Source organism: Cheilinus undulatus, linkage group 1 (assembly GCF_018320785.1).
Source record: "Cheilinus undulatus linkage group 1, ASM1832078v1, whole genome shotgun sequence".
Lineage (NCBI taxonomy): Eukaryota > Metazoa > Chordata > Actinopteri > Labriformes > Labridae > Cheilinus > Cheilinus undulatus.
The window spans coordinates 12,289,453-12,433,164 of record NC_054865.1 but is presented as its reverse complement, the minus strand read 5'-3'; the positions used below and the strand labels follow the sequence as shown (position 1 = coordinate 12,433,164).

General features: G+C 38.5%; 5 protein-coding genes across 5 annotated transcripts; all 5 read left to right on the top strand.

The window, feature by feature from the left end:
* Positions 1-5,299: 5,299 nt before the first annotated feature.
* Positions 5,300-12,520, top strand: LOC121528769 (retinal cone rhodopsin-sensitive cGMP 3',5'-cyclic phosphodiesterase subunit gamma-like). Its single transcript, XM_041816395.1, has 4 exons — positions 5,300-5,340; positions 11,731-11,842; positions 11,926-11,960; positions 12,421-12,520. The coding sequence occupies exons 2-4, from the start codon at positions 11,733-11,735 to the stop codon at positions 12,492-12,494; spliced, it is 219 nt and encodes a 72-aa protein (XP_041672329.1). The 5' UTR covers positions 5,300-5,340; positions 11,731-11,732; the 3' UTR covers positions 12,495-12,520.
* A 7,697-nt stretch (positions 12,521-20,217) lies between these two features.
* On the top strand, positions 20,218-23,053 carry LOC121528685 (retinal cone rhodopsin-sensitive cGMP 3',5'-cyclic phosphodiesterase subunit gamma-like). Its single transcript, XM_041816275.1, has 3 exons — positions 20,218-20,321; positions 20,723-20,760; positions 22,782-23,053. Exons 1-3 carry the CDS (start codon positions 20,218-20,220, stop codon positions 22,856-22,858), a joined length of 219 nt encoding a protein of 72 aa, XP_041672209.1. The 3' UTR covers positions 22,859-23,053.
* An 8,767-nt stretch (positions 23,054-31,820) lies between these two features.
* Positions 31,821-38,307, top strand: guca1g (guanylate cyclase activator 1g). Its single transcript, XM_041816044.1, has 4 exons — positions 31,821-32,015; positions 33,940-34,089; positions 36,423-36,519; positions 38,186-38,307. The coding sequence occupies exons 1-4, from the start codon at positions 31,821-31,823 to the stop codon at positions 38,305-38,307; spliced, it is 564 nt and encodes a 187-aa protein (XP_041671978.1).
* A 7,970-nt stretch (positions 38,308-46,277) lies between these two features.
* On the top strand, positions 46,278-55,369 carry LOC121528345 (guanylyl cyclase-activating protein 2-like). The gene is made up of 4 exons (XM_041815807.1): positions 46,278-46,726; positions 46,830-46,979; positions 53,113-53,215; positions 53,303-55,369. The coding sequence occupies exons 1-4, from the start codon at positions 46,526-46,528 to the stop codon at positions 53,419-53,421; spliced, it is 573 nt and encodes a 190-aa protein (XP_041671741.1). The 5' UTR covers positions 46,278-46,525; the 3' UTR covers positions 53,422-55,369.
* A 3,403-nt stretch (positions 55,370-58,772) lies between these two features.
* On the top strand, positions 58,773-114,017 carry LOC121528845 (golgin subfamily B member 1-like). Its single transcript, XM_041816513.1, has 30 exons — positions 58,773-58,907; positions 63,000-63,059; positions 65,911-66,066; positions 66,732-66,869; positions 67,160-67,270; positions 68,398-68,553; positions 68,679-68,858; positions 69,674-69,796; positions 70,226-70,339; positions 71,036-71,339; positions 71,907-72,022; positions 72,454-72,571; positions 72,670-72,761; positions 72,859-73,009; positions 82,299-82,405; positions 84,890-85,094; positions 87,408-87,541; positions 88,179-88,226; positions 88,611-88,720; positions 90,489-90,657; positions 90,752-90,856; positions 92,885-104,428; positions 105,054-105,160; positions 106,989-107,025; positions 107,216-107,362; positions 107,648-107,770; positions 108,195-108,292; positions 108,417-108,509; positions 108,598-108,712; positions 110,465-114,017. The coding sequence occupies exons 2-30, from the start codon at positions 63,015-63,017 to the stop codon at positions 110,621-110,623; spliced, it is 15,105 nt and encodes a 5,034-aa protein (XP_041672447.1). The 5' UTR covers positions 58,773-58,907; positions 63,000-63,014; the 3' UTR covers positions 110,624-114,017.
* Positions 114,018-143,712: the final 29,695 nt, after the last annotated feature.

Here is a 143,712-nt window from a genome sequence, read left to right as displayed (position 1 = left end):
AAGAGAAATAGAACTGATTTGATATGCAGCTGGAGAATATGTTTTATCTTTGACAGAATGACCGCAGGAAAAAAAACCATAAAAGTCATCCATGTTTAATGATCAGGGATGGCTAGAAATGTCCAAGGTTTACAGTGACATTAGGAAACCCCCCTAAGAGGGCCCCTTCTGACAGCACCCACTCTTACTGCACTGCTAAGCGTTATGCATGATTCCCGTGAAAAACTTTTGTGAGAAAAATGAAGGGTTTTTTTCAGTTTTTTTATATTTATATTTTTAAATGATATTCTCTTTCAATTTTTTGGTATGTTTCAGAGGATTTCTGATATAATGACAATGAAGGCTGATTGTTACGGCATCCTCTGAATTTTTGTTGAGGGCTGAAACAGACTCTAGAATCAACACTGTGTGTGCATATTTATGTTAGTGTGTGTGTGTTTTTCCTGTGTTCAATAAGCTGATTACTGCCAGATTTTGTATGTAAACCAATGACAACAGTGTTTGTCAAAAATACCTTAAATATTAAAGAAGAAAAGTTCTCTTTTTATTTTTGTATAGATGTTCTACTCTACTTTGTAGCATACAACTGTCTCATAAATATTTCTGATTAAACATATATTTTACAATCAAAAGAGTGTACATTTAATTTCTGTTTCAGTCCAATCACACATGATGTAGGTAATACTTTTCGCCATGAGAGGGCGCCAAAGCTTCATGACTCACAGCAGCATCATCAGCACAAACCAGATGACCAGGCCATGAAATGAACATATGAGTACATTTACACATGCTTTACTTTACATACTTATTGCACATGCTCCAAAAGACCTTAAAAAACTGATGCAAGGCTAAACTTAAGATCCAGACATGAGACCCACATCAGACATCTAGAGGAGACTTTTTGTGGTATTAAGTAAGTGTGCGGTAGTATCCCTGTTTTTCTGCTACTGCCCTTGAACTTCCTTGCATCTAGCCTACAGATCTGTGTCTGTGTGACGTGTATATAACCTCTCTTAAATAGCCTCTTTTCTAGAAATAATAATAAAATAAAATAAAAAAAAAACAAGTTAAAAATAAAAATAAATAAGAAAAACAAAAATTGCAGTTGTAGTCTCGCGCTGTCCTGTTTTGTTCAGTCTGAGACACAAAACATGAAGGGATGCTTTAGGTGTAAGAACTGCTGGTGTTTCTTAATCTTAAAGCAGTCCAGTGATCAGTGATTACCAATTAATTTCATTTTTATTGCAATGATCTTTGCAAATGATTCAGTTATTTAAAGAAAAAAATGCTTGGTTTGCAGCTGTTTAAACAGCTGAAATAAATGGGGACTGGACTTTTTCCTGACAGAAAAGAGACTATTGAATTATTTTATTATTGAATTAACATGAATCAAATGGATAATTAGATATGGATGAAAGCTAACATTACTGAGTGATTAGTAACATATGTTACATACATTGTTCCCAACTTATTATGTAATGTTCAGGTCATCCAATGAGTCAGCTTGTAAACAGTAAATCTGGTCAAAAAGAAATGTTCATGATGTAGCTTGAGTAGCTGACGTTAATAATGCATGTGGAATTGATCTCAGTTAGTGTTAGCGTTACCAGTTTTGTTTTTATTGTCAGCGTAAAGGCCAGCACTCTATGACTATGGTGAACAAGTTTGGGGATCTCGAGACTTTCCCAGACTAGACAGGATGTATAATCCCTCCAGTGCATTCTGGGTCTTCTCTGAGGTCTCCTCCCAGCTGGATGTCCCCAGAAAATCTCCAAAGGGAAGCCTCCAGATCAGATGCCTGTACCACCTCAACTGGCTCCTTTCCATGTGAAGGAGCAGCGGCTCTACTCCTAGTTTCCTCCCAGCCTCCCCCGGGATGCACAAGATGTTCTTCCGGAGGTGGGAATTGAAGACCTCACGGACAGGGGCCTCTGCCAGATGTATCCAGTTTCCCTGCACTACACATTTAGGTTTACCAGGTCTGCCCGGCAGCTTCCCCTGCCTTTGGATCCAACTCACCACCAGGTGGTGATCAGTTGACAGCTCTGCTCCTCTCTTCAACCAAGTGTCCAAAACATAGGGCTGCAGGTCAGATGAAACCACAACAAAGTTGATCATCGATCTTTGGCCTTGGGTGCTCTGGTACCAAGTACACTTATGAACATACCTATGTTCAAACATGGTGTTTGTTACAGATAGTCCATGACTAGCACAGAAATCCAACAACAAAACACTACTAGGGTTCTGATCAGGCAGGCCAATCCTTCCAATCACCCCTCTAGGTTACTCCAAGAAGGCCGCAAACTCCGAACTGCTGTTTGATGCATAAGCACAAACCGCAGTCAAAACCTAACTCCCTGCCACTGTCAGCCGCTGGGAGGCAACCCTCTTGTTCTCCGGGGAGAACTCCAACATAGCGGCCAGTGTCATGTCTGTCTGTTAAGTTTCTGTTTATTTATTCATGTCTTGTATTTCCAGTTTTATTTTGAAGATCACTCTTCCGTGTCTCTGTTTCAGGTTTGTGTCCTGCCCCTTCCCCCTTCATGTGCACACCTGCCTTCCCACACCTGTGTCTAATCACTCCCCATTACCTCTTGTATTTTACCTCGTCCCACTCCGGCTCGTCGCCAGTTCTTTAAACCTTATTGTAACATTCCAGCACTCTTATACTAGCCTCATGATCCCGTTAAATCTGACCCTGTTTGTTTATAGAGCTTGCCTTTTTGCTTTTTCATGTTTTTTGGATACCTCTGCCTTGTCTGACTGCCTGTCTTTGTACTGAACCCAACCTGCTGTTAAACAGCGTTTTCTGGAACTGTTTTTTTTTTGCCTCGAGCCTTGCATTTGGGTCCTACCTCTGGTACTGTTCATGACAGCCAGGGGCTCGTGAGTATCCCCACAGCTGCCTGGCACCACTCACCCAAAGCAGTTCTGGAAAAGGAGTGAGTCCAGCGGCAGCCACTCTCCAGAAGTTTGGATCCAGAACCAGAGCTGTGCGTGGAAGTGAGCCCAACTATATCTGGTTGGTACCACCTCCTGCAACAGCTCTGGCTCCTTCCCCGCCAGAGAGGCGGTTGGCACGCCAAGGCTGACACCCCTTCCCTGCCACCCGGTGCACACTTCACTCAGCCACCATGCCAGTCCCTGCGGGGCCACAGGGGGGCGCCTCCATGTAACTGCTTTGGGTTGGACTTGACCTAGCTCCGGTGCCGTTTCATGGTGGGTATTTGAATTGCTATTTGTCTGGGCCTTCCCCTGGGACCAATTTGCCTTGGGAGACCCTACCAGGGGCTAATACACTCAACAACATAGCTACCAGGTTCACAGGGCCACCTTTCTAATTTTTTCAAAGTCAATTGATAAACAAACGACAAAGAAATCAGCTGGAAGCTTGCACTGCTAAACAGAATTTAAATAACAATAGACCATATCCTAAATGGACTTTTAGAAGTGGAGTGTAATGTTAAATTATTTTTAGATGTCATATCTAATACCGCCAAATTTCTGCTACAACAGGACTAAACTGGCTTGAAAACCTTCGTATGCAAGCTGAGACCTAGCATGGAATTTGAGTGTACCCTTCACTCAAATTTTAAAAAGGCATAAATTCAGAAATACTAAAGACAATCAATAATTAATTAATAGCTAATTAATTGACTATTGATTTCAGAACATATCTGGAGAATTTTTAACCTTTTATTAACATTTAACCAAAGAAATCTGCGAAAAAACTCATAACCGCAGCTACTCTGAATCATCTAAGACATGTGAAAAATATTTTTTGATTTTTTTAAGAACAAATTCTTTAATGGTATGAATAGAATTACACAAAACTTAAGTAAATATATTTTTAAAATTTTTTTTAAATTATTTTTATAGATTTCTCCCATTACCGCAACACAACCCTCAATTTGCAACCTGTTTTTTCCCGATATTTCCTTGAAACCTGACATGTTTTACATTCTAGCCCCAGTTAAATGTGCTCTGTTTGTGGTCTGACAGGAGGCAGAGCAGAGACACACACCAATGCACACACATTAACACACATGTCTTCTGTGTGTCGTGTTCTTCACTGTCAAATCTTATATGAGAAAAACACCACAAAAATGATATAATAATCTATTTCTCTAAATTACTGTAAAAACAAACGAACGTGTTATTGACAGAAATAATGCTTCTGAGTGTTTTAAATATTGAAGTTCTTAAAGAGGATGAGAAAACTTTAGATTTCACTGATGCAGATCTTTATATTTCAGTCTGTTGTAAAAAAAAATTAATTACTTTCAAAATAATCGAAATGCTTTAATTGTTATTATTATAACTGTAGCAATGAGTGTATAGTGTAGTAAAATTAAAATGTGGTAGAATATTAAAATGAAAAGTTTGATTTTAAGAGCATTAAAACACAGTCTGAGTCAGAGTTAGACAAACTGTGTGTAAGCATTGATAGCCTTTTCAGTACAAGAGCAGCTGTTTAAACATTTCTGAATAGACCTGAATGTTTTGCAATTATGACTTTCATCCATATGAAGGCCATATTTTCCACTCATATATTTTTTCCCAAAATTTAACAAAAACATCAAAAATCTCGTCTCATCTCGTGTTTCGTGGGCCCGTATATAGTCTCGTCTCGTCACAACAGCAAACATTAAATGTTGTAGAGACAGAATTAAGGAATAAGATAACAGAACACAAAGAAGCATTACAATACAGTACTTCAAGAACCCACCCGGGCACGTGCACACACACACATGCTCACACCAGTGTTTTAAACATGTCTTTTTGTACATTTTGCCCAGAGCTCAGCTGCAATGCTGAAATGCAAAGGAAGTGACCGGTAGTGTCTCTGGGATGACTCATTTGATACAACATTTTTTCTCCTTCAAACCTCACAGTTGGCACGTAGAAAATACTCTCTCTAGCGCAGTTCATTGTGTCCACCTCATACTGATCACCCACAATCTGCAAAGGAGATAGGTTAGATTAAAGGTACAGGATATGATTATGGTAAGTTAATGAACCAACTTTATTCAAATCCATGTCCCATCAACTTACTTGATGCATTTTCATAATTCCAGGCACAGATTTCAGTGACGGAGAGACATGTTCAAGGCCTGAACTGAACTCATCTGGACTCACCATGTACAGCCTCACAGATGAATGCGCTCAAAGTTGCTCATACATTGTGTTGACATCTGGGATGTTATTTCCATATGACACAATCCTGTCTGCAAGGTTCTTCAGAACAGCCCCTACTCCATCAGGGGCTCCTTGCCATGTGATGCCTCTGTGATATTCCAGGTTACGTAATCAACACAGTTCACAAAGGGCACAGTTGAGGTGAGGTAAAAAGCAGTTTTGTTGTGGTATTGGGAGGTAGGCCCATCAGAAATAAAACAAAAAGGTGTCTAACGGCTGGATGTTCCTCTCAGATAGTTAAGCGCAGGATCAAGATGAGCCAATGTTGCGACATCACCATGTTTAGGGATGCTGACATCAAGGTGAAAGACTCCATGTGCCCCCCACTCAAGTATTTGACCCTGTATGAAGAGTAACCTGCTGGTTACCCCCACTAACATGGGTTTCTTTCACTTCCTGTTTGCATTTAAAGCTATAATTTTCACTGTAACTGAACGTCTTCTTTGTTGTGTTCTCCGTGCATCTCCGCCATATCAATATAGGCAAGTTTGCCACCTAAGGAAATATAAGTAGATGAAAAATGTGTGACTTTTCGACTAACAAGCACAGCAGTTACATAGCATTGATTTTAATAAATCGATTTATGATCCAAATTCAAGTATCACTTTGCACAAACACGCCATAGTAGACCATTGGTTTCGTGAGAATGACCCGGTTGCTAGTGGAGGGATTAGCTCAGACTTAGCCACTGCGACAGTTCCATCAGAACTGGACAACATTTCTTTTTTAAAAATAGGGCAGAAGATAAGACCGAAAGCTTTTCATGATGGATTTTTTTTCGCTCTTCTCCCGGTCTGCTTCAGTATGGATTGGTGATCGTTACGGTCGGGTTTGCTGGTGTATTCAGTGGCTGCTGCTGTGGTAGCTGTTTGCTCAAATGTAGCTGTAGGAAATCTGCAGTTTAACCAGAAGTGGGCCACATTTCTTTTTAAAACAAGAGCAAAAAGCCACACCCAGAGCTTGTTTTGGCATAGAAGGTTATGCACGTCTCCCGACCAGCCTTGGCATCAATTTTATTCGTCAAAAAGCTCCGCCATTAACAATCTACGGCAGTGGTAACATGTCAGCTCAAGAGTAGCACATCATCAACACTACAACATCATTTTTTTTTGCTGCTCTGATTGGCCTGTCATGAATGCAACAGACAGAACGTTCCTCTAATCACCTTCAGAGAATTTTTTGCAAAGTCCTGCCTTTCCAAAACACTTCTATGGACGCTTTCCCGGATGAGTGTGAAATAAATTATATCTGCAGCGGATATTTGAAACAGTTAAACTGGTGTGTCAGGTTATGAGGAAGGCCCTTTTCCTATTTAAAACAACTTTGCTCTGGCGCACAAAGCAAGGACTATATAGACGTGGTTTGGTGAGTTCAGTGTTCATTTTAACTGGCCTGAGCAGAGCCCTGACCTCAACCCCATCGAGCACCTTTGGGTTGAACTGGAGCAGAGATTGTGAGTTGGGCCTTCTCCATCTGACATCAGTGCCTGGCCTCATAAATGCTCTACAGAATAAATGGGCGCAAATTCACATAAAACACTCCAAAGTCTAGTTGAAAGCCTTCCAAGAAAAGTGGAGGCTTTTATAGCTGCAATAGAGGGGCAACTCCATATTAAAGTTCATCTCTTTGTATACAATGTCATTACAGTCCCAGTTGGTGTTATGGTCAGGCAGCAGAATGCTTTTGTCCATATAGTGAATGTGGTACATACAGTTACATGGACAGTCAATAGGGGTGAAGTTTATAGTTTGAAATTGACTTTCTACTGTGTCTTTCAAAATATAAAATCAGTTCTACAAGAGTTTGTTTTTCATCCTCTAAAGTGTTTATGCCAGCAACTCACATTTATCGATTAACATTAAGTAAACCTTTATCTCTATACACTAGAAAACACTAACCAGTGTTGACCAGTGTAAAATTTATCCACCAAGGGAGTTGCTGCAACTCTGTCATAACATAAAATATTTACCACTTTCAAAGTTGTAGTTGTAACTGCATTTGGTGTGGACCAATGTAGACACTTTTAAAGTAAATTTTACTCTATTCAGCATTAAATGTCAATTTGCTGTGCAGTTTTCTGCTGTATGCACATTAGGTAAATAAGGATCAGTGAGTGTGAAAGACTGGTCATGTGATGACACTGACGTACAGTTGTGTGTCATCTGCGTAGGTGTTGTTGTGATATTCAAGAATCTGAGCAGGTGGAAGCATGTAGATATTAAAGACAGTAGGACAAAGACTTGATCTTTGGGGAATGCCAAATGCATCAAATTTAAGGCCTTAAAATGTCTTCATAAGTTTAATTTTTAGTACGTCTTACATCGAATTATGACTGACGCCAATTTCCTGTACACAGGAGTGACAGTGCAGACTGAGAAGTGGGTCAAAGAGCCCACCACTGTCCTCCTTCACCCTGTGTTTCTGAAGCTAAGCTTTGTCCAGTAATAGCTGTATGTTTATGTTCATGTTAAATATGTCCAGTATGTTGAGTAACAAAGCCACCTGCTCCCTATGTGGGTTAAAGATTACATCAGCCTCTTATACTCCAGGTTGTTGGGTGTAATCCAATCTAAACACTGACCACCTCTCTCTAAATATACCGTCGTGAGACACGGGGGTTATGCTCTGTCTGGCCTGTAGGGGTGGTCCATTAGAGCGCACTGAAAACATGAAACAGAGAGTTACCATGCTGATTTTTTTTCTAAATAATGGTGACCTTCATAGAGCACATTATGTAAAATAAAACAAAGCATCCTAAGACAATGTTTTTATGTTTTTTTCTCATGTGATGCAGATATTTTTCTCCCGCTGGTGTGACAGGCTGCTCTAATCCCCCGCAGGCTGATCTAATTGTCTGTAATCTAATCTAGAGTAATAGTATCGGCTCTAATCCAATCAAAACTGATCTAACGTGCTCAAGGCTGTCAGCCTACTACAGTCTTAGATACATTGTCTTTAATTTGTTTGGCTCTCAAATTCACATTGCATCCAAATGAATATAGGTCATATGAAATTCAGACTGTTTACTCTTGTCAGATGGTACGTTAATGAAATAACTGTTCTGTCCATTTAGATACAGATTTACCTTTTAAAGACTTCAACTACAGACTTTTGTTACTGCGCTTTTAGGATACAGAACAAATGTCCTTTGTGCAACTTGCTGAAATCAGTGTTAATTTTGACAGCTTTTTAAAATTTTAGTCTTAATCATCTATTCACATCTTTCAGTTTTAGTCGCATTTTAGTCATGTCTACCCTTTATCGCTTCAGTCTAGTTTTAGTTGACAAAAACTCGAACATTTTAGTCTAGTCTTAGTCCATAAAAAGTCCCTACATTTCAGTTTTAACTTTTAGCCCAAACATTTATTCTCTTGCCTGAATCTGGTACCAAATCCTACTGAGAGGCAGAAAAGATACAGATGCATTGTTTTTTGACATTTTTACCCACAATGAAGAAATATCATGGATTTTTAATGTCCGGCGAAAACTAAATTACAGATAAGTCTACTTTTAGTCATCTTGATGAAAAATAAACTAATTTTTGTCAGTTTTAGTTATCATAGATCTTTTTTTGGTTAGTCTTAGTCTAGTTTTTATCATGGGAAAAAAAGGCTGACGACCATCTTTTTTTGTCACAGTTTTAGTCAACGAAACCAACAGTGGTTGAAATCATTACATTTACAATTTAACTCTTAAAATATATAATACTTAAACTGTAGACCTTTTTTAAACTCCTATAGGAGCCATGAGCACCATTTGTACTTCATGATGGATTTTGAAGTTGACTCAGTCACACAAGTTCGTTGTGCAGTGTATGGGCGCAACGAGGGTGGCCGATGAGGGCTTGGGTGATTATGGCAGTGCTCGACTCTATGGCCTGCTTGAACTGATGCTATTCGCTTCGTTTCAGGTTTCTAGGGAGGCCTCTCAGATTTCAGGGGGGCATTTTTTGCCTTAACTACCACTGGCTCTACCTCTGAAATTATTATTGGTGCTGCTATTTGCTGCCATATGCCTTGTTCTGAAACTATGAAGTACAATACGGTCAGGTGGATACTTCATGTTCAAATGTGGGCCATTTTTCATTTTATTTGTAGAATTTGCTGTGGGCTGATTGAAATTGGACCGCAGGCAGCATTTAGCCCAGGGCATAGTTTGGACACGTCTGATTTAGAGTATTTTCAAACTTTACCCCATTCATTCCCAGGCCTTGTCCACACAGAGATTAAAACGATATATTTCCGTTTCATTTTGATAAAGTTTTCTGTAAACACAGGATCGTTTCAGGCAATGTCCACGTAAGCACAGAACCACTGAGAACACTGTAGTATATACACCAAGACTGTAAGTGGCGCTGTAACGCTGCCATGTCAATGCACAAAAAGAGAGAAGAAGATCACGGAAAACTGCACAAACCTTTCTCCTGGTTCCCCTTCTGGTAGTTCTCCACGTCTCAGTGGTGGTAAAGGAGCATCAGATTTTGCTGTAAAAGCCATAATAAGCTCAGTAGCTTCAGCAACACAAACACAACCCTGTAATCAACCGTTGTTGTTTTGGTTCGACACACATGCGGCTTTAGTGGGCTAGGCTATGTATGATTATATTATATATCTATATAATTGTTTCAAGAAAAGATGTGGTTGGCTGTCCACATGGAAAGAAACGATTATTATTTACAGATTTGTGTACTCTGGGACCCGGTTTCAAAAAGTATCGTATACGGCCTCCCAAAACGCTGTTTCTGTGTGGATGAAATGCTGATACAACAGAGAACTTTTGTGTATAATCTGAATTCGTCTCCGTGTGGATGGGGTCCCAATGGCTGTCCTCCACTTCCTGCCCCCCATCAGGCAGGCTTGTGTCATCAGGATCACATGATTGCCAACAAACGTTACCTCCATTGGTATGAGTATTAAACTCCATTTTGACAGTTGGATCATACAGCACATAGAGCATATAAATCATGAGCTTTAATTGTGTGTCTTATTGGCTTGCAGTAAATTATATGACATTAGAAAAAGAAAAGAACTATAGGCATTGTTTGTTTCTTATTTTCGGACACTGCTAGTCCAGTGCTTATGTCTGTCTGCCTCATATACAGAGGCCTTTGCCCCAGACGCAGGTGGAAGGGTTTGAATCCAACATGGGGCTCCTCTTCCTCATGTTACTCTCCACTCTCTCCTCCAGCTTCCACTACCATCCTATTTCTATTAATAAAGGCATTAAAAATCCCCCAAATGAATATTTTGGAAAAAGAATAATCAGTCTCGTCTCCGATGGTCTGGTCATTTATAGCTCGCTATGACTCACCCCACATAGGAGCTTTATTGATGATCAGTCATCGATCAGATGACTCAGACACGTCTGGTAAACAGACACAGACTCATCACATGGTAAATGGGGACTTTACGTCCACAGAACATGTTGTCCCACAGGTACGTGCTGTTCTCAGGGTTTTGAGATTATCTCTGGAAATACTCCATCTCAACTCCATTAAGGGCTTTGTGTATGAGCAGAGCGGCTATATAAACCCTGAGCGTGAGCAAGGAGGCACACAGGACAGAGAGACTGCAAGAAGAAAGAGATCTCCTCTTTGTTTTGCAGATCTTCCTTTGCTCACTTCCAGACAGCTTCTCTTTGCTTATACAAGCAACCAACAAACTACCTCGCAGGTAAGACTCTGCACAGGCTCACTGTGTAGTCTGCATTTTGTTTTGATCTGCTTTATGAAAGGACTTTATGGGTTTTTTAACAGCTTGCCTGTTTTCATGTATTGTTGCAAAGAATGACTTTTGAAAATGTTCTACTACTTATTTAATGGTCGCCAGGAATCGTCTTTTTAAAGAAAATCGATTAATTGTATGTTTGGATCCCTTTTAGCCCTTCCTTGGGCTCAAACTTGTAAGAATTACCTAAAAACTGTGCAACAGCTAGAATCAGAATCAGGTTCACTGCCAAGTAGTTTCTACAAACTTGAGTTTGACTTGATGATTTGGTGCAATGAAAAGATGACAGAGTCGATAAAAAAGTAAAAGGCTATCATAACAGTATTACTTCTAGTGAATTTAACTAGTTTAAAATATACATAGAAAATGATTAAGTTGCGTCTTTGTTGCTTTTATGAAACTGTGTTTAAACCTTCAGTCCCACACAAAGGTGAAACAGACTAAATAGATGCTAATGTCTGCTTCTTGCTGAGATGACAGCACGTTGATTTTGACAAGATTATGCTGAAGTTGTGAGCACCTCTTTTGTAAGACATAATACGGTCCATTTTTGGAGGGTACTTTGTTTCAGGTACAATGTCAACTATACAGCTCACTTTACAGACGGCTTAAAGGCAGAGATTACATGTAATTATGACTAATTATGGGAGCACCACATATTAGGTAATAGAGTAAGCTTGAGGGATTAGAGGATTGACACTACAGGCTGATAATAGGATCATTTTTTTTTATTTATAGACTTATTCAATATTAGATGCTCTACTTTTCTTTGTTCAATCAGTATGTGACTTTTTCCTTTTCACAGAAATGAACGCAGCAGCAGCAGCACCCGGAGGCGCCAAGGCCGCTCCCCCCAAATTCAAGCAGAAGGAGTCTCGCCAGTTCAAGAGCAAGGCTCCCAAAGCTGGACAGAAGGGGTAATCCTGCACTGTAAAGGGTTAACTATTTCTGCCAGATAATGGTGATGTATGTACTAACTTTGCTCTCTTTTATTTCTCAGGTTTGATGACGTCCCTGGCATGGATGGCCTTGGAGGTAACTACCAGTCTGACCAATAGCTCATCCAAAATGAGAAAAACTGTTTGCTATCACTGAGTTTTCAGTTTTAAACTACAGTAATTATTTTTCTGACTTTTTGAAAAATTTTGACATTTTAGTATGAATATGCAATAACCTTTCTAAAATAAATTTTACATTAAATGAATTTACAGAAATGACCCTGCAATTTTTCAGATTGTAAGAACAAAATTACAAGAATCAGAAATCTTTAAAAAGTCTTTAAAGAAATTTTATTCAAATATATGTTGCAAAAAGTTTAATGTAGGCAGTGTGCAGGTGTTTACTTGCACGTTCTGTTGACTTAAAACAAGAACAAGTTACTTTCCTGTAAAGAATATGTAGATTTTTCCTACACTTTACTGTATTAAAAAGCAATAATTCTCACCAAGTAGGTAAATACGAGCTAAATTAACCTGTGTTTCTTCTCCTGCAGGAGCCGAGGTCATCTGCCCCTGGGAGGCGTTTGGAGACATGGAGCTGAGTGATCTGGCCCAGTTTGGCATTGTTTAGACCTTTGTGCCCAATGGAGAACAGTTTATTCCTGGAGGCTGCGATCCAGCAGCTTTTTTTTGGTGTGCTCTCCTTGTGAGTTCACGGTGTGGAGATGATCCTGGATGGGTTTCATTTCAGAGCGACATGTGAACGGAGGAAGAAGCTCTTGGACAGCAGCCCCCAAGAATGACTCTTTCCTGGTCCGGTCCACGTCACCGTCTGGAGTTTTTAGCATCTCTGAGCTTGATACTGTCTTTGTTTACAACTTAAAAAAGATCTCAGGATGTCTCTGTTGTATTTCTGTTGTCCTGTGTAGCTCAGTATGGGTGTAAAAGTGTCGCACATTGTACCGCTGCTGGAGTTTCACTAAAGGGACGACTGGTGAACAGCTGAGAATCAACAAAGAAAGTGGATAGATACAAGTGGATAGATAACCTCAAAATCACAGCCACATCACCCGAGTCAATGTAAATACTTGATGTTGACATATCTATCTATCTATCTATCTATCTATCTATCTATCTATCTATCTATACAAATCAAGTAGAGTTGTGTTCTGTGTGGATAAAGCTGTATGTATATATAACAATAAAAAATATATTTCAGTTATATTATCTGGTCTGTCTTTTCTTTATATGTATTTTTATGTAATTAATCATCATCATTTCAACCACAGCACCATCTGTGGCAGTTTCCCTAATGTTTTGCAGTTGCTCCCACTATATTGTCTCTTTCAGTGTTAAAGTGCAATATTAAACATTTCACAGAAACGCACTATATTGCCAATAGTATTGGCTCACCTGCCTTGACTTACATATGAATTTAAGGACGTCCCATTCTTAATCCATAGGGTTTAATATGGTATCGGCCCACCCTTTGCAGCTATAACAGCTTCAACTCTTCTGGGAAGGCTTTCCACAAGGTTTAGGAGTGTTTTTATGGGCATTTTTGACCATTCTTGCAGAAGTGCGTTTGTGAGGTCACACACTGATATAAGACAAGAAGGCCTGGCTCTCAGTCTCTGGGACTTTCTTGACAGAAGTATGATGCAGGAGAGGAGTCTCTAGGCGTGTAACATGTCACAGAGCTTTCCATGAGATAAACAGACTTCCATTTTGACTCACCTCTATAACCATATGTAAGTGGATAAGAGTTTAATGTTCTGTTAGTTTGCAGACAATGCTATGCTTTATTTCAGCCCTAAGGTAGACAACATCCTCTTCATTTGCATACAATGTGAATTTTATTTACTGGTTGTGCTGACAGCACTCTCTTTATATGATTATTATGTGTTGTTTTATTTCAAATACTAAACAGACATTGCTTTCTAAATTTATTTTCAAGATTAGGCAGACAGCACTTCATTAGCAGATGATGTTAAAATATTCATCTATAGATTTAAAGGTCATCACTCTCCTCATTAGATACAAACATTGGTCCCCTTCCCCAAAGATTTCTCAGAGGAATCTTTGTTTGCAGACTGTGATTTTTTTAAACAGACCTTTTGCTGGCAGTGAGATTTTTTTTTTTTTTTTTACTTCCAGGCTTAGGCATGCATCACTCTCTTTATTTGCAGATGATGGGATATTTTATAAAATAGATTTGGTAGACAACATCTTTAATTCCTAGTGGAGGACAGTGGATAGAGTCTGGAGGAGAGACATGCAGGATAGGCTCCACAGGCCAGATTCAGACCTGGGCCGCCCAAGCACAAGGCCATCTATGCCGTGTAAACAACACTCTGCACATACAGAACATGTCGTTTTCATCTCTAGACTTAATGTGTTTTTATTTTTGTATTTACATGGGAAGGCATTAATGTCTTTGTTTGCAGACAGTGGGATGTTTTTTCCCTTATCGTTTTTTCATAAATACATAAAAGTAACAATGGATTTTCTGAAAATATTCTTAACTGAATGTTGTAGGAAAGAGTTGCTCTTAAAAGTGAAAGCTAAAATAATAAAAAAAAAGAACAAAAATTGAATATGTACATTTAAAAAAATCTTAATATGGTGGAGACAAATCCTCACTGCTCCACATAAAGGTCATAATGAGTCTTTAGGTCTTTAGGCCTTGTATTGTAATCCTGGCTGTCTTTAGGCCAGGTGTATTTTGAGACAGCTTTTATTTTAAGCCTTCACGGGTGAGTGCAGACGTGTTTGTTGGCACAGTTATGACACTGTGCAAGGCAAAGTCATTATGTAAATTTGTTTTAAAGTTTGCAAAAAAGAGTGTGGTTTGTAAAATATGCAAATCACTTAGGCAATTCAGCTGACAAAATTCTTCTATCAAATGGCACATTAATAAAGGAATTTGAACATCAGTCTTTGTCTAAGTTTGCTTTTTTCCCCTGGTAACACATGCTGCAGGTTTATTGATTTTAAAGCTGTCAACAGACGTTAGAAGGGAAATGGGACTGTTCTTTCATCTGACAGGGGCTTTATGAACTTTCTAGAGCTTCTGTTGAAGCCAAATATCAGCTGGGGTTAATCAAACAGCTTTAGATATTCCAGAACAAGACTGTGTTTGCGGGTGGAGAGAGGACTTTAGGACCGTTTTGTTACCTACATGTGGATGCAGATGGATGTTTATAGACTCTGATTACAGATTACATTATGTGTTACAGAAACCAATGATAATGCACCCCTCCTTTTTAAATTCCTTGTAGACTGTGTACAGCCATGCACACTAAAATGCAAGCAGTAATTTGGATTTCAGTCTTAAACTATCTTAAGACAAAAAAAAAATTAATCAGTCTGTATCAGTTTGTTAAATATATTTCTAAAGTTTAGGCAAACAACACGCCCTTCATTTGTAGACACTAACAATGTTTACATGTGCAATATTTTCACAATCCAGATACAATCATTCCAAATACTGTTTACACTGCCGAAAAATATACTGAAATGCTCTGTGACACGTGTATACATGCTCATGTATGAAAGCATTTAAAGATGTGCTGCAACCGCAAGCAGGCGTTTGCAATAACAGGCAAAAAGTCTTCACATTGCTGTGGAGGAATTTTGGCCCACTCTGCTTTGCAGAATTGCTTTTAATTCAGTCACATAGGAGGGTTTTTGAGCATGAAAGGTCAAAACCTTCATTTTTTTTAATGCCAATCAGAGGTGGCCTTGCTGGTGAGTTTTGGATCATTGTCCTGCTGCATAACCCAAGGGTTCTTGAGCTTGAGGTCACAAACTGATGGCCGAGCAGTTGCCTTCAGGATTTTATGATAGACAGCAGAATTCATGGTTCCATCAATTACTCCAAGTGGTCCAGGTCCTGAAACGGCAAAGCAGCTTCAGACCATCACACTGCCACCACCATATCTGACTGCTGGTGTGATGTTCTTTTTATGAAATGCTGTGTTAGTTTTAATTCAGGTGTAACAGGGCACCACCTTCTAACAAGTTATATTTTGTCTGGAACGTCCACAGAGTATTTCCCCACAAATCTTGGGGATCAAGAGGATGTTTTTTGCTATGTGAGACGAGGCTTTGTTTTCTTTTTGGTCAGCAGTGATTTTTGGCTTGGAACTCTTCCATGGATGCTAATTTTCCCAGTTTCTTTCTTATTGATGAGTCATGAACACTGACATTAACTGAGTCAGATGAGGCCTGCAGGTCTTTAGATGTTGTTCTGGGCCCTTTTTGACCTCCTGGATGAGTCGTCGATGTGCTTTTGAAGTTATCTTGGTAGGTATAATTAAGATATGTGCTGAAAACAACTGTTTAATCACGGACAAATTAAACTGCAATCTTGAATTTGTAGTTGCTTCCACACATGGTGCTGTACTTCCTTCTTACATGCACAGCTGATGGAGGAGACAGGAGTGTTTACCAGGTGGAAGTTTCCCTGTGAAAGGTTTCTTTCAAAAACTGAAATAGTAAATTTCAGAAATTATTATGTTAAAAGACCAACTGAATTGCTGAAAATACCATCAACAGTGTTTCGAGCTGCAGACGCTCAACTCACACTGATAAAATGTTCTAGATGGTCTTGAATATGGCTTCAGTCATTTTGCAAAGATGTTTGTGAGTCAGTTAACAAAATATTGTCATCTGAACTTTTGAACACAAATATGATCCCATTTTCAGTGGGTTATTTTGGTGTAAACGTGGCCTTACCCTGGCATCACTTATGTCCACATGTATTTCTCCTCCCTCTGAGGATGAAAGGTTGCATCATTGAGTCTCTGATGTTGTAAACATGACCCTCTAAAGCCAAGCATGGTTCTTGTCATGCAAAGTCTCCTGAGCCCCCCTACTGTCCCCTGTGCCTGAGATTATTACCTGTAATCCCTGATTTTCTCACTGAGCTGAACCTGTGCTCCCATCAGCCAGAGTGCTGCTTTGATAAATACATGCATCAATCAATTCATCATCAGATATGGGTACAGCTAAAATTTACCATTGAAGATTATGTTTAAGAAACATTTTTCAATCCTATAAGCAGTCAGCCACATAGAAAACAGCGCAACTGTTGACCTTTCATGGTGAGAAACTGTTCAGAGTTTGTTTGAGCACAAATGACCAGTGCTCCATCCTACAATTACTAATGTAACATTTACATTTAAGTTTCTGGAGTTTTAAAGTTGTTAGAACTGACCTGCTCATGTTTGTAATGCAGCTTCATTGACTTCATTGACATTGTAGCTATGTAAAAGTATGCTGACTCTGTAAATCACGAGGGGTGGAAGGAGTGACATGTAATGAAAGTTGGATCTTCCAATAAGGTCCTGATACAGATGGCAGTCAGCGCATTGAAAAACTCCATCGACACAACAGATGAATAAAGCATGACAAAGTAAGTCCAAGTTCAAGGCCATGTTGATTGTTTTCTTTGAAGTTAAGGGGATAATTTTGGAGGAGTGGATTCTAGGAGAGTCAGCGGTGAATCAACACTATTACAAACAGGATCTAGAAAACCTGTGAGAAAAAAGTCAGGAGAAAGAGACAACAGCTGTGGTTTCATTCTCATCAAGACAATCTGCCAGCTCACACTATGCTATTGGTGTAGCAGTTTCTGGCCCAAGAAACAAACCACAGTGCTTGATCACCCTCCCTCTTCACTGTTTTTATTCTAGAAATCCTCAGTTTTCTTGTTTACTTTATTTCATTATTCTTATATCAAGATAATGACTTTGATCAGTTATTTCATTTTGTTTTATTCTTGCAGAAGATATAGTAAGGGAATGTGTAAGGCTGGTTTGTCTGTAGTTTGTTTGATTTAAGTTTTTTTTTGTATTTGATAGAGAAACCAATAACAACTAGAAAAGCGCTCGGAGAGCGCAGACTCCACCATTAACCCTATCTCCCAATAGTGAAGAATCCTTTAGAAAATTCCTGGATCCAGACGCTGGTCCGATCACTCCAAAAATCTAATCAGTTCTTCCTTATGCCATTTCTGACATTTCCTGAAAAATTCATCAAAATCCATCCATAGCTTTTTGAGTTATGTTGCTAACAAACTAACAAACTAACAAACTCTGCTGATCACATAACTTCCTTGGTGGAGATAATAAAGTTTTATATCAATCTCAAATCACAGTAACACTGTGTTCGAGTTCCGTAATCTTTGTAACCATGTTACTGTTGTTTTTGCTATACTTTTTGAAAATGATTAAAACCACTACGTGTTGTCTAATGTTCGTCATGTTATTTAAAATGATCTTGTTATTTCTATGATAAAGACACCAGATAGCAAACACGGCTCAACTGCACCCTCTGACATGTTTGATCATTTATCATTAAATATTTTTACCCTTGGCCTGTCAGGGTTTATGTAAAGCTCACTCTGAAAATACTCCACCCTCGTGGTTTTCAAAAGTCCACGTTTTAAGGATTAAATCTGAGGGAGGGGGTCCAAGCAGAGATTATAAAGAGAGGAGTGGAGACGACGAAGACACTAATCAGAGAGAGTGCAGGAAGAAAGAAGACTCCTTCTTTGTCTTGCAGCTGCTTTTTTGATTTTTCTGCTTTTTTTCTGACGTCCAATCCGCCACAAAACCAAGTAAGTAAACTTGTAGTTACTGATGGAGATGTGAGTTCCAGTAAAAGCTTGACAGCATGCTTTTCAAATCATTTTTTTATTTTGTTGTTGATTTTATTTTGTCTTTTCATAATGGTGGTGTAGGCAGACAGTCAACTGAAAATTAGAGCTGTGATGCATAGCCATAGCTTCAAGTTATTGGTTTGTCTTGTGAAACTTGAGTTTATTTCTCCGGTAAACTTGAAACAGCTATGTTTATCCAAACTTATTAACTTATCATCACACTTTATTAAGTTATAGAAAGTTTGTCAAAGTATAAAACATCTGATTGAATACAGTAAAAGACACCAAAAAGGTTGTTGGTCTCCCTTTTCAGCATGGAGCTACATCAATTAACTGAATATTTTACTAATAACCTTTAGTTTTAAATCACTTTACTGTCAACATTTGGAGGTGTAACCTTCCTAAAGGTAGAATATTGTTTATCTTTGTGATTTTATGATGATGAATGATGAATATTTGCATTTTAACAAACATTAATTAATCTAATAATTTGGTAATAAAGGGCTTAAATAAATGTGTATTAGTATGGACTTTTTATTGACTAAAGGATTAGTCTGAATTTATGAAAGGATTTGTGTAAATTGTTCAATTTTTTAGCTACTCATTGATACAAAAACCTTTTTTATAACATAATGCTTTATAATGACTCTATGCACTATTAAGAATAAATAAATCATCATTATAAACTAAAATCATCATGTACAAATTATTTGTTCTTCATTTATAAAGAGTTATTAATGACTTACTGATGACGACACACACAGTGTTTAATCAGTTTATTTTTACTTTATGAAGGATGGATTTACATTTATAAATCAGTTATCAGATCAACTGTTAATCAGCCATTAAACTTTTTATCAGTTTATCAGATTCTTTAGATTAAATGTTTGACATCTTGTACAGGAATGATCCTTACCCTAATCACCCCCCTATATATGCATCAATAAAGCATTATTAGCTGTATCTATAAACACTTTTAACAATTCTAATGCTTTAGAGATGACAAATGAAGTGTTTACAAGGCTTTACTGAGAGTCTAGTTATTATAAAGTGCAACCAAATCTTCAGTTAGAATTCAAAGAAATTGCACAAAAAGACCAATAATTTATACACCAACAAAAACGACATGAAAATGACTAGAAATATATCAAGTTAAGTGTCATAATTTGTCCTTTATGTTATTGAATAATATCCTATTCTGGTTATGACAAACATTGTTATTGATCATTTTTACAGATTTTAACTTTTGAATTGTTTATTAAAGAACTGAAGCTACTAAGATGATCCTCAGTGTGACATTAAAGAAGACGAGCTGTAATAGATGACCTCAGGGTGTCCCTGTTAAAGGATGTTCAGCAGCTAAATATGTGAAATATTATCTTCTGGAAAATAGATTATAATCCCGGCTATAATCCGTCCCTGTCCCAGAATATGAAACAGATCAAAGTGATCTTGTTAGCGGCCGTTTTTGATCCTCAGGTGTTAGACACTGATCTAACAAACATGGTGTAACCGCTACAGCTGACCTCTGACAGAGATAGGATTAAAAAGAGTTTATGACTAGTAAGCAGATAAGATCAGCTCTTTCACTAGGGCAGATTATAAACACACACTTACATAAAGAGAATGTTTTTCTTTGTCTCCTGACTGAAAGAGATTTTTTCTTTTGTGTTTAAAAGTCGTCAGGATGAACGCTGCCGCAGCAGAGGGAAACAAGGCCGCTCCTCCAAAGTTCAAGCAGAAGGAGGCTCGTCAGTTCAAGAGCAAGGCTCCTAAAGCTGGACAGAAGGGGTGAGCAATTTTACACACACTACTACTGACAAAGAGGATTAAACCTCCTCTGCAGCTAAAGACTGTTTTTCATTCTGCTTTCTTTACTCAACATAAATTTGGTTTCTATCTTCTAAACTATCCCTCCTATGTGGTAAAGTCGTGATGGTTGAAATGTGTTATGTGGAGCTCAGCCTGCAGCCTCACCCTTAATCATTGATACACACCTACATATAACATCATTCTGCTCATTCACCTTTTAAATAATTCTCCTGACGTTAACCTGTAAGGTACAGAAGAGTCGTAGTGTTGAAATGTGTATGCTGCCAGAGGAGACAACAACCTAACACTGATAACTTTCAGACATAAAACATTATTCTGCTCATCTGCCAACCCTTACCTCTGCTTTGTTTTATTTCAAGGTTTGACAACGACGTCCCAGGAATGGAGGGTCTTGGAGGTGAGAGTAAAACTGATACTAAGTCTGGATTTATTATGTGGCTGCTCTTTCAGTGAACGAGAGGATCCTGCTGTTATCTTACTTTTGCTTTCCTTTCTTTAAAAAGGTTGATTTCTTTGGACAATTTAAAAGGATGTAACAGAAAACAAACACACAAATGTTTTATACCGTTTATACAAAAAATGATCTTAAATTTTCACTTTAGCAAAGATATCAAGAGCCAAACATGTTGAAACTCAGTGTTTGACAAGAAAGACCTATCCAACTTTAAACATTCATTTGACTGTGTAGTTTTAATGTGAAGAGAAAGAATTTTAGTGATTAATTTCCTCCACAAGTGAAAAAAAGATATCAGTCAAAACAACTGTGTAGTAAAGATGTGTTGTGATATCTTTCAAAAGAAAAAAATAGACCCATAACTCAAATCAGCAATGTACTAGAATTAAAATAAAATGCTAAACCGTTTCAATGAAAACTTTAAAAGGATTTAGTTCATGTATTTGATTATATTTTTTATAAGAATCTGAATCCAGAGTTTCCGCTAGACTTTTTTGTCACCCAGCAAAATGACCATTAGTCCTCAAGAATGCCAGCCATTTAGAAAAACCACCAGACCTTGGGAATTACAGCACAAAGACTTTTTCCTTTTTTTTTTTTTTTTTTTTTTTTGGTAAGCAGTTTGAACACTCACAAAGAAAGCTCTGAGCTTTTCCTTACACAAATCAATTCAACTGCATAATATACAACTACGTTAAACACATAAACAACAAAAGCATTTAGCTTTACGTTAGCCTGCTAGCACATTAGCTACCGTAACTTAGCAGCTTACAACAGCCGAACACCATCCTCCACTGACAAAGACGAACTATCCAAACAATAACTAACCAGTGCTCCGTTAACTAGACACCATGTTAAAAATCCGCATTTCAAATAAAAAATGAGTCTTACCGTTAGTTTTTCCGATGTCAGTCTCCATGATGATATAACTGTAACCTCTACTACAGCAGTAAATTCAATTGTAGTGGTTTATTGGGAGTAGTCCCAAAAAGACAAAAGCTCCACATCAGAGAGTTTGGTCTAACACCCCGAGCATTAACAACCAGCTGCTAGGAGGAGAGATGGAGCCCTTACTATTAGCCGCAAGCAATCCATGCCCTTCTGCACGATGTGTTACCCACTCATTGAAGTCCACTACACTCTGCTTGGCTTCGGCCTTTCTCTTCCAGCTGCTGCGTTGGTGTTTAAACCGCTGAGCTGTCTACAGTTCTCTTTGTTTCAGCCTCTTTATTACCTGCAGCGATGACTAACTCAAAATCCTTCCATAGACCTGATTTTAATAAGCCTTTAGTTAACCAGAAAAACCTCATTGAGATAAAAATCTGTTTTAAAAGTGTTCTTCTTTTTTTTTTTTTTTTGTCAGCCACTTCAATCTTATAAATATCCACACACCTTATTTAGCCATGTGCTTGCTGCCTGAGTGGATAAACAGCCCCAGCATAGCACGGAAAGTAGGTGTAGTAAGATGACATCAAGTTTATATGCTTTGGAGTCGGTTAACAAGCGAGGTAGTGTCTTCTCATTCTCTCGGTGACAGCAGTAGTTTTGAGAATTTAAAGAAGCATTCTTACTCTAAGACAATTACATGAATAAATCAAAATCTCAACAAAATGTTTAATAGCATTTCAGGAAAATCAAGTCAAAGTAAACTGAATGGATGAATGTTCACTTAGGGCTGTGGTATTCTCATGTATAAATTCAATATAATGGTATTCTTCATATACTGAGGCTGTCATTAAACATATTGATTAATCGACTTGCTTTTCTGTAGTGAAGAATCATTGTCAAAAATATACACACATACATGAATCTAAACTAATCTTGGAATATTTCTCTATATTTGTTTATTCATTCATTTACTGCAAAGTTTGACTGAAAACCAAGACAGTTATAACGTTTGAGCTAATGTATCCTCATGAATCAGAGTTCACACTCACTTATTTTCTTTTCTCTCCTTCCTGCAGACTCTGCGGTGGTTTGCCCCTGGGAGGCGTTTGGCGACATGGAGCTGAGCGACCTGGCACAGTTTGGCATTGTGTAGACGTGTCAGATGAAGGTTTAAACCTTGATCCTGCACTGATTATTTCACAGGGTTGAGAAGAATGTTTGAGGCTTTGGTAGAAATTGTTGAATGATCTCGGTGGGATAGATCTGTGCAGGACCAGGGTTTAAACCCCCAAATATACCTCTATTTATCTTACTGTAGGTACTATATTAAAGTATATAAACTATTTTTGTTATTAAAGCAAATGTGAAACCAACACTTTACCTCAGTCTATCACGATCACTAGAACACGAAATGCAGCTAGTCACAGTGATGGAATAAAAAATGGCTTGTTTTAAAGTTATTTTATTCAGCACATTCATTTCTTTAACTTCTTTCTTGAGCCGTCATCCATTAAAAGGATTTACATCTTCTGTCTGGGCAATACTGGCATTTATGTTGCAGAATTTTATTTAATTTCCCACTGGGAGGACAAAAACTCTGATTCTGACTTCTGATTTTTGTAGATATTTCGGTTTATGTTGGATGTTATAGAAGAAGAAAATAAAGTACGGTAATGTTGAGGTGATGAAGAATTATTTTCACATGTATAATCAACAAGTTTATTTTGTGAGAGTTTCTGCTGAAGTTATTTTGGTGAAAAAGAAATTTAATAAACATGTAAGTACAACTTTTGAGGGACTTTAATCATATGTTTTATTTTTTTTCAGTGTTTCTTTTTGTCTGATTTAAAAAGTTATTTTCCTTATTGAAATAAGACTAAAAAGTGTTATTTATCATGATTACTTTAGGAACTTATTCCGATTGTAAAGTTTGTATGAAAACCTGCCGCATGTGATGAAGATCTATGTCCAACGTTCTTCATTTTGGCCAAAACTCATTTCATTTAAAGAAAGTTTCAGACTGTTAAACAGAGAATCAATCAAGCAGGGACAATGAAGAAGTGCAGAAATCTGCAGTTCCTCTAGTGTCCACTAGAGGCTGCCTCCAAAAATAAGTGAAACCTCTTGGAGACCTGTGTTTAAATGCCTGCTTTAACAGCAAAGACTAACAAAGCACAAAACAACTGCATTGTTGTTTGCTCTTTCATTCTGCCCATCAAGACTGAGCTCCAGTTTTAATTATAAATTCTAACCTAATTCTATTTACTTTTCAGCATTTATTAGCAGCTGTTTGTGACTGTGATGACCATGCGTAGCTTCTGAGTGTTACAGAGAGATTATTAAGGGCCCTAATTTGATGGGGTGAAGCAGGTTGTCTTCAGCAACTGGAGCATGTCTGCTGACATTTTGCTAGAAGTTGCAGGATCGTTGCAATGCCAGAAATACAGAGCAAAAAGGTTGGATTAAGTTGCAAACTATACACGGGTGAGTTTTTTGTAGTAGTATGAATTAAACCAATCTTATTGTCAGTTCACATTCCCTTCGAGATACAGGTGTGGCCACATACTAGATGGAAGATTCAAGCATTCCTACTATGAAAGTTAAAATTGACAATAAATAAATTATAAAAGTATATGTGATGAATTATTAAAGTGATAAGTTATAAAAATGCATGAGTATAACAAAAATGCAGGGCATCTCATTTATAAAACAGTGCATAGAATCTGTACTAGAATTTCATGTGTCCAGAATCAGAATTTCATGTGTCCAGAATCCAAAATTGGAGTATGCCCCCCCAAAAAAATCAGATTTAAAAACATTGCCGATGCACATTTAACGCAGAAAAATGTGCATTTAGATCTGCCTCCTGCTCGGTCCTTACACCCCTACACTCAACTTTAAAAAAGACAACGCAAAGCTCCTTATGAATCGCTGAGCAGGCAGGTAACATTTTAAATCATGACTGGCGCTATGTTCTGCAGTGATTCACGGCTCTTGGTGTTTAGATTTCTACATCAAAAGATGAAGTCACAGTTTGATCACCTTCGCTCAGGGTGAATGAAAGCCAGACTTTGATAATAAAATATGTGGCAGTTTTGTATACAGATATTAACATATTTTCATATTGAAATGCAAAATGTTGCTTTCTAGATTTTTGTGAAAGAAATGAAACTGCTTACGATGACATGACTAGAGAAAAATATGTTTGTATCAAATGAAGTTGTTTCAAATGCCATTCCTATACAATTTGGCTTCAATTTACTACCTCACAGTGTGTGTCGACAGTTTCCCTCTGCCTCCAGAACGTTCGTATGCATGAGTCAGGGTTTGCCTACAGGTGTAAACATTTTACCTTCAGGTCTGTTTTTACAAATCCCATAATTTGCGTTGGAAGTGGCGTACGCCACATTAAGTCCCTGTTTTGTTTGTACGCCACATCTATAAATGAGACAACAGGTATTTTAACTTAATCCCAAGTCCGCACAGCCTGCAGGGCATTTCCTATCCGTTAATGTAGGAAAAACTTTAAATATTAAGTCAAAGGTCAATTTCTTACCTTGAAACCCAAAGAAGGTGTTAGCGATGAAAAAAATTACGCTTAAATACATAAACTTTGATAAAATTTCACAGTTCTAGTGACAAAATAAGTGATTTTTTTTAACAGTCAGAAAAACAGAAAAATACTCTCAACTGCCCATGATCAGGGATCCTTTTGACAGCAGCTGTGGTCTGATTAAAGAATCTCTGCAGGGCATGAGGTGTCTCTGACTGACCTGTGTGCTACTCATCCAGCTGATCCTGGATCGTCTTAACTCTGAAAATAACAGAGCATGTTTCTATTCCACTAGCAAATTTTGTGAAACTGTAATTATCATGACCTGCCAACATCATTTTCTCACCTCTACAATTCCCAAAAGGTAACTTAGAGATGAACTGGTACCAAGAAGTCTTCAAAGTGTTAGTGAACCACCAGTTCAGTGCTAACTCCGCCCACTTCAGAAAATAAAAAAAATAAAAAAAATGCAGACAAAGTGGGCAGTTTGGTACTGAGAGAAGGGAGGGGAAAAGGACGGGGTTTTCCAGATGAGGTGGCAGTGACAGTGATGTCCCTTTGCCAGAAAGTGGCACAGAGTAGTGGTGGGAGTATTACTACAGTATCGATATATCGGTAGCCTATTTAAAACTCTTTTGGTATCGATCCTTCTAGCAAAGTATTGATACCAATTGAGTACAACACAACACGTCTCACCACCGCTTCTCCTCCAAGTGCCTCCCTGCCTCTCTCTCCTCATGACTGTTTTGGCTTTACTGCTCGTCCGTTTCATGGGAATTTGGACACCAATCGGACGTCGATCCTGCCGTACCATGTGACTTTGGGGACCAATCATTAATAAATAGCAGATTTCAGCAACTCCACTCGCTCACATATGAATTCATTTTATAGTCTGTGATATGAACCTGGCTGCCTTTCTTGCTCAATGTGGTCGCTCAAGTGAATTTCAAAATTGTAAGAAAACATAAAAAGTACTGAGACCACAGACTATAAAATGTATAAAGACCGAGTTGTAGAAACTTAAAAAGATAAATATTTCTATGAAAATCATTGATGACTTGTATTTCTTACATTTTTGCTTGAAACTAGTGGCTATAGGTGGCTAATATAGCCCTTCTATCTGAATTAAACAAAAAATGAAATAGGCATTTTTATGTTGTTGATATTTCAATGTTATATACACGTGTGTGCTATGAAAATATTTAATTTGTTTTAATATTTACCTGCTTGCACAAATATTTTATTTTAATTGTAGTTTCTCCCTTAATGAATTTCTGAATGATATGCATACACTTCTTTATTTGCCTGAAATTTGTACCTTTTGAAAGTTTGCGAGTTCAAGATTTTATTTTTTCTTCAAAAGTATCGGTATCGGTATCAGTATCGATAAAATTACATTGAAAAGAATCTGTATTGGTATCGAATTAAAAAAATTGGTATCACCCATCTCTAGCACAGAGTTTTCCTCTCCAGAGTCCCTGAAGCAGACTGTAGTGTGGTGGTGGACCGTGGTGGTCCTTTTTAGCTCGTTAACTATGACGATGACTTTTCGTTCAACATACTTTTAATGACACAACTTATTCTTCTCTCCACTACAGTGATAACAACAACTTTTTCCTCCTGACAGAGCACCCCCTTTGTCCCACTATATACCACTTAACAGTCCTGGACACTACCTGACCTGTTTGGGCTGTTGGCTCCAGCCCCGGCGTTACTAAAGTCAGAGCAGAGGCAGTGCAGGTGCAGGAGAGAATAGGAGCGGTCTCTGAATGGTAAAGTCAGTTAGAGGCGGTAACATTCTACCTTTTATGTAAAGTTTGTGACGTAGAAACCCACAGATGGTAAGATTCTACGCCTTTTCAAAAAAGTTTTCAAAGCAGATGTCCGTTTGAGCTAATTAAAAGCTGTAAAATGCAGATTTTTATCAGTTTGGTGCAAAAGTCAGAAATAACACCAGAATTGATGTGTTTTATCATAGTTCAGTCAGACACCACAGTGTACAGCTGGAAAAAATGTTAGTGTTCACACTACCTCTTTAAAAATGCACAGCGCCTCCTTGTGGCAGTTCAGACACCAATTCAAGAGTTGGAAGCAAAGTCTTTTTTGTGTAATTAACACAAACTACATGTTGTAAATGACAAAAAATGATCAAGTTGCAGGATTGTTACTTTTTTTTATTTCACAAAAAATTTCATCACTTAATATTTTAATTCACATGCATTTTGATACTTAAAAAGACAAACCACATCCATTTCATTGCCTTCAATTTTTATCATCACTTTTGTCACAGTTACTGACTCTTCCTTTAAATGCTAAATTAAGTTACTGGTAAATAATGAATGAAAGACATTTAAAATAATTACATTTGTCACTGTGTTTATTAAAGCCCAAAATCAACTTCAAATGAATTAAGTCAATCAGTAATCAAATCATTTTCATATGTTCATGTTTTTATCCATGTGTTTTCATCACCTTCACTTCTATCATATCCATGTCTATCTTTTACTCTTTATTACTCACCCTTTAAAGAACTAATGCTGAAATCTTCAGTCTAGTATTTATCATTTCACTACTTCTGTCATTTCTGTTACTTTTACCCTTCATGTCCTACAACATCAGAAACAATCATAGGTCCAGTGAAAATGTATGCATAAAGAAAAAAAGTTTATGCAGGATTTATGCAAATATACTGTATGTGTTCATCATCAAATAAACGTGTGCCGCCCACATTTATGTTATTGTTTTCTGTACTGGACACAAGAATATATTCTCTATTGCGTGAATAACAGTGATATGTGTTTAATAGTTCATTGACATTCTGTTTTGTCTATTCTAGTTGAAAACCAGGTACAGTTGGCTGGTAATTGTTGGTATAATCGATCTAACTGTCTGCGTGTGAGCGTCTGTGGAGATGGTCTGCTGTGAATCCTGTTTGTATGGAACAAGCTTGTCGATGTTTGTCCATCTTTCTACCACATCCTCTGATCATCATGAACACACTCTTCCCCAGACTTTAGACCTTGCAAAGAAGAGAATTAAAAATGTGCTTTATTATTGGTTGTTAGAGCTGAGCCACAGAAGTTCAATGTGTAGGCAAAGAGCAGGCCTGCCTGTGGGCAAAGCTGGGCCTATGAAATGCCCTATGAATGAGCCCCCCACAGTGGCCTTTTCATGACATTGCATGTTGAATCAGTAGCGTTTGCCTTAATCCCCTGGCTGACGATGCCTCCTTTTCCTGGTGCAGTCAACTTTAAATGAAAGTTTATTGCAGATCTGACATGAATACAATGTCCAACAATACTGGCCTCACAGTGAAGTTCAATTTTCCTGCCAATTATTTTATGAATAAACAAAACAAACAAAAAACACCTCACCAATATGAGAAAAATAGCATTGGTATTTTGAAACAGGTAGCAATAAAATGTGTGTGTTTGTGGCCTAATTAGTCTCAAAAATAACATTTGGTCATCCTTAGCATAAACAATTACTAACCCCTTAATGGTAGCATGGTCCCAAAGATCTTTCCCCTTTTTCTTCCTTATGGGTGGCCTTTACATATGCCCTGGGTCCCAGGCTAAAAGAAGAATAATCCTAGGTTATAGTTAGGGAGCTAATAAACCTGCACTGATTTCAAAAGCCAGCAGGGGGCAGCTCAACTCATAAATCCCATCGCTCCATGACAGACGCCATCTGACAAGCGAAGAGAGAGAGAGGTGTTCATGTGGAAAACATTCAGGTAAAGGTGTCTGCTGAGGAACTTTTATTGTTTGGAGACTTTAAGACAAAAATGCAACTAAAAAAGATTATTTCAAAATGATATGATATATGAAACTATTATACAATACAGTGTGATATGACAATATGACATAAAGTGATCTGACAATAAGATACGGTCTGATATATTTTGATGAAACATATTGTATGTTATGTGATAGGGAATGACATCATCTACTGATACAATATATTGTAACTAATGTGACACTAACACTTGATATAAAACAGCACCTTAAAATACAAGTTCATTCATTATTCTACAACATCAAATGGGATCTTAAAGTTTCATACATTAATACATAATATAGAATACAATACCATGTACAATACCTATGTATATGATACAGTGCAGTACATTGTAACAACTGTCATTCTGATATGATAGAGATGCATGCATGACATTGGTTTTTTGTCAATATCTGATATGTCAACATTTACAAAATAGCTTTTGAAGATACTGATGTCGGTACTGGTGTCTAAAATAGTTCTGACCTAAAACTTTAGTGCCTTCTAAGACATTAATATTCCAAAAAAGATTTTTGAAGACTGATGTTTATTTGTGAAGTGAGCAGCCCCTCACCCTTCATACAGTGTGTTGGTGGGTGTCAGTAAGTGTGTCTGTGTTACAGGGGTTGAGTCTGGGAATCAGGTGTTGATGCATGTGCTGGATATGATTGGCTAGTTTACCGCACTGCTTCCTAATTGGCTCTTGCCTTACATCACAGTTTTAAAACCTCATCTGCTCTCCCCTCCACCAACCACTTAAAACAAACCAGTCTGTGTATTTGTTATTTGATCTGTGTGACCTTTTTGGGCCTGATACTTTTATGTCTAAGACAGAAGATTCTGATAGATTTGTTGTTTTTTAGTTTGTAAATAAATGTGTAAATATACTTTTTGTAAATACTGTTTCCCAGCCGATGCCTGTCCAGAGCAGAGCTGGTGGATTGGCTTCCAAACGGCTTTTCGTTTGGTACCAGTTTGACTTTTTAAATGTGGATTAAATAAAAACAAATGATGGAGGAAGAGAAACTGGCACTCAACCAGGAGCTAGCTACACTTAAAATAGCTGTTTTTTGTAGAACAGGCTCATTCAAAATCATCTCTCAGTCACTAACCCCACAAGGTTTATTCGGTTGATAGTATATTACCGTCTCAATAAAAGAATGTTTGTGACAAAATTAGGAGTTTTTATATGTTACAGGGACTCAGCTTGCCTCTTAGCACAGTACAAGACTCCTCAAGACTCTTAACTAGACAATGCTAGATGCTAGTAGGTAGGGGTGGGAATCACTAGTGGCCCCACGATAAGATATTATCACAATACTTGGGTCAGGATTCGATATTATTGCGATTTTAAACATTTTGCAACACAGTGAGTAATGCAATACAAGATAGTGCAATATATTGCCATCTATACAAATTTGTTTCAGCTTTTTAGCTGATTTAGGTTTAGTCTTGCCCTCGTGTTTGCCATATTTCCACAGTATTTTATTTTCATGTAGCACGTCGTGCAAAGCTCATGTGCTGGCATTCCTAATGTCCTTCACCTGGTGCTGCCATGTTTGTTGTATGCAATACTCACTGTATTGCAAAATGTTTAAAATTGCAATAATATAGAATTGTGACCCAAGTATTGTGATAATAATATCCTATCATGGGGCCACTCGTGATTCCCACCCTTAGGACATACCATGATAAGATATGATACTGAACAACGCAGTATATTACAATAGGCTTTACCAATCACACAACTGGTACAACACAATATGATGAAAGACGGTGCAATATGAACAACATGACCAGCACTCCAAAGTCATCACAGGAAAGGACAGTATGTAGTATAGAATGAAACAATACGAGGAGGATACGATACTATATAACAGCTGTGACACTGCAACAATAGGCTATGATGAAACACCGTGCACAGGTGCAAAAGACAGGATATGATGCAAAACAATTCATAATCACATTAATATTCTTTACAGTTGTTGCTAACACATAGTTGTCCACAACAGAGTACTGATAAATAAAAACAAACATAGAAATGAAATAGCACATTTTTGTTATCACCATGAATTCTGTAGGCCCACAGCCTGAAAAAGCAACATTGGTTACAGATTTGCTTTAAAAGGAAATAAACCTGTGCTATATGTGTTTCTGTAACACCTTCTAGATAAAAATAGTAACCACACAGTCTTAGGACCTCCACCAATCCCTGCCTCTGACTCACATGGTACCTCCTATCTCAGTAACATATCAGCATCTTTAACATCAGAGAGGTGCTTGGGGGAAACATGAATGCAAAAGAAAAGAAGGATAAAATAAACTGGAGAATGCTGTGATCTGTTTATGTGTTGGTCTTCAAGTCTTGTACTTTCTTTTGTTGGTTTTGGAGCTCCACAGAAGAAAAGCTTTCTAGGATGACATCCAAATGTTGAGTGTAATGTAATTTGGATCCTGTTGATTTAATTGACTACTACTGATTAAGTTGATACCAGTGTTGGCACAGTAGTTGGCACTTTGTAGAGCCAGTGTTTCCAGATACTCAGAGCTGCCTGGGCCTCGGTTTGAGGGCTAAAGATCAAGGGATTAGGGAGCTAATCAGATCAACCTATTAATAACTTCTCAGCTCTGCTTGGACGGGGAGAGGCTGAACTCTTCTCAAAGCTTGTTAGTTTGATTGGAGTGTGGTCGCAGATGCCTTAGTGACCTGCACTCTGTCTGAAAAGTGAAATTAAACTTCACTTCAGGAGTTTTTTCTTTCACTCAAAGGACTCAAACAGCCATGGGGCAAGAGGAAAGTCACAACGAGGAGATGGATTTGGCTCAGATTCAGGAGCTGTGCATCGTTTTCATGAAGGAGTGTCCAAGCGGAGCCCTACACCTGCATGAGTTCAAGAGGATCTTCGGGGTGCCGAGCACGTCCGAAGAGGAGTCCCTATACATGGAGACGATATTCCGGTCCTTCGACACAAATAAGGTAACCAGCAACAGCTGTCTTTTTCTTTAAAGCAGAGTAATGTAGAGATAAATGCTTCATGATCCTTAACTTTTATCAGTTGTATGGATTAGGACTGCCAAAATATTCACAACTCAAATGCTTTTGACACATTTAGATGCCATGGGTAAATAACAAAATACAGTCTTGATTTTTTATTGAAAGGTTGGCTGATAACTCCAAGTAGTAAACAAAATAAATGTATGTCATAAGACAGGTGTGACGAAGAGCATGCAGTCTAAACTGCATGTATACTTTGGTAATGAAATATTGCCTTGGTACAAAATATGGGCAATTTCAGCAATGTGCAGGTGCAAACAAAGATAAAATAGGTGCAGGGAGAGGAATTAATCAAAAGCTGCCGGCAAAAAACATGCACACTGTCTGAATTGTACAAATACTTAAACAGAAATGTTGACAGTATGTAGGTATTGAAATTTTGCTGAAACTTTGCTTAAAGTATTTGTGTAATTAAGGCATTGTTAAGGTACTGGAAAATTGCCAAAAGAATGCCAAAAAATTGAAAAAGTGTGTGCAATTTAAAAAATGTGCAGGTACTTAAACACTGCAAAAATATTCCAAAAGTATTGTGCAAATCAGACTGTGCACAAGTACTGAAAAGTCAGTGAAACACTGCTGATGCACTTAGCAGCTCAGACAGTGTGCAGGTAATAAATCAGGTAAAACATGTGCATAGAAGAGAAAAGAATCAATCAAAAAAACTGAGAAAACTCCTGCATAATGTCTAAATTGCACAAAAACTTCTGCAGCTTTTGGCTTGTGCAAACAAAACAAGCTGAAATTTCTCCACAGAATTTGTCCATATGTAGCACAGAAATGTGCTACCATTTTACCATCTGCAAACAACAAAAACCCAATATTTGGGTATTGGGTATTCATTATTCAGATTTTTGTAATTGTTATTGTTTTATTAAAACAAGTACTGATACTTGATTTTTACTTGTAAGCTCTTGTTAAGGTTTCAAATTCTGGTTACACAACAATCTTAGTGCTAATCCCTACTTATTGGAGGTTTATGATCCTGTAAATTGCTCTTGTCCATCAACTTTCTGTGAACTTTAAAGTCATCGGAGTGTTGCATTTGATTTTATCCAAACCTGTATTAAATCTTTAACTTGACAAATACAACGATAAAACTGAAATTTTTAAGTAATATTTAATCCATACATGAAACTACAGTTTAACTACACTGATAACACTCTTTATGGCTTCCTTGTGCAACCTGGCCTGCAGAATTTGGAAGCCATATGAGGAAAGCACTTGTTAAAATAATAAACTGAATGTTTGTAGTACCCTGCAAATCTTTGAATAGTGTTACACCTGACCACAGAGCTGAGTTCAGGTGTAGCATGTCTTAGTTTCCATTTAAAAATGCTCACTTTAAAAAAAATGCTTCACTTGGTTACAAACCATTGACTAATAAGTTTTTTTTCTATCTCAGGTTAATCATTTGGAACTGTCTTTCACTTTATTAAAGGTGGTAACTGTGCTAAAAACACTCAGTTGGTTTTCTTGTCACTGATTGCAGCAATTTTTTAAAGGTTTTCCAACAATTTTCCTTATGAATGTGCATGTGATGAGTCAGATTAAGGCTATTTTTCTAAAAAAGAAGCAATTTAACAGCCTCATCAGACTCATAAAGAAATCAACCTAAAAAAAACATGTCATCTATCGACCATGTTAAGATGGATAGGATAAACTCCAGACAGATTTAAGTTCAGTATGTTAAATTTTACTTCCTCAAGACCTGGTAAAGAAACAGAGAGAGTCAATATGTCAAGTGTAACAAGCTCCATTTTCCCCTAAAAGAAGCATCATTTTCTTCTGATGGAAATCATTTTAAGCATTTATTAAACACTCATGTCCCTGTGTCATTTTCTCACAGGATAACGCGCTTGATTTCCTCGAGTATGTCGCTGCTCTCCACCTGATCTTACGTGGGAACCTCGAGGATCGACTCAAATGGTCGTTTAAAATGTACGACAAGGATGGAAATGGAAAGCTGGACAGGCACGAGGTGAAGAGGATCATCAGGGTGAGTCAAATCTTTGCACAAACAGCTGTTTGTCATTAAAATTGCTTCTCTACGAATTGATATTAGAATGTAGACTGGAAAAAGTCCTTAAACCAAACTGGAGTTGGATATATCTGTCTCAGCTTGTCAAAAATATCACATTTCATAACACAAAAATCCTCTCAAGACAGATTATTGCAGTGACCCGGTCACAAGGCTTACGGCCCATGTTCCCGGGCAGAGAATTAGTGAGGAGTGGACCGTCTGAGTGGGAGCTTTCCTTTAAATAAACACCTTCACTTTACACAACAGTATAAGCTTCTAAATACACACATGTATTTTTAGCTCACAGCCTACTTGGACTGATCTGCTCGGGGCGACTTAGGTAACTTTAGGGCACAGTTATCTAATACAGCAATGTTTTGGTCCTTAACAATATTAACATGGCACATTTAGTAACTATCAGTGCCAAGTAAAACAGAGAGAATCAAACAAAGTTAGAAAAAAAACAATAGAATATAAAGAGTAAAAACAACCACAAACACATTTCTAAAAGTTTGATAAACACATTTTTAAGTGTTTCTAATGTTTTTTTATTCTTGTTAGGGCTGTCAGTGGTAGTGTGTTGATGGTGATTAAATGATGGTCCAAAACAATGCCTTAAATTTTCATTCAATTAAATAAATCTGTTCTGCTCAAGAGGTGCACCATAGTTTTCCCATTTACAGACATCTCAGAAAGATTATTGTAGATAACCAAAACTAAATAAATTCAATTCAATTCAATCATAAAAGTCATTGCAGTTAACTGAAACTAAAAATACATTGGAGTATACAAAAAAACAAAACACTAAAACCGTATTGTGTACCCACAAAATTCATTAAAACAAAATACAGTTGTGAACAAAAATATGTGGTCAGTTTAGGTCTTGAGCTGGATAAAAACATTTATTATGAATAAATAAAATAAGAGATGAAAAGTAGTCTAAGCTACTTGAATACATTAAAAAATTGTAAAATTGTACTATTTCTGGGTCATTTGTAAACTAAAAAATGAAAAACTAAAATTAACAATGAAACTAATAAAAACTAAACAAAATCAAAGCATTTTTACAAAATTAAAACTAAACTAAACTTATGAACCAGCGGTAAAAACTAATTAAAACTTAGCTGAAATAGAAAAAAATGAAAATGAAATAGAGATCAAACTAATGGAAAATCCCAAACTGTTATAACCTTGCTTCTCAGTGAACAAATCAAAAGTAATCTGCACCTTGCAATATCAAGCGGTTGATGCCACTATTTTTGCCTCTGCTGACACAAGTCAGAGTACATCTCAATCACACATGGATGTTATTAATGCACAACTATCTCTACCTTGCAAAACAAGCTTACAAGCTCTGATTAGTGAGGAAAGTGCAAAAAATCAAGCAAATATTCTTGTCCAACAGTCCTGGTTCTTTGTCATGTCCCTCTTTGTTGTTCCTCACCAATCTCAATGTGAGCAACGGAGAGGGAATTAGAAAAAAAAGGGGCTGAAAAATGTCACACTGCTTCACGCTGCATTGCTCTGGACACTACAGTGAGACTGGATGTGATTTAAGCTCATTTTGTCACTGATGCTTACTTGCTTGGTGGGCTGTTAGAACTCACTGCAAAACCGTCTGAATTACAAAGTAAAAGCAAAACAAAGAACAGTTTCTGGAGAAAATCCCTCATCTTAAACGTTAACCCTCACTGGGTTACTTAAAGTTGCTTCGGTGAAACGCAGTGAAATGCAGTCCCGTTAAGTGGAGGTCAGTGGACTTCATGTGTTATTTTGTACATGCACTCCAACATATATCACATTTAACCCCCCCAACGCTTTCTCCCAATATTTTCTGTCAGTACTCAGCTGTCCTGCCAAACAAAGGCAAAAGCACAACATCTAATCCTATATAAAATGCTTTAAATAGAAAAATAATCATTTAAAAATGCAGTAAAAAGAGTGAGTAACTGTGATGAACTATTACAATCAAAATACATTGTTTGATGGCCCCAGTTTTACACAACCTGCCTTTTAGTTTTTTTCGTATGATTAAATTTTTATACTAAAATATCAAAGCTAGTTTGGATTTTCTTTAAAAGAAACCCTTCAAAGAAAATGAAAATATCAGTAGCAATTTAAAAAGTCTGAAAATATCATATAATTTCCTTAAAATTTTGCAGGTTATAACACCTAAAATACAAACTTTCTGATCTGTCATTTAGGACCTTAATTGCAATATTTTTACCTGGTTTTAAGCAGAAGTAAAGGGTTAAGGGAGCTAGTATTTTTGGATTTGATGACTGTCATATTTCTTGTCCCTCTCACAGATTATTTATAAAATCAAGCTGCAGAGGAATGACATGAACATGTCTCCATCTGAAATCTGTGACAGAATATTTGAGCTGGTCGACCAGAATAAAGACGGTAAGTTTACGGCATACATCAGAAAATAAAGGAAAACTACAGTAAAGCATGCTGTGACTTGGGTTGGACTGACAGGGAGTTGAACATTTTGTAAGCACAGTAAGAGCTTGGACGCATCTAGAGCCCGTTAGTGCCTTTTATTTTGCATGTGTCTTGTATGTTTTGCATAAAAACTTAAATTAAAGCTCCCAATGTGCAGCTGATATTACCTCTAGAGACAGTCTGATGCTGTAGCAAGTGACACAGTCGTTGTGCTCAAACACGTCATATAACTGGAGGCATGGGTTTGCAGACTCTTCTCATGCCGAAGTTAAAAAACAGCAGCTGTGCATTTTTTGATAGTACATTGCTGTGTTAACCCCTCTAGTGTGATTATTGGACACTGTCATCACTCTCACTGTCTGTATTAGGCACTACAGTCTGATTGTACACTCCAACATGTGTTTACTCTCTTTTGCACTGTGTGACAAACAAGGCATAAACTTTCAATTTTGGAACCGGCACACTGTGTACTCTTTCAGCTTGGGCATATTGGACATAGTACAGTGCAGAACTTTCGCCATGTGACCCTACCCTTAGGGCATCATCAGGCAGAGAAGAGGATTGACACAACCCAGGCAGTGCTCTGTACGTCCTTGTATATTACAAGGGGCATGGGAAAATAATCTGTTGAAAAAACAACAAAGTACTGCGACCATTTTAGGGCTGAGTAAGGGGTGGATGTGGGGAGAAAGCTGGGCTTAGGGTACTGTCCTTTCAGGTTGCTTGGGCCCCTGGTTGTGCTGTGGATGTTCCAAGGGCCTGAAAACCACTGGTAGTCCCTGGGCCTATCAGGAGTCAAAAGGCCTGGACTAAAGAGATGCCGTAACGCTTGACCTTGGCTGCTGATTGACTCATGTGTGTCAACATGTGTCATCACTGACTCAGGCCGCGCCCCCAGCCTGGGCTGTGACACATGAATCCTTAGCGCCCTACATACCTAAAACTTATCCTCATGACTGTTCGTCACCAATGAAACAACGATTTCAGCAGTCAAAGCATTGGGTTGTGGTCTGCTCATATTTCTTAATAATGATAAATCGAAATCATCACAGAAATGTTTGTATTTGATTTTGGAGATTCTTACAAACGTGACATAAAAAACATCCCTTTTATCAGGAAATAATAAAAATAATAAATTTTATTTATGAAGCAATCTTCTCAAAGACACTGTACAATAATAATAAAATACATTACACAAAAAAGGAAAAAGAAACTTCTTAAGAATTTTAGTGGTGCATGCTATGAATCGGATCTATGGGGACAGCTCACAGCAGACAATTCACACAGGCTGGACTGCTTAAGTCTGCAAGGGCTCCAGCAGAGGGTGCTCATGTTACACTTTGTTTATTAGGATCACCAGCATAAGCATAGGCTATATTTCTGTGGTCCAACACCCATGCAGTCATAAACACTTACATATAAAATGACATAAACAAACAAACATGGACAAGACCAAAAGCAAAACCTTCACACTGACTGCCTCAGCACGGTGATGAAAATGACCAGATGTAAAGTATCTACATTACTTGAAAAAGTTAACATAAAAAGGTGGTGTTATTGCTGTTCATGTTGGACTTCCTGTTTTGTACAGACATGACTTTTGTGTGTTTTTTGTGTCCTCCAGGTCAGATCACTCTGTCAGAATTCATGGAAGGAGCTCAGAAGGACGAATGGGTCATGAGGATGCTGAAGCTGGATGTAAACGCGACGGGCTGGGTCATCCAGAACTGTGGGAAGTTTCCGTGATGTTTCTCTGAGTGGGCCCACAGCCCTCAGGTTTTTGTTGATAGCTTACAGAGAGGTGCTACTTTCTTCTACCTCAACCTCCGCTGAGCTTTGTGTGGCTTTGAGCTGTAGCTCAGTGCACTTTTTCACGGCAGCAGCTCTGCTGTGGTTTTGACAGCAGGTCCAAGGGTCTGAGTCTTGCTGTTTGCCGGTGGATAAGCTAATGCCTCTTTGTGAGAAAGCCCATTCATTACAGAGGACATTTTGACTTTTCAATGCACCACAGCCAACTGTATTTTTTATTTGTACAGAGATTATTGTGTGTTTTTTAGTTCAAGATATTAAAAAAAACAGCAGACATTCAGATAATTATCTAACTTCCCAAGAAAATCTTGTTTATTTAATTTATTTGGATTTTAAAATTAGACTCTTCAATCAAAATTCACTACATTTCAAGCTTATATTTATCTAAACACTTTGATTACTTTGTAGTTAAACTGAAATATTCCCCAGCAGGTTTTTGACATTTAGAACAACAATGTAGCATTTTTAAAGAGAGAATCGTCATTTTGTTAAAGATATTTCTGCAGAATTGTGCATTCAGCTTATTGTGTTATTAACAGCCCATTCTAAAACACTGTCATAAAAAATGCAGGGTGTTATTTATTTATTTTTTGAGTCTGAAGAAAATAATTCTGCTGAAAGTTTAAAAAAAAAAATCACACTGTTTATGTTCTAAAAAGCATTTATTTTTGCTAATAAAACATTTTTATACACAGCTGTTGTTCTGTCATGACTGGTTTTTGAAACCTGTGTCTGTCTTGATGCTGCCACTAGGGGGCATTAAAGTCACACATGTTTAAATCTTCCACTGAAGTGGCTGCAAGGCATGCTGTAGTTTAATGGATGCACATGAGCTTGTCTACAGCAAATAAGGTGATGAAGATGAAAATGCACACATTACAAGAAGCAGTTAAAGTGCTACTTTAGAATCATTTTCTAAATATTCAGTTCTTCAAATTGAGTTATGGTATGGTCTGTGTGGAAGAAATGTGTTTGAGGAAAACAGGCCTGTTATCCATGAACATGAACAGTAGCTAAAAGTGAAAATTCACAGTGATCCTGAAACTACACTTGGCTGACATTAAATAATAAGCCAAACAGCACTCATGTAGTGTGATTAAAAAATTGTTTTTTATCTCATCTCTTTCTGTAGTTTTCATGTGATGCAGAGGTGGAAAAAGTACTAGACTTCAGTCCTCAAGTTAAAGTAAAGTTACTCTAGATAACATTTCCTTAAATAGAAGGAAAAGTTGCAATCTATAAATCTACTCAAGTAGAAGTAACAAGTTGGTCATTTCAAATTTACTTAAAGTACCGAGTAGCTACTTTTGATACCTGAGGAGGTTACACAGCATAATGTAATCTTTTCTTAACGTGAAATAACTACAAGAAAAGGAATTATAACCAGGTTGCTTTTTATAAGGCGAGACTTAGCCTAAAGTCGAATGCAACAGCTGTTTTAGGATAAGATGTGGAATCATCTTCTTGCTACCGATCATCATGTGCTGTGAAAGTCAAATTTTTGGCCATTTTCCTGTTGGCAGAAAGCTAGAAGTAGAGTACAACACTTCCCTCAAAATGTATTGAAGTAAAAGTAAAAGTAGTGATTTTGAAAAGTACTCAAAAAAGTACAAGTAGACAAAAAAGCTACTCGATTACAGTAACTGGAGTAATGTAATTAGTTACTTTGCACCCCTGATGTGATACAAGCATGTGGTAATCATGATCATGAAGACAGATAATAAACCCATGCTGCAGCTCCGCGTGGGGTTCAATGGTAAGTTTTTGTTGGATTATCTCTCTTTTAATCATTTCTCTCACCTGAAAAGGAGGTCATGTTTTTTTCAGGTGTTTTTTGTTTGTTGTTGTAATGCACAAATTAGCCACTGGAGGCCGACTTGCACCACCTCTAAATAACTAACAGCATGCAGGCAGGACTTCTTAGCAGGCAGGACTAAGAAGGTGGTGTTTCCAGGAACTGACAGAGCTTTGTGTGTCCCAGTAAGGCTGTTTACTGCAGGGAGTCAATCCTCACAGAGCCCATGTGCCTCTGAACAACTTTACATCAGAATTAAACATGTTCACAGACAGCTCTTTTTACTCGGCACAAATGTCAAATAATTTCATGAGATACTTTACATTTAATTTTTACATTTTAAAAGAACAGAGTCTGGTCCCAGGTTATAATAGTTTTTGATGTTTCATTAGTTTTAATTTCTATTTAGTTTTAACCTTTGTTGTTAATGTCACTTGAATTTGAATTAGTTTTTACTACTGGTTTGTTAGTTTAGTTTGTATTTTACAAAAATGCTTCATTTTAGCTTAGTTTCTATTATTTTTAGTGTTAGTTTTTTTTTTTTCTGAAATATGGAAAACCTGTCAGGGTTGAGACCATTAAACAGTCGTGGGTCTCCTTTGCCAGATCTTTAGTTTTGTGATGCTCCAGATGTTTTCTGTTGGTGAAAGGTCTGGGTTTCAGGCCAGTTCAGCGTCCGGCAGGACACTCCTATTGTGAAGCCATGCTGTTGTGATGGATGTGGTATGTGGTTTAGCATTGTCTAGCTGAACTACTTGAGGCATTCCCTGGATGGGAGCATACGCCTCTCTAAAACCTCTATGTACTTTTCAGACTTGATCAGACTTGCACGCCCATACCATCAGAGATGCAGGCTTTGAACTGTGCTGGGATAACAGGCTGGATGGTCCTTCTCCTCTGTAGTCAACAGGACACAGCATCTGTGGTTTCCAAAAAGAATTTCAATTTGATTCTTCTGACCACAGAGCAATTTTCCAATTTGCCTCAGTCCATTTAAAATGAGTTTTGGCCCAGAGAGAACAGTGGCATATCCACCATTAATAAACTACTACAGTGCCTGCTTGATGAGCTCAGGTTTCTTACCAGACTCACACTGAACTCATCAGCCCTGTCTTTATAGTCCTGGGGCACAGTCATATTGGAAAGGAAATAGAAAAAAAACAGAAAAGGGCCTTCCCTAAACTGTTGCCACAAAGTTGGAAGCATAGCCTGTCCAAAATGTCTTGGTATGCTGAAGCATTGAGATTGACCTTCAATGCAGATAAGGGTCCTAGCCCAAACCCTGTAAAACAGCCACATATGTATACTATATTGCCAAAAGTATTCACTCACCCATCCAAATAATTGAAATCAGGTGTCCCAATCACATCCATGACCACGAGTATAAAATCAAGCACCTAGGCATGCAGACTGTTTCTACAAACATTTGTGAAAGAATGGGTCGCTCTCAGGAGCTCAGTGAATTCTAGTGTGGTACTGTGATAGGATGCCACCTGTGCAACAAGTCCAGAGGTCGCAAACTTTCTGCAGAGTCAATCGATACAGACCTCCAAACTCCATGTGGTCTTCAGATTAGCTCAAGAACAGTGCGTAGAGTGCTTCATGGAATGGGTTTCCATGACTGAGCAGCTGCATCCAAGCCACACATCACCAAGCGTCAGATGCAGTGATGTAAAGCACACCGCCACTGGACTCTAGAGCAGTGGAGACACGTTCTCTGGAGTGACGAATCAGGCTTCTCCATCTGGCAATCTGATGGACGAGTCTGGGTTTGGTAGTTACCAGGAGAACAGTACTTGTCTGACTGCATTGTGCCAAGTGTAAAGTTTGGTGGAGGGGTGATTACGGTGTGGGGTTGTTTTTCAGGAGCTGGGCTTGGCCCCTGAGTTCCAGTGACAGGAACTCTGAATGCTTCAGCATAGCAAGAGATTTTGGACAATTCCATGCTTCTAACTTTGTGGGAACAGTTTGAGGATGGCCCCTTCCTGTTCCGACATGACTGTGCACCCAGGAATGTGCACACATAGACATCAAAGGGGGCTTGAGCACCTGCCCTTTTTCTTCCATGAGAGAAAGTGAACTTTTTCTGGGGCTTTTTTTTTTTTAGATATTTAATACCTGATACAGACAGCCAGACAGCCCTCAGATTTGAAAGGTACACTGAAACGGTTGGTATATGCTTGTGTGAAGAGAGAATAATGATAATAATTATAATAATAATAAAAGCAATATAATAATTCTTATTATTATTGTTCCCTTGCGTGGCCATAGAAACTCAAAGTAATTACAAATTCATTTTAGTCATGTCTGTAGCACAACGACATTTTCATTTTGTCAATTATTTTTTGAGATGATTTTCAGTGTTTCTGCTGTTTTTTCCAGTAAAATTAACGAAGTAAGCCGTTTGGAGGGTAGGTTTGTTTCTTATTTATGTATAGAACAGTCTTTTTCAGTTTAGTATGAAGATTGTTTATTTTAAAGTAGTTTTTATTTCAATTTGATCCAAAGAATGTATTATCTTGTGCACAAATAAACAAATTATTAGTGCATTTTTAAACTCCTCATCACCATGTCCCCATGTAGCTCCAGTCATTTTTTCCAAATATCTACTAGAGACTAGTAGGATAGAAAACATCAACATGTCATAGCATTTTTATGTTATTGCTTACTGTTGTGATAACTTGCTTACTTGCTTGATGTTGTGGTATTCATCAGCTATGTGAATGTGAGGGTATTAAAATAAATTGGTTATTAAGTCAGACATGGGCTAATATACACTACTCACAATCAGTTAGGGATATTGTGAGAGACTCAGTGGATTTCATACATAAGGTGTTTGTTTCACTTCAGTGATCTTTGGGATAGGAGGGCAATTGTATTAGGGTGATAGACACACCTCATTTTGTGTTTTCCATGTAATGGTCTCAGTGTGTACAGTGCACCTTACATATCGGGGCCAATACCAAAAAATACAAAAAGACAACCCTTTTCAATGTGGCATCAATTTCAACATTCTGGGGGTATAAAAAGCTGGTATTGTCAGTTCATCATTCAAGCAGCCATGAACACATGACGTCACTTAACGGACAAGCAGCGCCACCTGGCCATAGCGCGCCTTCAGGTCGGTAGCAGGCAGTCAGATGTTGCTCGTGAACTTGGTGTGTCTCAAAGTGTCATCAGCAGACTTGCAGCAAGACACAGAACTACTGGCAGTGTTCGTGACAGACCCAGGAGTGGAGCCCCACGAGTGATGGACTGCAATGATGACCAGTACCTAAGGACCTATGCATTCAGACACCGTTATGCAACTGCCACACAGCTGCAGGCCCGTTCACGAGAAGTGAGGGGTACTAGGGTTTCCAGACAAACCATTCGCAACCGACTCCACCGCTTTGGCTTGAATGCCAGACGACCGTTGCAGGTGACTCCACTGACACCAAGGCACCGCCGTGACCGTTTGCAGTGGGCACAAGACCATGTGACCTGGACAATGCAGCAGTGGTCTACCGTCCTGTTCACTGATGAGTGTCGGGTCACCTTGCACAGAAATGATGGTCATCAGCATTGCTGGAGAAGGCAAGGTGAGCGATACGCCGAGGTCAACATGGTCCCCAGGGTTCGCTTTGGTGGAGGAGGTGCAACAGTCTGGGCAGGCATCACCAGTCAGCGCAAAACAGATTTGGTGATTGTAGATGGCTCAGTCACTGCATGGTCTTACCTCAGAGACATCACAGAACCCATCATCATCCCCCAATTCCGCCAGCACACCCCCAACTTTCTGTTCATGGATGATAATGCTCCACCACATCGTGCCAGAATTGTCACAGCTCGACTTCAGGAAGTCGGAGTGCCTCATATGGTATGGCCAGCAATGTCCCCTGACCTGAACCCCATAGAGCACATCTGGGACCAGCTGAAGCAGAGACTGGATGATCGTACCCCACCCCCACATGACCTGGCAGAACTGCGTGTAGCACTTGTGGAGGAGTGGAACGCATTGCCTCAGAACAACATCATGAGGCTAGTAAGGAGCATGAGACGTTGCTGTCAAGCTGTCATTGCGGCAAAAAAGACAAGAGACAGCAGCGAAAACAAAGCGTTTCAGACGGATGTTAAAATAAGGGTTTTTCAGTACGCCAGTGTGAGAAACATGAGGAGTTTTTTGAGCTGTAAACCATGTGAAGCTACTACGTGGGTATCAGAGAGATGGTGTAAAGCCTTGAAACAAGGAATAATACCCCCACTTTAAACCCTATGGATTAAGAATGGGATGTCACTTAAGTTTATATGTGAGTCAAGGCAGGTGAGCGAATACTTCTGGCAATATAGTGTATCAGTCTTTGGTTGTATTGATGTTGCTACAAAATTGCCCGGCCCACAGGACATCTCATTGGAGCAAACCCAGCCCCCAATCCAAAGTAAGCTTGACACCCCTGCTTTGCTGCAGTGCAATATGATTCAGATAAATAAAATACTGAAAATATAGCCGATTGTATTTTTCTGTTAATAACATAGTAAAAACCCATGTAATACAACTGATTTGATGCAGAAATACAAATTAACTGCGTTAAGTTCTTAATGGGACCTTGGGCCATATACAATTACAAAGATATTGTATCTGAAAACATGAAACCATAAGAACAGGAGAGTACATTGACTTTAGAAAATGATGAAGAAAAGCCGCAAGTTTGCACATGAAAATCATTTCAGTACAGAGAGCCTTTATTCTCATATCAATTTGGAGGAGATGTCAGATTTACATTTGTTTTTTATTTTCTGTCTAAGGTGGATGGCATTTTTCCAGCTTGATGTAACCAAATACTCAATAATACTTAACCCAGCAGATGCTGGTCATAATGCAGATTATCTTACACTGAATGGAGTTAATTTTGTTATTAGTGGCACACTGCATACTGTGCTGCTTCTATTAAATCATATTCATATGGCGGCCATCAAAGAAGTTGAGATGAATGGTATTGGGGGGGGGCTCACATCGATCTTTGCCTGGGGCCTCCAAGTCACTAAAACCACCCCTGCTAATAAAATCGCTTCCAGTTGACTGTGGAATATCCAACAGGGATGAAATTTCACAAACTGTTTTATTGTAAATGTGGCATCCATCACAAAACCAAACTTTAAGTCAGAGCTCTTCAGAACAACCCATTTTATATCGCAAAAGTTTGTAAATGGAGACTACATGGCAAGGTGCTTGATTTATTCACCTGTGGCAGCGTTTCTGCTTGAAACACCTGAATTCAATAATCAACGGGTGTGGCCAAATACTTTTGTCCATATAGTGTACATCCCATGCAGTGGATATATGAAATAGTTGATCTTGCATGTCAACCAAAACAATCTGATTAATTCTACTTTTGCTCAGAGCTCAACAAACGTCCCCTCCGTCACCTAGCACCAGCTTCATCACCAGTTCCTGCTTTTGTGGGTGCAGAATTCTCTGTGCTCTGATTGGTCAACTTCACTGACATGATGGAACAAATATTTGAAGGCAGCAAGAAAAATCACACAGTGGATTCATACACTGAAAATAACACTGTTCTGAGATATTTTCACAAAGTAATACTTCAGCATTTTCAAATAACTTCCCCTTGTAGTGGAGTAAAATTCATCAAGGATTACGCTTCTAAGTCTTTGATTAAAGCAATGATGTTTTGTCCACCTTTATTAAAAGGTCAATAGATCAAAACAAAACAATGTGAAAATGATCAATGATCATCAAAGAATTTGAAATGTGAATTTAAAAATAGAAAAAAGGATAATCCTCATTAATTTAGGAAATACAGAATAATGAATAAGAAAATACATGAATGAATGAGTTTATTACAGCAGCAGTCAGCTTACTGTGTAAACACTGACTGATACGATAAGTAGGCGGCTCAAGCTTGATAAACGTGCACAGACTGGCCTCAGAGGATCCAAAGTTTCACCAAGATCTCACCCAGGCTTTGACGTCACAATATCTTTTAATCTTCCTGAGAGCCCAGAGTTGGCCTTTTGTCTCTGTGTGGGGTAAAGCCACTCCTCTGTCCTGCAGCCAAACGAGCGGTTGCTTAACACCAAATACATTTAAGCTCAGTAGGGAATTAATCTGGAGTAACGTGCTGTAGCTGTGAGGGAGCCCAGGAAATACAAATAATGGAGGAAAAGAGGGAATTCTTGACGGTCAGGTTTGGAGAAGATCACTGAAAAGTCAACTGGATTCATCCTTTAGGTTACCTTTGATAGGCGACACTGGGAGCCATGGATTCATGGCTGGTGCAGAGAGATGAATGTACGTGAGTACACTGAGACTTCCTCTTTATTTTAAAGAGTGAATCTGGATTCTTTTTTGATTAACAAACTATGGGCCAAGGACACAGTGGCACAGAAAAAGAAGTGGCTCTGAAGAACATCCAGGGACTCTACCGTAAGTTTGCAGACGAATGCCCAAGTGGAAACCTGCACTTACATGAATTTAAGAAGATCTTTGGGGTCACCAGCAAATCCACAGAGGAAGAATCTGCTTATATGGATAATGTGTTTCGATCCATTGATACTAATAAGGTAATGGAGCTGTGTTGTGTTTGCATCATAGTGGAGATATTGCATTTAAACCATCTTTATGTAAAGGGGGTATTAATCTGTGAATGTTCTGTTTGCCCTTCAGGACGGTCATATAGACTTCTTGGAGTATGTAGCAGTGGTTCATCTTGTTCTTCGTGGAAAATTGGAGGACAAGCTGCGATGGTCTTTCAAAGTTTATGACCGGGATGGAAACGGCTGCCTGGAGAGACATGAAATCGTGACCATTCTTAGAGTAAGTATTCACGTTAGATCTACATGAACAATGACAAATTTGATTAGCTTTGTGTATAATGTTGCTCTAAACTAACTGTGCTGTTACATCTCCTGGATGACTGTTAAAATTCAAGCAGCAATTAAGCAATTTTCTGAGATTTTTCTACACCTTGATTTGAGTCCACATGTGGTAAATTAAATTGATTAGATATGGTTTGGAATGGCTCACATATATGACAATGCATATCAGAACAAAAACCAAGTGATGGTGTCAAAAGAAGTGTCTTCAGAGCTCAGAGACAGGATTGATGTAAGGGACAGATCTGGAGAAGTCTATAAAAAAGCACAGTGGCCTCCATAATGCTCCAGTGGAAGAAGTTTGGTTGAGACTCTTCTAAGGGTCGGTCGCTTGGCCAAACTGAGCAATCAAGGGAGAAGGGTCCAAGGGAGATGGGAGAAAGTTCCAGAGGGCTGGGGTAAAAGTAACTAATTACATTGACCCAGATTACTGCAATAAAGTAGTTTTTCTGTGTACTTGTACTATTTTGAGTAGGTTTTGTAATCAGTACTTTTACTTCTACTTACGTAGGTTTTAATCAGAGGTGGTTTGTGTTGGCAGAGTCACTCATCATGCCTTTTGGTAGAGTGTTTCGCTCTGCTCCACATGTGTTTAGTTGTGTTAAGATGTTGCCTTTTCTACAGTAATCCCTGCTGAATTTCTTTTGGTCATCTTTCATTGGATTGTTGTTAGGCGACTGCATATATTAAAAAAAAAAACACCTAACCCAGACAAAATTCTAACAAAAGGTTTCTCAGCTGTTTTTTTGTAGTATTAGGTGTCCTTAATAACATACTAAAAGTTTACCAAAGTTTGACCACTTGAAAGGTGTAATTTTCAAGATGGTGTCCAAGATGGGCAGGAAGCCTTAAAATTGCTTGATGCTGGAACCCTTAAAATAACCTAACTCCTTCATTATTTGACCTAGTCAATCTTGGTGTCTAACCCCATGTTTTCCAGGTCCATGAATCCATTGGACTTGTCTGAATTGCACTGACATGATTACATTCTTATGGAATATATGATTTTGTGAGATTAATGTAAGGTTTTAATCTTTGTTTGGAGAGAACCAGAGATGTAAATGGTTTAGCCATGTCATGTAACTCCTACTCAGTATGTGTTTTGGTCACATACCCTTCTTTTTTTGCTAAAACACAGACTTGACATTCATTGGAAAAGTTATTGCACTCAAAAGTAACTTAAATTGGAGTTGTATAACTTTTGATCTTAAATAAGTTTGAATTAGCCAGAACAGAGGCCTGTGTGTGAACCCTCTAAAATGGTCACTCATTTCAATTTGAATAAGTTGTCACATATGTAATGCATCCTCTATAGATGTTTTTGAGTATAATGGTGGCATTATGCTACACCGCTTTCCACATTATTAAGCAAATGACATTTTTCTCTTATTTTCCTAAATATCAATGCAAATGACAGTCAGTGTATAGAGCATAATTCAAATGTTTTTGAACAAACTTCATAATGATAACCGTTATTTTCTTAAAAAATAAAAACCTCAAAAATCACTGTTCCACATTATTAAGCATGACAGAGTTTTAAAACATTTTATAGGTTGTAAAGAACTGAAAATGGCCATTTTTTTGAATTTGCAGCATTAGGAGGTCATAGGATATCAACTTCAGTATTCTTCCATCCATTGAACTTGTGAGTTTTTGGAGAGTTTCTGCTTGAATTTCTTTGCAGGATGTCAGAATATCCTCCCAGAGCTGCTGTTTTGATGTGAACTGCCTCCCACCCTCATAGATCTTTAGCTTGAGGATGCTCCAAAGGTTCTCAATAAGGTTGAGGTCAGGGGAGGATGGGGGCCACACCACGAGTTTCTCTCCTTTTATGCCCATAGCAGCCAATGACACAGAGGTATTCCTTGCAGCATAAGATGAAGCATTGCCATGCATGAAGAAAATTTGCAGAAGGCACTGCTCTTCTTTTTGTACCATGGAAGAAAATGGTCAGTCAGAAACTCTACATACTTTTCCGAGATCATTTTCACACCTTCAGGGACCCTAAAGGGGCCTATTGGCTCTCTCCTCACGAATCTGGCCTGGAACATGACTCCGCCACCTCCTTGTTAACGTCACATCCTTGTTGGGACATGGTGGCCATCTACCAACCATCCACTACTCCTCCATCTGGACCATCCAGGGTTGCACGGCTCTCATCAGTAAACAAGACTGTTTGAAAATGAGTCTTCATGTATTTCTGGGCCCACTGCAACCGTTTCTGCTTGTGAGCATTGGTTAGGGGAGGCTGAATAGTAGGTTTATACACGACTGCAAGCCTCTGGAGGATCCTACACCTTGAGGTTGGTGGGACTCCAGAGGCACCAGCAGCTTCAAAAACTTGTTTGCTGTTTTGTAATGACATTTTAGCATCTGCTCTCTTAATCTGATGAATTTGTCTGGCAGAAACCTTCCTCATTATGCCTCGTTTGTTAACTCGTTTGTGCTCTGAATCAGCCACAAATTTCTTCACAGTATGATGATCACGATTAATTTTTCATGAACTATCTCACATTTTCTTCCCTTGTCCAAGGCATTACACTATTTGACACTTTTAAGCAGCAGAGGTCCTTTTACTTTCCCATATTGCTGAAACCTGTGGCCTGCTTCATAATGTGGAACAGTGCATTTTGAGGTTTAATTAAAAAAAAAAAAAGGTTATCTGAAGTTTGTTCAAAAACATTTGAATTATGCTCTAATGGTTGATGACTTGAAAAATATTCTGTCATTTGCATTGATATTGAGGAAAATAAGAGAACAATGTCATTTGCATAATAATGAGGAAAGCGGTGTACAGTGCCACACAGTTCTAATGAATGTATTCTTTTTTGGAATCAAAAGAATTGTTATGAACCACAAAAACCACCAACACTTGGCAAAATGATATGAGAAAGGTGAAATATACAACTACTTAAGGGAAACTGTACTTATTTTTCGCATAAATATGCTTGTAACCAATTGCTTTAATATATAATTCTACTTGTAATGACTTATCTATCATGCAAATGTGCTAATTAGAATATTACATGGCCAAAACATGTATCAAGCACCAATATTCCTGGTTTAGGAGGAATACAAAGGAGTAATGGTCATTTTAAGGACCTGACGGTAGCCATTTTGAAAATGGGGCCTTTTCTGGAGTCAAACTTTGGTAAACTTTTAGTATGTTTTTAAGCACATCTGATACTGCTGTAAACCACTGAGAAACCTTTTGTTAATTTTTTCTGGGGTCAAGCCATATATGCAGCCACCTATGTTGTTTGTGTCGACACATTTGCACCATGAGTGAAGTTATCCACTGAGGTGGGGTTCACACCTGTGACACATCATGTGTATTCTTCATCGACTGCATTGCCTTGAGGTTGACACTCTGCTTTGTTTTTCCTGAGGATACCAACCTTACCACAAACTCACTGCAGCTCTGACATATTGGAAAAAATGTAACACTTTCAGAAGTGTAGTTTATAGATAGTAGGGACCAATATAGACACTTTTTAAATGTTAAATTTAAGTCTATGTGTCCTTAATTATCACTTTTAAATTTGCTGTGTGTTGTACTTTATTATAGAGGCGTGGCTTTACCTGAACAACCTGGTTGGAGATCTATTCTTTTGTTGTTCTTGCCTATAAGGAAAGATCATATTTTATTGTAAATTTCCTCAGTAGCTCCTTAGCACTCAGAACTTAAAGTAAACTTTAGATTAAACACTTCTTACTTTTATTTGAGCAGATTTATAGAATAGAACTTTTGTTTTTACTTAAGTAAATTTTAACAAGACTTTACTTTTACTTGTACTTTTACCTGAATACAACAGTCATGTACCTTTCCACCTCTGCAGAAGGACAACCATCACTGCTGCCCTCCACCGATATGGGCTGTAAGGGAGAGTGGCTACATGCAAGCCCCCTCCTCTGTGGAAAAATGCATTAAAGCCTGCTTGGCTTTCATTTTTCATTTTTGCAAACTCAAAGCAGACTTCTGTGTGTTCTGCAATGAGAAGAGGCTTCCATCTAGCCACTCTTCCATAAAGCCCAGATCAGTATCACAACCATCCAAGGTAGACTTACAACAAACTACCTGAGCATGAAACAATAATATGCTCCTGTTCAAGCCACACGTTTGTGTATCAAACCTGATTTTAAGAGAGAAAAGGTTAATTTTGCCATCTTGAGGGTGAAAAACATGGTGAAATTGCCCTTTGTGTTATTGTGTAACTATGATCGTGCGGATGTGAAGCTCCCATTGTGTAACACTATGCCTCTTGTGCCCCTGCAAAGCTTTAACACAATATAAAAGCACTCACTGGTACACTAGTATTACACAGTTGCAGATGCATGTGATGTGCAAGTCCCAGAGCATGGCATGTGTCCATTAACCAGTCAGCATAATCTTTTTTATTAATCTGTAGCATGGACATTCATTTGAAAAATGATTGAAACTCTAAAATTTGTATTAAACTCAGTTTCTGTTTATCCATTTTTTTATTCTTGAATCACCTTTGCTTCAACAAAATAAGTTAAGAGGAAGGTGGAAAGCCTTGGTGCATCTTTTGTACTCTAGAGAAGCTCACTGAGTCTGTTCCAGGCTCGTTTATTGTGAACTGCTGCTTGGCCTTATGACCCCGTGCTTCCTCCGTGCGATGCTGCTGGCACTGGTGTGGGATTTAGCATACTGCTTACCAGGAGCCTTATTTGTTTTTAGCCATCTAATTTTATTTTTCCTGGAGTAGATTCAGCTCAGGAATTTCCACAACATTCAAACTGTCTTTGACATCGGCAAGGTTTCACAAATAGAGTGAGATATTAGAGTAGAGTAGATATTTCATTTTAGTTTTTACTCTTTTTATAAGTTATGTTCATTTTTTTTTACTTATGCAGAAATGCTTTATTTTTGTTTTGTTTGTTTTTTTTTTTTGTTTGTTTGTTTGTTTTTGTTTTTTTGGGTTTTTTTTTTTTTTGCTGAGTTTTTGTGTTGTTTTAGTTTTTTGTTTTGTTTTTTTTTTAGTAATAAAATACTCTTGTCAGAGACAAGACCAAAGACCAGAAACACTCAACATCATTCAATTTACAACTACATTAAAATAGACTGCTCTTTGAAAACAACTCAAGACCTACAATTACCATTATGTGAAGTCTTGACCAATCAAATCAGGCCATTTTATCCCAGGGCTTGGGTGGCTGGAACGTTCTGGGTGGTCCAACATATTAACTCTAATGCTAAAGGTTAAAGTCGATACGATAATTGGAGATACGTTGTAAAACATGCAAACACTATTCACTAAATTTTTGTGCACACAAACTTTATGCCACTCCTGCATAAGTCCATACGTCAGTGTTCGCACAGGTTCTCACAAGAATGGTGAAGAATCTTGTTCATATTGTAAATATTGTTCTACAGTAAACAGCTCATCTATAATGTTTATCACCAAGCCTGAGACAAATCATGACAAATGTGTCCGTCAGCATGCTTAAAGACTAAAACTAAGGATATATTAGCAAGAAGTTTTTGTCTGGTTTTAAATCTCACCACATTAAAGAAAACTGCACTTTTAAGAGTTTTCAATCTTCTTCTTTTGATTGTATTCTAGAAACTCAACTGCACTGTTGCTTTTAGATTTTTGGGCCGCCTTCTTGAAGCATGTGTTAAAATTAGAGGTACTGTCCTAAAGTGATTCCAATAACATCTCACAGGGAGGACTTCGTTTTTTCGTGCATTTGGGATCAGTTCTATGCCACACTTTGTTTTCTTTGCATCTGCTTCCTTTGAGGACCATTTTTATAAATATGCCTTTATTCGAGGATGGTGGATTGAGTCATTAACAGGGGTGAGAAAGAGGGGAGAGACATGCATTAAATCATTTGGCATATGAGTGTCTTTGTTCAGTAAATGTTACTAAAAATATTGTGCATTAGAAAACAAAATAGATTGAAAAAATGCAATCATGACATTATGTACTTACATACAAGTAGACTCCAGATGAGTGTTGTGTTCTTTGACATTTACAGAAATTTATGGACTCATCTGAAGGTAAAAAGGCTCAAATTTTATGTTTTTTTTTCTCCCATCTTCTCAGATAATCCACAAGATAAAGCAACACAACAACCCGAGTGTCAGTGACATAAATGTTGATGAAGTTTGTGACAGAATATTTGAGCTGTTGGACAAGAACGGAGACAGTAAGATCCATTCTGAGTTAATAAGATATGCCTACATTAACGGTATGACCGTGTCCTTCCTTCTGATTGTGTGTCTTTCTGTTTCAGGTGAGATTTCTTTAGAGGAATTTGTCGAGGGTGCTGAGAAGGACCCGTGGGTGCTGGAGCAGCTCAGACTGGACATCGGGCCTTGTGATTGGTTCAATCAGAAGCATGAGAAAACCTGACTTTAAATGTGCAGTCATTATGAATGACTGGACATAAAGAGACAGTGATAACTGGCCTTAGTATTTTCTAAGTACCTTTTTTACCCAGGAGAACACTTAAATTTTTTACTCATGTTTGGAGGTTTTTGCTATTCAAGGTCATTTGTCCTTGTGGGTTTTTATAATCTGAGAGAGTTCAGATTAAGTGTAATCTCAAGGGATGTTTTTTTTATAGGGCATCTTAATCTTTCACTGTGGTTTCATTTTCTTAATGAAAGAGCGTAATAACCTCACTCCTCTAATGTTCTTTATTTCACATCCTGGAACCTCTGAATGGAGACTAAACCTGACTGTGATATGACCCTAAACTTCTACAGCCAAGCAGTTCTCATCAGTTTATCTGTGGATCAACACTTCTGCAAATTAGACAGATTTATCTGGATAAATCCATCATCAAACACAGCAAAAACTTAAAACAAAGAGAGGGTATTGCTCTAATTTTCTTTCATGAATATCTCATTCAAAGAAATGTAAGCATAAAGCAGAACTGTGCATCGTGACTGGTCTCACAATTCAATGGTTATCATGCAAACGATTCGATTTAATTTGATATCAGGATTCATCAGGATAGGTTGCATCCTCAATTTTCTAGATTACTGGTACTTATTATCAGTGCAGGCAAAATGTCAAATAAATACAAACTCCCTACGTCTATGTAAATTCCCTTACATTGTAAGTCTAAGTAGATAATTGATACATTCTACTATAAATCCTCGAATAACCATCAGAGCCTACATTTCTTTGGTTAAGAAGGGGCAAAGCCTTAACATGAAGCCTAACAGCCGAATGAAGGTCTGTGGGCAGTCAACCACAGACTTGCAGGTAACATGCAACCTAATTCCCAAAAAAACTGACACATTTTACTATTTCATGAAAAATATTAGCTCATTTTAAATTTGATGGCAGCAACACATCTCAAAAAAGTAGGGACAGGGCAACAAAAGGCTGGAAAGTAAATGGTACTAATGAAAAACAGCTGGTGGAGCATTTTACACCAAATTAGGTCAGAAACACGACTGGGTATAAAAGGAGCGTTTTAGAGAGGCAGAGTCATTAAGAAGCGAAGGTGGGCAGAGGCTCACCAATCTATGAGTAATTGTGGAGCAAATTCTGACATTTCACTAATAGAAAAAATTTGAATGAAAAATCCCACAAAGAAGACCCAGGACTAGAATCCCACATGAGACAAGAATGGGACAACATTCCTCTCCCAAAACTCTGGCAACTGACCTCCTCGTTTCCCACTTGTTAAAAGAAGAGGGGATGCTACACAATGGTAAACATGGCAGTCCTTACTTTTTTGAGATGTGTTGCTGCCTTTAAACTTAAATGAATTAATTCTGAATGACTCCTCTTATTTCAAGTCAAAAGTTTGCATTAAAAAGAAAAAGCTGAAAAATTGAAAGTATAATTTAAAGGTTTAGTTGGGTTCTTCTCTTTTCTCCTTAATTTATAGGTTTTCTTTTCAAAAACATTTTTAAAAATATCAAAAATTATTCTAAGTGCATATCAACTTCAGATAGTCCTGTTAAGATTTTAAATAGGTGGCAAACTGCAGGATAACTTCCTACTGTGAGGGTAAAACATGCCAGGAATTTTTGGTAGCCTGCATGTGGTTATACAATATCTTTAAATGCAAATTTAAAAGAAGAAAGGCTGCATGTGTGAAAAGGGCAAAAAGATCCAAATGCTGATCATTTTTAAGAAATATGTTTGATGTCAATACACAGATTAGTCCAAGCACATGCTGTAAACCACAGCTTGAATGTATTTAAATGATATTTATACTGTTTAATCACAATGTGCCTGGTTGAAAACCCAGAATAAATGTCCATGTGTTGTTTAGAAGGTAAGGTGGGTGAATGATAAACAAGCTGCCTGCAGGTAACAGCAGAGGATGGATGGTAATTGGAGCATGGAGATAAAGGGAATTAAGTTAATAAAGGATTTTGGTCATTATTGCCAATAAACTTTACTGTCTGCTGTCAATAAAAGAAACAACATCCAGTGATGATTAATGTCTGGGCCATTTTTTGTTAAAGTAAAATCTTAGCATGCTGTTTTTCCTAAAAGCCATCTGCTAACCTGAATTAAATTCACTCCTGGATCTACCACATAATTAGATACAGACGAGCATACTTGGAAATGCCAGCACAGCTCTCTAGTAAAGTTCCAAAGACCTCATTGGAGCGTTCACTGTTTGGATTTAGATAGACTATTTTTAGCTTCTTAGGCTCTTTACCTAACAGTGTGACATCCAGTTTTACACGGACAGAATTAGAACCACATAAACACATGTCTTTACACTCTTTGAGCCACTGCAGTGATTGCTTCTTAAACTTTAAAGTGAAATTTTCATTCTCTGTGTCTCACAAACCATTGGCTTTATTATTTCTATTGAAAATATGTGAAAATGACTTTAAGGAGACTTAAGAACATACCATAAAGTGTTTGCTGTAATTGTTGTGCTCACAGCTTGTCTCTGTCCTGCAGTCATGGGTTCAGGTATGGTGGTATGGTGACTGTGAGGTGGAGGCAGATGTTTGCACAGCGGCTGGATATCATGCCATTAGGCAAAGAGTTTTAAAGGCTAAGATTAGTAGGAAGAGCTAAATCCAGCGTCTCTGAGGGCCTGGAGGACCTGTTTGCATTGTGTTTGCCTTTTGTGTCAAATCTGCCTTCACTGATGAATTAAAATCCATAATCAGTGAATACATGAGTCCTGATAAATCAAGTTTCATTGTCCTTTTAGCACACTTTAGATTTAGATTTACATTGCAGCATCTCCCAGCAGACAGTGTGATGTGATCAAGTAATATTAAGAAAGTATTAACCTAGAAATAATTTATTAATTATAAAGTAATTTCTGGTAATATTGTGGCAATTCTCTGGTAATTAGGTGTGTTTTTTTTTACTCTAACCCTCAATCTCTAAGCCTTACTCTCATTATATTGTGGCAATTATAGTTTTCTAATCTTTTTTTTTCTTTTACTTGTTTTCTGGTGTTTTAACAAGTAATTTTTTGGAAATTAGGTTATGATTTTCTGTACCAGTTGCATGATTATGCACAGGATATTTCTTTATTTTGGCCTAGTAAATTACAGGGAATCCTAGCCATACAGGGAGTCAGTTATCTCTAGTCCTTGACAAAAATCCATAAATGAAACAAAAACTCTTAAATGCAAAGTAGAGGAATTTCAAAATTTGACAAAAAGGTGAAATTAATTACAATCACCAACAGAAATTCTGGGATTAACTGTGAATAAAAGTGTGAACTATTTGACAGCCCTTTTCTTAAAAATCAGAAACTGATGCTATGTAAAATGCAGTGGAGTAGTGTGAGATACTATCCCAAATTTTACTTGATTAACAGTAATAGCAATCTTCATCATTATCACATCTTTATATAGACAGCGCCTTAGAAAACAGATGTTTACAAAGTGTTTTAATCGAAAAATACAGGAACTTGGGGAATAATGTTTTAAACACCAACAATCAAACCAAACACAGAAGATACTGAAAACTCAAACCTGACCACACGAACAAAATGGGACTGTCAATAAAGTCAGCAAAATATTACACAAATAAGAAATAGAAGTGACACAACAGGGAGATCTTAAAAGACAGGTAAAGTAGGAGATCATAGAAAATTAAAAATAAATTAAACAAAGAAACAAAAGACAGTATGATGTGATTTTATGGAAAATGTGATAAATAATAAACAAAATGTATAAAGGGCTGTCTAAAGACTAAAAATACTTTTGTACATAATCGCAATAAATTGCATTCTTTTTAACTGTTTTCTAAAATTCCTCTATTTTACATTTTAAAAAGCTTGTGTCCTTTTGGGTTGCTCCCCTGTTTTAAATGAATGCTTATTGACTTCTTTTTTTTGGATACAGACCTGCTTTTATAGGTAGGTCAGAGATTATGCCATAACCTTAACCATGGAAAACAGAACTTGTTATGGATTGAAAAGGAAACAAGAAGACGGATAAGAGGTAAATGTTTGAGAACACGGGGTCAAGATTATTTTTATGCATTGAGGCTGGAAACTGATCAGTGCATCCAGGACCTTATTCTCTGCTTATGACCTACAATATTAGCTTAATATAATGGCACCCTGTCTGTGAGTTTTCAAATGAATAAGACATTCAGGAGCAGTAGTGGACTTAAATCATTGTTTCCACAGGGAGACACTGACATGGCCTAACCAAAGTGTGCTAAAATGCCCAACAAAGCACGAGATTAATCATGAATCATGATCATGAATCATGATTTTGAACAATTAGCATACTAATTGTGGGCCATGATTAATCATCATTAATGTGATTAATCTTGACAGCTCCAATGAATATACATGCATATAAGAGGATGAATCACATCAATGTATAACAAAGATAAAAGAATTAAAAACAGATCAATAAAAGATTGAAACCCAAGCAATTAAATTTGAAAAAAAAAATCTAAACCTGTTAAGAACAGGGCTTTAAAAAGATGGGAAATGGATAGAGTAAGAACAGCAGAATGAATGAAGGATAAGAGAAAGACATGTATAAAATAACTTACAGTATTAAAGATCACATCACATTAAAGCAAGTCCGTAATAGGGAGTTTTTATGAAGTGATTGAAAAGATGCCGCTGCATCTCAGGCTTTACAGGCAGATTCCTTCAAAGTCGAGGGCCCCTTACAGTAAATGCCCAGTCTTGAATCTTGACTTTGGGGGGGCCCTGCTCTAGGATCTGAGGCTGTGCGTTGGCTCATAAGAAATGTAACCTGGAGTAACATCCATATAGGCTTTAAAAGTGATCCGTAAAATCTAAAATCACTTCTAAAGTGACACTGAACCTGTGATAGTTAACTGAAAGAAAAAAACTCAGAAACGGACGGCTACACAAAAAGAAATTCTATATTAGGCCTATATATTTATCTATCTAGTATATGGTAACATTTATCTCTGTGCATTACATTCCTAATATATCACTAAATAATATGCAAAAATTATGACTTCATTGCCACTCTCGAATCGATGATAAAAGTATGTTAATTTATTTCAAATCTCAAAAATGATTCATTGATTTAATTCAGCGCACAAAAACGGAAATGATGAGCAGTGCTTGTCTTGATGTTTGTTTCCTCCTTGATCGGGCAACACAGGCCTCTTTTAAAGAATAGCTTATACAAAGAGCACAAGGTAACTGCACTTTCGTAACTGTTAAATATTTAACTATTTCAATTTTAAAAAGAACGCATTATTATGGTTTTCCTCCGGGACTTGTCAACATGACGGAATTGCGCATGCGCAGAGCCCTCCCAGTTGTCTGTTGACAAACGTGACCAAATGCATATCTCTGTCCCGTCGCCAAATGGAATAAAATGTAACTTTACAGGATTTTGTCGAGGTTGCGAGGCTTCAGGTGGAATCTTCATGCAGCTGTAAATCTAGTAAGCACTTACGAGTAATATTTAATAAGGTTTGACTTGCTGGACTGAGTTAATTCATCAAGCGGAGAGTCAAGATGCAGTCAGTGCTAGCTGAGTTAGCATGTAGCTACATAGCTTGGAGGATAAAGTTAGCAAGCTGGATTAACGTTTGCTATAAATTGTAACTACTTATTGAAAGAGCTTTTCGAGCTGTCGATGTACACCACAACCTCAGAGGCCATCATCTAGTGGAGGTGTTAAGTTTTGGGGCAAAGATTAGCCATGATACGGGTAGGTCTTTCAAACGTTAGAATAACATTAGCAGATGCAGGCTAGTAACTTAGCTAACGTCAAAAACATTTCCAACACTTTCCAACGACTTACTTTTGTTGAGGCAAAACTGTTGGCAGACTTAAATGTTTTGGACATGATACATACTGAGTCATTTTGATTTCACTTAGGGTGCCTTACTGCGACTTAAGTTTATTGAAGCTATAATTATCATCAGGTTACTGAGTCAAAGACAGACATGTAGCTACATGTCCATTTAAACATCGTAAGCACTGTCTAGCATGGCGTTTTTATTACTTATTTCAATCTCTCCACGTGTATGTGTAGTTCTTTATAAGATGATATGATTGCAGACAGTATCTAGGGGGACTTTCTTCTTAAATGGATCAAAATTCACATGCTTCTCTGCTTGTTGCTCGTAAAACCAAGCAGTTACTTTTGTGCCATTGCAAATCAATCAGATAAGTTTGGTGCATTGAGATAATCAGTATAGACACCAGGCAGCCGCGGTGTCATTCCGGGCTGTTTCCTACCGAGGAATGCGTGAGAGAACCAGTTTGACCTGATTTTTCCTGCGTCACATGGGCTGGTCTGGCTGAATGAGTTTGGCTGATCCTGCACCCCGTCGAGGTACTCAGGCCTCAAGTGCTGGCCAGTTTAGTCTGAAGGGAGCTGGGACACTAAATGTAAAAAGGACAGAGAGACTAGGCATGTTATACTGCAAGAATGTTAAACTCTAATTCTTCAGTGTTTCCCAGAGAATGCCACAACACTGGTAGTAGGAGTGCCATGCCACCAGCCTGATTTCACCAGTTTATTTTTTGTGTTTTTCTGCACTTTTCACAGTATTCACCAGCAGATGCTTCAATAACACTACTTGTCTTTTGTCATGTTTCACTCTATATTTGGTAATCTTTGCAGATGAGCTGCATGTGTGAAGATGCATTGTTGGGATGCACAGTGTTATTGTCACATTGGCATATTGATACCAGCAGATATTAGCTCAGAAACTCAGTCAGGTATCAGCAGATATGAAAATTTCTGCTGATAATTACGGCCGGTATTTTAACCATATGTCAGCAGACATATAAACAAATAAATTAGTTTAGTTTAAAAAAAACTGATGACTCTATATCAGCGATAGTTTGTTTCTTTTTTATCCTCGTTCCTTAAACTTCAAAGTGTGTTCTAAGGACTGGGGTTTTATATCTGAACTACACCTAGTTTAACTTCTTGATGTTCAGTAGAACATGTTTTTGTTTTGTTATTTTAAGTACAGTGTCAGGATTGGCTTGGGGAATCACAACACAAACCTGCTGTTAAATTTGAAGAAATAATTTCAATAACAGGCCTGTTCTACTACAAGACAGACTTGGCATTTATATAAAACAATAAGTTGTACATGCTGTGTCAGTATTGGCTAAAATGAGCATGGAAATATCAGCATATTTGACATTGGCAAAAATCCAACTTTGTTTATCCCTAGTTTAGTGATGATGAGATAGTGTATTGCAGCAATCATTCTTGAGTTCAGGAGAACATTAACAACTGGAAACAAGCAGCTGCAGAAAAAAAAATCAAGATGACTGTATAAGAAGCTGAATTTCTTTACATGAAACATTGTGCATGTTTGTGTTAGTGAATGCATCTCTTGTGCATGGTATGGTTATTGAATATTAATTTAAATGAAAAAAAAATGCTGGTAATATACTTGGGTTGCTGCAAATATACCTGGGTTGCCCACCCAAGTACCATATATGTGTGGGAAACACTGTAAACTTGTAATACTCTATACTTGTTTCAGTACCCTGGGAGCTAAGAAGAGAAGTTCAAGGGCAAATCTTGTTTTCAGTTACCAGAAATTGAAGGCAGAACTCCTACACTGTCTAAACTGCAAAAAAAAAAAAAAAAAAAAGGCAATATTATAACAAGAAGTAGTCTTGCATTTAAGTTGGTTTGCAGGAGTTTACTTGCAATCCTTGATGGATTCATTCCTTACTTATGCCCTTGTCCTGTATTTACAGAAGAATTTTTTTATTAAAGTGTGCATGCTTTATGATGCTATCATTCCCTGAAATAATAGATAATATAATTTCAAACCAACTGGTATCAAAGAATAGTAATATTTTTTGGTGCTATACATTTCTAAGAGACATGGCTGGTTTGAAACAGGCCTATGCATCTAACTGTGGATTGAAAAGGCTTAAGGTTAGTCTCCTTCATTTGTCTGAAGTGAGGGTGTTAAACTTGGATATGATTCCAGCAGAATCAAACAATCTCAGTACCTGATACCACAGCAACAACAAAAGAAGTCTGAGACACTCAATATTGGGTAGTTTGTTGTTTTTGTTATCAGCTATGGCAGGCAATTTCATGCACACTATCGAAAATTCACTAATGATTTGGCAGCTGTTAAGTACCAAAACACTGTTGACATTAATGTGAAATGTAGAAATGACTTGAGAAACATCAGTATTCTCTGACCTGTGAACTTGAATGGACCATCATTGCTGCCTCCTTTTCTCCTGAGGGAGCTTGTCCTTAAGATATATTTCTGAGGCTCTGAAATTGTTTGAAAGAGTCTGTATTTTTAGATACTATCAACATATAAAATAACAGATTGTATCATTTCAAATATGTTATTGAGGGATATCTAAATACTGACAATCTATAGTAAGAGACATGCTTGTCTGGTGTTTAACAGGGTTGTACAATCAGCTGTGAAGTAAAAAAAAAAAAGCTGTATTGTCATGACTCTGTCTTTGTTGGCCCAGTTTCCAACAATCATCTGACTGTCTTTCCTATCTCTGCAGGCCTGCTGATCAGGTTTCCTGTACTCCTTCAGCTAAGCTAGAGCGGTTGTAAATAATTGAAGATGGGTAAACAGAGAGCATAGGCTAACATTGCGTTGCCTTTAACCCTTTGTGGGCGTTATGTTCCAAAAGGTTGTCAAGCTAACCAGAGGTGTGCTTGCTCCGTGGTCACAGGGTTAGTTGTGGCCTGCCTTGAAGCTGCTTCCTGACACTTACACTATCATTTCACTGATTGTTCACTCACTGTGGGCTCTGAAAAACAATCATGTCTTTTTGAAAGCTAGAAAACAGAACTCACACAACCACTGTTACCACATTGTATTTAAGATGTACTTCCTCTGTAATTTTGAAATACAGCAAATGCAGGTGTATCAAAGCAACCAGACAGTTTAAATCTAGTTAGGACCAGAGTTGTTATGGTGCCAGAATTGAACCTCAGTATGATTGTAGTAAAAGTCAAACAAATCAGAATTACATAAATGCTGCCAATATTTTTGTGCAGTTTAGACAGTAAACTAGAGTTTACAATGCTGTATTTGATGGATTCATTCCTCTCCTGAACACCTGTCTTACAGAATAGATGTATTTAAAAAGCACTTTAGAGACTCAGACCCACCTGGAGTAGTTTTATTATGACTGTAATGGTGACATTTTAGATAATTATACATTTTAGTCTGTTAAGTCCTTAATGTTTGTTTTGTGATATGTTTCATTTGTCTATGTTGTTTAGTCTACAAAGTTACCCCATGTGTAGGTTAATTGTTACAGTTATATTTCTGTGTTATCTGGAGCTATCATGCTGCATCATCGTCCTTTTCTCAGTTGCCAGGTATCTTAATCAGTAACGATATTTAAAAGATCAAGCTCTATTATGTCTGTACTTATTCTGTTTTAGCATGTATATGTCATGTTTTTTGTATGTCTGTTAACGGTTTTTAAAGATGCCTCTTTGTTTGAATTTAAATATCTTGTTTTTTTGGTACTGATTGATTGTGTGTTTGTGTTTCAGCTTTAAACCGTGACCATGCTGAAATGGTTTTCTGGAGAAGAGGGAGAGCCTGGCTCTGTGGTGAGTACACTGCTTAATGGAAATAAATCAAATGTTCTCTTTTGTCATTTCAACCGTGCACAAGCTCACAATGACAGGAAATGTTGTTATATAGGACTGTGATGATACACAAGATATCTTGAATATGAAGAAGCAAATATGAAAGGTCAAATGCTGTGGCAAAAGAAACAGCCTAAGTTAATAAATAAAAGACATCCACAGTGACATTGAAATGGAGAAGTAGAGCAAAATCAGACCAGTTCTGGCTTATCTCACAGTAAATTGCTGCTAGTATACACTGTATACATGGTTTATATAATGCCATTAACAGATGTACAGATGAGGATGAAATTATTAGCCCCACTATGAAAATCTAGTATTTGAAAAAATATTTCTTAAGTGCTATTAAACAGAGCAAGGTATTTTAAACTCAGCTTTTCCAGTCATCCTAGTTTTATTTTGTAAGCATATATTATTTCACTTTGCACACAGAAACATTATTTCACAACAAAACAAACACTGCCTGGGTCAAAATTATTAGCACCCTTTAGAGCTGACCTTATGGTGAACTGATGAATAATTTCATCCTCACCTGTATACAGAACAGATGAATAAAAATGAAGAGAAAGTGAAATCTTTTGCACAAACATGCCATTGCTTTGGAGTGGGTTGGTTTGAACAGTCATAATGCCACACTGGTCACTTGACGAAGATTAGTGTGTTGTTCAGGCTCTAGTTTCTGCATTAAGTCACTTTTCTTTCACAAAACAGCCTGTGTGTGAGTAAAATGTCTAACTCTTTGTTTCTGCTTGAATGTGAAGAAAATACTTGGTTTGATTCTAGCTCTCACTAAAGCAGAAATCCCCTAAGAGAAGCCCATGTGTAGGTTTTTTTCACTCACAAGTTCATCAAATAAAATTGAAAACACACCACTGAGTGATGGCAGACTCTAGTCCGTGCTGACATCATTTCACAGAAAGCAGCCATTTCCATGAATCATTTATTGTTGCCTGGTGCAGCCTCACTCTTACTTACCACTTTATTAGCTGCAAAGAAACCCAGTGAAAGCTCTGCAGTCTGAGTCCTGTCCTCACAGACTGGATTTATGTAGACTGCTGAGCACAGGGCTTTGACTCAGACAATCAGGGCTCGCACTTCCTGTGAGGGGGGACCACTGCTCAAGCTTTAATCCCTCTGTAACCCTATCCTATTTACTTTACTATATACCAAGTCTTGCTAATGCAACATTTGATATAACTGCTCATCATTACTTAAAAGCATCAGCATTCTCTGTGGCATTTCAAAGAAGAAAGCAAACCTGAGCTGAAAGTTATCCCCTTAATTTTTAGCCTTGAAATTCCTTTCCACTATTAAGCTCTTTACTTCCAGCTGAATAGAGAGGTGCTTTGAACCTCACTTACCTCATTAGGTTGATCATGCACTTAGAAAATGGGACTAATTCACAATAAATAATCATTTTTTGGCAATTGCCTACCAAGCTTAACACACTTTCATAACCTCTCTAAAAACACAATTAACATGTGTTTTAACCTGCACAGAAGTTTATTATTGTCAAAGTTATTTGTAAACAAAGTCCAAAATACCTTGACCACAGTCTAGGTTGAAAATCAGAGGCACTCTGGTGTTACATAAAAATCCTTTATCAATCAGGGATTTGTTTTAGCATTTTTTTACTTTAACTTGGTTTACAAATAACCTGGATAGTCATTTATTTATTTGCAATTTGACCTCTGTCCATCCCGTTTTTTCCACACATTCTTTTCTCTTCAACCTTGATTTAAACTGTCAGCAGACTTAGTGGTTTCTGGAAGTTTGTTCAGACAACGGAATCATAAAACTGGAATGCTGCTTCTCCATGTTTTGTTGTGACCCCTGGGACAGACGGCAGACCTGTATCTATCTGGCAACCTTGGAAACATTTTAAGATGACTAAACTTTCAATTACTCTGTAAGACACATTGAAGTCAACAGCTGTCTTGATCTTAAAGTTGAGAGAAACAAGCTGAACCCAAGTTATCGACAGTTCAGTATGCAGTCCAGGCTGACATCTAGTGTGAAAAAGAGCAGCAGAGAAATACTTTTTCATTACTTCTTATTTCTCTGTTTTTCCTGGTTTTAATCACTTGATCTGTTTGTTTTTTGAAAAGAACAGTCCTCTGTGGATATCTGGCTCCTGGTAAAAACATCATGAATGGGGAAATGATGGCATTGTGGTTAGAATGGACTCCCATGTTTGGAGGCTATTGTCCTCCAGCTGTTGTGGTCTGGGTTCAAGTCTGATTTTTGTCTCCTTTCCTGCATTATCCTATCAAATTAAGGTATCAAAACCCCAAAACAAATTTTTAAATTACCCCTCATGAACGGTAAATGCACAGGACATTCATGAGACTTGACATGTAAAATTGGTTTGCAAGTCAAATCAAGATCTTTGTGACTGATGCTTTAAGTTGTTTAGTTTATTTAACCACCCTGTAAGCATATAACTTGATAACACCTATGTTTGAGTCTGAATTGGTATAAAAAAAAAGGTTGGTTCTGGAAATCTCTGTTGCCCCTTTCAGGTCTACAGATATCCATAAGCATGTAATTTAATACAGTATATACTCTGTTGACTTGTAGTGCTCCATTCTTGGTCCCACATGGTTAAAAATACACACTCTAAAGCTGGCTGTTTACCCGAGACCAACGCCAAATGAAATTGCTTTTGTCTTTGCTTTCAGATGGCTTCATAAAATGTAGCTCCAAACAAATACCAGGGCACTCATTCCTACAACAGGTGTTTTTATTTGCTGTCTAGCCAGGATGTACATTCCTTAAACGTTAAAGACCATCTCTCCCTGTCCCCTCCCAGGGCCCAGGCTCTCCCCGGGGTGCTGCTGCAGGTAGAGAAGTTGCTGTTGAAGAAATGGCAGAACGCCTGGCTCAGACTGAGCAGCTCGTCGCTCAGCTGAAGGAGATGATCCGAGAGAAAGATGCAGCACTTCGCTCCAAAGATGACCAACTTAAGGTGAGATCAGAACTCTTTTTCTCATAAGGTTTTTTTTTTTGTTCCAGTAAAAGTTTGCTTAGGCTAATTAAATGTTACTTTTGTAATCTGTATTTTTGTGCCAAAAAAGTGCAAATGATTAAAACCACATCTTTGGATTCAAAAGACTAATATGTAGGAGGGAATGGATCGTCAGTTATTAAAAGAAAACACCTATACACTGTATTGATGGCACAAAACATTGAAACCAACCAGTTTTGGAGCATAGGACTTGTATTTTTTTCGCTGTTGTATGAGAATAGCTATCAATAAATTTTTTTGTTTTTATTATTTTATATCTAAGTGTTAAGGTCTGAAAATGTGACAACCCTCGTTTATTTATCTGCTGCTTGTGTTTGTCACAGACCAAGATTGTTCAGTGAGATACCTGCACCCTGTTAACTATTAAACTCCATGTCAAAGTCTACTACCCAATATAAAAGACAGGAATGTGGAAATAGATTCCTCCACACCAGTATTACCAGCATTTAATGCACCACTAGTGAGTCATTGCATTGTCACAGTCACATTTTTGGCAACATTTCCTCAAATGCTCATAAAAGAACCACTTCACCACAAAGGGCTGAGGCTGATGAGTGACACTACTTTAAACTCATGTTGTATGAAATATATTGTCTGTGTCTCAGGTGGAGAAGGAGACATGTGAGGCCAAATTGTCAAAGCTACGTCTGCAGAACAAAGCAAAGGTGACCTCCCTCACCTCTCAGCTGGAGGAGCTGAAGAAAAAGCAGGGAGATCAGGGCACGCCGACACACAGCAAAAAGGTATATTGCTGTATTCTTTGTGGGGAAATGCAAAAATGTAAAAATTATTCCTAAAACTCACCACTATGTATCTAATCTTGTACATAGTTTATTTTCGTCCTCATTTGGGCATACATTACTTGTGCCACTAGGGGGCACAGTATCTCCATACTGTGCATCAGTCGTTGTCCCATGAAGCTGATATTTCTAACACTACAGTTCATTTAAGATAACTAATTGAGCCCTGTTTCTTGTTAATATTGTGTAATGTGTGCTTAATTCTACAGTGTTATCTCTTTGTTTCTCTGTAGGGGTCAGAAGGAGGGGATCAAGCCAGTCGGGGAAAAATCGTCCTGCTGAAGAAGAAAGTTGAGGAGTTAGAGCAGCAACTTGCACAAAGAGGGGAGGAACTGGAAAACAAGGTATGAATTGTATATTTTGGAGCAAAATGAGATACAAAGAAGTTGAACATTTATGAAGAGTAATTTTCCCTTAGCGGCATATTTTGTTATGGCTAAAGTAAATATTAAAGAACTTATTTATTTTAGAAGAATTTAAATCATTTAAAAGAGGAAAATTCAATGTGTCTTCTAAGACTGGTTATAAAGCTGGGGTTCAGGACCCCCTTTGGGGATGCGAGACACTGAAAGGGGGTTGCCAGATGCCTTTAAAAAAACAGAATATTTTTAAATGGTAAGAAATTATATATTTTACTCATTTTTATTAAAATATATGCATAAAATAAGTTAAATATGAAATAAAACCATGGCCATTTGGTGGAATTTGTACTGAAATGAAAGTAATGTTTAAAAAATTCTTAAATATGTATATATGGTGGGATCCTCGGTCTCTGGCACCTTTATTTTGGAATGACAGGCTGAAAAGTTTGAGAATCCCTGCTCTAAGATGCTCAAAAACAAGCTTAACCTTCCTGAAGTCTGATTGATAGATCTCTTGGACAAATCTGTAAACTGTTTTTGTAGAATTTTTTTGTTTGTACCCGTTCTTTTATACAAATGAAGTTCCCAATTGGTAAACAAAGTTATATGAATTTAAACTGAACTTAAACAGATTCAGGAAAGCTTCTTGCAAAGGGTAATCCTGTTAATTCTAGGAAAACCACACACTTGTTATACATATTTTGGGGTCTTTATCAATAAAAGGTGCAACAATTTTTGGAATAGCTCTATTCTGTTAATTCAGTCTTCAAACTCCTGCTTTTGCCTGAGACTTATCAGAATACCATGCTAACATTACTGTTTGGGCTTAGGCAAAAAATATATCTATATTCTCTATGTTTCTTTTAATGATTTAATATCAAGTCCACGTGTTTGCACCAAGTGAAGTGTACACTCACAAGCCACTTGATCAGATACACCTGTTCAATTGCTTGTAAACACAAATAGCTAATCAGCCAATCACATGCCCAGTTGTTAAATGATTTGCCAGCTATGTACAGAGATGGAAAGGTTTACTTTGACAGAAAATAAAAAAACAGTCGTCTTTGTTTTTATATACCCTAATGAGCTGTGTTTCTTTTTTGTCTTAGACAAAGGAAGTTGAGTTTCAGCGTCAACGAGGTGAAGAAATGGATGCCATGCTGACGGAGAAAGACAGGAAGCTGGCAGAAAAAGAGGCCTATATTGTTCATCTGCAGACAGCATTAGGAGGAGATCAGCCAGTTGTACCTGCACCACAGCAAAAGGTCATACAGAATTTGGGCTTAAAATCATCTTACTATTCCCTAAGTTCTCCTCATATGTGCTTCACCTTTTCTGCAGAATATTGCACATTCTCTCATTTATTCTCGGCCGTGCTGTATACCCTCAGGTGACGGAGGACAGTGGAGCAATGCAGGAGCTGCAGCTGTTGGTGCAGAGTCTGACCAGGAAGGTGGGGGAGTCTGAGGAGCGTTACAGTTTGCTGCAGGAGCAGGCAGACAGCCTCAAAGGGCTGCTGGACTCGGAGAAGGAGCAGTACAGTCAGAAGGAGAGCATGTACAAACAGAACGTAAGTTTTCAAATCACTCAGTTTGTCCTCGGGCAAAAAGTAGTGTAATGCTTACAAGCAGATGTACTTTTATTGGAGATTAAAGCGCTTATATTTGCAGTTTTTGTTATAAAGATGCCACCAATCACAGAAACTCTATTTCCTTTTTCCAGCCTCATTAGAGTCCATCATACTAAGTTATTTATGTACCATTGACTAAAGCCATTCAGTTTACTGAAGAACCACATTATACCACATTATATAAACTCAACAAGTAACTGGAGGTATGATGTAAGATTTTGTTGAAATACACTACATTAAAGTAAAAGTAATTGATAAAAAACAATAAAATTAGAGATTTCATGGTTTTAGTAGTCCAGCATTTTGATATCAGTGGCTTGTATTTCTGTAAGAGATGGAAATGGTGGCAGTTTTACTTAAAATTTCTGAGCACATCCTCTTTAGTCTAACAGATCTCTATTTATGAGGTATAAGGTCTTAAATCTGTAGTTATTAAGCTGGAGGAAGCTTTTCCTTCTACTTAATCAAGTTGTCTAGCAAAAAGAGATATTATTACCTTTTCCCCAACGACTGAGATGTGAAACTCATAAAGTTACTCCAAACACAGCCTTAATCACAAGAATATTTCAAAAGATATTTTAAAGACCTGTGAATAGATTTTGGATATTGATTGGCTTATATTTTAGTTTTGGCTGGGGTGGGACTTTGTTATATATAAAAGGTTGCTGTTGCTTGGTTCCTTGTTGTATAATTATGCAGAATGAAACTGTTTATTACTTATGTCTCATGAGATAAAACCTCTGCTTGGTTTTCAGATCCAGACATTCAAAGACATCATCATTCAGAAAGATAACCAGCTGATGGAGATAAACCAGATTCACGAGCAGGAGCTCTTCAAGCTTGCAGCTAAGTCTGATGCCAGTGCAGACTTAGAGCAGGTAATGACAACATTTAGTTCTTAAGTCATCACTGTAGAAAACACTGTCTTCTGCTGTTTTGCATGGCCTTTCCCTTATCTTAATGCTATTCTTATAAATCTTTCTTTCTTTCTTTTTTTCTCTTTCTTTCTTTCTTTCTTTCTTTCTTATTAGGATCCTCATTAGCACTAGCAAAAGCATTGGCTATTAATGTAAATCCTTGCAAAAAAAGTATGTTGTCAAAAAGTGAAGAGAGCTTTCTTTACCTTTATCATACTGCTGCTTTGACCTGTGATATTAGTACAACACTTTAAATGTCAGTATGCATGTAAATTATTGTCCTTAAACTGGGTTGCTGACCTGATTTTCATGCTGTGAATATTGTATAGCTGATTTGTTTACTTCAAATATTTTATTTTATCTTGTTGAATACATCTTTTGCCTCTTCAGCTTCTGAAGGCTCTGAAACAGAAGCTTCACGAGAAAGAGGAGGTGCTTCTGGGTAAAACTCAGGTCATTGATGTTCTGCAGGGAGAGGTGGACGGCAGGGACCAACAGATAAAGGTCAGGAACATCATCTGTTTACGTTAATGTTTTCTATTTTTGCAGTTTTGTGTTGACATGTGTTGATCATTGGTTGTTACTGGTACTTACTGAAGAGTTTCTCTACTTATTATGATGTTATCACAGAATTTAAAAACCTGGTCTCTATGTTTTTCATCCTTGGGGTCAAAAATAATATGAAATCTAACATTTTTTTCATTTGTTTGAAGTGGGCTGCAGTGTCTACTGGTAATCCTGAGCCCACTCAGAGTAAAAGAATTTCAAAACTTCTTGTAATTGACACTGACATCTTTACAAAAAGAATTTTATAAAAACTGACTTTCCTTTTTTTCCAACCAGTAGCACTTTAAATATTTCCAAACCACCAGACTCCATTGGCAATAAAGTAATTTTATCTTGTACAACAAGGGAGTTGATGAGCTACTTCTGCCTTGTTTTTTCTCCTTGTTTTTTTTTTTTTCTAGCTCTGTTACACACCGATACACACTACAATCCAGACTAAGCACTAAAACACTAAAATGCAATTTCACATTTTTGTACCACTTTGTCATTTGGAGCAAAAATAACTGTAGGAAAGTGGAGGGTTGAATATTGGTCTAGCTAATCGTAATCCTCTAAAAATATGTCAGAATTAAACTGTCTTTCCTTTGAAGTCCAGGTCAGACTTTCTTTTGTCCTGCTCTTCTCCTCCCTCAGGAACTCACAGAGCGTCTGCGACGGCTGCAAGTAGAAAGAGAGAGCCTGGAATCAAAGATGGAGGCGGAGAAGCATGTGATGAGAGCACAGCTTCGGGACCTGATGGAGAAGCAGAGGGTGGAGGTGCAGAGGATGACGGAGCAGCATCAGGCTCAGATGGCCCAAACACAGCAGGACCTCCTGGGGCAGCTGGAGGAGCTGAGAAGGGCCCCTGTAACAGCGCCACCTGCCAGTCAGGAGGTGTCGGGAAGTGGAAGCATCTCAGCAGAGTCTGTATCAGCGGAAAGAATAGCTGAGCTTGAAGGTTGGTTGTTCTTCATGTTGAATTAACCAAATCTCAGTGCTCCAAAGAGTCAGAGTAAATTTCATGGATGCTTAAGCTATTAGTTATTAACATTTTAGACTTTGTGGATAACTTTATACTAGAAAATGGCAAAGACGGATAATTGAAAATGTTTGATAAAGCAAACTAGAAAATGGCCTTTTGATTTTATCAAAGTTAGGTCAGTAAAGTGCACAATCACTTGTAACAATCAACTGGACTTTAGCTTATGACCAAATATATACAAACAAGGGTTTTTCAATATTAAGGAGACATTATCTGCAGAGTTTAACAGCCAATTCAGTAAAACTGTATAAAATATGTTTTTAAATCATATTATTAATTGAAGATACTGTATTTAAGCTATAGATTTTCCTGTCCAAATAGCATTAACATTTAGAGGAAAAATCTTGCTTGAAAATCTTTTACTGAACTTTCAGAGAAAACAATTCCAATTTAATTCAAATATAATGTATATATATAAATGTGGCATGTTAATTTCCTGACATCCCACATTATCAAACTTTCTTTCCTTTCTGTTTTTTTCAGCCCAAGCGAAGCAGAAAACAGAAGAAGCCAGCAGATCTGAGGCAAAGTTCCTGAAAATGAAAGCCTGGTCTAAATCTCGGATCAGACAGTTGGAAGAAGAGTTAAAGAAAAGCCAGGCGAGCACATATTTCAGCTTTAAGTTTGAATTTTGATAGGTTTCTTTTAGAGTTGACCTTTGACTCCTTTCCAAATTGAAACTCAACCCTATTAGTAATAGATGGATGAAAATATTAAAGTCAATTATTTCCGAAAAAAAATCAATAAAAACATACATTTGACATTCTCAAAAAGAACATTTGATTTAATTTAATGAAAAGTACATTTCATTCAATAGAAAGACACAGCAAAATGCAGCAGTTTTGTATGTTTAGTTTAATAATGGGGTGGAAGAGAATGTTTGCCTTTTGTTGAATTTGAATGCTACATGATGTGTTGTCATGGTTACCTGTCTTTTGTCATGTTTTCTCTATATTATGTAAGAGATCAGTGTGCTTTCTCTTTCCTATATGCACCATTTATGCTATAAAATATGTCTACTTTTCTTTAGGCTGGGGTTGCCCCTCCAGATCTGAATGCCCTGCGGTGTCAAATCACAGCGCTGGAGGAGGAGAGGGAGGAAAACCTCTGGAAAGTGGAGCAATATGAGGAGCTCAAAGCAAAGAATGGTACTGACATTTTACTCCAAAACTATATGCCTGTTTACCATCATTATTGTTAGCTTTGATCCCAAACTTAACTGTGCTTTTTCAATTGTTCCTTTTAGAAATGCTGGAGGCTAAACTGGTTGTATACGAGGAGCAGCAGAGAACATTACAAGCAGACCTGGAGCAGTTCACCAAGAGGGCTGCTTCTCAGGTAAAGGATCCAGCCTTTTTCAACATGCTCCCTCTGCAGCTGAAGAAAACCGTTAATTTTCTGTTTCCTGTAACTTCTCTGCTACTTCTGATCTCAGACAAGTGAGTCAGGCAGCGCTGATGACACTCAGAGCCAGGTGCTGGAGTGGCAGGAGATGGTAGCCGAGGCGGTCAGTGCCAGAGACCGGGCCAAGGAGGAGAAGGCTGCCATGGCGCTCCGCATCAGCCACATGGAGGAAGAAAGAGAGGGTAAGAGTGTCAACAGAGGATAACACACAAGCTCATGAAGATTGCAGGTTGGCCAAGTTTCTGGCTCAGTTATTTTTTCACCACTCGGCATCCATAAGTAACTTTCAGAGGAGGAATATAGTGAAAGGTCTGGTTATTCATCATTGTCCTATAGAGACTCTCAATCGGATGTTGGAGCTGTTTTGGTGCACTTGCCTGATGCACACCTAATCTGCTTACAGAAGCTAAAACACACAAATGTGCTTTTTTTCTTCCTTAAAATAACATTTAACCTACAAATATGTAACAAACAACTTTTTCTTTATAACTACAAGAAAATAATGCATTGTTGCCACATAGTTTATTGCATTTCAATTCATCCTATAAGAGGAATCCCTCCTTCATTCACTGTCTTCCCTATGAAAGCCTTTAGTGAGGTTATACTTACCCAAATTTGAGAAAAGATAAGATTATCTTTTGTTGAATTTTCTGAGATCTAATTAAAATTTTGCAGCAGCACAAAGAAAAAAAAGTAAAAAAGAAATGAATAGATACAAATAACAAAAAACATAACACAAAAGACTACTCGTAGGGGTAAATAAGCTTCAAATCAGTATCAAGATATTGACTTAGTGTCCTTTTCTGTTCAGATTGATGTTATCAGTGAACATTTGTTTGATATTTATCCAGTCCAATCCAGTGCACATTTTTTATCCAATTTTTTTTTTACCAATCTTAAAGCATTAAATATTTAACTTAAAGCTTTATCGTAATAAAAAGCAGACACAAGGCAACACAGGAGTAAAACACGGAAGATATAAAAGCAAAACACTAAAACCTATAAAAAAAACTATAAAAAAATAAAACATCAACTCTATAAAAGACAGAAAGACAGAAACCACACAACTGTCATGCTGAGTTAAAGCCAGAGAACTTAAAGTGATGTTAAGCCAGTCTCTGCAGGAAAAAAAAAATGCAAACTCAAGCAACCTCTCCTTGGAGACAGTAGATTGGAAATATGCACAGACACAGAAATATGACCTTTTAATGCATAAATCATTATAAAAATATTCCACAAACAAAATGAAGCCCTTTGCATTCAGAATGATAAAACTGTTGCCTTTTAGTTCCCTTGAAGATACTTTTAAGAAGTTTGCTAAAACAAACTTGCAGACATCAAATTTAACATTCAAATAAAGCCAAAGAGGCTGCAACTTTTTTTTTTTTTTTAAATAAAATCACTTTTTCAAAATACTAAATGCTAACGGAGTCCAAATGTAATCGTACCTTGTAATTAGATTTAAAAGGCTGATGTGACCAATTTGAGTGAACTTATCATGCAGGGTATAAATACTGTGTATGTATATTGCAAGCTCTTTTTCAACCATAAGAGGGAGCTATCTGCTTTTGGCTTCTCTTGTCATCTGCTGCAGGAAAGAAGCATATGGCTGAAGCAAGAGAGGATTTTGATATTATGTCTTGTTTCAACATGACAATACATCATACATCACAAGATGTAATGATCTGAGTTAGAAATTGTTTGAAATCCTTTAATTTTAATTTTCAAAAAGTTGATTTTATGAGATATTATCAGTCTCACTTTTTACAGTGTAAAAATATGCATTGTTTTGTCCGTTTTCAAACAACCACAGAATTGAAAAATATCACTTACATTTATTTAAAAAGAATCAAACTCAGTCAGACACACTTTGAATTCAGGGTCTTTATTATGATGCACTTGAATTTCAGTTCATTTTTGGCTCTTAAGTTATTCTAACCTTACCATATCACCAACAGCACCCCCACCATGTTTTTATCACAGAGAGATGTTAAGTTTGTCTTTGACTGTTGACCACGTGTCTTCTGTTGTCTGACTGAACATTACTTTCTTTTTCTTAATTTTTCCCCTTCCTCACCATTGTTAACCGGGAGCTTTTGGTTTGCCCTGTGGTGCCTCCCATCTCGTGGACCTCCGCCCCCCTCACTCTCCCTCTCCAGCCCCTGCTCCAGGGATGGGAGCAGCCACTCAGAACAGTTTCCCATCAGTTTTGTGCATGCAGGCTCCTCGTAACCTCCAGTGCAGCTCTTGCTCTCTGTACTGCCTGCAGCTACCCTGATTTTTCTACCTCTGCTGGGTTGAGCTGCAGGCAGTACAGCAGCAAGCTTCACTTCAGGGTCTGCCATTTTATTTTCCCTTTCCTCCCCTCTCCTGTGTTGTTCCTCTTTTCCGTTCCTTTCCATTCTCCTGTCCTTCTGTGTCTTCTTTACATTGATTTCTGGTGTGGCCACTAAAACACTGTGGGGATAATCCTGAGTGTAATGTCCTGGTATCAGATTAAATCAAACTGCACCATCATTTTCTTTTCTGATGGGATGGCTAGAGTAACTCAGGGAAGAAGAGGACTAAGTTTTGTCTTTTCTCAGATACTAAACACAAAACTACACAAACACCAACAACAAATGATTTTATAGAGCAAAAGCAACGAAAGAAACTAACATATTTATTACATAGCAAATGTATCAGCGATCACTTGTCAAACTAGAATTTTCCAGTTGTTTTCAAATGTAGTACTCTCTTGAAATGGTCTATGACAGTGGTTCTCAGCTGGTGGGTCAGGACCCAAAATTGGGTCGTGAGGCTGTTTATAGTGGGTTGCAAAAGTGTACAGGGCAAAAAAAAAGAAAAATCTAAGAGTAATTATTTGGATTTTTTGCAGACCCTTCCAGCAGTCTTTTTTCAGGAGATATCCAGGAATATTTCAGTATGTTTCACTGGAAACATGGGGGAAGGTTCCCGGAAACTTTTGGGATTTTTTTCTGTGAAGGATTCCAGAAACTTTCAGGAGTCTTCTTTGATACTCTACCTGGAAACTTTTCTTTATTTTCTTCAGTCACTGTTTTTTTCTGTACTGTCAGAAGTTCAAACAGCACAAAGTTTCATTCAATGAATATGACTTAAATCTAAAAATTTAAATTTGGATCATAGTTGCTCACTAAGGAGTTGGTGGTGTGTCCTGAGGAAAGACCTGTTGAGAACCACTGGTCTATGATGTAGGCTACTCTACAAACAGTAGTTTAAGCAAAGTAGGAGTTATAGTAATTGTAATATCTTTGAGAAAAGTCTTCATGTTTCATGGTTTACGTCTTAAATTCACAAGATTATAGTAAAATATTACTGAGATTAAATCCTTATTTTATAAGATTAAAGTTGAATTGATTGTTTGTTTACTTAATAATTGTCATTCTGATAGATTAGTCTTAGCCATAGCTAAAATATGATTACCTTGAGCATCACTTATTCTCATTTACACTGAAAAGATGAGTGTTTTTGGGATGATCGTATTTTTTTTTTTTTTTTTAACTAGGTTATTTTTTTAATAAATATCTTTTTTTAATGTGTAGTTTAACACTTTAAGATAGTTTTTCTCCAAAACTAATATTGCAGCCCTAACAGCTTGTTTTGTTAATTCTGGCTGAAAGTATTTGTACTTTTAGTTGTTTAAAATATGCAAAAATAGAACCAGAAAAATGAGTCAGAAAAAACAGATATCCACCTGTATTTATTCTCAAAAGATCATTTAAAGACAATCCTCATTGACAATGATATTGAATCGTATACAAAGGCATTTAAAGACATACAACACAAAACAAGACAGAAAAATTAACTACAGAGAGCACCAAATCAACAAACAGGCTTTGACACCAAATTAAAATAATAATTAAACACAGGAGTGTAAGAAAAAGCCTCAAATGTACTGAAATAATAATGATTAAAGTCAGACATAAAAAGTTAATGAAGTACAAATAGTAAGCAAATACAAAACGAGGTTTGGATATCAAAAAGTCTGATTAATGAGGTGTAAATAAATGTTTCCTGTGATATCTACATTGATCAACTTAAGCACAATTGATCAAATTTTTGCAAACTCAAGCGAATGGCGCCCTTTTCAAAGACATCAAGCTATGTTACTGAGCGTGAAACTCCCATATTTCTCATTGTTTTCTTAAGATAGAATAACCTTTCACTCTAAAATGAATTGGCTAATGGTCCATTTTACTTTAATTGAGGCTGTTGATTTGAATAAGCTCTGTGTGCCTCTGACTGTTAAATTACTTCATCAATGAAGTGGAGTAGACTTTAATGAACATAGTGTCAGTAATGAGTCTCGAAAATCTCCACAACTCAACTCAAAGCCCTCACAGTAATTACACCTTATTCAAATGATTACTTCAGTCTGAAGTGTTTTTGTCATTTCAATTTCTTCCTTCACTGACTAAAAACCAGAAAGCGGCTTTCTTTTGTCTGTTTTTCGTTCAGTTTAATCTAAGCTCTTCGGATCATTTTTGGTGATTTATTCAGGTGGAGCATCATTGGGAAGCAAATAAACTAACACAGTTGTTGCCACTGTTGCTGATGATGCCGGTACTGGAGTTGATTTAAAGTTTGTTTAAAGCTGTGATGTGGCTTTTGCGGTTTCAGTACCCCGCATGCTTTTTAATTGAGTCTAATGGCGACAAAATATGAGCTTATACATTTTTCTAACCATCTGAGATCAAAATGTGAACAAATTTTCATTTGCTAAATCTGGTGGATATATTTTTTGACAGAGATTATGGTCAGCATTTCTCATGATTGAGTTTGTTGTGGCTCCTGAGGCTTTACTGGTTGAGAACCACTGCTCTAATTAACATCTTTATTAAGACAGAGTGACTACAGACTCACCAACATCATTTCCCTTTTGTGTTCTGCTTTCTGATTTTTTTTGCTGCCTGCGATATTATTAAGTTCTTTTCACACGGTCCCGTAAATTTTAGTTTATCAAAATAAGATAAAGAGTTGATGGCCTCGGCTGGCTACACAGTAGACAATTTTCAGATCTTAACGAATTTTATAAGGGTAGGATGTCCTAGACATGAAGACAGTTTAAGCTGATTTTCATTATTGTATTGAAGCACACACTAGGCAATTCAGCCAGACCATGAGTACAGACATCTGCTGTCTGTATTAAAGATCTCACAACAGACATGAGAGCTCACAGAAACTCAGGTGATAAATTGTGACCTCAGAAGAAAAAGAAATGCAGAGATGGGAGGATATTTTCACTGAAATATCGCAACATCAGTCGGTGATACTTACTGGTCTACTTGCTCTAATTGGCTTTTGTGGGTATGCTGTCAGAGGCAGCCACTGGAATTCTAGATATCAGATGTCCATATGTACTTTTGAAGATGAGGGAGGCTCTGATTTGATCAGAAGCAGTAAAATAATTGTGTTGACACTACACACGTCAGGGATATTTGGACAAGTAATTGGTTACCACCCCCTTGAATCTGAGGTGCTCAAACTGGTTTGTTCAAATACCAAATAAAGCTAACCACTCATGCTAGCTGGAGTATCTTAATAATTATTATTGGACTAATTTGTATTTTTGACATTAAGAATTTAGCCAGTGAACAAAACAAAACTTGTGTTTTTTCAGGGTTTTAAAAAGCAGTTATTCATTTTCCAAAGTTTCTTCCTAGTTGTGGAAAAACACTTGCTGCTAAACATTCATCATCTTATTTTGGAAATCACAGTTATTACCATTATAGTTACAAGTAAGGGTTACTTTCGTTTGTACAGTACAAATTCAGACGTCTGAGTGTGTATAACGCACAGCCTAACTGTCTGTGTGTGATGTAAGCAGCTCTGGGCCACAGCAGATGCATCTTTCTGGCGCAACACTGAGTCATTTAACAGATGCGTTGGCAGCACTATTAATTATTGATTTTTAGCATTTTTATTAATTTATTCTTGTATTTTTAGTACACAGGACTATCCACTTTATAAGCAGCACTAATCTTTCCTTTTGTCTTACATCCTCTGAGTCTGTACACTGTAGTCAATGTAGGTAAAATGCTCTGGCAAACTGATGATTCATTCTGCTGTGTTTCATCAGTGAGAATTTGTGAGAACAAACTTCAGTTTGAAAGCTGTAGATTTGGTTGCGTATTTAACGGAGATGGGCATCAAAGATAGATTAAAAGAGATCTTTATTAGTTATTTATTGAGCTAATACTGCAAAAGAAAACTGAAGAATGATAAAAGGATTGCGTTGTCAGTTCTCTTGAAAGTATAGACATTTGAGCATGCAGACATCCTAAGCTAGATCCAAAAGGGGAACTGGATTTGGTACAGGGTTCTTTAAGATGTTTTTCCTCTCCTCCAAATGAATTTTTCAGATCTAAACCCGAAAGCCAGAAATATAATTAGAAACACATGATATTATCAGCATGATGTCGGCATTGGCAGATATGAAAATTTCTGCCAGTATTTACAACCAGTAACTTGACTTTGAAAATCTGCCCTCATCAGCTGTAAAAATCGGCGGTACGAACAAATAAGTTAGGAGTTTTAGGCTTGACAAACAGACCTACATCAGCTGAAGTCTTTGTCTTTATTCATCATATTTTTTTAGACTTTAAAGTGTATTTTAAGAACTAAACTTAAATCTGTTCATCCTCTAACTTTGAATTTAGTTTTAAGGACTGGAGTTTAAGTCCAAAAAAGTCCAAAACTAAATCTAAAAAGAAAGAAAAGAAAAAAAAAAACATTATTAGTGTTATCTTAGATGATTTTGTAAATACCTGATCGCTGGAAGGGTTTTGTATTTCTGGCTCTGTGTTTTTTCAGAGAAGGGGTGAAACATCTTGAAGAATTTTTTTTTTTTTTTTTTTTTTTTTTGGAATTCAAGTTTTTTATTGAACTTCTTGCAGGTATGGTACATGTTACAGAATGCTTTGCTTCAGGACATATTCTTATACATACATTCCAGAAACAGACTTCATCGCCTTAATCCAGAGAGACATAAACATGTGTTACCATTTAGAAATGAAAATACATACCTTAACATTAACCATAATCAAGTTACAGGGATTAACTGAAATTGCAAGACCCTTCATAACAGGCGACCAGCACATCAATTTTTATCCTCCACCTTTATGTAATCCCAGAAGGTGTCCCAAGGGGTCGCCCCATCCCCCCAGCTATCATTTAGCCTACCCAACATGCATTCATAAGATGCAGTTTCAGTCATTGCACTGACCCATTCCTTCACTTGTGGGACCTTTGATGTCTTCCAATGTCTCAGAATAACCCGGCAGGCCGTTATTGTGCCCACAATAATGATAGAGAACTCGCGTTTGGGTATATTCGGTATTAGAGATTTATCCCCCAATAAGCAAAGTCCTGGGTTTAAAGGAATTTCTGAACCGTACCAATTACTTAAAATGTTTAGAATCTGAGTCCAGAGGGGTCTGACCAAAGAACAATCCCAAACACAGTGAAAGAATGTTCCAGTTTCAAGTTTGCATTTCCAACATAGGTCATCATTCAACAATTTCATTCTGTACAGTCTGGATGGTGTATAATAATACCTATGTATTATCTTATACTGCGTAAGCTTACTCCTAGCCTCCCTTACATATCTACCACAGTTAGCTACAATTTTCTCCCATTTAGTGCCTTCAATATCTTCCTCAAAATCCTTCTGCCAGATCACTTTCATATGGTCATTTTTGTTCATCTTGAAGAAATTTAACCAAGTCCAGTTGGCCCTTTCGATCTGGTCCTGGATGACTGAGAACCTACCCAGACAACTTGACTTGGTTTCATTTGAACATTCAGATAAAACAGAAGCAGCTGCATAATGTCTTGTACAAGTTTTTTGGTCCAAAATAGCTGTTAGTAGGGCTGCAACGATTAGTTGCCATCATCGATTATGTCGACTATAGTAATTGGTCGACACATAAATTCAAGTGTCGACTAATCGTATTATTGTTTTTGATATTGGTAAAATCAAATACCGGCCGGTAAAAACTCATCTGTACTTGCAGTTCACTACTTAAAGAAGAGAGCCAGCCTCACACCAGAACATGCTGACATGTTGTTCCTGCACTGCAGTTTAAAGAAATTAAAATCTGTTGTTCAGTCACTTGGGCTGGAAGTTTGATTTGTTTACATTAAGCTTTATTTGTACTTTTGGACTTTGGATGGGCTATTTGCTTTATTTACTTTTAGGGACATAACAGTCACTTTAAAGAAAGCCATCCTTTAGTTATTTGTAACCTGCAAGGCATGTGAACTGCTACTATTTAAATTGCAACTATTTACGTAAAATGGGGATCCAAAATAGTACGTCAAATAATCGTGATCAATCGACTAATCGGGAAATTTATTGATAGATTAGTCAACATAAAAAATAATCATTAGTTGCAGCCCTAGCTGTTAGACATACAAAGACACAGTTGGATTATATTTTGTAGATTGTACTCCCAAGTTCAGTGTTTCATTTGTCTTTCTCCGTCTGATTATTTGCATGTTGCAGTTACATCTACTATAATGGGAAAATAATATGGCAGTATATGCTTCATCCTTCTGGAATGAGCCATCTTCCGCTTTTCCCTGCTTTGACACTGAATCCACACTGCTGCTTCTTAACCCACTGAACTCCTTTTCTCTTTCTGCTCCTCCCTCTGCTTCGAGCTTCCCTCCCTTTACCCTCCCTACACCTCAAAATCAGCCTGTTGTCACAAAACAGATGGGAACATGTTTTGTTCAGCCTGATCAATCTGGCCTTTCCCTGCTTGCATCCTTTGCTGCTAAATGAAAACTGAAAGAAAAATTAAATCAGTGAAAGAACCCCCTCAGATCTGCACCTGCCCTGTGTTGCTAAAATAACTCTCTGGTCTCCCTGTTAAACTGAAACGATGGTGACTCATGAAAACAGGCCCTCTTCTTCCTCCCACAGCCACTTTTACTTCCCTTCTCCCACATGTTTGAATGCTGTTATCCTTTGCAATGCAAATTAGGTGTGCATGGCTCTGACCAGAATGTTGCTTGTAAAGTGTTTCTCAGGTACCTAATGCAAATAAAAAAGTATGAACGTATCCTTAGTTTAAGTAACGTTTGCCTCTTCATCCTTGAGTCTCTCAGTCTGGTCTCCATACTTCTCTCACAACCTGTCTCTAGTGTTGCTTTGGATCTGTTTTATGTGTTTCAAAGTCCATTTTTGGTGTTAGAAGTGCCTCATCACCCATTTCACCCAAACCACCACCATCATCTTTTCCAGCACATATCTGCACTCCATCTCTGCCATCCTGTCCTCAACATATGTCCTCTTTCATGCCTCCATCATTCCTTCTTACCCATTTCACCCCCCACCCCCACCCCCATCCATAAATACATGCTCAATCCAACCAAACATCCCCTTTCCCTGTGGCACAAAACTGATTGAGGATGACTGGTTCTTTCCTGGCTGCTCCGATCCAGCACTGGCCTCTCGGCAGCAGGAGTTGGAGGAGGAGCTGGCTCAAGCTCGGGGGCTCGGCCAACACAGAGCCAAGAAGCTGACAGCTCCAGCTCAACGAAGTCTGCAGGTAGGTGGACGCACTGACATGCACCATCGTTATACAAGCAAACTGTTGAATAATTGTTAAATACATGTATATTTCCAACAAGGTAGCATCTTCTCATGTGCCATCTGCACTACTCTAGATTAGCCACGCACAAGACATTTTTAAAATCATGGGAGACTACAGACATGAGGGCAGTTTCAAATGATTTTTCATCATATTAGGTGTCAACCAAACTTGTGTGATAAAACACGACTTTAAAAGCAAAACAAACATGCAAGACGATTGAAATTCTTAGCTGACTGTCCTGATATGCATTACAGTTGCAGCAAAAATAAAAAAAACAAGAAATAGTATAAGTTTGAAGCCCGGGCTGAGATGAAGGTGTAGTGTTGGTTATGTGAGCCAGAAAACTGAGTAACATCAGGTTGGTGATGCTTCCAGGTCTTGCTGATCTCATTTTGTTGCAGGTATTCTGTCTGGAAAGTCCAATCCAGAATCATAAATATTAAACATGTTTGATACTGTTTTTTTTTTTTTTTTTTAAGATTTATTTTTGGCCTTTTTTCGATAGGACAGTGGATAGAGTCGGAAACAGGGAAGAGAGTGGGGAGAGATATGCAGGAAATAGTGCCACGGGCCAGATTCGAACCCGGGCCGCCTGCGTACATGGCGCATGCCTAAACCACTCGACTTCCGGCGCGCCCCACATGTTTGATACTTTGACAGATGACTGTTTCATGGTTCAAGGTTGTCTTTATTATCCCTTTAAGGGCAATTTGCCAACAATTCAGGTAAACAAATTAATGCAGAGAACAACAATAAATGACAACATAGAAGAATTAAAGTTGCAATAAACACAATAAAATGAGCTCACGATTTTTCTATGATTTAAATAGCTAATGGCAGCCAGGATAAGAGCGTTTTTAAGTGTCTTTCTCCTGCAAGTTGGCAGGCTGAATATGTAGCCGGATGGACGCAAGTAAACCCTGACAACAGTGGAGGGCTGTAAGAAGATCAGCCAAGATTGACCAGACCGTCTAAAGCGCCTTGATAGTTGTCCTGATAATACTGGTTATTCAATAGAGATAAATGTCCCATAATCTTGCATAACGTTTTAAATATTTCCTCTCATAGACTAATGCTTTATTGATACTTTTCTATTCTACTATCTACTTCTATTTGCTAAGAAAATGACATTCTTCTACTCACAGAGCCATACTTTCACTGCCTACATGTACTCACTGCATTTCATCAGCTGTTAAGTCACGAGGCACTAAAACTCTAAAAAATGCATCCTTACCCATGTTACCTTCTTCACTCAGATTCTGTTTTTCCTTTCTGTAGTTTAAGTTGTAGTATGCAAGTAAAAAATAGAGTAAAAACTACTTGGAATTGGAGGATTTGATTAGAATATTTTACAGCTACCGACTACAGCAATATATTTTGCCTAAGCTTGAAAAATAACAGATTTTACAGAGTTTACAGGAACAAAAAGAACATGTAGAGAAACTGCAGGGGTATCTTGTACTTTAATTACTAGTCAAACAAACAAGGCAAAAATGAGCAAAGTAACAGAGTTTTCTTCCCTCTTCGAACACTTTTGATGAAGCTGACAGCAGCCTTTCCTTGAAGGGACACAAAAGATCTACTCTGAGGCAATGAATGAAAAAGAAAATGCTGGTCCCTGTTTTTTAAAAGGTTTTATCTGGATGAAAATGATTTGAAACAAAAATATTTGTGTTCCACAATTTTTAAACAAGAATCATGCAACCTAGCTCACTTTCTCAATGAAAACTTTGATACTGATCAACAAATTCACAGTTCCACTTCTTGAAAGGGAAGGTCACTATACTTTGTTTACAGGGGCACTGCAAAAGTAGGACTATCATATTTATTCAAACTGTTTAGTGAAATGTTTTATATTTTATGATGACAAATGCTTTAATTTTTTATAACCCTTAATGCAAACGGGGCTACTTTGTCACTGAAGCAGAACAGCGTTCTCATGTGAAATGTATGTTCAGAAGTCTTGAAAACTGGCTCTCTCTTCAAAATACTGTTTTATTTTACCAGTTTAAATGTTTTAGCAAATTCAGCCCTTTGACTGGGTCAAAAATACTGTTTTGTTTTAAGATCAAAGTTATCACAATCCTTTTAAAAGAGTTTTGAGCAACACAAACTGATGTTTTTATTTAAATAAATCCAGATTTGGATTACTTGATCTTGGCTTATGCACAACCTGATTCAAGATTTGACCCTATCCGATAGCGTTAATGCCGTTGGATGACTTTGAACACCAGGGTCCTGAAGTTAATGACTGCTTTAATCGCTTACATCAGCCAGAGGCTTTTAAGAATAAATGCTCAACTTTTAGAAACATGTATTTATTTTCCTTTTTAATATGTGAAAAATTTAGCATCGCTTTATTGTGTGCTGGAAATGGAGCTGAGGAAGTTTATCTTTCTGTATTTGAGGACTTTAAAAATTATCTCTGTCCACTCTCAGGAGGATTTTGAATTCGACGGGCAGGCCCCGTTCCAGGACCCACGGAGCACCTCAGAGAGCACGACCCCGATGGAAGGAGAGAACATGGGAGGTTGGTGGCCCGAGTACAGTTCTCCTGACACAGGTGTGGAACCTGCTAGACAGTTTACACCGGCATGCACACGGTCATCTGCACATCACTTTGGGAAACTTCAGTTGCCTTTGGGTTGAGTTTTCATCGTTTTCATCATAACACTCCAAACTTTTTTAACAAGATTGTGGCTGTTGGTTGGTTTTGTCTGGTTTTTTATTTGTCTGTTTTTTTATTTGTCTAACCTGCAACTTTTGTGAATTTTAAGATCTAGGTTTTCTGAATTGGGTCAATATCTTTAACAATATCAGCTTGTTGTACTGCAGAAAACTGAAACCATACTCTTTTAGAGTTTTATATAAATGATACTTGGAAATTTTTGTTACCCAAGAAACTTCTCGCTTAATTCATCAGTGTGCATTTTCATCAGTTTACAATATTTTCTTTGGACACGTGCATGCTGGTTGAGCTGGCTAGTGTTTTTTGGGATTAGTCCACCGAATGCACTGATTTTTTTGAGATCATATTAGTGTAGGTGACCAGACCTCATCTGGGGTAAGTTTTGTTTTTTCATTATTTGCATGCTCTCCTTTTTTTCTTCATTTCCTCTCATCCCGTTTTACCTTTTTACGCTTCTGCTTGTCATAAAATCACAAAATACATCAGTAACTGTGTGAAAAATTGATGCAAAAAAAGAAAAAAAAAATGTAAATGTAATCAAAAAGTTGTGCTTTAATTAGTAAACTGACTGATGTACTTTTTGGTTGAAACCTTGAACATATTTGAGACCTTGAATTCTCATTTCTCCTTCTGTCTCTCAGTAAATAAATGTCCCAAACACTCCTTTTAACTGTTACATGAAATTGTTTGCAAGAAATAGTATGTTATCAAAGACTTTATGTCCCTTGATTTTGTTTCCCACTGATTCTCCTCCATTTTTCCCACCTTTTCTACTAGTTTACCAGTAGTGCTGTCACAGTTTTAAGAGGGCAGGTCCCAGGGCATTAGTTAGTCCTGCTGTTTTCATGGTGAATTAAGACACTACTCCAGACACTCCCACAGCAAGAGCAGAGAATCCTCAACTTTTGGGAATTTTTTCCAAAATATCAATCATGTCAGAAATGCATCCAACCAGAAGGGGCAGCTGGTTGGGTCTTGGCTGGGTCATTTGTGGCTTTTGTAACAACGCATGATCCAACTGAAATTTGTCACGAGTGAGTTGTGCGACTCTAAATCCATGGCTGAATTAGATTAAATTTGCAGCATGTACACCCAGCTTTACAGAATTATTCGCTCTGCCCTGGTAAGATGATACTAATTGCAAAAATCTTGGCTGAGGCCAGTGACTGTAAAAAAGTTGAGCCAGTGGCTGATACTGATTCCAGTGGATTTTTCATTACTTCCCTTGGTGCAAAACACTCACATTGGCTCATTTTCTTTCATGTTTGACCACAAAAACAGATCAGAGTTTGACCAATTGGTCATACCTTTTACTTGATAATGAATCTATTTTCTAAATCAGCTGTTTGATCTGCTAGATGCCTGGATAAAATGGATACATCAGAACAGATGAACATCTAATACTGACATTGGTTCATACCCACATCATTTGCTAACAGCCAAGTTAAATCAAAAGGGCTGATCTTGGTCAGTACCGGTGTTAAATTGATGTATCTGTGCATCTGTAGTTTACACTAAGGTTATCAATTTTTGTTAATTTTCAATAATTTTCAATACAATCTCTGCTTCTTTAATAATTGATAGGATGTGAGTGAAGCAGGTTCCTAAACTACAGTACTTCAGGGACAATTTAACCCAAAGCGATAGAGAAAATTAACAGTCTAAATTCAATGTGCGAACAATAAGTTGGCAAATATTAAATGCATAGGACATATATTTTTTGCCGTAGGATCAAATCTCTTATTGAAATAATTAAATTTTTCTAGAATTAACGGAGGTTTATAAATCTGGTATGGTGAAACTCTAGTCATTTGTGTAAACAAAGAAGCCAGAAAAAAATGTTTTAATCATGCCCTCTTTAGCACTAAGCACAAGGCTTTGAGCTTATATATATTTAAATTTTGTTTCCAATCAAATTATTTATTTTTACTTTTTAAATACTGTCAGTTTGGATGATAGTTTTCACTGCTGTATAAACAGTGACAGCCCTACAGCACAAGTATTACTGAAATCCTGCTGCGGGAAGTGTTGAGTTTTTGTGATTTTGAAGATGTGGGTCCTCAACAAAAAGAGAAATTAAGGAATGATTAAAACCAGTGTCTTTGTAGATGTATAAGTAAGAGTGGCAGAAGTATTACCGTAATCTGTTGTTGGGATTATGCAGAATTAATCATTTTAGAGATGCAGTGGTAATAGATTCTTAATCTCCTCTCCTGTTGGCTTGCTATGTCTTTAACTCAGTTTTTCTTTCTTTCCTGATGATTCCAGATGGTTTGCGTTCGGTCGTAGAGGAACTAGAGCTGGAGAGGAACCAGCTTCAGGAGCAGATACTGAGTCTGGAGGAGCGCTGTCAAGACCTTGAGGATCGGCTGCAGCTGCAAGCTCGCATTGAGTCTTTGCAGGTAACATCATTACACACAACCACATCAAAAATCACACAATATCTCACACAGTAACTCCAGAGTCTAATCAAACAAGTGACTATATTATTGAATATTGGCAAAAGTTGGGTTCAGACCAAAAGCAAAACATAGAAGGGCTCCTAGTGACTTTATGCTCTGACCATTCTGTAATCGGCAGTGTCTTTACATCACATTTAAGTATTTGATAAACATGCTAGAGTAGGTACCAAAATAAGTATCAGATATAATCCCTGGGAAAAAAGAAGACAAATAAGCAAAATTAGGACAAATTGGGCCAGTAGCACATAGTGGAAAAGCACTTCAACAGGTCATCAAACTTGGCACTTGTTTACTTGTTCGAGTTTGAGTTGGCAGGGAGGTTTGTCTGGACATAGATCAGGGAGACCAACTAAGATTTGAGCTGTTTCAGATGAGCAGAGAAGCATGAAAGCATGACTAATCCAAAGGTAATACTCATGCTAGGGAAAATTTGGCTTTACTTTTTGGTTTGAACTCACCTTTCTGCTGTGCAAATGCCAACTCTAGCAATGACTTACCTACTGATAAGTAACAGTGAGTGAATCTGCATGTTTCCTCCTGGAAAACTAGGATTTTGTAACAAACCCTTCTAACACAGGTGACGTTTGATGTAGATGAAGATGAGCAGCCGTTTTGGGTCTCTCAGGTGTGTTGGGCCTCTCCTGAATGTGTGCGCTAGAGGGCACCTCTGGCGGTGATGGCTAACTGTGTGGTGTGCTTGTTTAAAACACTTCTTGTTTTTAAAAAAAAATGTTGTGTCGCAGACCTCCTGGGTGTCACAAATCACAGGTGAATTAATATGTGCCAGAATCATAAATTTCGTAGTTGTTTTCATACAACCAGGCAGGGGGAAATATCCACAATTCTTCAGGTGATGTCGACACAACAATGAAATTAGCCACAACTCTCCTTTGATGCTTTTCTCCAGCGGGTCTGCAGTCGTCCACGTCTGTGTGCAGTGGTGATTTCTTTGTCCAGCCATGAACAGTTTCATCTTTGCATATTGATTTTTATTTTTCTGCCACCACAGAATGAGTCAGAGAAACTACAGGGCCAGCTTGCCAGCATCAGAAGTCAGCAGAGCAGAGATGCAGAGAAACATCAGCTGCTGGTAAACAGTCTCAACGAACAGCTCAAAGGGTAAGTTCATCAGCAGCAGGAATGCCAGCCACATTTCTCTCTAATTTTAAACATATTCTTTAAAGATCCTGAGACATAGCTTAAGACAGCTATGAAGCAGATTGAAATGAGTGTTGAGGCCTCTTTAACCTACAGAAGCAAACGAGGCTAGTAGCGTAAAGATGCACTTTCACAGTAATTTGTCCTAAACCTCCTGCAGGGGGAAGTGGTATAAAAACTAACACCACACTTTGAGAAAAGCCTTTTTACCCACGCCGATGAAATCGGCAGGGGGTTATGTAAAGGGTTCCGTATCTTTGTTTGTTTCTTTGTTTGTTTCTTTGTATGTGTATAAGATAACTCGTGAACAGAAAGTCGGATCTTCACCAAACTTTCAGGGAATATTGGGATAGTGACAGGGAAGAATTGATTAGATTTTGGTGATGATCCTCGCACCTGTTCAGTTTTATTCAGACATCGAATTTTGAACACCATAGTAATCAATGGGCGCGTGAGTTCCTCGGTGGCTCTGCTTAGGTGTGTCTGCCACCTCAGATGGCCATTCTAGTTTGTACATTTTTCTGACAGAGATTTGCAGACTGTTAAGAGAAAGCATGATGAGATTTTTGTATCATGAAACTGCTTACACATGAAACAGTACATGCACAGGGAGTGCTAAGATTTACACACCAAAAATTCCTCCCAGGACAACAGGATTTTAAAGAAAGCTTTTTAATACACCAATCAAGACATGTTTTAATTCAGGGGTTCTCAATGTTTTCATACACGACCCCCAAAATAAAGGTGCTAGAGACCGGGGACCCCCACTGTACCTGAAGGTAGCTGAACACGGCCATGAACATTCAAGAATAGTTATGTGCAGACAAGTCTGCCCATTGGGGGGAAATGGGAGAGCTTTCTGGGGCCCAGCAAAATCATGGTCCATTGTAAAGTTAAACTGTGGTATTTCATATTTAACCTGAATAATAACCACTCTTATTAAAGAAACACATTTTGATTCATTTGTGTAGAAAGTAGCTCTCTTAAAAATGTAAATCCTTTTGTTAAAAACAGAATTAAAATACGTTAAAAATAGCTAAAATGGGTTAATAATGGCAAAAAAATGGTGGGAAAGGTGGTGAAATTAGATTTTAAAAAATGCAGAAATGGGTTAGAAATGCTTAAAATAGATAAGTGGCAAAAAATAACCAAAAATGGCAAAAATTGGTTAAAGTGGTTAAAATGGGCATATTGAGTGGTAAAAGGGGATTCAAAAGTGGCTGAAACAGCGTTAAAGTGGCAAAAATAGGTGGAAATCTGGTGAAATTGGATGATAATATGATCTGGCAAAACAGGGATAGTGGAGGCAGAAATCTTCAAAAACTGGCAGAAATGGGCATTTAAAATTGTGATATGTGACTTAAAAAGTGGTAAAAGGGGTTAATAGTGGCAACATTGTGTCAATAGAGCCAACAATAGGAAGAAAGTTGCAAGATTTGGTTTAGAAGTGGCAAAAACAGGCAGAAAAAAAGTGGTGGAAAGGTTCAAAATAGACAATAAACAGGTTTTAAGTTGCAAAAATGTGTTAAATTGGCAAAATTGGTGGGGGAAAGTGATAAAAATTGGTTAGAATTAGGCAAAATTGGTTTAAACTGGCAACAGTGTAATTTAAAAATGTTCTGAGTTTTTTTAAGGCATCTGGAGACCCTTCTCAGTGTTTAGCAACCCCCAGTGGGGTTTCGACCCCAACGCTGTTTTAATTGAACTTGCTTTATTGTTTCTTTTTCAGATTGAGTAATACACAAGAGTGTCTGGAAAGTTCTCTCATTGAGAAGGAGAACACGTTAGCCAAGACGTCTGAGAAACTCGAGCTCATCAGCAGCCTGCGAGAGTCTCTGAGTGAAAAAGAAGTTCAGTTTAAAGAGGTGTCGGACAGACTTCTTCAGACGGAGCATACTGTAAGACTTCTGTCTCCTTTTTCAATCTTGTTTCTCATTTTCACTGCTTATCATTCAACAGTGGGTAATGTCCAGTGTTTTTTTTTCTCTGCAGCTTGAGAACGTTTCTAAGAAACTCAGCAGCTCAGAGAAACAGCGCTCTGAGTTGAAAACAGAAGTCGCTGACGTCACTCAGAAGCTGAATGTGCTGAAGGAGAAGGTGGGATTATGAATAAGAACATCACTGTACTACTTAAAGTAGGGATGGGTAATATGGGGAAAAAATTCATATCACGATTTTTTTATGGCTGGATCTCAATTTTATTAGGGTTCTTTTTCACTCAGATTTTAAAGGCCAACTTTTAGTCATTGACCAAAAAAACAAACTTATTTCCCATATATCTTTTTCAATGCACAAATATTGAGTTTATAAGGGAATTCTGTATTTTTTTTTCTGTTGGTCAATGCATGAAATATTTAAATATTTCAAATTTTTTAATTGGCACCAAGAGGTAATGAAAGTCTGGAGGTCTTCTCAAATATTTTAAGCACCTAACATTTTTATTTCCTTACATTCAACATGATAAAATTAGGATGTTTTTAATCTATTTTAGTATTCACCAGGAACAATTTTACACAGTTATTTTTATTTTTACAACATGGACTAAAAGCAGAATTCCTACAGCTGAAGCTTTGTACCATGTTCACATGCAATATAACAGTTACATTACCTGTATTTATAGGCTGGTAAGAACGACAAAATTAGGTAATTTAAACGCAACTCTAATGGGATTAATTTCTGTGATACACGGTCATGCAGTGAAGAAGTTGCCTTTTTTATTTTTTTATAATCATGATTTTTATTTATAAAGAGGTTGGAAAATTGTTTATTTACGGACACAGAGTGATGGCGTTAGTATCACATCTGTCTGCTGCACACTAAACGAGAGACGGAGAGCTGCAGGATCACTGTAGGTGGCATGCATCTTTTATGTAAACCATGCATGTAAATCAATGATTATACTGTCTAAAACATTTTTAAGTAAAGACCAATATCCAGTCCGAGTGGTCATCACTGCCTGCCTTTGTAAGAAAAGACTGAGGTACTCGTGATTCCGTTATCCCGACCGGTAATGCCTCATGTGGAGAGGTGGAGGGTGTTGTTAATAACGTGGAAAACAACTGAGAGAGCAGAATTATATCGACTGTAACAATAAAAAAACAACAGGACTAGCTCTGTCTCCACTACACTCTTTGTGATACACGGTCATGTAATGAAGACTGCAGTGTTTCTGGTCTCTCACATGTTTGACTCTGAGGATGCCATCCCTTGAGATCGTCAAAAAAATTGCAAACTTTGTGCAGGTTGTCCAAATAACTATTCCTTGCACCCTGACAGTTCAGAAAACCTGGAGCAGTTACATATCAGCCGGATAGAGTTCTTTTTAGGGACAAAATCTATTCAAGCAGAATGCAGTTCTCCCAATTTCTCAGCTTTAATGGATAAATTATATTTCTTCACAATCTAAGGTCGTCCTATCATGCATCCCTAATTTAAAAGGAATGTTAAAGGGCTAAGTTTAAGACTGGGCTTTATTTTTATACTTTTCACAGTCAATGCAAAGCAGACTTGGACTGTTTTAGAGGTTGTCAAATGTCTTTTTTAACCATTGAGAAGCCCAGGTTTTTTATTTTGTGTCAAATGTAGTTAAACAGCTTTCACATTTACTCTCTTCAAAGACTCAAGGGTCACAACACCAACTGATGGATGCAGCTTTGAAGAGAATGATGCACCAGTTATTCAGTTACCTCTCACTTTTCTCAGAAGGGATTATTTCTGTAATGGTGTCAAATGCTAAAGGGGAGCAATCCAAGACTTTTGTTGACCAAAATAAATAAAATATCAATAAATAACTACATGAATAACTTAAAGCAGATCAGCTTTGATCTGTTGCCCTCCCAAGCATTACTTTGAAACCACTTGGTAACTTGCTGAGGCAGTTTACTGTAGAATTAAACACAATAAATCATAAAAATTAGGGGTTTTAATGTTCATGTTCCCATTTTAATTTATTCTTGACTAATTCTTTTTATGGTGCCATTTTATTGAGTATTTGGCCTTCCAGATAGACAAATAGTAGTTTGTGACACAGTAATCAAAATGGGATCGGTGTTGATTCTATTTGTCTATGATAAGCTTGGCCTCATTCCTTGTTTCTGTATTGTTTTTCTTTTCTCCTTTTTTCAGACACAAAAGCAGGAAATTACCATCGAAACCTTGCAAACTGACCTTGATCAGACAAACGAGGAGCTGGACAAACTAAACACCGCCTATTTGGAAGAGCGAGCCCAGCTCATCCATGATCTCCAGAGCTGTGAGCGGGAAATTGACAGTCTCAAAGATATCCTTATGGAAAAGGACAAGGAGATATCGACTCTCTCTGGTAACATGGTGGAGTATGCGGAGCAGATCACGGTACTGAAGCAGGAGATCAAACTGAAAGAAGAAAACCTGGTTCAAGTAGAAAACGCCCTGAGTAAAGCAGAGCGGGAGGCCATGATTATGAGAGAGTCACAAAATTCAGACCAGCAAGCTCTGGACAGCAAGATGACAGAGCTGATGGGGAACCTGAGGGATGCTGAGACAGAGCTGGTGAAGGCCAAAGAGGAAAGAGCGTCAAAGGAGGCGGATGTAGAACATCTGATAAAGCAAACAGAAGAGGATAAGAAAACGATTCAGGAGCTTCGAGGGGAAATCCAGAAACATCTTGTGAGCCACCGCAATCATCTCTCTGAATGTGAATCACACATAAATTCACTAAAGGAACAGCTGAGTTCATCTAACCAAAAGCTAAAGGAGTCAGAAGGTCTCATTCTAGACCTTAAAGACAAAAATACCAGCAATGAGCAACTACAGCAGCAGCTGAATGACAAAGAACAGGCTCATGAAAAAGAGCTTAAATCTCTTAAGGACGAACAAAACCAACTTCTAGTGCAGGTGGAAAAGTACAACAATGAAATGCAAACATTATCCAAACAATTAGAGGAGCATGAGCAGAGTGAGAGTCAAGTCAAAAAGGAGGTTCAGGAGAAAGTAGAAACCATAACAGTTCTGGAAAACCGACTGAAGGAAGCTGATAAACAAGCCGACGACGAGAGGCAGAAATTCAACAATGAGCTGCAAATCAGGGTTTCAGAAAACAAAAAACTAAGCAGTGAGCTTCAAAGTAAATCTGACAATATCTCCAAACTCAAGAGTTTATTAAAAAACATGAAGACGGAGAAAAACCAGCTGCAAGAAAAACTCACAGGGCTGACGGAGGAGCTCGAGCTGCAAAAGCAGAATGCGAATGAACTCAATGAAAAGGTCAAAGCTGCTTCTGAACTTCAATCCAGTCTGGAGAATCAAGTGCAATGCCTTACAAAAGAGAAGGGAAAACTCGAGCTGCACATGACTGAAAGTGTAAAAACCATTTCAGATATAACAGCAGAAAAAGACTCCTTGCAGGCCAAAATATCAGATTTGGAAACACAGCAAACAGAGAACAACAAAATAATTGAAGGCTTGCAGAGAGAAAAAGAGGAATTGAATGTTCAAACTCATGAGTTAAACAGAGTTCTTGAGCAAAGCACACACTCAAACTCAGAGATTCTTCTAGAGAAAACAAATGAATGTAGTAATCTGAAGCAGTCACTCAGGGAAAGAGAAGAGACGGTGACACAGCTGCAGGAGAAAGTGCAAAACTTGATTTTAAAGATGGAGCAGCTTCAGCGTGATGTGGCAGAGAAAGATCAGGTTGTTGCACAGCTGCGTGCACAATCAGAAGCCCAACAAAACGAGCAAATACAACTTCAGGAGACTTTATCATTGCTACGAGAGCAGGAGAGCAGCCTGAAGTCCGGGTTACTGGAGAAGGTTAAAGCGTTGAAAGAGACAGAGGATGAAATATCAAACCAGAAAAGTCTTGTTTCAAAGCTGCAGGCAGAAACTGAATCACTGAATGACGGATGCTCAAAACTTCACCAGCAAATAAAAGAGAGGGAGGAAATGTTGAAGGATGTGAAACAGCAGTGTGATGAACACAAAGAGGAGCTCAATGATAAAAACAACAAGATTAAATCTATGAGCGACCAAATCATAGCAATGGAAGAAAATGCCAGAAAGTTGGAGTCTGAAGCGGAGATGAAGCAAGTAGAGGTGGCTCGCTTAAGCAGCCAAATCCAGGCTATGACAGAGGAGAACAACCAGCTTCGTGCTGCTTGTGAATCCAGTACAAAGGAGCTTTCTCAGCAGTCACATGCACTCTCAGATCTCGATGGACAACTTAAGGTGACTCTTGAACAAAACTCCAGTTTTAACGCAAAGATCAGCAGCCTTACAGAAGCTAATCAGAAACTACAAGAGGAGTTAGAGCTGAACATCAAATCTGTTTCTGAACTAACCACAGAGAGAAATTCACTTAAGGAGCAACATCATAGGCTTGAAATGCAGATCTCAGAGACTCATAGAACACTTGAAAGCCTGTTAAAGGAAAAAGAGACGCTAACATTTGCAGCTGAAGAGTTAAAAAAGATCCTGAAGGAAAGCGAGGAATCAAACACCGCAGGTTTGCTTGAGAAAACAAGCGAATGTGTCAATCTTTCAAGAACAGTGCAAGAGAGAGAAGAGCAGCTTCAAAGTCTTCAAGAGCAAGTTAAAGACTTGGAAAACAAAGTCAGTCAACTCAATAAGTCTCTAAATGAGAAGGAAAGAGCAGTGTCAGAGCAGAGTTCACAATTGGAAGCTCAGCAGAACCAAATACTGCAGCTTCAGGACACCGTGTCTATGCTTCAGGAGCAAGGATCTGTCCTCAAGTCAGCGCTGATGGAAAAAGACACAGTGCTACAGAAGAAATCTGAGGAGTGGAGTGCTTTACAGAACGAGGCCATGCTGCAGAAAGGCATCTTATCGCAGACGCAGAGCAAGGTTGAATCACTCAGGCAAGAGTGTTTGCTGAAAAACCAGCACATAGAGCAGAAAGAGCAGGCTTTAAATGGTGTGATAACAGAGCTACAAAACCACAAAGATGAGCTGAATAAAAGAAATGAATCTGTGGTTTCACTTAGCAGCCAGCTTGGTGCAATGAATCAGAACTCAGCAGAGATGGAGGTTGAACTTTATAACCTTAAGAGCACTGTGCAGCAACTCACAGCAGAAAACCAGCAGCTGACTCAAGAAGAGAACCAAAGGAAAGCAGAGATTGTTGATTTTAAGGATAATATTCAGGCAATGAACGAACAGAATGTAAAATTAAAATCTGAGCTTCAGAAAATGGTCACAGAAATGTCCAAAATACAGAAAGATGGAGAGAGCCTCAAAGAGGAGCTCAGAATAATGCAGTCAGAGAAGGAGGCACTTCATTTGACCATGCAAGGAAAAGATGACTCCCTGAATCAGCAGGAGAGTTTAATTCAGCAGCTTAACAGCAGAATTTTTGAGCAGGAGGAGCACATTAAAAAGAAAGTAGATGATAATGTCAGCTTAAGTGCAAAAGTGTCAGAGCTTGAAGATTCAGTTTATAACCTAAAGGGTCAAATTGACAGTTTAACTTCAGAGTCTTTACAACTGAAAAATACTTTAGAGAAAACAGAAGAGTCAAGCATTGAATATCAGAGTCACTCTAAAGCTGCAGTTCAAAATCTTAATTCAAATCTAAAAGCCAAAGAGGGTGAGTGTGAGAGCTTGAAAGAGCAGATTTCACACCTTGAAGAATCCATCATGAAGCTCAACAGCTCCCTCCAAACACAGACATCTGAAGCTGAACATCTGAAGAAGGCCCTGAAAGAGAAAGATGCCTCTCTGCTGGAGCAGTCAAAGTCTCTTCAGGATATTCAGAGAAGAGCAGATGAAGCTTTGCTCTTTAAAACCCAGTTCATGGAAAGCACAGAGCTGGTGTCACAGCTGCAAAGTCAGATTCAGTCACTGTCCAACGAGTCTGAAAACCTCAAGAAGTCTGCAGAGGAAATGCAAAGTGCCTTCAACAACCTTCAAGAGAAGTATGCAGCCAACTTAGAGGAGCTAAAAGATGTGAAGAAGCAGCTGTCCCAAAGAAGTGATGAGGTGTCAAACCTTCAGAAGTTGTTGGACGATACAAACAAAGAACATCAGGCGGCAAAGAGTGCGATAGAAATGCTGAGAAATGAGTTATCTGAGATTCATCACAAACTTGAAACAACTGAACACCTCAACTCAAGTCTGTCAAAGGAGAAAGATGAAGCTTTGGAGTCTCATCAGAAGAGCATATCGCTGCTGACTGTAGAGATAGACAGATTAAAATCACAGCACCTTCAAGTTGTGGCACAAATGAATGCTTTGACAGAAAACCTCGAGCAGAGAGAAATGGCGCTCCATGCAATCAACAGTCAGTACACATCTCAGGCCAAACACACGTCTCAGCTGGTTTCAGAGATGCAGAAACTTGAAGAGCAAAATAAGAGACTCACTGAAGAGATGAGTTTGTCGAAAGAAGAGCATCAGAACCTTCTTACAGCTGTCAGGAATGAAAACACACACTTGCAGGAGGAAGTTAGAAAAGTTTGTGAGGAGAAGGAAGAGTTGGAGAGAAGACATCATGATGCACGGGCGTCGCAGGTTCAAATGGAGCAGCAGTCCAGCAGCATGAATGAAACAATGGAGAGATTGATGTCCGAGAGGGAGAACCTGCAAGCAAAGGTTAGTGCCAAAGACGAAGAACTCTCTCAGTTAAAACAGAACATTCAGAAGGTAGAGCAAATTCTGCAGGACTCAGAGAACGAGTGGCTCTTAGTTCTGGATAGAGAAAAGCAGGACAAGAATCTACTTACAGAACAACTGAGAAGTATTGAAAATGAAATGAAGTCTAAAGATGTTAAAGTTAATGCTTTGAAGCAAGACTTGGACAGTTTGCAGGAGAAACTAGCCGAGGCATCCTCTGCGATTAGACAGGGTTCTGATCAGTTGAGTGTTAAAGAGTTGGAGGCGTCAACATCCAGGATTCAGCTTGAGAAGGTTTTAGCATCTTTCCAGGAGAAGGAGAATGTCAACAGCAGTTTACAGCAAGCTTTGAGAGCAGCAGAACAGGAGTTACAGAAACTTTTAACAGTGAAAAATGACACGAATAATGATTCCTCTACGGAGAGAGTGGCTGCTTTTAATACAGAAAAATCCTCCTTACAGGACATGATAAAGCAATTAAAAGAAGGGCACCAGTGTGAGGTAGAGTCTTTAAAAATTGAGCTGGATAAAACAGTCACAGAACTACAACAAACCAAGAAAACACTTAGTGAAGGAATGAGGAGTAATGAGGAGAAAGGACAGCAAGTTTCTCTTTTCAAAGAGATGGTAGAACATCTACAGACTCAGCTAAGCACCGAATCAGAGAAGGTAAAAGAAGCTAATGATGAACAGTCTTCTTTACGCAAAGAATTGCAATTAAGGGAAGAGCAAATGAACTGCATGAGCATTCAAATAAGTCAGCAGAAGGAGCTACTAGCAGGATTAAGTCAGCAATTAAGGGATAAAGATGCGTCCATCGCCCAAGTCATGGAAGCAGCCTCCAATGAGAGAATGAAACTCACTGAAGAGAAAACATCCCTGAACGCTCAGTTAGAAAGCTTGGAGCAAGAACACAAAACTTCTGAAAAGAGGCTTGAAGAGATTTCCCTACAGCTTGAGGAGCATGTCTCACGCTCTCAAAACGAAATTGAAACAAAGAATTCAGAGAAGCTGGAGCTGATTAAGAAAAATGATGACCTGAAGAGTGAACTACAGAAAGTTTCTAAGGAGAAAGAAGCAACCAAGAAGAAGCTTCAAGCTGCTCTTGTTGTCAGAAAAGATCTCATGAAGAAAATAGAGCGGTATGAAAATGAAAAAGAAGAGAGTGAGAAAAATAAAACAGACGTTTCACTTTTAGAAGAAAAAATACAGGAAGTTTCAAATCAAGCACAAGATGCTGCAAAAATGTACGACGAAAAGGTTTCCCTGCTTGAAAAGAAAATTCTTGAGAATAAGGAAGAAATGCTCAAACAAAAGACAGAAAATGAAAGACTTTTAGATCAACTGCAGTCAGAAAAAGTAACCCTGGAAGAAACTTTGAATGAGAACAAAGTAACTTTGTCTGAAACACTGCAAACTTTGACTGAGAAAACCTCCATCATGGAGCAGCTTCAGTGCAGCGCTGCTGAGAAACAAGAAGCTTATGAGCGAGACAGACACAGCTGGATGCAGAAACTAGAAGAGCTTCAGAATGAAATGAAGACATGCAAAGAAGAGTTAAAGGACAAGTCTTCATCTGCCGATGCTGCTGTTGATTTAGAAAATGAGCTTGCACAGATGAAGCTTGAAAAGGCGATGCTGCAGAAAAAGGCCCAGGCTGCTCTGTTGGCACGCAAAGAGACGATGAAGAAAGCTCAAGAAAATGACAAGAAACTAACTCAAGAACTTACTGAGCTGAAAGATGACTACAAGGCCCTCTTGGAGCAACGCTGTCAGCAGACGAATGAGCTCAACGCTGTCCAGTTAAACTTTGACGAGAAGGCACGAGAGCTGGAGGAGCTCCGTAAAACAGCTTTGTCTGATCGAGATGAGCTGGACGCTTTGAGACAGCTGGTTGAGGAGAGGGATAAAACTCTACAGGACCTTAAAATGTCCTTAGCTGAGAAGGAGAGTCAGTGCCATTCACTGTTGAACCTACAAACAGAGCTGGAAAGTGTGAAATCCAAGAATGAGAGCATGTCTCTTGAGATGGTGAGCCATTCTGAGGCCCTCCTGCTTATGGAGCAGAGAGCAGAGGATTCAAAGTCAAAACTTAACATTGCAGAGAGAGATTTGGAGATTGCTCATGCAGAGTTAAAAGTGAAAAATGAAGTAGTGGAGAAATACCAAGAAACAATTAAAATTGCTGAGCTCAAAATCCAAGAAGAGAGGCAAGCTTTATTGAATGAAAGAAACACTTTGGAAACTCAGCTAAGCATCTCTCGGTCTGCTGTGGAGGAACATGAAGAGAAAAGCAGACTTTTGATGGAGGAAAATGAAGCTCTCCTGGAGAAAATCACGCAGATGAAAGTAGAACTTGAGGCAGCAGCTGCTTCAGTTTCACTGAAATCCTCTGAGGTTTTAACCATCCAAAAGACATTAGCAGAAACACAACAGCAGCTCAGTGAGGCCAAAATAACTTTAACTAATGAGCTTGAAGAAGCACAAATTCAGTGCTCTGAAAGAGAAAGCAATTTGGATTTGCTAATGCAGGAGAAGGAAAATGCTTTGAATTTAGTAGACAAACTCCAAGATGAAGTTAACACACTGAATAAGCAGCTGAAGGAGCTGGAAAATGTAAATGAGCAACTACATCAAAAGAAGCCTGAAACATCCATAAAACAAGAGGATGTGAACAAAGAAGAAGGCCTCTGTTTGTCTTGTAAATGTGCTGAAAATTTTGAAGTGAAGCTAAAAGAGAAGGAGGTTGATTTGTTAAATTCTAAGGCTCAAGTTTCAGAAAAAGACGAACTGATTGCTGCTCTTGAACTGCAATTACAGCAGCAAATTAAAGTCCATGAAAGGGCCATTGAAAGGATCACAAAAGAGTCTGATGAGCTTCAGAGATCTCGAGAAAATGGCACAAAGATAAATGAGCAGGACAGCCAAAGCAAAATTGCTCTCTTAACTAGGAAACTTCAAGCTGCTTTACTTTCTAGGAAAGAACTCTTAAAGGAAAATGCATCGCTTAAGGATGATGTAGAAAAGCTGGCAGCCAAAAACCAAGATAAAGAAGCTGAGCTTGGTGCTCTTGAGTCATCTGTTTTGAAGTTAAAACAACAAAACATGGACCTGGAAAACACTGTGCTGTCTCTTAACAAGGAAAAAGACAAGCTCAGCTCTGAAGTCGATGGAATCTCCAATGACAATCGCAGTCTTTCAGCAGCATGTGAAAGCTTAAAGCAAACCATAGAAAATATCACCCAGCAGAAAGAAGCCTTTTCCTGCCAGCTCGAATCTCTGAAGGACTCTCAAACCGACGAGCTCTCCAAGTGGAAGTCCAAGCACGCTGAGCTGAAACAAGAGTACGAGTCTCTTTTACAAGCTTATGAAAACGTCAGCAGTGAAATGGATAAGATGAGGCAGCTTTTGGAAGGGGCCAAAAGAGATCGACAGGAAGCTCTCCGAAAAATCCACAAACATGACACTGAGGTGGAGATTTTGGAAAAACAGGCTAAAGAAATGGAGGAGGAAAATGTGAGAATTAAAGAGAGGATGCACAAATTTTCTAAAGAGAAGCGGCAAAAGATTGAACAGCTGGAGGAGGAGAATCAGAAAATCAGGAAAGAGCTGAATGAGCTTGAAGAAAACCACAGAGTGTTGATGTATGAATTGGTTGATAAAAACCAACAGTTGGAGGCTGAGATTTGCAAACTTAAAGAGTCATCAGAGGGTCTAACAGAGAAGCTAACTGATCTGCAGGCTGAAAATAACAAACTGGCAGAAAAGGCTGGCGAAGTGAGCAGCTCACTGGAAAAGAAGCACTTGGAATCAAATGCATACACAAACAACATGCAGCTTAAACTTGACGAAGCTCTCAGTTTGAATAATTCACTCACGGCTCAGATCGAGGCCCAGAAAACAGAACTTGGCGCTCAGTTGGAAATCAACAAATTGTTACAAAAGGAGAAGCAAATGCTTTCTGAAAGGACTGACAATATACAAGCTGATCATGAACTGCAGTTGGGAAAGAAAGATGACAACATTAAAGAGCTCAAAGATGTCATCAACAAGCACAGCCAGGAGACGATCAGCCTGAACGAGAAGGTGAGAATCCTGGAGGACGATAAGTCTCTCTTGCAGGAGGAGCTGGAAAATGCTCAAGAGATTTCCGACAAAGTGAAAAATGAAAACGAGTATCTGGAGACTGTGATCCTCAAGAACTCTGAAAGGATCGATGAACTGACCGAGTCTGTAACTTTACTGCAGACCCAAAACATGCAGCTGTCTGCTCAGTTAGCAGCTAGTGAGGAGATGAGCAGCAAAGTTCGTGAGGAAAAAGAGAAGGAGCAGCTCAAGTTAGTGCGGGAGTTTGAGGAGAAACTAAAGACGGTTCAGAGAGGCAACGAAGGGTCCAACAATGTGAAGACAGAACTGAGAGAGCTGCTCAAAGAAAAGCACCAGGAGACCAATCAGTTACAGCAAAACTGCATCAAATACCAGGAAGTGATTTTAGATTTAGAGAGCTCTTTGAAGACCTCAGCCTCAGCCTGTGAGCAGTTGGAGAAAGACCTGAAGAAAAGCTCTGAGAAAATATCACTTCTAGAGGAAAGGAACAAAGAAGTGGAAGCTGATCTTGTGACGCAGAAGAAGCTTCTGGAGCAAACCAGTTTAGAGCTTCAGAATGTTGAGTCTGAGAGAGACCAGCTGGCTCTGGTTATAGAAAGAAAAAAGGCTGAAGATGAAGTGATGGAGAAAACAAAACCACAAAGTAGAGATGAAAAACAAGTCAATTCTTACATGGAGAATCAGCTTCTGTTACAGCAGCAGATAGATGACCTGAATAACCTAAAAGACAAAGAAAGTCAGAAAGTTACTGAGCTGACACAGCAGCTAGACTCACAGGACCTTCAGATAAATACTCTAATTAGAGCAGCAGAGACGAACGAGGCGAAGCTGATGGCGTTATCTGCTGCACCTCAGGGTGCAGAGGTCAACAAACTGTGGAATGATTTGTTCCAAAAGACACTACACGAGAAGGACAACCAGCTCCTGGAACAGGGTTTTGTTATCAAACGATTCCTGGAAGACATGAGAGTGAAAGACAAAGAGGTGAATGAACTTCGAGTGACCAAGTCGAGACTTGAGAGGACACTGAATGAATACTCAATAGCTGCAGCTGCACAGCAGAGACAGCTGTTTGTAATGAGTGCAAGTAATGCTGAATTCACTGAAAATGTGGAGCTTTTGACAGTGCAGGTAAAGGAACTGAGTGCTCACGTTGAGAGATTGGAAAAGGATAAAAACACACTGAGTCGACAGCTTGCTGACAAAGAAGATGTGATGTCTCAACTGCAGCTGAATCTCCAACAAACGGAGAAGATAAATGCAGACTCAGATGCTCAGCTGCTGCTTTTACAGGCTAAAACTGACAAGCTTCAAGCTGACTTTGAGAAGCAAGAAGGGATTTGTCTCCAGCTGAAAACTCTCCTACATGGCAAAGATGCTGAGATCTCCTCCCTGCTGACCTGCAGAGATGGACAGATGTCAGGATATCTGGAGCAACTCCACGCTAACTATCGCAACCAGGTAGCAGTGTACGAGGACAGGTTAGCATCTTCACGCTACCAAAGAGAAAAGGCTGACAAGGAGCTGAGAGCCCTGGAAGCAAAGGCCAAGAGTCTGCAAATTACAGTGAACCGGTCTCTGCAGGAGAAGGAGCAGATGACTGCTAAGATGGAGTCACTGAAGAACTCGATGGTTTCGCTACAGAGCGAACGAGAGCGACTGATTTCAGAATATCGAATACTTGAAGCAAAGAGTCAGCTTGGCTTAGCAGGCAGAGATGGATCATCTGACGGTGAAGGCGGTGCCACCAAAGGCCTTAAACATGAAATCCGAAAATTGCTCAATCAAATGGACGATCTGAACTCAGAGAACGCAATGCTCAGGGCACAGCTGGTCCGCTACAGAGAGGACCTGAACCAGGTTTTATCCCTGAAGGACAACCAGCTAAAGGTGCTGCTGAAGAAACAGCAGGATGTCATTAAAAACCTTGAAAACCAAAAAGCTGCAGCAGAAAAGCAGGAAAGAGAGTCTCGGCGTGAACTCCAAAAGGAAGAAGAAGCAGGCAACACATTAAAAACAGAGATTTCTAAACTCAAAGGTCAGGTTTCAAACCAGGAAGCTGAAATATCAACTCTCAAAAAAGAGAAGACCATGACAGATACAGGAAGGGTGATCACTGATTTGCAGGACGCTGTGGCAGCTAAAGCAGCTGAATGTAATGACCTCCAGCAGAGAATTCTGTCTCAGAAAACACTAAATGATGAGCTAATTGAAAAAATGAAGCTGTTGGAGAATGAAACGGACACTAAACTAGCTGAAGCTGAGGACAAATACAACAGTGAGCTGGACACTTTTGAGCGCGAGGTGCAGCTGATAAGGAACGAGCGAGAGACAGCTGATCAGAGGGTGGCAGAGCTCGCCAAAGACCTCATTGAAATGGAACAACAGCTATCAGAGGCTCAAACACAAAGCAAAGAATCAAAAGCTCAAAATGAGTCCCTATGCAAAGCCATGGCTGCTCTGCAAAGTGACAGAGACCAGCTGATCGAAGACTTCAAGGTCCTGAGAAACAGATATGATGAAGAACTCAGAGAGACTCAGGCAGCCTCAAACAAGGTTGAACGCAGTCTACAGGATGCCACCTCTGACTTGGCGATGTTCGCCAAAGAGAGAGATATCCTGGTTCATAAACTGAACGCTTTAGAAAGCAAAGACGTACCTGCAGAGCTGAACAGGTTACTGGATGAGCTGTCGAAGGCTTTGTCAGAAAAAGAGAGAGAACTGAAGCAGGTTATTCTGGAAAACAGCACGTACAACAGGCAGCTGACAGCTTTCTCCAGATCCATGGCCAGCCTCCAAAACGATCGGGACAGACTGATGGATGAGCTGAGAGGAGTGAAAAGAGCGACTGAATCCAGACAAGGGTCAAGCCCAGAGGGTGTCACCTCCATGAGTGAGGAGAAGTCAAAAGGAAGTGGTGTCAGTGCCCTCCACAAAGAGAGAGAAGGGCTGGTAAGTCAAGACATCAGCTTGTTGAGTTTGGCTGCTGCCTGCGCTTTCTCTCGGTGTTTCATTGTTTCAGAGAGCATGCAGGGTCGAGTCAGATGTTTTTATGTTCAGATCATTGCTTGAACTTGCATGGTGTTTCTGTTTGGATGGACTCATCTGGTGTCTGTGAACTTCAAGGTTTGGTGAGATTTCTTAGAAGATAGTTCTTTTTTAAAGTTGTCATACTTTTCGATACCATGTGATTTAAAACTGAACAATCTCTGCCTTTTAATGAACAAAGGTGTTGAAAAGTACAGGTGCTTTAAAAAAGACCTACATCTATTTCATAAGCCAGCTGCTTTGGAAAGGAATGAATCCATCAGAATTTCAGGTTAACTCCCGCACAGCATTGCCTACATGTTTGTATAGTTCATACTGTGCAGGAGTTTGCTTGAATGCTTTCAGCAGTGAAAAAACATAAATTGCCCACTACTGGGTGCCTATGGGGGTTGTGTATCTGTTTTTGTTGATTTGGTATCAGGATATGAATCATAATCATTCTACTTCTTCTAAAATCTTATGAATGTTTAAAAATCTTAAAATCTTTATGACCTCTAACCTCCTCTGCTTTGATTTCATGTCTTTGCAGGAGACGAGCCAGGAGGTTTATGAATCACAGCACACAGAGAAGGAGGTGAAAACCCAAAGGAGACCCCTTGAAAAAGAAATCCACCAGGAAGAAACTTCAGAACTGAGGTAAAAACAGACTGACTATACATTTAAAGGACACTCCTAGACCTAAAACTCTGACATTTCTGAGCCTGGGCATTCTTTTTTTTATATAATTTTGACTCTAAATATGTTAACAAGAAAAAGTTTTAGAAGTGCGTCAGTAGATTGCTTTGGTTTGAAACCATGAAACATGCTCTAATGGTACATAGAGGATATCTAAAGAGATTTTTTAAACCAAGAACAGTTCTTAAATTGCACTTTCCAAAAACACCAGACCTGTTTGAGAAAAAGTCATTTAATTTGGGATTTTACCAAAGATACGATACATTATCCCCCCTAGCTCATGGTGATATCCCAAGGCAGACGAGGACACAACTTCTGTTGTGCTTAGCATTTATGATGTTGGACTTCTAGGCCTAATACCAATGTGGAGGCTGGGAAGCATGCACATGCACAGAACTCCTGGTTTGGTCTGGGTCCAACTGAGGTGTACAGGTGCATCATGTATGCAACATTGCGTGGAGCCAATCGGTCCGTGGCACTGCTGGGGTGTTATGAAGTCCAAGTTGCTCTGATAGCAGCCTTCAGCTTGTCTGTGTTGTTGAGTCTGGTGTTTCTCATCTTCCTCTTGACATTTCCTCAGAGATTCTCTGTGGGGTTCAGGTCAGATCAGTTGGCTGACCAATCAATCACAGTAACGCCATGGTCAGTTTTGGCCAAATTACATTCAAAATTCAGTCCAGTTCTTTTTCCTCTTAGCCCAGGTGAGAAACTTATGACATCTGTGGTTCAGGACTAGCTCACACTTAGAACACAACACATGTAATCCATTTCCTAGACTCCAGCCTTAGTCCACTCCTTGTGAAGCTCCCCTAAGTTCTTGAAACTGCTTTCTTCTGAAGGCTGAGATCATCCCTGTTGCTTGTGCTCCTTTTCTTACCACACTTTCCATGAGTGAACTTTGATGCAGTCTCTGAGAACGGCCTGCCCTTTCAGCAGTGACCTTCTGTGGCTTACCCTCCTTGTGAAGGGTGTCAGTGATTGTCGGCTGGACAAGAGTTAAGTCTTCCCCATGATTGTGGTTGTGTGTAGTAAAGCAGAGTGAGAGAATGAAGGCTCAAGAAACCTACTAAAATTGGACTTTTCCACAATATTCCAACTTTTAGAGTGTTTGATTTTCAGGAGCTGCAAGTCATAATCATCAAGAGTAAAACAAAAAAAGTATTGAAAATTTCACTTTGCATGAGATGAGTCTTGGATATATATAAATTTATATTTATGGAAATTTAACAGGAAAAAACAAACTTTTGTTTGATATTCAAATTTGCTTAGATGCACCTGTGTACATGCAAAAACAAATCAATCTCTAGCAGATTATTGTTAGTCAGACTGACATGTTTACATGTATTTTAAAAGTCCAGTTGATTTTAGATTAACACAAAATTTAGTCTTATTCCAGCTGCTTATAAACACGAGTGGTAAAAACACATTTCTCTAAGTAAATGTATTTGAGTTTTGAGTTTTAAGACAAAATATCATATTTTTATCTCATCAGATGAATGTGGCTTAAAATAAGTAGAATATTATGTATTTTTTTACAACTTAAGATTACAATTAAAAGTTTATGAAAGAAAAGTGCCCATGTTTAATAACATTGTCTTACTTAAAATGGTTTCTGTACAACAGAAATCAAAAAAGGTGGCACGCACCATAGGATTATAAACTTTGAAGTTTCTTCTCTTAAATGGACTCGTAACATAATGCAGACTGAAGAAGTGTACAAACGTGGTTTGCAAAGACCAAACGACGATTTGGTTTGCTTATAATAATGAAGATTTATTCCTGTTTTTAGGTCTGACCCAGAGAGACCAGACACCGTACAAGTCAAGGTAATACAGACCTCATTAACTGTTAATCAAATTTAAAACAATATAGTCTGTATCACATTATTTTCCCAAATTGTACTTGTAGTCATTCAAGCATTTCTTATTATATAAGTTAAATACTTTTGTTTGAGCAAATATCAAATATAAAGAAAAAATTGGCCTCAGCCGTCTCAATTTTCTCTCTGTCAAACAGGAAACAGCTGTTTTGGCAGGACGCAGTGGAGCAGAGGAGTTGGTGCGTCAGTTTGAGGCTGAGAGGAGTCAGCTCCACGGCTCCCTGCAGCGCTGTGTGTATGAGATCCAACAAAGAGACCAGTACTTACTGCAACTCAACACCAAGGTATCAACCAGCTCAGCCTGTGAGCTTTTTATTGTTGCTGTGTTTGTTGTTTGTGAGGCTAAAAGGTTGGCGGTTTAGACACTAACTAGAGCTTTCTGTGAGTCGTTTCCACTTCATGTGTGATGTGGGAAGTGTAGGCAAGTGTTTGATTACGCAACATGCTATAAACTTATTTTGTACAAAATTTCATCATATTACAGCTCTTTCCATTAACTTTAAAATAAAGTATGACATCTGGAAATTTAGAATAAAAGAAGAACAAACTATCTTCTCTGCTCCTTTCAGCTGCAGCAGTCAGTGGAGGAGAAGGGCACGATTGCCGCTCAGCTGAGGGCCGTTTCACAAACTCTTAGAGACACACAAAACCGCTGTCACTGGCTGGAAGGACAAGTCCACAGTCAGGCTCAGGTAAACAACCATAAACATGTTCATTTCTGTGCTGTTTGCATCCAGTATGGTCCTTTCTTCCACAAAAAAGTCTTCGCATGCATCCTATATTTAGATGTACATATGATAATTGAGAGTAAAACTTCAAAGGTATTGTTTAAGAGGATTTTTTTCAGGAATTGTTAATGCTTTCTTGGAGTTTCAAATCATTGTTTTTGATATCTTGGCTTTCAAACATTTTTAGGCTATTGGAAATATGCAATAACACTGACTAATATTAGATGTTTTTTGGGAACATTACCTCCCTTCCTTGCCCTGGGATATTTGCGTCATTACACTCTGTATCTCTCTTTGCCTTTTGCCTCTTTTTTCTCCAATACTTTGAAATTATTTCACAACAACACCAACATATCCATGCCTATAATACTGTGCCCTGCTCCATCAGGGTTCAGTGTATGCTGAGGTTGCACCTGGAGCCCCCCAGGAGAGGAGCAGTGACTCCATGATCGCCGAAACACCTGAAGCTCATCAGCTCAGAGAGAGGTGAAGAAAGAAGTTCTGCCTGTATTTTGTCTGTATAAGACTAAAATAATCACTTCAGCAATCAGTTGAGCTCATGGGTCTGTCGTCAACTCGATATTTTTGCATGTTTGTGTTGTATGTTCAGGTTGCTCGAGGTGGAGCAGATTCTGGCAGATGAGAGAGCGCGGCGAGAGACAGCTGAGGATGCTCTGAGACTTGCTGAGGACAGAGCGAAGAGGTGAGACCCAAAATTTACACATATTATCATAAACACATTTACATAAATTCCACACTGCAAGGTTATGAAAATATTTTTGTTTTTGCAGTGTTGGTTCCGGTCCGTCCAGAGACAGTCAGAGAGACTTCAGCATCGAGATGGAAACAGAAGAGGAGTGGGACGCTATCAGTCTCAACCCAAACCAGCCGCTAATAACACGGAAGGTAATCAGAGCCAGAGCAGGAGGTTTCATTGATTTTACTGGTGTAACGCCAACACTGCTTGTGTATAGCATCATGTCTGTTCAGATGAGTGTGAGCTTTGTTTCAGTACTGATCTCTATGCACACTAACATACTGAAAATACACTCAATGACCACTTTATTAGGTATACCTGTTTAGCTGATCTGTAATGCAAATATCTTAGAGGCCAGTTACATGCCAGCAACCAATGCATTTAGGCATGCTGTCATGGTCAAGACAATGTTCGCTCAAGCCAAGCATCAGAATGGGGAAGACAGATGATTTGAGTGACTTTCAATGTGCCATGGTTGTTGGTGTCAGACTGGCTGGTCTGAGGATTTCACAAACTACTGAGCTACTGGGATTTTCACACAATCATCTCTGAGGCTTACAGAGGATAATCTGAAAAAGTGAAAATATCCAGTGTGCAGCAGTTTTTTTGGGCCAAAATGTCTTGTTGATGGCAGAGGAGAATGACCTGACTGGTTCAAGATGATAGAAAAACAATATTTCAGATAACCACTTATTAAAGCTGAGGTTTGTAGAAGAACACTGCAGCAGGGTGCCACTCCTGTCAACCTAGAACAGGAAACTGGGTCATAAGTCACTCAGACTCACAAAACTTGGAAAATAAAAGATTGGGAAGACGATGCCTGGTCTGTTAAGTGACGGTTTCTGATGCAACATTTGCTTGAATGCATTGGCTGCTGCCATGTGATTGGCTGACTAGATATTTGCAAGTTTTTCCAAATTGCTGTTAAACAGAGCATGGAATCTTTTAAACTCAGCTTTTCCAAACATCCTGATTTTATTTTAAATGCTAACATTATTTTACTTTGCACACTGAAAAAAAATTATTTCACACAAAACAAAACTTGCCAGGTTCTTAATTATTAGCCCCCCTGATGCTAATAGCCAGTTGACAGTGTGTGGTCAGTTTACACTGTAGTGAAATGTAAAACAGTGATGTAATAAAACAGAAGATAAAACAGAGAAGCTGTGAACGCCATGGGGCTTATGGTGTTTAGATATCCTCACACACAACATAGAAACAAACAGTCAGTCCATGATCACTATTAGAGCACACCAAAGCTGCATCTGACCAGTGAGAGGCTCAACACAGCTTACCCCCACTATAAAAGTTTCAGTTTATCCAAAGTATTTCACAAGTGGTAATAGACACGGCTTTTCCAAACTTCCTTGTGTTATTTTGGATGCTACCATTTTTTTTACTTTGAACACAGAAACAAAATTACTTCACACTAACAAAAACTACCAGGGTCTAAATTATTAGCCCCCTTGATGTCAGTTGTGTCTCATTTTTGCTGGATAACAGCCTGCAGTCGTTTGTTGTAGTTTTCATCAAGTCTCTGACACGTCTCCTGAAGAATCCCGGACCATTCTTCTTTGGCCAATCTCTGAAGCTTCTCCAGATTTGATGGTTTCCTAGCATGGACCTTGGTCTTCAGTTCACCCCACAGATTTTCACTCAATAATGTTAACTTTGTGCTTCTGGAGGTAGTTCTTCACTTGGAGCCACGTATATTCTGGGTTGTTGTGTTGGAAGACAAAGCCTTCACCTAGACCCAGTTTTGCTGTTGACTGCAGGAAGGGTTCTTTCAGAATATTCACATATCCTCCTTTCTTCATGATTCCTTCGTCAGTACTAGGCTGAATAAAATAAAATAAAATTTAATCACTGTTTTGCTGACTGTCTTCTCTCCGTACCTGCAGGTGAAAGGGGGCGTGGTCCTCTGCCGCCGCTGGCTAAGGGGGCGGAGCCTGTACTTCTCCAGGCTGCTAACGAGCCGTGCCCGCTCTCGATATTTCTTCCTGGCCTACTTGCTAACAATCCACGTGCTCGTCTTCATGTGCCTCACCGGTGCCCTCTAGTAGGTCATACTGGGAACTGACGTGTGTGGTGGTCAATCTGAACGCTTTTCTCCTTGTATCTCTTTTTCTCTCTGTAAAAGAAAAACACAGTGAAACACTAAAAGTGGCATCAACACAGATGTCGGAGAGGCTGTTTTAAAGCCAGTACACATTCAGACACTTAAGCTGTATTTCAGATGAAATGCTTGTCAAGATTTGAATTGATTCTATTTATTTTGTTTTTTTATTGTCAGAATGAACACAGTGGATTACCCTTGATTTTGTATCACTTTCCCTAAATGTTAAAAAAGCCTTAAAGCATCTTTCTTCTCTTGCTTCTCTTTCTAAAAGGAAGATCAGTTCATCAGTTTGTTGTCTACATTTTTTTCTGATCCATGTTGAATAGAAACAGGCATTTTGAGCTAATCATTAAGTTTTTGGATTTCTAAAAAGAACTAAATGAAACATGGATGTCTGTTCTTTATATAAAAAGCCTAAGAAGGTGCAGAAAGCCATATCCATTCTTTGTAAAAACACTACTGAATGACTTAAGTTTAGGATCTCATGCCTCTCAGCCTTGCTCCTGTTCCCAGAACTGGGAAAAAATGTGCAAAAATCCCATCTGTTACCAGGTATAATGTTCTGATACCATTACCAGTCCTTGAAATGCATCAGATACAGCCTAAAAACATTGGATCTGCTATTTCAAACAAGCTCTGACTTAGCAACAATCCGAAACCATAATTTTAACCCAAGATTAAACCAGCTTCACACAATATGACTTAGTAATCAATGAGCGGTGTCAGTGAAGAACATTTCCATTAGCTAGGCATGTGCTGAGCAAAGCAGTATAACATTCAAGATAATTTTTATCCCCTACCTCCGCTGCAGAAATTACACATCCCAAAGCCTGAGAGCAGAGCTTCAGCTAATGTTAGCACAGCTGGTTTCAAAGTGCTCTGCCTTTTTTAGGGTAGATTTTTTATTGGTCACCAAACCTGGATTATCCATTCTTCATCCCCAAAACAAACAAACAAACCAGTAAATCAAAATATTCTTAACACTGAATAAAAGAGCTTCTGGCCTTCATTTTCAGTTATTCTGATATTGGAGTGCTCTTGTAGTGCAGAAGTCTGCAGAAACAGACACTTTGTCGACATTTTGCCAATCAGACCCCATCATCAGTATCATCGTCGCCATACCAGGCCGTTTATATTTCTACAATACATGTAGATTGCACTCTTGTTATCACTGCCCCTATCAAAGTTCGTGGAGACATCCCTTTACCTACTCACAGCTGACATAGTTGAGTCTTGAGCTGAGCCATTGCAGCCCAGAATGACACATTCACAGGTGCACAAGTTGTGAAATGTTTCTTGAATAATAACGCAGGTATTGAGTACTCAAATACTTGAACTGATCCCTCAATTGCAACAACATTTATACTGTAAACAAGTATTTTCTATAAGAGGGAGGGTGGCATGAACACATGTAAGACAGATGGGTCAGTTAATTCTACACTATACAGAGAGAACATGCACTCAAACCCAGAGTTAGGCAGGGTTTCCATGATACCAGTATTAATCTTTAATTTTGCAGGAGTATAAAGTAAAAGAGATTGTTATCTGTTTCAAAATGTAGGCACCCAAAAATCAGAGGTGCTAATTTCTAGTTTTTAATTCCCAAAAATTGTGAAATCAAAAAGATTATGGCTATCATCATTCCAGATTATTAAACTCCAGCACAGTTCCAGTGAAAATTAAATCATATCACTACCTTTCTGAATACAACGGGATTAAAAATAGAAGCTTCAGACATCAAATATTTGGTGAGCTCTTGTTTATTAGGAAAATTGCATATGCAGTTGCATGTGCAGGAGTTTACCTTCTATTTTTGATGGATCCGTTCGCCTCCTGCAGACTTATCATATGAAATGGATGCTTTTATTAAGGGGACATGCCATGAAAAACCCACTTGTTAGCTTTTGCTTATATATGTGGGTATCCTGAGATGGAAAGGGGGCTCAATTTAAGGGGGCTGCATTTAAAGAGACACCAAAACTGTTTCTGAGAAAGGCTTTTAAGAGCTGGTTCAGCTGGTCAAAAAACCTCATCTGGTGATTGATCTACAGAATATTTTGTTTAAGGCATGGTATAGATATCTCATTAAGGCTACTGGGGACTGTGTTAAAAGTATGAAAGGGGTATGATATGTCATCTTTAAAGTTTTGCACATTTTGATATAATTGATCATCAAAAATTAAGCTTTAAATGCATGGTATCAAAAATCATTAAACATTGACAACCTGAGAGTCAAGCAATGTAACAATGATGTCAAAGTCAACAAATTCAGGCAGGTCAGTAATTAAAGTCTGACTGGTATCAGATCAGTGGCTTCCATGCTTCAGGCATTGAAGGGTAATAATGTTATCAGAACATTTTTACTGTTTGTTTTACATTTAAATCACAAATTTCACCACCAGCTGCTCTCTCTCCTGCCTGCCTGGTTTCATACTTTGCACATAATCGCGATGCTGAGTTAAAACTATGCACTGAATCTCCAAATGTGTAAATAATTATCATCTCATATAAGCTGAGAACACGTCTACACCTCTCCCACTCCCTCCTGTTCTCTCTAACTGTAAAGCCAAAGGTGTGTGCGTGTTCTCACCTCAGCCTTTTCTCTCATGCCCGGTAAACAAAGAGGGAGACAATGGCTTCCAAATATCCTTAAATTTTACCACAGTGTCGTGCTGTGCCATTGAAAATGGACTGAAGAAAACAGAAAGTATAAAAGAGTGTATCTAAGGTGTTGTATTTATTTGTGCATCCTTTGAAGTTTGCTGTAAAGTATCTATCATAGACTGTATGTATGTATATATACATTTCTATCCTCTCTGCTTGATGACTGTACATTTCTTTTTGGTTGTTTAGAGTTAAAAATATGACTGATAAGAGAATGGGTTTTCACAATAAGAGCTCAATTGACAAGCCAAGTAAAGATGTCTGATTCCTTTAAAGAGTAAATTCAATAACAAATCTCTTGGCTTGTTAACTGATGACATTTTGTAGAAATGCCCGATTGTCGATGGTACCTTGTCCTAATGATGTGTACATAAAAGAGTGATTACGGGACAAAAAACGAGGAACTCTATTTATGAAAAACTACTGATAAATTGTTCAGATGGCATATTTTCTCTGCTGCCTCTATTTTTAAGAGCGAGTGATGCTGTCGGCCTGTGGATGACATGAGGCTGAATTCTGTGCAATACTGACAGAGGGGAACTCTTTCAGGTTCACCTCAACATCTCCAGAGAAGTTTAATAAAAGCTTAAAAAACTTTTCCTCATTTTGGCTGTTTGCTGTTTGTTTCTCTCATAGTTTTTCCAAATAGCTGTTTTTGTTTATTTTTTTCATATGGGGGGGCATAAAAAAGCCTAAAATAAGAATTAATACTTTGCCATGAATCAGATAAAACAGGTTATTAACATAACTCTGTAACAAAACTGTTAACTGTCTTCTTGTGTCAGTTTGCTCATCTGTATTTGTTTTGCTTCCCTTCTCATCTTTCGTTTCCTTCTTTATTTCTCTCCTCTTATTGTGATGCTATTACATGGTCTAAAAATATAGAAATAACAGATACATAGACTGGTAACCAGCCTTAACCAGAGAATATAGTTTTTCCTTGATTTTTTTTCTCATTTACATACTATAGGCATGATAATTACTGAGGATTAAAAAGATGTCATATGTGAATATTATAAATTACCAGTGGACACCAGATGATACTGATTTAATCTGAATAGACTTTAGAAGTGATCTGGATTGTAATCTGGATCCAGGATTTTTAAATATTCTTCAGTCTTATTTCATTCTGTATCTGACTGACTGACTGACAGTACTTTCAGAGCCATACATACATATGTGCTGTGGGCGGGGTTAAGTTGTACTGAAAGCTGTCGGTAATGGCTGCCTCCACTGGTGTGATTACCTCGGATAAAGCTTTAGCACTTCATCCTTTTTACTAGAACTGGACCATGTTTCTGTATGAAATAAAGAATAAAAGCAATCCCAATAGCTTTTCATGTTGTGAAAGCTGTTTTCACCCTTCTGCCGACCTGCTTCAGCATAACTGTGTTAGTTACAGGGACAGGGTAACTTCTTGTGTGAATGCTTGTTCATAATGCTGCTAGTGGCATGACTACTTGGAATTAGCCACAGTGGCACTTTTGTCAGAACTGGACATTTCTTTTTTAAAACAAATGCTGAGCACAACACTGAAAGCTTTTGTGACAGAAAAGATGATTTAGTTTTTTTACCGACTAGCTTTGACATGAGTATGTGATAGTTACGAGGAAAGGGTTAGTTGTTGTGAGTGGTTATATACAAGGCCTGCAAGTGGAGTGATTAGCTCGGACTTAGCTGCAGCAGCAGTTTGGTCAGAACTGGACATCTCTTTATTAAAAAAAGAGAGCACCACTGAAAGCAATCTGTGACAGAATAGAGGTTTTTCCCTTTTCTCCCGCTCTGTGTTTTATCGTTGCGGTGGGGTTTTCTGGTGTATCCAGGGGCTGCTGCTGCAGTAGCTGTCAGCTAGCTATGTAGTTAAAGGAAAGCAAGTGCAAAGAAGCACACTGAAAGCTTGTCTTGGCACAGAAGTCTCCCGGATGGCCTTTGCATCAATTTTACATTGGGTGGCCATTAGTCTGGCTTTTGGCTGGACAGTCCGGAATTTCAATGCCTTGTTCGGCGTCCAGCGCAACCTAAAGCCGGGCACTTATTTGTCCTCTTTTTGGAATCACACCTGAAAATAACACAGCATATTGTCCATTGCTCTCTTTCTCTGCACATCAACGAAGTGCACGCTGTGTCCGCTCGCTCTCCCTCTCTCTCCTGATACTTGCTGCACAGAAACTTTCATCACATCTGTCCCATAAATTCACCCGTTATTCTTCAGCATCTCTTGACAAATGTCAACTTCTACCATTGTTTGGTTTTTTAATTTATTATAAAACTGTGAAGTTTCCGCTCTGGTTCTGATCAGAAATTAATTGACGTCAAAGATCAGATCAGCTGTTTTAAAATCAGATTGCAGGTAAAAACAAAGTGGGATTAATGTTATGATGAAAATAATTAACCAATATTGACCACTTTTTTTTTTAGACAGTTGGAAATTAAAAATATCCTGATTGCAACAAGGAATATGTTCATTAAAATCAATGATAATTTTACTAAGAACTGTGTCTTTTACATGCGACTAACAGGCTAAACTGCTAAGACTTTGTATTTATTATTATTGTAGTAATATATCCTTTACTTATTTTAGTTATTTTAAGATACTTTTGAGTATTGTGAAGTAAGTACGTTGGGGCGATAGGGGCGGCAGTGTTTGGGGGCCTCATATCACAGTCTGCTTAGGGCCTTGGCTAGGGACAGTCCTAAATCAAATTGTCCTTCAATGAATGGAGTATCTCAGAATCACTGTATCATGATACCATCGGTATCATGGACAAAATTGTATTGTGGCGGGGAATACATTAGAGTCCTATTTGCTGCAAATATTCTTGCTTCACTAAGTGCTGCAAAGTGTCCTCCTTTTTGGTGCTGTGGAAATAATTCTACATGAAGCTCCACCATTAACAATCTAAGGCAGCAGTGGCCTTCACAAGAGTAGCGCATGCACACTACGTCATTTTTCACTCTGATGGCCCGTCATGAATGTGACACAACGTTCCTCCAATCACCTTCCGAAGATTTTCTGAAAGTCCTGCCCTTGCCGAACGCTTTCTGTGGGTGCTATACCAAATGATTGTGAAATATATTCAGTTGATCTGGCGTGTCAGGTCAGCTGTTTTCTGCCGACAGAGCTTTACGTTTAAAACTTTAAGGGTCCTTCAATTCTCAACCCACAGACATTAGGGACCACACCCCAAAAACTAATCACTCTGCCAGAACACACAATTCAGTCAGACATTTCAACAGGTATCCCAGGTAATTGCCATCAGCTATATACTAGTCTTGTTTTAAACAGTGTTGTTAGTACTGTACACTGCTGGGAACTTTGGAGAGGTGTAATGGTAAAAATTGGATACTGCCCAGTCCTAGACCCACTCTGCTGTTGGTTGTGAAACACAGGAGCCTAACATGAATTACTGAATTATACCTCTACCAGTTTACAGGCTTACTGGTTTCCATAATCCAGCCTTGGCTATGTCTCAATCTTTGCTGAGATGTTTCTACACCCTGACTGGAGTCCACCTGTGGGGAATTAAATTGATTGGACATGATTTGGAAAAGCACACATCTCTCTATAGAAGGCCTCACAGCTGACAATGCAATCAGAGCAAAAACCAAGCCATGAGGTCAAAGGCACTGCCTGCCGAGCTCAGAGACAGGATTGATGCAAAGCACAGATATGGGAAAGGCTACAAAAATTTCTAAGAGCTGGTTGTCCAGCCAAACTGGGCAATCGGGAGAGAAGGGCCTTGGTAAGAGAGGTGACCAAGAACCAGATGGTTACTGACTGAGCTCCAGAGATCCTGTGTGTAGTGGTTGTACAGTTCAGAAAAGGGAGTTTGAGGTATTACGTTTCTATGAGCAGTGACTCTCAACTGGTACAGCCTCAGAATCCACCACCACCTTTGTGAGACATCCAGCCTTAGTCCACCCTGCACTTCACCTTGAAGTGTCAGGACTTTGATTCTTTAAAAACAAAAGAAAAAAAAAAACTGGACACTATCTTAAAATGCTGCATTATAGCAGGGAGATGAAGATGAACCAGCAGCAAAATTTGATAAAACAGTCAATAAAGAAATCCTCATTCAGATATTTACATTATTATAAATACAGTATTCCAGCTTGTTTTAGCTCATGTACTGATTCACTCTGTTGCTTACAGGTGTTGATAACAGTCTGTTTAATGAATGCATTTGTGCACATATTGTAATGGCCAAATGTAACCAGTAGATGGCAAAGTCTTCTCATTAAACACCAGAAACACATACCTGACACACACAGCTGAGGGTGAAATACCCTTTCACTGTGTGCGGGGTGGTGACTGAGTGTTTTCTGGGATCAATCTGAATGAGAGAGGGGGTTCAAATGGTTATAAACCATGGAAATGATCATTTCTTCATGGGTTTTTCTTTTTTTTTCTTTCATCAGCTGCTGCAGAGTAGTTGATTTCCTGCCTGTTTGGCCACATTCCACTCTTTGAAATAATCATGAGGAGATTCCCTTTTTCTTTTCCTTTTTTTTTCTTATGTAATGTCTTGTGAGGTTTACAGAGCGGCACATGTGTAGAGAGGAGACTACCCCAAAGATCCACTATTTTTCATGTCCATAGCCTCTGTTATATTCTTTAATCGAAAAGAGGGAGGGAAAGGTCCCATGGTCATATTTGAAGGGGATGGTGGGATCTGTTTTCAACCATGTTGCTGTTATCACTGAAAATACTTTTTCTTTTCTCTTTTGCCTCTTGTTGCCAGACCAGGGCTGGATTTGGTCAAGATTTTTTTATAGTGGCAGTGGTGGGTGAGTTACTGCTAATGCAATGCCTAACTTAACTTCAAACACTGGAGAGTGATATCAATAAGAGTATCATTAAGGATCAGTTTCTGCTTGTTATTGGTATTCAGTGTTGGGGTAAATTGTTGTGAAGTAACACTTTAGATTACTCTGATTACTTTATTTTAAGAAGTTTAGTTATACGTATGTTATTTCCACAGTTCATGTAATCCCTTGTACAGATACTTTCCATAAAAGTAATCCATTACTGGAAAAATTAGCTGTATTTCCCTTTTTCTTTAAGTCCTCTTGAAGCTAGCCTTTGTGCCTTTCTAATGACGCTATCCATGCCTTCAAATCCATTATAGAGGCTTTTCTAGGAAGCCAGGAACTTAGGTCACTTTCTGGGTCTTCAAAGACTAAATCCACACCAGTAAATTTGATGTTGAACTACTTTTTATCCATTTTTTAGTCAATTTTTGATCATTTCAGCTGCTAGTGGCTAACACTAAGTTGTATCCCAGAGTGCGTTGTGACAGACTGTGACAGCCAATGGCAGGCTGTTCCATTGGCATACCGTGCTTTGTCAAACTGCATGTCCTAACACTAAGCTCATGCAGGTGATAGCCTTAGGACCTCATAATAGAGAGAAGGAGATACAGAGAGCCACACCCTTGATTCTACATCATTCCAAACCTTAATATCTCGTGAACATGTAAAATTGTACCCTGTCCAGTTGCCATGTGATGTCAAACTGGCTCTTTAGGAGGATGTAAACAAGTTTATTTCTGCTGTAAAGTTGAGCATTTTAACTTGGGGTTCTATGGGGATTTAATCACCACAGGAGACAGCCCCCGGTGGACACTAGAGGAACTGCAGCTTATGCATTTTCACACTGGCTTTATTTCTCTGCCCCTTGCAACTTGCATGAAATTATCTCTGTATCACAGTCACATTATGTCAGTGTGGTTGATCTCATGGTTGCTGGGAAAAATCATTCCAAAAAAAGATGTCATCTTGTAGTATTTCTGTGTTTTGTGTGCAGCCCTCTCTCTCCCTCCTTCTCTCCTTCTGTTCCTCTTTTTCTCTAAAACAGAGTGAAATCAGTCCTCCAGTTGCCGCTGACCCACTTGCCTCCTGCAGCAGAGGAAGAGAACCGGAGGAGTAGGAGAAAAAAGGGCGGGGAGGTAGGTAGAGGTGAAAACATGTGGGAGTCTGCAATGATTAATGTGCTTTCAGAGATGGAGTGAGTGAGAGAGAGAGAGAGAGAGAGAGAGAGAGAGAGGGAGCAGCCAACAAGGGCATCAGCGATGTGTGGTGGCGGAGTGAGTACAAGTAGGCTCCAATAAAGGTGTGCTCAACAAATCAATGACCCCATCTTCATCTTAATGCATCAAGCTGAAACACAGGAGCATGTAGGCATATCAGAAGAAATCCTCCAGCAATTATTTCTTCTGCAGCCAGAGAGGTACTTGAACTGTATCAGAGGGATCATTTTTTCCTGACAAATCACTCAAGAATCTCACAGAGTCTCAATGATTCATCTCTGCAGGGAGGCAGGAAGGACTTTTCCAGATAAATCAGCAAGGAGGCGATCCTCAGTCGTCTTACTTTGATCCCCTTGATACCCGTAGGCAGGGACGTCCCTGGGATTTCTTGGCCCTATCTGAAGATATCACATTGAGACCCTCCACCCTAGCTTCAGAAAACCCTTTGGTATTGCTATAAACACACCTTCATCACAAGTTTCCAATTCAAAGTGGCGCCTATGGCCTCATGGTCATAAGTTGAGTCTGTCATCCTTCAGCGGGTGACGCAGGTTTAAGTCTGATCTGGGTTCCCTCCTTTCGCTCATCTCTGTTTCTAATGCTATCCACTGTCCTCCTCAGTGCTGCCAGAGCTTAAAGGAAAATGTGACAAAGTCTATGAAAATACACAATGGGACACTGTGTAGATAGAAGACATTTAATGTTAAAACTGATTTTTAAAAAATCAGCTTTATTTTTCAGTTTGGAAATATACAAACATTCCCAATCTGATGCTAGAAAAATCTTCCAAAAAAGTTGGGACAGAGCAATTTAGACCACTCTATTACATCACCTTTTTCTTCTGAAAGAGCTCTGTAAGTGTCTGGGGAAGGAAGTTGATCAACAGTGCATGGTTTCTGTTGGTGTATTTTGCACCTGAAGTGTTCCAAAAAAGTTGGGATGGGGCAATGAAAGACTGGGAGAGTTATGGAATGCACAAAACCACCTGGACCATTCAGGTAAACAGGTTCATTTGTAACAGGTAATAGTACTGTTATCAGGTATAAAAGAAACACTCCTTAAAAGCTCAACCATTCACAGTCAAAGATTGTGTGAGATGCTCTGCTTTGTGAAAGACTTTGCAAGTAGTCCAACACTTTATAAACAACGTTACTCAGTTAGCTAGAGATTTTATCATCTACAGTCCATAATATCATCAAAAGATTCAGAAATTCTGCAGAAATCTCTGTATGAAGGTTATAATAGTTTTGGATTTTTCATGAATTTTTATTTTGTTTTCACTTTCTGTGTTCAATTTTAGTTTGGTTTTTATTAGTTTTGACTGCTGGTTTGTTTAGTTTAGTTTCTATTTTGCAAAAAAGGCTTAATTTTAGTTTTTATTAGTTTTAGTGTTAGTTTTACTTTTTTACAGACAGACGTCGGGCCCAGTGAGCGTCATACATTTTTAAAAACATATTCAAACAGGTTACTCATCACTTATCATTTTATTTACTTAATAATGATGTTTCAATGCAACTCCAGACATAAAAATACCACTATGTGAAGTCTAAACCAATCAGGTCAGGCAATTTTACATTCCCCAGACTTGGGTGTTGGTGCCAGTCAGTATGGTTGTGTCAAAGACTAAACCTGAGGATATTTTGTCTGCATTTTTGTTTTATTTTAGTTAGTTTTTTAAGCACACTACAAAGTTTTAGTTAGTTTCTGTTTTTTGGTAAAGCTTAGTTTTTTTTAGTTTCAGTAAACTAAGATATTTTTGAATTTTAGTTTTAGTTATTTAGTTAGTTTTAGTTAACTATAACAACACTGCTCTGTATGTAAATGTGCAGAGTTAATGCAGTAATTGCAACCAGTTAACATCTATAGTCAGTGCATTACATTTTTAATAGTGCTGTCGAACAATTGAAATTTTTAATCAGATTAATCACAGGGTTGCTGTGGATTAATTTAGATTAATCATGATTAAATATCATTCATTTTTAATCTATATTAATCTTGTTTCATTTTGCATAAGCAAGCAGACTCAAGAAAGAAGGGAATATATATGCCAGGGCTATTCAATTACAAATTCAGCTGGGCCAAATTTTTAAATCAAGAAATGTAGCCGGGCCAGACATGTTTGGCACCCAGTAAGCAGCTGGTAATGTCAAATTTCGAACAATACAGATCGATTTGATGAAAAATATTCACTTTTATTCCTAGTCTCCCTTTTAAATTTGGCGTTCCGTGAGTGTGGAAAACTCGTTCCTGCAGAATGTGAATACTTTATGTCGGTCAACTGTTCCGTCTTGGGGGTTTTTTGAACTCAAATTTCCCATCGAGAGGGCCAATGTGCTGTTTAGCATCTTTCATATCGAGTTGGTTGGTCACTCCCGGATCAACAGCCCATCTGCGCATGCTACTTGGACAAACTGCCCAAAATGCGTTGCCAGAGAAGTTACAGGGATTTGAGTCATTCTGTGCTGTAGATGGGTTAATTGTGTTAAAATTTTTAATCAGATTAATCATGATGATGGATTACTCCGCATTAATGCGTCAATTTTGACAGCCCTAATTTTTAAATGTGATTAATTGCTTACTTTACTAATTGATTGCATGCAACATCTCATTGCATTCCACATGATTGGAGTTAACATAGTTGGACTAAATTGCTGAAACATTTTTCCTTTCAACTCTGGTTTAGCTACCATGGCCTCGACATCTATCAGAGATTGCATATGGACAACAAGAGCATTCACTTGCTGGGATCTGATGAGTCAACACTTCAGTTTGTCTTGGTGTGGCGTATTAGTGCCCATGGCATGGGTAAACGGCACATCTGTGAAGGCACCATTAATTCTGAGAATTACATACAGGTTTTTGGAGCAGCATATGCTTTCACACAGACGTCCTTTTCAGGGATGTCTGCTTGTTTTTGCAAGACAATGCCAAGAGACATTTTGCATGAGTTACAACAGCATGGCTTCACTGTGAAAGAGTGTGGGTACTAGACTGGCCAGCATGCAGTCCAGATCTGTCTCCACTGGAAATGTATGAAGCATTATAAAGCGCATAATACAACAATGGAAACCCAGAACTACTGAGCAACTTAAGACTTTAATCAAGCAAGAATTGAAAAGACTTTCACTTTCAGTACTTCAACAGTCTTCAGTCCCGGTTTACAGTGTTAGAAGAAAAGGTAAAATCTTCCCATCCCAATGTGCAGTAGTCAAATTCTAGTGCCAGTGTTCATTTGTAAAAAACACTACAGCTGATCAGGTTGAAAATTGCATATTTTGTCTTTGTGCTGCATTCATCTGAATGTAGGTTGAAAGGGATTTGCAACTCACTGTAGTCTGTTTTTGTTCATATTTTAGACAGTGTCCTAACTTTTTGGAAATAAATAAATACAAAGCTGTCAGCACTAACTTGTAATGTACATTTTTGCTTTGTCTCGTTTGGTTTTGACCAGTAAATCCGACATCTACCAGCCTCACTCAAGAGAAAGCTGCTGTTTTTCTGAATCTATCAGTGCTGGTATGTTGAATTAAATCTGCACATAAATTCTGCAGAGTGCCTTTGACTCGTCTCACAATTGAGGTTGGATTCATCCTTTAAACACTCTCCCTTTCTCCCACTCTTTATTGTACCTTTTCCCGTATTTCGCCCACTTAGTCCCACACATTGTTAGCCTTGTAAACGTTAGCTAAAGTCGGTCCGTAAATCCAGGGATTTTGTTGTCTTTCTGTCTGCCACCTGTGTTCTTGTGTGGGGGCTCTGGGGGCTGTGGGGAGGGTGGAATTGGGTGTAGGTAACCAGGGGAACAGGGTTGTGGATGGATCCTGCAGCAGGACAAACTATGGTGTTTTGCTTGATTGCAAAGAGCTGGGAGAGAAACAGGAGGGCTTCATTCAGGAGTCAAGGCAGGCCCAAGTAAGCAGCATCACTTTAGAAACAAGCCCAATAAAAACACAACCAGAAACCAGCAATGAAACAATAGTCACAGGCAAATTTACTTAAAAGAAAAAGACCAAAGTTGCTTTTAATACCTAGCAACAACTGACAACAACAACAATGGCAGATTCCTGAGCTCTGTCTGTGTCAGCGTTTTCTGGAAATTCACTCACCTTGTAGTTTAGTCAATCAGTGTAGCAACCCAACTCACTCTCTGTCCAAGCAAATGTTTGAGCATTAGGCTTTTCTTGTCATTTTTGTATAAAAGATAAGATAAGACAAGCTATTCCCTTATTGGTCCCACAAGGGGAAATTCCAATAAAGGAATATACATTTGCACCTCTCTGTGGACGGCAGAGTATGACCCAACCACTGGTCTGGCGTGTATACTTAATCATTTTCAGTCATTGTTGCAGAGCCAGTGTGACTCCTAGAGCTATGCTAGTGGGAGTTTAACTCCTGATAGGGTCATTTAAGCTGGACAGGTCAAAGGATAGAAGCCAGGTTAAGAGTGGCGTGTCCTCCAGGTTGGGGGTTTGGCATGGGGCTAACAACCCTATCCTGTAAAATCCACCATGTTACAGAAATGCCAACAAGAGAAGCTCAAGAGACATCACTGGAAGGCTTTCATCAGCTGCCCCATCAGGAATTTATGGGTTTAATTAAGTAAATTTCCCAAAAAAAGTTGTTGATCACAGTTATTTCATAATTTAACAAAAGGGGAAATTACTTTTTCACTCAGGACCAGGTAGATTTGGATGGCTTTTATGGCTGACCGCAAGGGTCAGCCCTACACAAAAGTCTATATGAGACTGCCTGACTGGGTGAGTGATGATACTTTTAGAGCCATACAGAGTTGCATCAGCAGAGGAGTAGTGACATCTAATGGCATTTCATGGCGTAAAGTGGACCTCCGCTGACGCCATGCTTTGTCTTAACCTTGCAAAGCAGATGGATTTGCCAGATTATATCTCTGTCATCAGGTAAATCCATCTCAAAAAGCTCCAATCCACAACATTTGTGCCAAACAGCTTGCTGTTCGAGCCAATCAGGGTCACGGGAGGAGAATGAGGTGCTTGCTTTGGGTGAGGTTCAGTTATACTAGCCGATTGCAAGGGCTGCCTCCAGTTCAGTGATAAGCTTGGATGTAACTACAACATAACAGCAGTTCAATCAGAACAGGACCTCATTTCAGTAAGAAATAAAGAGTAAGACAGCACTGAAAGCTTTTCATGATGGAAAACGTGTTTTTGTTGTTCTGCCAACCTGCTGGCATGAGTTTGTGATAGCTAGAGGGGTAAAGGGTTGGTTGTAATGTGAATGGTTGTATACAATGACTGCTAGTGGAGTGATTAGCTAGAACAAAGCCGCAGCAATGGTTTTGTTTGAACTTGACAACATTTCTCTATTGAAGCAAGAGGAAAGAGCCACACTGAAAGCTTTTCATGACAGATGAGAGGTTTTCGCTCTGCTTCGGCATGTCTTTGCGATTGTTATGGGTGGGATCTGCCGAGGATCCAATGGCTGCTGAAGCGGTAGCTTTTAGCGCAGATGTAGCTATAGGAAAGCAGCAGTTTAATTGGAACTAGACCACATTTTTCTTTGAAAAAAATGCTAAGACTCAAATCAAAAGCTTGTCTTGGCTGAGAAGATGTCTCCAAACTGCCTTGGCATGAATGTATTCACTGAAGAGCTCCACCATTCACAACTTTGGCAGTGGTAGCCCATCCGCTCAGGAGAAACTCATGCGTGGAACCTCACTTTGTCTTGTCGCTCTGATTAGCCAGTCATGAATGTGACGGATGGAATGCTCCTCCAATCATTTCCAAGAATTTTTTGAAAAGTCCTGCCCTTCCCAAACACTTTTAATGGGAGCTTTCCCAGATGACTGTGAAATAAATCTATGCAGTTGATAGATGACATGGAGTGTCAGGTTAATGCTCTGTCTAAAGCAGTGATACTCAGCCCGTGGCTCTCGAGCCGCATGTGGCTCTTTACTGACCAGCTGTGGCTCTTTTAAGTCTTACTCGGAAAAAAACCTTAACTACAAACCTTTATGAAGGTAAACACTGTCATCATTAAAGATTCATGGTAGGTCACATCAATAAATCTGCTTCTCACACAAAGAAGACAGGTTTTAACTTCCAAATTTAAGCGTTTATTATTTTAAATCTGTATATTTTTACTGTCAGATGCGCTCCATGGAGGAGCGTGTGTAAGAGAAGAGAGCAGAGGAAGTCCGCTAGTGGTGCATCTCTTCAGTAAAGCTCATTCATTGAGGTGTGCTGTTGTGTTTAATCTGAAGCTTCCCATTTCCTAGTGTTAACTTTTTCTCAAGCCACATCCTGCCGATGCACACACCCATATCTTATGACAATTGTGTCGATGCACGTCATCAACGAGCATAACACACGGATCACATGTGGAGATAATGTAATATCTAGTGAAATTTGTCCAAACGGGTGTTTTATTTGATCTTTAATGCACTAATGATCATAAATATTGTCAAAAGAGCAGAAATATAAAACCAAAGTTTCAAAATGAGGCAGGGTGAAACAATGTGTCTGGTAGAGCTGCAGGTGTGAGGCAGGGCTGGTTTTAGTCATTTGGAGGCCCAGGGCAAAGACCAGTATGAACCCCCTCCCCCTTTAGTTAAAGAATTAATAATGAGTGGGAAAAATTAGAAAGCATCTCTTTTATGTTAATAAAGGCACAGAACTCCAGTAAATGCTCCAATGTGAGATATAAAGTGCTTATCAAATTTATTAGACCACCACCCAAAGTAAGGTTTATGCCACAGCTGCCCTAAATTAACAGCTTTGGTAATTATGTTTCTGCAATGGATAATACACCAATATACAGAAGCTCTTTAACCCAAATGATATTTTTAATGATTAAATATAATTATTATTGTTATCCATGAATTTTCAGATTTACTGATTTACAAAAAAACCTGAAAAAAATAGTAAAGCACATTAATATTTCTTGATTAAAATGTCAAATTATAGTTATTTACTTGCATTCCTGAACAAAAAAATGAGTTTTAGTGGTTGAATGTTAGGCTTGATTATTTTCTGACTTCTCAGAGAAGCCCAGTGAGTCAAATCTGGGTATAAAAAGGTGAATTGAGTTTGAAATTCCTCATTCCTGTTCAAAATGGTAAACCGTGGAGAGCTCCTGAAAATGAAAGAGTCCACATTAAAGCACTTCATGATGCTGGATGGTCCCTGAGACAAATATGACAGGTGGTCTAATAAATTTGTTAAGCACTGTAAATACCCAAATAGCCAATCATCATTCATAATTTTCTTTGAAAAGCCTCTCAGAGCTCAAATTCGGCACATTCTAATATCTTAAAAAGTCTTTAGGCCAGGTGGAACTTTCATAACGCTGGTGTTGGGCCAAAGACTGGTATCTCCAAAATGATCACTTTTCAGGGAATGAAAAATTTATCATTTATAAAAATGATGTAAATATGATTTATAAAAACAAATTAAAATCATGACAAATGGAGATACAAGGTTTTAGCCTGATGTCAGTGATAAATAAAATAAACATATGCTCATTATCAGTTACATATTGGTTCTTCTGACACTATGCAGACATTTGCATCCCATTTAACCTCATAATTATCCACCAATCCACTGTTTAATTTAATTTTAACTACAGATGAACTTATCTATTACATTCTACCTTACATTCTGGGTTGTGGCTCTCGCTAAAGTTTTTTTTTGGACAGTGTGGCTCTTTGGTTGAATAAGGTTGAGTACCACTGCTCTAAAGTGTCATGAATACTTTGTTTAGGTGAGTAGGCGGAGCCACTCCTCTCCCCTGTCCTCAAATCTCTGCACATTTCAGTCAGGCATTTCAACAGGCATACCAGATAGTTGTGGTCAGCCAACTAGTTTTTAACCTAGTCTTGTTTATCATCATTTAAAAACTGCATTTTTATTTACTCGGGTTATCTTTTTCTATTGTTAAACTTTGTTTGATGATCTGAAGTGTTTAAGTATGACAAAGTCCCTTAGTTTTTGACATAAAAATAGCTCTTTATCTGAACAGGAAGGCAATTACCCTTGGTTTTAGGCAGTACAAAAGTCCAGAATTGCAAAAAATGGAATTTTGATAATAGGGGGTTATAAATTGCAATTAACCAAAGAAATTTTTGGCTGAATCGCTGATATTTTTTTGTCATTTGACAGCCTTAGCAAAAAGTTTAGTTTTTAATTTCAACAAAAGAAAAACATTAAATGAATTCTAGTCTGCTGGGTGAAAGTTTGGTGTTTGTGTGACCCATCCTACTGGAACAGACTGTATTCTTTTTAATCCTCTGTGTTTTCAGAAGTATTCAAGTCCAAATGGCAAAATCCTAACCTGACACGCCAGATAGATTTGTTTCACACATCCATCTGGGAAAGCTTCAATAGTCACCGTTTGAGAAAAGGCAGAGGCTTTGAAAAATCCTCGGAGTATGATTGGGTGATCGTTCTGTCTGTCTCATCTCCAAAACACGTGACATAGCTGCTATCAAGCTGCACGTGCGCAGCTACTGACGAATAATGCGAACCATGGGGACTGTAGACATGTCAGTACTCAACTTTTGTCATTTTTGAAAATAAATCAACTCACTGCTGATTTTTTTGTTCTTCTTTTGGTGAAGAAACGTTGTCAAGTTCTGATAAAACTGGCGCTTTAGCAGCATCCACGCTAATCTCTTCCTCCATAGCTGCACCAGTTCTTGCTGCTGCTTGTTTACGTCACGACTCTGCTGCGCCTGAAAGTACTCGTCACTGATTGGTCCTGTCACTTTCTAACCAGGCCCAAATGGTTCAGATGGGAGCTTTGCAAGATGGATTCGCCAGGGAAAAACAAGGAAACGGGCGTATCCATCTGATTTGCAAGGTTGGCAAAATCCTACTCTTTTCTTAAAGATATATATAATTTGTATTTTTTTTTCTTTTTCTTTTTTCTGCCATCACAGTATGAAGCTCCACCATGTCATGTTGTTTTCATCATGTGTGGCCTGAACCTTGATCAACTATGAACTTGCATTGCATAAAGTTGAAGCCAGTCATGTATGTTCCTGTGGGTGCATATTTGTGTTGTTTGGACTCTGCAGGACTTCACTGCATCACTGCTCTCTCACTTTTCATTTTTAGCCTTACACTTTTTTTTCTGTGTCCTACATAATGTCCCACTTCACAATTAGGTCTGCTGCTGGTGTGTACGGAGAGGAGCTACAAAGATGGAGATTCAGCCTACACTGCTGCCCGTGTCTATGTGTGAAGTATTTTGTGTTTCAGCTCCGCTCTGTTCACAACTTCCAGACTTGTCTTTTGTCACCTCTGAAATTGGGTTTCCTTTCAAACGTCATTTTCCTGAGAGCCGGTCCACCTTCTCAGGCTTATCTTTCGCTTCTCACTCCTCTGATTTTCTCTTTGCAAGTCAGTAATCCCGTCGAGTACTAACATGGAAACACAGCACTCAGGCATGTAAACATCCTTTCATTTATATTTCAGATTTTCATCACTCTCCTGCTCTTGTGTGGATGTGTTCGGTTATTTCTGCCCTACAACAAACACTCAGTGAATCAACCCACATCAGCATCTTTAACTGGATCTCCTACATGTATGACCCCCCCTCAGCATGGTTCATTAGTTACCATGGCAACAAGGTCTTCCCTGGCGACCAGTGTAAGACCCCCCACTCCTTCGACCATACATAATACCACATGTCCAGATGACTTCCTCTTGTTCTGTTCCCTCTGCAGCTCCATCATCTTTATACACAGAGGAATCCTGAGCTGGAAAAGTGCTGACAGCGAGGGAAGGGATTTTTTTTTACAAAAATATTACAAGCACCATGTAAGAACGATGGTGGCCTCAGTCAGTGCTATAAATGTTCAGTTTTTACCGTTCTCTTTCCAAAAATATTTATTTGCAGCACGATGAATGACCATGCAAACCTCAGGATTTCCTTAAACATGTCAAAAGGGCTGACTGGACACATTTCTACCTATTATCATAGAATGAAACAGCCAATCAGAAGCAGCTCCAGGATTGGTTCATCAAAAGAGATTACATATCTAGAAAAAGGAAGATACATAGTCAGCAGATGCAGGACGCACATTCACTCTAAGGCTGGAGATAAACGGCACTGTAAAAAAGTATCTGCCCACTTTTCTGCACATTTTTTAGACTTAAATTTTGCAGATCATCAAACACATTTCAATGTCATACAAAGATAACCAGAATAAATGTGAGATGCAGTTTTTAATGATGATGTCATTTATAGAGAAAAAAGTCATTTCCCCCTTGTTAAATTATTATTAACTGAGATTAACCACATATTTTGGAAAGCTGAGTTCAGTTTCACTAGCCACACCCAGTCCTGATTACTGACACAACTGAAACTCAAGAACAGATAAGAAACAAAGTCAGTGACAGTCTGGAAAGGGTTACAAAACCATTTCTAAGGCTTTAAAACTCAATGAAATCACATTGAGAGTCATTATCCACAAATGGAGAAAACCTTAAACAGTGGTGAACATTCCCAGAAGTGGCCGGCCTACAAAAATTACTCCAAGAGTGCATCAACGACAACAACAACAACAACAACAACAACAACAGCAAAACTACTGATTTACTGGTTGATCTATGTTCCAACCCCTACATCAGGGGTGCCCAAACTATTTTGACTGAGGGCCACATATAGGTAATTTCTACCAAGTATTCTGGTTCAGCTCGGTAAAGCACAGCACTTTTTTTTTTTTGCATTTCCATATATCAACCGTTGGAAAGGTCCCTAAAAACCAACCCGTCCCTTCTTTTTTGGCATCCATCTGTTAGGGGTACCAATCTTACCAATCCATCCCAAAAAGGTGGAGCTACACACACACAATAGTGGTTTGTACCAACATCACTTTCAGGGTGCAACACGACTGCTCAGCCACACTGCAAAACAAAACACGCGCTCTGTGAGGAGCAGATGGAAAACGGGAGAAAAATAGACAAATTTCTGCTTGAATGATGGATAATTGGACTCGACAGAGATACACTGTTTCCTGGACCATGGATATTGATATCTGGCCACAAATCAAATTTCCTGACATTTATCTAGAAATTGATTTTAAGTAAACGAAGCAGAGCCTGAAGGCTCATATCAGCCTGGTTTATCTGTAATGGATGTGGAACTTCTCTGTATTGTAGCTAATTATTCATCTACTTCTTAATTTAGGTAACCTGTGAAAACATCACCCTGTGGCTGTTGAACATGTTTGTAAAACTTCGGGCTGCAGCCTATTTTAAAACTAGATCAATGTACCCAGGATTTCTAACTTAATCTAGTGTGATTTTAACACCAGTTAAACCTTTAATGGGACAAATTTTCATAGTTTAGCTTACAACTTTTATATTATGTCGTATAAACTGTTAGATATACGACATTTATTCACATTTCTGTACACATATTCTATCAGATGAGGCTCTGTACTGACTGCGATTAACATAATTAAGATGTAGTTAAAAAAACAGCACTTTTCTGCTGAAATAAAGACACATTGGGCTTCATACAGAAATATATCAGGATGGTAGGTGTTAGGTGTACTGCATGCCCTCTCTCCCTGCTCCCTCTACCTGTAGGCGCCAACACACCTGAGCAAAATCATCACTCAAGAGTGTGGGAGGGGAGTACTTAGAGAAGCATGCAGTACTTTCTTTTCCCTTTCCCATGCATGTTTTGACTGCTGTAGAGTCTGGGCTGTAGTCTGCTGTTAGTCCTATTTTCTTGTTGTTTTCTGTCTAAATGTAAGTAGGTAGTTTATTTTGGGGTTGGTAGTCTTATTTAGATGTTGGCTGGTCCATTAGCCCATTGAAGGTTAGCCACATCTCTTTTTTAACTTAATTTAACTGATTGCATTGATTAATTTCAAATAAATAGCTTGGATTGCTTTTCAAACTTTAAATTCTTTGTTCATGTCTGGTATTTTATGTTCCTAGACTGTTTGTGTTCGTGCCTTAAGAGATCGCAACAGCACAATCAGGCCACTTTCTTGTACTCCACCTTGACGATATTAAAGTTAGTAAAACCAATCTAATGAAGGTTAAGATATGCTTAGTAACTGGGTATGCTGGAATGGTTAGTTAATCATTTTTTAGGTTTCTAGGGATTATAAATCAAGAAATCATTATCATTTGGTTTCAAATGTTTACCATTTACCATGTTGCCTTTAAAAAAAATAATAAAAAAATTAAATTCTTTTCAAAATGTTTGTTTACAGAATTAGCATGGTAGTGCTGCCTTGTGTTGAATCACAGACGTACAATACAGTAAACCAAGAGCCTCATGTTCTGATGTGGGCCATGTTTCGTTTTACTTTTAGGATTTGCTACAGGCCAATTGGGCCCTGGGCCGCATTGGGCCATAGTTTGGACACCCCTACGTATTGTCATGAGCTCTGGATAATGACTGAAGAAATGACGTCGTGGATTCAAGCAGTTGACATGAGATTCCTCAGGAGGAAGTCTGGGATCAGCCTTAGAGATAGGGTGAAGAGCTTGGACATCCAGAGGGAGTTTGAAGTAGAGCTGCTTCAGGCATCTGATCGGGATGCCTCCTGGTTGCCTCCCTGTGGAGGTCTTCTGCTTGGGAGGAGACCCCAGGGCACACCCAGATCTCATTGGAGGGATTGTATTTCCCATCTGGACTGGGAGCGCCTCAGAATCCCTCAGGAGGAACTGGAAAACATTGCTGAGGAGAGGTCCGGGTTGATTTATTTTGCCTGCTGCCACTGCAACCCGACCTTTGATAAGCTGAAGAAGATGGATGGATGCATCAATGACAAACTGCAATCAAAATGTACAAAAATCCTCAACAATGTGCTAAAATAAGTCACTATAATTCATTAGAATATAATAAATTTTTACTTAAAAGATAATAAGAGTTTACATAAACTTTGGAGCCATTAAAGCTGCATCTTTAAAAGTCAGATTATATGAAATTTAGAAGCTACCACCTAGTAATACTGTTTGTATTGAGTACACCAGGATCTTTTCCCTTCTTCTATTTCAATAGTTGAAGATTTAGTGTTTGCCTTACTAAAATAAACTAGAAAAGCACTCAGAGAACGCAGACCTCCGCCATTAGCTCTATCTCCCAATAATGAAGAATCCTTCAAAAAATTCCTGGATCCATTCCCATGTGCCCCCCACCACAGACTTAGCTGATTGCTCCTTTCCCAGTGGGGTGGAAACATGGTGAGGTAGAGCACTGGCTTTGCTATGAGTGGTCTGTCATGGCAGAAATATTGCCTGTCAGTGCCAACAGATGCACTGACAGTCTCACCCATGGTCTCACTAGACGACTGGAAGTCATGGCAGAGGGTGAATATTCTTCTATTCCTCCCAGCATTGTGAGTATTCTTGCTACAATTCGTTGTCTTTCTCTCTGTTGCGCTCCGACTTGTCTCCTCAACTAGACGTGCGTCTTTCAAACTCTATAAACTCCAAAACTTTGAATAGACACAAACCAAAAAATGCTGCTGGGATTTAAGTTACTCATGTCCGCCATCTCCTGGTGTAAAGTGGTAACAGTGCAGACCTCCGCCATTAGCCCTGTCACCCAATAGTACAGGATCCTTTAAAAAAATTCCTGGATCCAGACAGTGATCTGGATCACTCCCAAAATCTAATCAGTTCTTCCTTATGCCATTTCTGACATGTTCCAAAAATTTCATCAAACTCTATCCACAACTTTTTGAGTTATGTTGCTAACAAACGAACAAATGAACAAATCCACCCAATCACATAACCTCCTTGGTGGAGGTATACTGATAACTGTGAATGTACTGGCATGACTTTGGACCATAATATCTAAAGAAGCTACGAGTGTTTTAACTCAGTCAGCTGCTTGAGCAAAGTCTCCATTAGTAAGTCTGCAAAATGTAGGGATCAGACAATGGTGATGTTTGTGTGAGATGAATGTGGGAGGAAAAGAAAAAGTCTGAGAGAAAATAAAGATGCCCTGAAACCCCTGCTTCTTAAATATGGTATGATCGTGTTTGTTTACTGTTGTAATGTAAATGTAAATCTGAAGTGCTGCAGTGCTGGAAAATAAGTGACACTGGTGCAGATTTTTCCTGACAGATCCCTGCAGATTGATGACCCCCTCCTCTCTTTACCGTCTGAGAGAACATGGAGGCAGACGATGATGTATGAGCCGCTTTGTTCTCACATTATCCCGAGACGTTTTCATTCTCATTTAAATCTGCACCCAGAGGACCTCAGAGTCCAGGTTTTACACGCAGTGGTCACCACGCAGAGCTCAGGGATTGAATGCACTTTGATCCACATGGCTTTAACAAGCTTCTTTTCATTATGATTTTTATGCAGATTTATCATAATCACTTTTCAGTCGGTATTTTACTTTAATGTTTAGCTTTATTATAAATCAGACCAGCACAAAAACAAAGTCAAAGTCAGTCTTCTGATTATTCCATAAAAGCAGTGGGGATTTTCACATTGTGATTTTTTTTTAATCCAGTCTCCTTTAAACATCTCCAGTTTGACTCTTAATTGATATCCTTGTTTTCTGATGTTATTTTCTACTTTTTATAGTTTCGATTAATATTTTCTGATATTTCTGGGTGATGCTGAAAAATTGTAGTATCCGGAAACATGTTGGAACAAACCACTTCAGCCTGGTTAAAAATGAGCATGACCCCTATTAACCTGTAGTTTTTCTATATACAGTTTTAATAATGAAGTGTGTTTTAATGAAGGGACCTTCTCCAAAAGAGTGAACCCTGTCTAATGGGAATTATGATAATACACATTTAATATGCAAAAGAACAACAATAAAACAGGTTGGAAATTATTAGGAAACAAAATGGGGTTTAAAGAGCATAAAACTTCTCAAACATCTTGGTGTGGGTTCTAAGTAATAATATGAAACTAATAACAAGAAAGCTGTGTTGGAAATACGGCATCTTTGGTCATTTGTAGTGAACAGACTGTGATTATTAAAAGATAAACTACAAGATTAAAGCTATCAAATTAAATCTTGAAATTTGGCTGTTTGTAAAAAAAAAAAATCAGATCAGATCAGGTGATCCAATCATGGTTTTGATCTGGATTAAACATTAAACTTGTGTAATCAAACACCTTACACAACTCATGTTGTGATGGTAAGAATATTTATTGCTAACCTTGGAAATCAGGTGGACTGGCCAGATTCCATGTCTGTCTTCAGATCTATCTTGCAAAGCTTCAGCCTCAAATGACTGTGCTAATTCTGAGAATGGACCAGACCACTCAGTGGGGCGGCTACTAACAGGGTTTAGTTGCAGTGAAAGCCGGTAGTAATGGCTGCTGCTGGTGTAGTGATCAGCTCAGATATAGCTACAGCATAGCAACAGTTTCATCAGAACTGAACATTTCTTTGTTAAAAGAAGAGTGCAGAACCACACTGACAGCTTTACTTGCTTTATAAAAGGATCTGCTTGACTCCCAAACTGCCTCAGCAAGAGTTTGTGATAGTAACAGGCAGGATTTAGTTGCACTGTAAATTAGTATATAACCACAGTGATAGCTTTTCTTAACAGCAAATACGTTTTTATTCTGCTCCTGACTAGCATCATATCAATCCATTGGATAAACGTTCTGCCTGTCACATCTTTACGGGCCAATCAGAGCAACAAAACACGTGACGTAGCCACTACCAAGCATACACAATGGTGACTCTTTGATACTACCTGTGAAGCCAGCACAGGCAGGGGCATCACTTTCTCCCCCCTTTAGGCCAGAGATAAACCTGCTGTGAACTACTTATACACAAATGCATGCATTCAGAAAAGTGGTGTCAACTTCCATGTGTCTGTTTGCTGCATCTACAGAGTCCGTGCCATCAGCATCAGAGCCCCTCAGGGTTCTCAGGTACTGTACGCCTTTTATACAGGACTATATAGCTACATCTCCAATAACAATGAAATTTGTCGGGTATTAAGGGGTTAATCAATGATAAAAACGAGGCAGCCTCATTAAAGAGAGTGACATAATAGAGTATTGACAGCAACCCGGACCTGAATGTCTCAAAAACAGAAGAGATGCTGGTGGGTTTCAGAAAGGCGGGCAGAGAACTGAGCTTTCACCACTCAAATACAAGAGACTGAGGAGGAGGTAGTTATAAATATTCGGGGGTCCATTTCTCAGGGGAACCTGCCCCAGTCTGCTCACATGACAACAAAAGAGGAGAAAGCACAGCAGCACCTGTACCACCTTTGGAGTCAGGGGAAATTGAAGATCACCTCCACATGACAAAAATACTTGACAAAGTCTGTGCTCTCAGGCTGTATCAGTGCCAGGAACAGAAATATGCTTACCAAAAATAAGAGGCTGATCATTTGTGCTGTTGTGAGTACTTTCATTGATTCAAAATCACGTTATTCATTTTTTGAGCTAGTTACCCACGTTAAAATATTTAATCACTCTGTTTCTTTTTAACACCCTGCCTTATTATTTTAATAAGGATCATTTTTTGTATTAGCTCTGCTTGTGGATGTTAGTGACTGATTTCATTGTGCTTGTACCTGGCATCAATATCAAACATTAAAATCAAATTAAAACAACTTTGAAGATCTCTTATTTCTTGAGTTGGATTTTAGCTTCCCCTTTGTGTCGGCCAGATTCCACAGCAGAACAGGCAGATGCTCCCTGTAAAGCTATAGAATGAAATAAGTGTACCCTGCCTGAGAATGACCCGACCAATTACCATGATTTGAGGAGAATGAGGCAGTAGCTATGGGAGTGTTTTAGTTTTACTGCAAGCTGATATACAATGGTGGCCAGTGAAGTATTAAGCTTAGATGCAGCTATAGCTGCAGTTTTATCAGGTTATGTATTAATTAAAAAAGAGCAAGGAACTACACTGAAAGCTTCCCCCTGACCAGCTTCAGCAAGGGTTTGATTTACCAACTAGCTCCACTGATAGTGAACAACAATAATAGCTGCCTCATGTTCATGTAGTTTACTCCCTGTGCCTGTGCACGCCTTCTATATTAAATGTTTTGTGGCTATAACTGGCTTAAAATGAATGTGACGGACAGACAGTTCTTTCAGCCATCCTCCAAGATTGTTTTTAAAAAACAGACTATAGACTATTGCCTCCCTCTGCCATCAGTGTGTGAATGTGGAGTGACTGGGTGTGAATGGTTAAGTGTGACCTGTGCTGTAAAAGTGTTATGAGAAGTCAGATCACTAAATAAGATTAAGTCAATTAGGGGAGAATGGGGTTGGTTGTCACACAGGCTGGTTGTCACACTCAGTTTACCTTGCCACCAGATGGTGCTTTCTCCCAAAATTTGGTATGGAAATGTCCAGAATTGGGATCAGAGCTCAGGTGAACTTGAGGGGAGAGGACTTTTTGTGATTTTAATGTCGAACTGTACATTTTCAGCTCTTCAGTATTTGCTTCTAGGCTTTTACACAATGGGTTTATAACAAAACACAAAAAAATGTTACCCTTAAAAAGTGTGAAGGGAAACCTTTTGTTTAGATTGTTGATAGCTTGCTAACTAGTTAGATGTATGTAGGCCATGATGCCAGCAAGAGAATACATTTTGGGTTGGTTGTCACATGTGACAGTGTTGCTAAAGCCCCATAGGCTGGCCTAAAGATGTTCCTGTTTATGTCCCTTGCTCATTTTGTGCATTAAATTATGTATTTGACAACTTTCAACACAATTAAAGTCTTAAATTTAATTCTGCCTTCTTTCCTTCATTTTAATATTTTTCCCATTAAAATAGTATTGTGACAAACAACCCCATAGTGTTTGACAACCATCCCCGTGATGGGATTGGTTGTCACAATGTGTCAAAGTGTCTTTGATAGTTAATTGCCTCTTTGTTTCAATAAGTTGGAAAATGATAGCGATACATATTGCAAGCCAACACCTTAAACTTCAATTTAATGTAGGAATGACTCATGAAAGATGTTTTGATGATTCAGTTCACACTGGAGTAAAAAGTGTGACAACCCACCCCACTCCCCCTTACCATGGATGAGAAATATGTACCATTCAGTAGATATGTGAAACAGTTCATCTGGCATGTGAGGTTACTGGAAATCCTGACATGGAATTTTTGTCAAAAAAGTCAGAATCTGGATCAAGTTGTTTTAATCCAGTTCTTGATTAATTGGGTTACTAGGGAGCTGGATTTGTCCCCCATCATGGGGAAAAGTTGATTGCTGAAAGCTGAAGCACTTGTTCAATGATTAGGCTGTGGTAATCTGAACTTTATAAGGCTGGTTGGCTCTTACACCTGACTGAAAACAAAAGGCTTGCATAAAATTCTCACTGCCAAAGTCCACACAGTCTATATCCACAGTGTTCTGTCCATACAGTGCACTGTAGAGCAACCTTATTTTCAGCAGAGCCTGCTTCCAGCCTGCATCTATCCATGTAGACCAGAATGGCCCGTACAAAAAGACCCACTGCAGAGCTGCTTGTCAATTTCAGAATAAGCAGGGTACAACTGAAGATTATGGATCTATCACTTTATCAATGTAACCTCAAACAGTGAGCAAACTTTATCCTCATGTGAACTTGATCTGATGATCTATCTGCTCTGAGCTGAGCTCAGCGGTCCCAGTGTCCATGGTTTGAACTGTCTGGAGCAAAACTAGGGTGCAAACAGAATGCTACAGACTTTAAGGCTATTAAACACACTGCACAATATACTCTATGGTGTCTGTAAGTCTTTGAGAAGCAGTTTTAGACTCATCTATTCAAACTGCCCTTTGACTGTCTCTTGTAACTTTTCACTGATGTGTGCTTTAAAGTCTGTTATTGATGTTTCATGTCTTTTATGTTGTTTTTGTTCCTCTTATATGACTTCATTTTTCTCAAAGTTTTATAAGGCACTTTGTGACCTTCCTCTGCTGAAGGTACAGTGCTAATTAAACTTTACTCACTGTCTGTCTTTATCATCCAGCATCAGTGTTCAACCTCACTGATTCTCCCAAGTAAAAAAAAAAAATCCCTGCAGCAGTGTCTGGACCAAAGTCTGAAGCTAGAGGAAAGGATCTGTACCAGCATGATTTTAGAGAGCTCATGTTTTCACAGACTATTTAGCCGAGTATATGGGTATGTATGTTCTCTTAGTTACTGTAACAGGGTGGTGTTCTGAGAAATGCTGTAATAGCCCCATGCCCAACTTCCTTGTCTGTTGCCCCCTCTGGGGTGGTTTAACCACCCGCAGTACAGCCATCAAAGCTACAAAAGCTTCCTCCCAATCGTGTAAAAAGAGTGGCTCAAAATGATTTGTTACATGTCTGTCTTGCTATCAGTGAACAGTCCCGGCACCAGCAGGCTCAGAGAGCAAAGACAATGGGTGAGGTGTCTTGGTCATATATCGGCATGTTTTGAGCGCAGCATCACTCAACACCTCCAGCAGGATGATGCCACCACTGTGTTTCTTAGTGAGGATGGTGTGTTTGTGATGATGTGCAGTGTTTGGTGTTGACCATGGAGTCTTCCATATGTCTTTTGAAGAGGTTTAATGAGTTTTCTTCAACAGTTGCTTTCTCTTTGCCACTCTCCCATAAAGCTTTGACTGTTGAAGAACGTGGGCAACAGTGTCTGTATACAGAGTCTCCCATCTCAGCTGCTGAAGCTTGTAACTCATTAAGAGTACTCATAGGTGTCTAGCCTGGTCTAGGCTGATAAATGTGCCATATTCCTTCAGTTTGTTCATGATGGATTTAACTGATCTCCAGTGGATGTTTAGTGCCTTGGATATTTTTTTGTATCCATCCCCTGACTTATACTGGTAAATGGCCTTTTCTCCGAGTTGCATGGATTGTTCTTTTGTCTTCATGGTATAATGGTAGCCAGGAATACTGATTAACCAGTGAGTGTACCTTCTAGACAAAGGTGTCTTTATACTATAATCACTTGTGACACATTCACTGTACTCAGGTGATCCCCATTTCACTAATAATGAGACTATAAGCAGCAACTGGCCATACCTTTTCTGAAATGTTTCACTGTTTACATTAAAGAGGCGTTTCTGTAAATTATTTTGGGCTGAAAAAGCCAAATTATATTTACCATTATTGATTTATAAAATCAATAAAGGGAAAAACAGCCAAGGAAGTGAATATGTTTTATAGGCACTGTAAATAAAAAACAGATTTCCTCTATGATAATCACTAACTCACTAGTTATGTTTTACAAAGTTCACTTCATGATAAAGGGAGAGTAAAGCAGGGCTCTAGAGTCAGTGCATAAACACAGGAGTGTAGTGCTCATGAATCTTCAGCCTGTTAATGCAGACAGACAGCAGCGCTCTCACAAGAAGGTCAGGACCTTTGAAGAGCAGGAAGATACATAAACTTCTCTGTGTATGAAGTGAAGATTTATTTATATCATGGTAACCTTTGGAAGCACAAATTACAAGCTTACAGTAGTTTACAGAAGACAAAACAGGAGGAGAACCACAGAAAGAAGAGAAATGAAGCAACCCCCTCACTTTTCTAACATGAAAACATTTACTACTGCAGCGATGACACAAAGACAAGGACCAGAACAAAAACTTTAACTGCCGCCCATAGAGGGAAGAAAGCAGCTCTCAGCCATTACTTGATGTTTCTGTGTTTGAAAAATATTCACTGCTCATTATTTTTAAGAGGCCATAAAGGAAAGATTCTTTTTTTGTTTTGGCCGTGCCTATATTTCCTCCTTTTATTATGGAGGATTTCCTGCGGGGCCATAAATAAGCGAGCCCGCGCTGACTTAATCTGGAGGAGAAATATGGCAATTAACAGCAAGCTCTCCACCCAGCGAGGCTCGGCCCTGCGTTTCTCTTTGAACCGGCTGATAAACAGAGCTTTTCTGGCCGCCTTCATCGCCATGTAAATAAACAATTAAGATCTGGAATGTAAGATGAGGGAAACATGTGTGCTGTTGTGTTATTCATGCTGTCACACACCCTGCCCTCTTCCTTCTGTTCCTGATCTTCAGAGCTCTTTCTCTTTTATCAGCATTTCTCCACTCGCTCTGTCTCTACACACAAATATACACCGTATTAATGCCTTCATGATAGTAGCTGTCATTAAGTAACAGTTCTAGTAAAGTTAAACAACATCAATTCTTCCCCTATTTAAGTCATGGTGAATTACAGTGGTGACCTAACAGACAGCCATATGGGGTGACTGTGGTTCAGTGGGTAGAGTCAGTCGTCTTGCATTCGGAAGGTTGTTGGTTTGATCCCCAACTCCTGCAGTCACATGTTAATGTGTCCTTGGGCAAGACACTTAACCCCACTTTGCTTTGTCTGTGGTGTGTGAATGGGTATGGAAGCATACAAATAGCAGATTCTGCCATCAGTGAATGAATGTGTGAGTGAATGGGTATGAATGGGTAGGTGTGACCTGCAGTGTAATAGCGCTTTGAGTAGTCGGATGGCTAGAAAAGTGCTATCCAAACTCAGGTCCATTAAGCATTTACCATAGGCTTTCTACACACCAGGTGTCAAACCTTAATCAGTAAAAAAATGGAGAAGTTAGAACAGTTTCAACTGATTTTTTAACATTTCAATCATCCAAATGCACACAATGGATAGATGGATCCAGGCATCCCTAGGAGGTGCCAAAGATTGTGCGGGTGGAGTGAGGCCTTGTCTGCTCTGACATTATCAAAGATACATGTGCATATACTTTATAAAATCATGTTTCGAGACATAATGCACAACTGGATATAGGACCGACCAAATGAATGGGTTAGAAATAAAAATAAAGAGGGTGGGAAAAAAAAGTTAAATTCATAAAGTTTCATATTTGTTTAGGAAAAAAATAATTTAAATGATTTTAGAGATAAAATCTTAGATTCACATGAAACCAAACTTAAACTATCCATGTTTAAAAATTTGTAAACCAAAACATTTCATGTTTTCAAAGTTGTACATTTACGACATTGTAAAGTAAAAAATTAAGCAGAAACTGAGAAAATTGATTGGATAACCCCAGTTTACAGAAATCTCTCTAAGTCCAGATGGTAATAACAAGAACTATGTGTGTTTTTTTTTCTTAATCTCACTCCCACTGGATTTCTGAACCTATCTCTAAACCACTTCTGCAGTACATGCTGTCCACTCCTACCTGCAACATGTCTGTCAACCCATCCACATCCTGCACAGATTCTGACAATACACGTTAAATATGCAAAATAACAGACAGACATGGCGATGTCATACATGGATAAAAGAGCAGCTGAGAGTCTAATAATGATTTATCTTCTGGTTATGGCATATAATCGCGACGTCAAAGTAATATCTACAAATCTTTTATGTTAAAGAGTACAGAGGTGGAATCCTTTCCTGATCTCTGGAAAGTTTTTGTGTCATAAAAAACGCAGCACAGTTCCTTCACCTCTCACATACGGGTCAATCTCGATTAACACTGTGCTATTACAAACCTCATCATTGGATGCTTTATGCAATAAAGCAAATTTGCACTGAAAGGTTTTCCCCCAAACAACTGCATATGAGCTCAGCGTCTGTAAGCAGTGGTGTATTTGAGGGGGTATAGATCTACAACAGAGCATCTACTTTATTATGGAGCTGGTGATGTCTTGTATATGACTGTCTCTTTGCTCAGAGTCTTCATATGTTGGACAGCATGTAAAATAATGGAGCTCTGTGATTGATCTCAAACTGGCTTTCTTACTCAATATTGGTCTTCATATTCTAAAGTCAGCTGGACTGCTGTCAGTAAACGTCATCTTGGACATTGGTCTGTCTTCATTTATAACGCCACTCTGGGCTGATTCTGACTGCACAATTTGTTGTTCCCAAAGTCCAAACTGAGCTGGGGAAGAAGGCTTTTAGGTTCTCAGCACTTTTTGCTTGGAACAATCTACAGACTGATTTTACACTGCAAAACCTGGACTGAATGTGTTTAATCTTTAGTAAAGTCTCTTGAATCTAAACTGTCTGTATGCCACTGTTTAAGCTGATAATTAGTGTCTTTACTGTTTTTGTGAACTGTTTCAGTCTGAGCGTGTTTGATTTTTGAAACTGTGTTGCTGCCATTCTTAGCCACATCTCCTTTGAAGAGATCTCTCATCTCAATAGGACTAGGCTGGTTAAATAAAAGTTAAATAAATAGAATAATAAAATTAGTCAGACTGAAGAAAGGGGTTACTTACTATTACTTATTTTTCTGTATCTTCTTTTGTCAATTAATATCAATCAACAATCAATCAAACTTTATCTATATAGCTCTTTTTACACAAAACAATGTAGTACAAAGTGCTTTACATGCGAACAAATGAATGAAAGAGAAAAGAAAACATGACCTCACTAGTGTTTTTCTTGAGACCACACTATCCAAGAACAAGACTTGCCAGAGACCAGAATGCACTGGGAACAAGACTTTTGGGGGCCGAGACTGGGACAAGACCAAGACCATAAAAATCGATTTTAAAAAACATGACAAGGTTGAACAGTTAAAGAACGTTCTCTCTTAATTTTAGTTTTCTTTTTTATAAACTGACTGATAAAAACAAGTTGTCTGTAACTGTTTCAAAGCACAACATGCAAAAATCTCAGTTCTAACTAATTTGATCAACAAATTTCTTGTAAAAAATAAATCCTTGCATGTATTTAAAAGCCACTGACAAGTCTGAAATTATTTTAAATATCTGAAAATGAGATTTTTATCTAGATTTGTCAGGTGAATGAGGCCTAAAGTAAGTGTTCAGAGGTATTTCTGACTAGAAATAAGATGGACTGATGTCTGAGTTTTTGCAGGTACAGCTATTTGTTTTAGCAAGTGCTGCTCCTTATTATCACATTAATGAGTCGAAGAATTGCAGATCAGTGCAAGACCAAGTAAAAATACTTTTGAGTCCTAGACAAGACCAAGACAGTCAAAAAGTGGTCTTGAGACTGGTGTCAAGACCAAGATCGTTCTTGAGTACTGTAACACTAGACCTCACATTACCCCATTCTCCACCCCACAATCCATGCACAAAGTTGGCAAATACTGTACCTTAAAAATAAAGGGCTCTAAAAGAACAGGAGCATATAAACCGAGGAAATGCTACCTTGTGTTTATAATAAGGAAATACAGGAGGTTAGATTAAAAGTATAGAAATAATATTAATTAAAATAAAAGATTTTGAAACAGAAAAAGATAACTCTCTGAAATAGTAATGACTCAGAGCGCTGCAGCTTGTTTGCATCAGAGTTTAAAATCTCTCTCAGGTTACAGTGTTGCTGGCTAGAAGTATTCTTTTCCCCCTCGGGATACCCAAACCCCAACTATGATGTGATGCCTGTATCTTTTTCTCATGTCCGTCATATTAAATGATAAAAAAGAAAGAAAAAAAACAGCATAAAAATGATTCT

Excerpts from the sequence above, each read along its gene's own strand:
- LOC121528769 (XM_041816395.1), top strand. The coding sequence starts at position 11,733 with ATGAACGCAGCAGCAGCAGCACCCGGAGGCGCCAAGGCCGCTCCCCCC. Across the intron at positions 11,843-11,925 it reads CCCAAAGCTGGACAGAAGGG|GTTTGATGACGTCCCTGGCA; the intron begins GTAATCCTGCAC and ends TTTATTTCTCAG. Across the intron at positions 11,961-12,420 it reads TGGCATGGATGGCCTTGGAG|CCGAGGTCATCTGCCCCTGG; the intron begins GTAACTACCAGT and ends CTCCTGCAGGAG.
- LOC121528685 (XM_041816275.1), top strand. The coding sequence starts at position 20,218 with ATGAACGCTGCCGCAGCAGAGGGAAACAAGGCCGCTCCTCCAAAGTTC. Across the intron at positions 20,322-20,722 it reads CCTAAAGCTGGACAGAAGGG|GTTTGACAACGACGTCCCAG; the intron begins GTGAGCAATTTT and ends TTTTATTTCAAG. Across the intron at positions 20,761-22,781 it reads AGGAATGGAGGGTCTTGGAG|ACTCTGCGGTGGTTTGCCCC; the intron begins GTGAGAGTAAAA and ends TCCTTCCTGCAG.
- guca1g (XM_041816044.1), top strand. The coding sequence starts at position 31,821 with ATGGGGCAAGAGGAAAGTCACAACGAGGAGATGGATTTGGCTCAGATT. Across the intron at positions 34,090-36,422 it reads AGGTGAAGAGGATCATCAGG|ATTATTTATAAAATCAAGCT; the intron begins GTGAGTCAAATC and ends TCCCTCTCACAG. Across the intron at positions 36,520-38,185 it reads GGTCGACCAGAATAAAGACG|GTCAGATCACTCTGTCAGAA; the intron begins GTAAGTTTACGG and ends TGTGTCCTCCAG.
- LOC121528345 (XM_041815807.1), top strand. The coding sequence starts at position 46,526 with ATGGGCCAAGGACACAGTGGCACAGAAAAAGAAGTGGCTCTGAAGAAC. Across the intron at positions 46,727-46,829 it reads GATCCATTGATACTAATAAG|GACGGTCATATAGACTTCTT; the intron begins GTAATGGAGCTG and ends TTTGCCCTTCAG. Across the intron at positions 46,980-53,112 it reads AAATCGTGACCATTCTTAGA|ATAATCCACAAGATAAAGCA; the intron begins GTAAGTATTCAC and ends CCATCTTCTCAG.
- LOC121528845 (XM_041816513.1), top strand. The coding sequence starts at position 63,015 with ATGCTGAAATGGTTTTCTGGAGAAGAGGGAGAGCCTGGCTCTGTG. Across the intron at positions 70,340-71,035 it reads GCAGGGACCAACAGATAAAG|GAACTCACAGAGCGTCTGCG; the intron begins GTCAGGAACATC and ends CTCCTCCCTCAG. Across the intron at positions 71,340-71,906 it reads AAGAATAGCTGAGCTTGAAG|CCCAAGCGAAGCAGAAAACA; the intron begins GTTGGTTGTTCT and ends TGTTTTTTTCAG.